Here is a 141,520-nt window from a genome sequence, read left to right as displayed (position 1 = left end):
CCAAGTAGAAACTGAAAAGTGGTAATAGCTGAAATGAAAAATTAGACTCTTTCAACAGCAGGTTTGAGCAGGCAGAAGAATCAGTCAGCGAACTTGGAAACAGGGCAATTGAAATTGCTCAGTCAGTCAGGAATCACTGATTCAGCACTAATTTACTACGATGAAAATCCATCTTCAGTATTCACAACAGATACACTCTTTTACTAATTGTTTTGCTAATGAAATTTCTGGCATTGTTATATGGAACTGAATATCATTGAATTTTTTTAAAGTCCCTATAGTTTATTTTTTAAAGAAAACTTTAAATTGTAATAATACATATTGAAAAAATAATCCATTTAACATATAAAGAGGCTTTGAAAAAGGAAATTGCTCAGTTTGAGGAGCAAAGAAAAGAGAATCAAGAAAAATTAACAGAGTCTAAGGACCTAGGGGACACTATCAAACACATCAGTATGTACATAATGTAGTCCCAGAGAAGGGAGAAAAGAGCAGAAGAAAGTATTTAAGTATTTGAAGAAATAATGGTCAAAAACTTCCCAAATTTGTTCAAAGATATGAATCTACACATCTAGGAATTTCAGCGAACTCCAGGCAGGATAAAGTCAGTTTCACATCAAGATGTAATGAAACTGTTGAAAGACAAAAACAAAGAAGAAATCTTGAAAACATCAAGAGAGAAGAGACTCATCACATACAAAGAAGCCTCAATAAGATTAACAGCCAGTTTATCATCAGAAACTATGGCTGTCAAAAAACACTGGAATGATATATTTAAAGTACTGGGCTTCCCTAGTGGTGCAGTGGTTAAGAATCCGCCTGCCAATGCAGGGGACACAGGTTCGAGCCCTGGTCCGAGAAGATCCCACATGCCGCGGAGCAACTAAGCCCGTGCGCCACAACTTCTGAGCCTGAGCTCTTGAGCACGTGTGCCACAACTACTGAAGCCCACGCACCTAGAGCCCGAGCTCCGCAACAAGAGAAGCCACCGCAGTGAGAAGTCTGTGAACCACAATGAAGAGCAGCCCCTGCTCGCCTCAACTAGAGAAAGCCCCGCGCGCAGCAACAAAGACCCAATGCAGCCAAAAAAAAAAAGGATAACTAAAGTACTAAAATTTAAAGACTGTTTATATCTGGCAATATTTCCTATAAAAATGAAGAAGAAATTAAGACATTCCCAGATAAAAACTAAGTGAGTTAGTAGACCTTCCCTGCAAAACTGAGTCTTTCAGGCTGAAGCAAAAGAACACAAGAGTGTAACTTGAAACCATACAAAGAAACATAGATAACTGGTAAAAGTAACCACACAGGTAAATATAAAAGCAAGTATTATTATGTTTTTGGTTTGTAGCTCCTCATTTTCTTTGCTATATGATTTAAAAGGCAAATCCATAAGAAAATAACTATAAATATGTGTTAATGGGCATACATTGTATAAAGATGTAATTTATGAAAATAACTACCCAAGGATGGTTTCTCACAGAATTCCCATGAGACCCAACAGTTGTACTTCTAGGTGTATATCCAAGAGAAATGAAATCATATGGCACCCTGATTTGAAGTCAAATAAACCTGAATTCAGGTTCCAGTTTTCTACCACTTAAGACTTTAAGCAAATTACTTGATTTCTCTAAGCCTCATATTCCTCACCTATGAAATGCTTATAAGAACTATCTGGTAGAATTTTTATGGGGATTAAATGAGATAATGTTTAAGAAGCACTGAGCATAGAGAGGAACTCAGTCAGTTACGGATGATGTTGTTATTAATAAAAATGTTCAGGGCTTCCCTGGTGGCGCAGTGGTTGAGAGTCCGCCTGCCGATGCAGGGGACACAGGTTCATGCCCCGGTCCGGGAAGATCCCACATGCCATGGAGCGGCTGGGCCCGTGAGCCATGGCCACTGAGCCTGTGCGTCGGAGCCTGTGCTCCACAATGGGAGAGGCCACAACAGTGAGAGGCCCACATACCACAAAACAAACAAACAAACAAAAAATGTTTAAAAGACAAAAAAATGAGGTTCCAGAAAACTTGGCCTTCTGTATCCTGAATATTAGCTTTCTTCTAAAATGGCTGGTTTAGGGACTCCCCTGGTGGTCCAGTGGTTAAGACTCCACACTCCCAATGTAGTGGGGGAGCCTGGGTTCGATCCCTGGTCAGGGTACTAAGTCTTTGTGCCGCAACTATTGAGCCGGCGTGTCGCAACTAGAGAAGCCTGTGCGCCACAACTAGAGAGCCCATGAGCCACAACGAAGACCCAGCGCAGCCAACATAAATAAAAATTAAAATGGCTGGTTTAATGCCCTTTTTCCGGGAACCCGCGTACATTCTGCAAGAGGTAGTGATGAGCTGATCCATAAATTTGAAGCCCAGCCTTCTAGGTTCTAGGAGGATTCAATAACGTATACAGAAACACAGGGATTCTGAGAAATAAATGTTTCTCTCCAATGACCAAGGTAAACTTTACAGCTCACCACTGACTCTGTTTGGCCATGGTAAAGACGTTCACTTTCACATTTTTATGTCGTATTATATTAATGAGCAATGTAATTCATGTTTGACTTTGCTGTTGTTGTTAATCACTCTCAGACCTTCAATCATCTATGTAGATATAGGGTAGGTTAAAGAGGTATTCTGTGTAGGTGTTCTAACACCTAAGAGTGTTAGAACAAATTTGGAGAATGTTTCAAGGCTGTGAAAAATTGCCTGTTCTTAAAAGAACTTACGGCCATCTTCTTGTGATTTTGTATGTATATTGAAATGTGGTGGTTGAGATATTCATCAACATTGAATCAGAAAAATTGTAATACTGAATCACGTTTCTAAACTCTATAGGAATATATTTTAAAATGGGCATAAGTGGTAAAGACAATTAAAACGATAGAATGAAATTTTTTTTCACAGAATTAAAGGTAATTTTTTCTTTGTGGATCAAAGGAGGGTATAGGAATATATCAGAGTCTTCTAAGGTATTAGAGGAAAATATGTTAATAATCTTTAATATTTTAATCTTCATGGTTTTTGCATAGAGAAACTTCATAAGGCAAAATATACTTATATACCTCATTTCCTTATACCCTTGAAAATGAAAAATCATTTTGATTATTGATTTTTTTTGACGACCCATCTAAGAGTTAAACAATTATGGCATCGTTTCTCACACTCGGATTCAGAATGGTCAAGAGGTGTTTGAAGGACTTGATAAAACTAAAAGTATAGAGTTTTTGACAGCTGCTCAGTGGCAATAGTGATACTAAATCATAGGCTGCAGAAAGCGAGTTAAATTGTACCCTTGCCAGTACTCCTGCCCTGCCTTAGAGCTATGTCACAGCTAAAAGCCAGACTGAAGCACCCAGGGGTATTATGTTAAATGAAATAAGTCAAGAGAAAGACAAATACTGCATGATTTCACTTATATGTGGATTCTACAAAACAAATCAAAACCCATAGATACAGCGAATAGGTAGTTGGTTGCCAGAGGGGAAGGGGTTGGCAGGGGTGAAATAGGTGAAGGGGGGGGTCAAGAGGTACAAACTTCCAGTTATAAAATAAATAAGTTATGAGGATGTAATGTATAGCATGGAGAACACAGTCAATAGTATTGTATTGACTTTGTACGGTGACAGATAATGACTAGACTTATTGTGGTGACCATTTCACAGTGCATACAAATGGCAAATCACTATGTTGTACACATGAAACTAATATAATATTATATGTCAGATGTACTTAAATTTTTTAAAAAGACTGAAACTCAGAATGATTTGGAGAAGTAAGCTTTTGTTTTTAAGAAGAAGCAGAGCTATGCAGTATTAAAAAATGGGGAAATATTCAGAAGGATAATGGAGTGAGAATCTTTTAGAACAATAAATATAGAATGGCTTCTGCTGATCATTTTGATTCCATGTGCAATAGAAGAGATAGCCCATGACTTTGTTTTCCTCTCAGGGTGATAATAATATTGAATTATGTTAATATGTTTAACACTGTATGTTACAGAAGTTGGACTTTATAGAGTCTGATGGTTCCTGTTCCTCTGAAGCACTTTCAAAGAAAGAACTCTCTGCCGAAGAGCTGTATAAGCGACTCGAGAAACTCATTATTGAGGACAAAGCAAATGATGAACAGATCTTTGACTGGGTAGAGGTATAAAGACTATGTCACCTTCCCTGATATCTCTGCAAGAAAGATTCTTGTGGGATCCCTTCATTCACATATTTACCCTGTCACTTAACGGGAGTTTTTAACTTTAATGAAGTTAGTTTTTATTCTTACATGTTTATGTATTTGAAACTAATGCTGTTTTTCTATTTTTATAAGATTCATCGTCTTTTATAAAGTCAGGTAAAAATATTCAGAACATAAGCCATTTTTCTGGATCTCTCATTAGTTTTGGATACACCCTGCATTTTACCATTCAAAAATTTGCATTTCTTTCTGAATGCTGTCATGTTTTAAATACTAATCTGGATAAAATTAATAAGCAATATATAATTATTATTAAATGTGTTGACTGACATTTTCATAACAACGCTCCCTTCTGGAAACTTCATATCTTACTTATCTTGTGTTATGGAGTCTGTTGATCATGTCCGTTTTTAATTTGTTACTGTATTCCTTTAAATAGTAACTTCTGTTTATGTACGTGTGTTTTATTTGTGCACATTTCCATGGGATCGTATACTAATCCAAGTTGAAAGAAAGCCATTGAAGGCTAATCTAGTTCTCTCCCTCTTGCATAAATCTTGTTTTGTAGTCCTTGTAATGGGCTGTTGTTTTCTTAACAACTCATTTCTAGGCACTGAGAAATAATGAAGCTTCTGATAAATTGATTTTTTTACCTATTTTCCCTGCTGTCTATACGATAATCTATCATCTCACCTAATTCAGAATCTTTTTAAAGTAATTTATACTAGTCAGTAAGATATATCCCTATCTCCCCCTCTAGGTTCTTTCATTCCTTCCTGAAATCTAGATATCCAGACCCTAGTCTGCTTATTCTCATACAAACATAGCCTGGATTTTGAACATTCCTCTCAAAGTGACATGTGCAAACTGAGCATGATCACCGGGTGTGGTCCAACAGTACACAGTTAGGTGGTGCTTTTTGCATTTTTTTTTTTTTTTTTTTAAACTCTGTGCTTCTGGCAGGCTCACTACACTGAACTCAAACTGCTCTTTCAGTCTTTTTTTTTTTTAACATTTTTATTGGAGTATAATTGCTTTACAATGGTGTGTTAGTTTCTGCTGTATCACAAAGTGAATCATCTGTACGTATACATATATCCCCATATCTCCGCCCTCTTGCATCTCCCTCCCACCCTCCCTATCCCACCCCTCTAAGTGGTCACAAAGCACCAAGCTGATCTCCCTGTGCTATGCGGCTGCTTCCCACTAGCTAGATGTTTACATTTGGGAGTCTGTATATGTCCATGCCACTCTCTCACTTCATCCCAGCTTCCCCTTCCCCCTCCCCGTGTCCTCAAGTCCATTTTCTACATCTGCGTCTTTATTCCAGTCCTACCCCTTGGTTCTTCATAACTTTTTTTTTTTTTAAGATTCCATATATATGTGTTAGCATACGGTATTTGTTTTTCTCTTTCTGTCTTACTTCACTCTGTACGACAGACTCTAGGTCCATCCACCTCACTATAAATAACTCAATTTTGTTTCTTTTTATGGCTGAGTAATATTCCATTGTATATATGTGCCACATCTTCTTTATCCATTCATCTGTCGATGGACACTTAGGTTGCTTCCATGTCCTGGCTATTGTAAATAGAGCTGCAATGAACATTGTGGTACATGACTCTTTTTGAATTATGGTTTTCTCAGGGTATATGCCCAGTAGTGGGATTCCTCGGTCGTATGGTAGTTCTATTTTTAGTTTTTTAAGGAACCTCCATACTGTTCTCCATAGTGGCTGTATCAATTTACATTCCCACCAACAGTGTAAGAGGGTTCCCTTTTCTCCACACCCTCTCTAGCATTTGTTGTCTGTAGATTTTTTGATGATGGCCATTCTGACTGGTGTGAGGTGATACCTCATTGTAGTATTGATTTGCATTTCTCTAATGATTAGTGATGTTGAGCATTCTTTCATGTGTTTGTTGGCGAGCTGTATATCTTCTTTGGAGAAATGTGTATTTAGGTCTGCCCATTTTTGGATTGGGTTGTTTGTACTTTTGATATTGAGTTGCATGAGCTGCTTGTAAATTTTGGAGGTTAATCTTTTGTCAGTTGCTTCATTTGCAAATATTTTCTTCTATTCTGAAGGTTGTCTTTTTGTCTTGTTTAAGGTTTCCTTTGCTGTGCAAAAGATTTAAGTCTCATTACGTCCCATTTGTTTATTTTTGTTTTTATTTCCATTTCTCTAGGAGATGGGTCAGAAAGGATCTTGCTGAGATTTATGTCATAGAGAGTTCTGCCTGTGCTTTCCTCTAAGAGTTTGATAGTGTCTGGCCTTACATTTAGGTCTTTAATCCATTTTGAGTTTATTTTTGTGTATGGTGTTAGGGAGTGTTCTAATTTCATTGTTTTACATGTAGCTGTCCAGTGTTCCCAGCACCACTTATTGAAGAGGCTGTCTTTTCTCCATTCTATATTCTTGCCTCCTTTATCAAAGATAAGGTGACCATATGTGTGTGGGTTTATCTCTGGGCTTTCTATCCTGTTCCATTGATCTATCTTTCTGTTTTTGTGCCAGTACCATACTGTCTTGATTACTGTAGCTTTGTAGTATAGTCTGAAGTCAGGGAACCTGATTCCTCCAGCTCTGTGTTTCTTTCTCAAGATTGCTTTGGCTATTGGGGGTCTTTAGTGTTTCCATACAAATTGTAAAATTTTTTGCTCTAGTTCTATGAAAAATGCCATTGGTAGTTTGATAGGGATTCCATTGAATCTTTAGATTGCTTTGGGTAGTATAGTCATTTTCACAGTATTGATTCTTCCAATCCAAGAACATGGTGTATCTCTGCATCTGTTTGTATCATCTTTAATTTCTTTCATCAGTGTCTTATAGTTTTCCGCATACAGGTCTTTTGTCTCCTTATGTAGGTATATTCCTAGGTATTTTATTCTTTTTGTTGCAGTGGTAAATGGGAGTGTTTCCTTAATTTCTCTTTCAGATTTTTCATCATTAGTGTATAGGAATGCAAGAGATTTCTGTGCATTAATTTTGTATCCTGCTACTTTACGAGATTCGTTGATTAGCTCTAGTAGTTTTCTGGGAGCATCTTTAGGATTCTCTATGTATAGTATCATGTCATCTGCAAACAGTAACAGCTTTACTTCTTTTCCCGTTTGGATTCCTTTCATTTCTTTTTCTTCTCTGATTGCTGTGGCTAAAACTTTAAAAACTATGTTGAATTTTTTTTTTTTTTTTTTTTTGCGGTACACAGGCTTCTCACTGTTGTGGCCTCTCCCGTTGCGGAGCACAGGCTCCGGATGCGCAGGCCCAGCGGCCGTGGCTCACGGGCCCAGCCGTTCCGTGGCATGTGGGATTTTCCTGGACCGGGACACAAACCTGTGTCGCCTGCATCGGCAGGTGGACTCTCAACCACTGCGCCACCAGGGAAGCCCAACTATGTTGAATTTTAATAGTGGTGAGAGTGGACAACCTTGTCTTATTCCTGATCTTAGTGGAAATGGTTTCAGTTTTTCACCATTGAGAATGATGTTGGCTGTGGGTTTGTCATATATGGTCTTTATGATGTTGAGGTAGGTTCCCTCTATGCCTACTTTCTGGAGGGTTTTTATCATCAATGGGTGTTGAATTTTGTTGAAAGCTTTTTCTGCATCTCTTGAGATGATCATATGGTTTTTTCCTTCAGTTTGTAAATATGATTTATCACATTGATTGATTTGCATATATTGAAGAATACTTGCATTCCTGGGATAAACCCCACTTGATCATGGTGTATGATCCTTTTAATGTGCTGTTGGATTCTGTTTGCTAGTATTTTGTTGAGGATTTTTGCATCTATGTTCATCAGTGATATTGGCCTGTAGTTTTCTTTCTTTGTGACATCTTTGTCTGGTTTTGGTGTCAGGGTGATGGTGGCCTCGTAGAATGAGTTGGGGAGTGTTCCTCCCTCTGCTATATTTTGGAAGGGTTTGAGAAGGATAGGTGTTAGCTCTTCTCTAAATGTTTGATAGAATTTGCCTGTGAAGCCATCTGGTCCTGGGCTTTTGTTTGTTGGAAGATTTTTAATCACAGTTTCAATTTCAGTGCTTGTGATTGGTCTGTTTATATTTTCTATTTCTTCCTGGTGCAGTCTCTGAAGTTTGTGCTTTTCTAAGAATTTGTCCATTTCTTCCAGGTTGTCCATTTTATTGGCATATAGTTGCTTGTAATAATCTCTCATGATCCTTTGTATTTCTGTAGTGTCAGTTGTTACTTCTCCTTTTTCATTTCTAATTGTATTGATTAGAGTCTTCTCCCTTTTTTTCTTGATGAGTCTGGCTAATGGTTTATCAATTTTGTTTATCTTCTCAAACAACCAGCTTTTAGTTTTATTGATCTTTGCTATTGTTTCCTTCATTTCTTTTCCGTTTATTTCTGCTTTGATCTTTATGATTTCTTTCCTTCTGCTAACTTTGGGGTGGTTTTGTTCTTCTTTCTCTGATTGCTTTAGGTGTAAGGTTAGGTTGTTTATTTGAGATATTTCTTGAGGTAGGATTTTATTGCTATAAACTTTCCACTTAGAACTGCTTTTGCTGCATCCCATAGATTTGGGGTCATCATGTTTTCATTGTCATTTGTCTCTAGGTAGTTTTTGATTTTCTCTTTGATTTCTTCAGTGATCTCTTCGTTATTAAGTAGTGTGTTGTTTAGCCTCCATGTGTTTGTATTTTTTTACAGATTTTTTTCCTGCAGTTGATATCTTGTCTCATAGCGTTGTGGCTGGAAAAGGTACTTGATACGATTTCAGTTTTCTTAAATTTACCAAGGCTTGATTTGTGACCCAAGATATGATCTATCCTGGAGAATGTTCCATGAGCACTTGAGAAGAAAGTGTATTCTGTTGGTTTTGGGTGGAATGTCCTATAAATATCAATTAAGTCTATCTTGTTTAATGTATTATTTAAAGCTTGTGTTTCCTTATTTATTTTCATTTTGGATGATCTGTCCATTGGTGAAAGTGGGGTGTTAAAGTCCCCGACTTTAACACGACTTTAACGATTTCCCCTTTTATGGTTATTAGCATTTGCCTTATGTATTGAGGTGCTTCTAAGTTGGGTGCATAAATATTTACAATTGTTTTATCTTCTTCTTGGATTGATCCCTTGTTCACTATTTAGTGTCCTTCTTTGTCTCTTGTAATAGTCTTTGTTTTAAAGTCTATTTTGTCTGATGTGAGAATTGCTTCTCCAGCTTTCTCTTATTTCTGTTTGCATGGAATATCTTTTTCCATCCCCTCACTTTCAGTCTGTATGTGTCCCTAGGTCTGAAGTGGGTCTCTTGTACACAGCATATATACGGGTGTTGTTTTTGTATCTGTTCAGCCAGTCTATGTCTTTTGGTTGGAGTATTTAATCCATTTACACTTAAGGTAATTATCGATATGTATGTTCCTATTACCATTTTCTTAATTGTTTTGGGTTTGTTATTGTAGGTCTTTTCCTCCTCTTGTGTTTCCTGCCTAGCTAAAGCATTTGTTGTAGAGCTGGTTTGGTGATGCTGAATTCTCTTAGCTTTTGTTTGTCTGTGAAGGTTTTAATTTCTCCATCGAGTCTGAATGTGATCCTTGCTGGGTAGAGTAATCTTGGTTGTATGTTCTTCCCTTTCATTACTTTAAATATGTGCTGCCACTCCCTTCTGGCTTGCTGAGTTTCTGCTAAAAGATCAGCTGTTAACCTTATGGGGATTCCCTTGTATGTTATTTGTTGTTTTTCTCTTGCTGCTTTTAATATTTTTTCTTTGTATTTAATTTTTGATAGTTTGATTAATATGTGTGTCTTGGCATGTTTCTCCTTGGATTTATCCTGTATGGGACTCTGCTTCCTGGACTTGATTGACTATTTCCTTTCCCATATTAGGGAAGTTTTCAACTATAATCTCTTCAAATATTTTCTCAGTCCCTTTCTTTTTCTCTTCTTCTGGGACCCCTATAATTCAAATGTTGGTGCGTTTAATGTTGTCCCAGAGGTCAATGAGACTGTTCTCAAATTCTTTTCATTCTTTTTTCTTTATTGTGCTCTGCGGTAGTTATTTCCACTATTTTATCTTCCAGGTCACTTATCTGTTCTTCTGCCTCAGTTATTCTGCTATTGATTCCTTCTAGAGAATTTTAAATTTCATTTATTGTGTTGTTCATCATTGTGTGTTTGCTCTTTAGTTCTTCTAGGTCCTTGTTAAACGTTTCTTATATTTTCTCCATTCTATTTCCAAGATTTTGGATCATCTTTACTATTATTGCTCTGAATTCTTTTTCAGGTAGACTGCCTATTTTCTCTTCATTTGTTTGGTCTGGTGGGTTTTTACCTTGCTTCTTCATCTGCTGTGTGTTTCTCTGTCTTCTCATTTTGCGCTTAACTTACTGTGTTTAGGGTCTCCTTTTCGCAGGCTGCAGGTTTGTGGTTCCCACTGTTTTTGGTGTCTGTCCCCAGTGGCTAAGGATGGTTCAGTGGGTTGCATAGGCTTCCTGGTGGAGAGGACTAATGCTGTTGCTGCACTCTCCTCTGTGGCCCCGAAGCTTCCCCCCTGCCTCACCCCCCTCCCCCCATCTCCGCCAGTGAAGGGACTTCCTAGTGCGTGGAAACTTTTCCGCCTTCACAGCTCCCTCCTAGAGGTGCAGGTCCTGTCCCTATTCTTTTGTCTCTGTTTATTCTTTTTTCTTTTGCCCTACCCAGGTACCTGGGGAGTTTCTTGCCTTTTGGGAAGTCTGAGGTCTTTTGCCAGCGTTCAGTAGGTGTCCTGTAGGAGTTGTTCCTCATGTAGATGTATTTCTGATGTATTTGTGGGGAGGAAGGTGATCTCCACGTCTTACTCCTCCGCCATCTTGAAGGTCTCCTTGCTCTTTCAGTCTTGTAGTACCCATTCTTTTATATTCTACAGGTTAGTCACCTCTCCCATCCCAAACTTATGCATTTGGTTTTGAACCAAAATGGTGTTTTAAAAATTCATTTCTTTTTGTTAAATAGTTATTTATTTAATTTATTTATTTGGGTTGCACTGGGTCTTAGTTGCAGCAGGTGGGCAGACTCTTTATTTGCGGCTCACCGGCTCCTTAGTTGTGGCATGCAGACATGCAGACTCTTAGTTGCAGCATGCATGTATGATCTAGTTCCCTGACCAGGGATCGAACCCTGGCCCCCTGCATTGGGAGCGTGGAGGCTTATCCAGTGTGCCACCGGGTAAGTCCCTTAATAATTTAATTCTGTTTACATTTATCTTCTTAAATTAGACAGTTTTTTTTTTAGTCTTGTCAGGACATTTTAGATTCTGACTTGGTCATAAATTTTGCTTGCCATCTTTTTCACTTTGTATCCTCCTTGCATTTCATTAATATGTCAACTTTGTCCTCATTCGAGTTATGGGTAAAATGTGTGAATGGGGTAGGACCAAGGATAAAGCAGCATACTTTTCAGGACCACATCGCACCCCACCCCTGTGGACATTTCAGCTATTAACTTGTTTATTATTTCACATCATTCTAATGTCTAGTTCACCTTTTCGTCTTGTCCATAAGGGGATATCTCTTATTAGATAATTTGTCAAATGCCTTGCTAAAGTCTAGAAAAGTGAAGGCTGTATCCATCTGAGCTACCGTATACTGATTGTATCAGAAAAGGAAAGAAGTTTAGTTTAGCATGACTTGTTTTTCATGTATGTATTTATTCCTCTTAACATAACCATCTCTTTCCGCTCTAAGACTTTTAAACCATTCATATGATAGTTTGTTATAGATTTTAGCATAGAATCAGCATCAGGCTTTCCGGTATATTGTTGACATCAGACACCTTCTTTTTTTTTTTTTTTTTTTGCAATACATGGGACTCTCACTGTCGTGGCCTCTCCCATTGTGGAGCACAGGCTCCGGGCGCGCAGGCTCAGCGGCCATGGCTCATGGGCCCAGCCACTCCGCGGCATGTGGGATCTTCCCGGACTGGGGCATGAACCCGTGTTCCCTGCATCGGCAGGCGGACTCTCAACCACTGCGCCACCAGGGAAGCCCCAGACACCTTCTTTTATGTTTTAAAAGTCAGGTCAATGTTTGCATACTTAACATCATTCTCCTTCTCCATGATTTTTCATAGATTTCAGCAGTTTGGTCTTTTATTCTATTTCTCATGTATTGCAAAATGATGCTGTTTTTACCTCTTCATCCATGTTGGGCCTCATTTTTTAAATATTAGTATTTATTCTGCCTAGTCCAGACCAACAATTATTCTCCTTAAATAGAAGATGAAGGGTAAATTTTACTGAATGTAAATTATACCTAACAAAGGTGACTTTTAAAAAAGGAGCAAGAAGAGAAAAACATAATGGTCACTGAGCTGACAATACATATAAGGTGTTCGTTGCTCTGTGTGTGATACTGGTACTATATAATAATCTGATTTCGCTCATCAATTCCAATTAGCAGACCCATCTTCCTTATTGTTCTGTGCATTTTTGTTAACATCTTTGCTTAATCTTTAGTGTTTCTTGATACTTTTCTTCGTGTCTTTTCTATTCTTGAATGTTAGAATTACAGTATGTGGCTATTTGGTAGAAGAAATATGCAATTTGTTTCTTTAAAACAGAAGAAACAGTCAGATGGTTTGGAAGTGTTATTTATTATCTAATCACATTTAGCTAATTTGTTTATTTTTCTCAGACTCCGCTTGAAGTCTAATCCTTGGGGATTTCAAATGACATTCAGTTGAAATAGCTCTACAACATGTTTATAAAGTATTGTTGGGCCAAAAAGTAATGGTCTGTTTTTATTCTCTCATTTATTCTTCAAAAATAATTGTTCAGACTTTGCAGAAGTAATTTCTGGGGCTAGACCAGCTTTGGCTTCAGCCTGTTTATTTTTTAAAGAGGTATACCAGCAACTGGCTATAACACATAAATCATCATGAAATCTTTTATGCATAGTTCTTGCCCCACCCTATCCTCAGCCTTAGCTGTCAGCAGTGCCACCACATGTTTCTGTCCTGTGGGAAAAGATCGGTAACAAAAGGTATCACGGCCCTCTGTGTTCAGCTCTGCCAGTGTCCCGCAGAGCCGGCCATCTGACTTGTTAACCACTCTTAATTCTGCTCTCAGGAAGCCGCCAGTTCCTCCCAGGTGATGTGCAAGGTTAGGTATTCAACAAAGAGAGACCTGCTGGTTAATCTGTGTCAGTTCTGGAATTCATAAACGTTAAACTGATCTCTAAATATCTTTGAAATTCTTAGCTTTCTAACACATAACGTTTAAAATGACATCTTTAATTCTTTCCTAGCCAGTCATTTTAAGGCTGATTCTTTCAGTAGAAAATACTATGTTATGCTATTAAAAGAAGCTGAGAGAAGCATGAATTCTGTTCACAGGCATAAGGAGCATAAACTCTGGAAAATATTTGAAATACCTGCCTAGAAAATGGCCGCTTTTGTTTGTCTTTTCCTTTTGCTAGTCATCTGGTTTAGTATAGTGGGGTTTTTTCTTTGAATTTTAATTTATTTTATTTTTATACAGCACGTTCTTGTTAGTTATCTGTTTTATACACATCAGTGCATATATATCAATCCCAATCTCCCAATTCATCCCACCCCTCCACCCCCCGACTTTCCCCCCTTGGTGTCCATACTAGTATAGTGTTTTATAGCAAAAAGATAAGATCCTAAGAGAAACTAAAAAATAAATTGGGGGCCCATTTACTCTATTTACCTTATCTCTAAATACATTTTTTTACCATCCTTAGAAAAGAGTAATAGTTTTCTCACCACCACCTGAAGAGTTTGTTTGAGGTAATGCTTGAAATTAACCTCCAAGTCACATTAAAATTAAGATGAGAAAGCAGTGTTAGTACATCTAGACATAGTTGCACACTACTGAGCAAAGTAGGCTTTAAAATACTGCGTGGTTGTGGTGTAGTTGTTCTTTCAACTTTATAGATTTGGATAGATCATCTTAGTATGCCTTATTTATTGAGAATGGAAAATGCTTTTAAATGGTTACGTTTCTGAATGTATATAGTACACAGCACTGTTTAACTGAATGAGCAAAGGATAGGGGATAGTAAGCTCTCTGAAAATGAAATACTGCTACTGAGAGCATTTTCGGACAGAACTGGCGATAGCCCCAGTATTTTCTGGTGAATTAGAAGACTAATTTTTACAAGAAAGTTGAGCATGATCCCGTCTGCCCTTAGGGCCAGACAAAGCCAGGTTTAGGGGAAAATAATTTCTCTGGTGTGCAAGGGTACCTTTAACTATTCTATTTACTTTTGATTCCAGGCTAACCTAGATGAAAGCCAGATGAGTTCACCTACATTCCTTAGAGCTTTAATGACAGCTGTTTGTAAAGCAGCTATTATAGGTAAGTAATATTTCTGAAGGCAGCTCTTAACACCTGAAATCCCCCGTATGTCAACTACTGATGAGATGATATGGGTCAGAGTTTATATTGCCCTCCAAACTTGCCCTGTAAAGCTCAGTTTCTGTGCCAAATGGATACCATGTCTGTCTGGAATGCCTGGCTGTCTCGGGCAGGGGGATGAATAGCTGCTCTGCCTGCAGAGAGCCCAGATGTGAGCAGTTGCTGCATGCCTTGTGTTCCTCAGTTCAGCAGGAAGTTGGTGCATGATCCTTGGGTTGTTTTATACTCCGCTACATGTGACTTTTCCTTTACTTTTCACCTCCAACATTCAAAGCCTCCTGTCTTGCATTGAAGAGTTCTAAAGAACAGTTTGAATATTCTTATTTGATATCAATGAAGGGCTAATCTCAACAGGAAAGTCATTATATGTAAATACATATATGAGGAAAGAAAATAGCAATTATTTCTCCTGCTTTATGTTGACCTTATATGATAAGACATAGGTGGATAGGATTCAGATTGGTAGAAAACCTAAATGTTCCAAGCTGCATATAGTTTTTAACAGTACTTGATGAGATCATCCACTTAGTCTCAGATAGAAATCCACATTTCTGTCACTGAAGTAGAAAAAAAAAAGAAATCTGTCAGCTCAAAAGTTGTTCAGAATTTCAGGTCTGTCTTTATCATTATAGAGATAGCTTCAGAGTTTAAGATTTTCTCTAAGATGAATGTTTTTTCAGATGAATGTTTTTTCAATGTTAGTTCTTTACCAAGGAAAATAACAAGCTAAGTGGAAAGTCTTCATTAAAATTTTTAAAATAATTTTCAGTATCTATAGAACCATAAGACTTTGGTGTTTTAATATCAGAGTTGTAAAGTATAGAAGCTGCTTTTAAAAACAAGATTGTGTCCCGGTGCTAACTTACAGAGGAAATAAAACTGCAGGCTTAAGCTTGCACAAGCCTCTTAGATAGTCTCATCCACTAGAGGGCAGACAGCAGAAGCAAGAAGAACTACAGTTCTGCAGCCTGTGGAATGAAAACCACATTCACAGAAAGATAGACAAGATGAAAAGGCAGAGGACTATGTACCAGTTGAAAGAACAAGATAAAACCCCAGAAAAACAACTAAATGAAGTGGAGATAGGCAACCTTCCAGAAAAAGAATTCAGAATTTTGATAGCGAAGATGATCCAGAACCTCGGAAAAAGGATGGAGGCAAAGATCGAGAAGATGCAAGAAATGTTTAACAAAGACCTAGAAGAATTAAAGAACAAACACCTAGAAGAATTAAAGACAAACAAACAGAGATGAACAATACAATAACTGAAATGAAAAATACACTAGAAGGAATCAATAGCACAGTAACTGAGACAGAAGAACGGATAAGAGACCTGGAAGACAGAATGGTGGAATTCACTGCCACGGAACAGAATAAAGAAAAAAGAATGAAAAGAAATGAAGACAGCCTAAGAGATCTCTGGGATAGCATTAAATGTAACAACATTCGCATTATAGGGGTCCCAGAAGGAGAAGAGAGAAAGGACCCGAGAAAATATTTGAAGAGGTTATAGTCGAAAACTTCCCTAACATGGAAAAGGAAATAGCCACCCAAGTCCAGGAAGCGCAGACAGTCCCAGGCAGGATAAACCCAAGGAGAAACACACCGAGACGCATAGTAATCAAATTGACAAAAATTAAAGACAAACAAAAATGATTGAAAGCCACAAGGGAAAAATGACAGATAACATACAAGTGAACTCCCGTAAGGTTAACAATTGATTTCTCAACAGAAACTCTACAAGCCAGAAGGGAGTGGCATGACATATGTAAAGTGATGAAAGGGAAGAACCTACAACCAAGATTACTCTACCCGGCAAGGATCTCATTCAGATTCGATGGAGAAATCAAAAACTTTACAGACAAGCAAAAGCTAAGAGAATTCAGCACCACCAAACCAGCTCTACAACAAATGCTAAAGGAACTTCTCTAAGTGGGAAACACAAAAGAAGAAAAGGACCTACAAAAACAAACCCGAAACAATTGAGAAGATGGTAATAGGAACATACATATCCATAATTACCTTAAATGTGAATGGATTAAATGCTCCAACCAAAAGACACAGGTTTGCTGAATGGATACAAAAACAAGACCCATCTATATGCTGTCTACAAGAGACCCACTTCAGACCTAGGGACACATACAGACTGAAGGTGAGGGGATGGAAAAAGATATTCCATGCAAATGGACATCAAAAGAAAGCTGGAGTAGCAATACTCATATCAGATAAAACAGACTTTAAAATAAAGAATGTTACAAGAGACAAGGACACCACATAATGTTCAAGGGCTCAATACATAAGGCAACTGCTAACAGCTGTAGAAGAGGAAATCAACAGTAACACAATAATAGCGGGGGACTTTAACACCTCACCTAAACCAATGGACAGATCATCCAGACAGAAAATTAATAAGGAAACACAGGCTTTAAATGACACAATAGCTCAGATAGATTTAATTGATATTTATAGGAGATTCCATCCGAAAACAGCAGATTACACTTTCTTCTCAAGTGCACACGGTACATTCTCCAGGATAGATCACATCTTGGGTCACAAATCAAGCCTTGGTAAATTTAAGAAAATTGAAATCATATCGAGCAACTTTTCTGACCACAATGCTATGAGATTAGAAGTCAGTTACAGGGAAAAAAACATAAAAAACACAAACACATAGAGGTTAAATAATACGTTACTAAATAACCAAAGATCATTGAAGAAATCAAAGAGGAAATCAAAAAATACCTAGAGACAAATGACAACGAAAACACGACGATCCCAAAACCTGTGGGATGCAGCAAAAGCAGTTTTAAGAGGGAAGTTTATAGCAATACAATCCTACCTCAAGAAACAAGAAAAATCTCAAATAAACCATCTAATCTTACACCTAAAGGAACGAGAGAAAGAAGAACAAACAAAACCCAAAGTTAGTAGAAGGAAAGAAATCATAAAGATCAGAGCAGAAATAAATGAAATAGAAACAAAGAAAACAATAGCAAAGATCAATAAAGCTAAAAAACAAAAACGAAAAACCACTCGTGCTTCTAGGCCCTGAGCATGCTCTTCTTAGCCCTTTTTTTACTGTGCCTTTCCCTCAGAAGGCTCAGATTAAATGTGTTGTTTGCCACTGTCAGTTAGTCCTCATCCTGATAGTAATAATAAAATGGTTCTAATTCTTTTACCCTTGTGAAAAGATTTTATATGAACTATCACTTTAATTTCCTTTCTAATTCCTTTTGTAGTTTGAAATGTTATGAAACCACTGTCCCTGTTTCATTACGATTAAAGTTAAAGGACTGAGTATGCTGCTCTTGAGGGAACCCAGCACTCTAAATATATCTGCGCCCCCCTCTATATTTTTGTTTGTTTCAGGGAGAATATCCCATTAAGAATTTCAGAAAATTTTGGGTTTCAAAATCTTTGCCTTGGACCCCCTTGCTTCCTCTTTCCTTGCAGAGTCATGTGTGTCTTATCAACTCAGAAAATTGAAAATGGCTCTGTGTGTTAATGCTCAGTTCTTGTATCACCTCCAGCCGACTGTTCTACCTTCCGAGTAGACACTGCTGTTATCAAGCAGAGAGTGCCGATCTTAATCAAGTACCTAGACTCAGATACGGAGAAGGAACTGCAAGCACTTTATGCACTACAAGCATCAATAGTAAAACTTGATCAACCTGCCAGTAAGTTTACCTCTTGCTACAATTAACCCAACCAGAGGGTGAGATTTATCCAGGCCAAGACATAAGAGATGGTTGGATGGGCTTGAACAGTGGATAATAGAAGAATCACTAATTACAAAAACTCAGATAACCAATAACTTTAATAGACCTGAACGTTTTTAAGTGTTTGACTTTTATGAGAAAATGATAACAAGAACACTAGTTTGTATTAGAGATTTAATCCTCATTCTAGGGCAGGTCTGTCTAATAGACTCTCTGCAATGATGGAAATGTATCTCTGTCATGCAGTATGGTAACCATGAGCCACATATGTCCGTTGAGCACTTAAATGTGGCTACTGTGACTGAGGAAATAAATTTCATTTAATTTAAATGTAAATAGCCACGTGTGGTTAGTGGCTACCCCATTGGACAACGCAGGTCTAGGGCATCTTGGCATTAGCATATGTGCAGTACAGTTTTTCACCTTGTTTGACACAGGTCTTAATAATGAAAGAGGATGATACTCTTCAGAATCCTCAGATACCCAACAAAGACATTAAGGCAGTTTAGACTAATTTTCAGTTAAGAGTTATGATTAATACTGGCTAACCAGACAAATAAGGTAACCTGAACACCAGGGTCTTAGTGATGCTGGTAAATTAACTGAATTGTATTAAATCTTGAAAATTCAGTTGAAACTTGTGAAAGTGGATAGTAGATACTTGGCTATTTTAGAGATAGCACTGAAGTAGTTCTTTGGCATTTCCTTAGGTTGTAGCTTTTTCAGAGTTTTCCTTCTTGGCTAGTGCTGTTAAATCCCTCTGGGAAATAAAGGAAAAGACTGAAACAATCCTCAGGGTGTAACCAAAGAGACATTCTATCTATAAATCTCTCTTTTTTGAACAGTAATATAAGCTAAGTTTCCACTGTGAGAGCAAAACAGAGGATTAAAATTGCCCAGATCATCTGGGCATTGAAAACAATAACCAACAACTATCGTTTCACTGGATAAAATCCAGATGAGATAGTTTTTACCCATTTTTTTCATATGAATTATTACTCTTTTCATTTTGAAAACAACATTAGAGGGGGCGAAAGTACATTCTGCCTTTTCCTCTCAAAATTTGTAAAAATAATATATTTTTATTGTAAAATTTCAAACAAAATGTATAAAGAAGAAAGTAAAAAAGAAAAGTATTCTTGTATTTAATTTTTAAGTGTTTAGGGTGAAAACTACATGATATCAAACAACTCAGCAATATCAGAAAATAGTTCAAATTGAACAAAATAATAGGAATAGGAAACAGTTTAGACTGCTTAAATTTTTCCCATTCTTTAGACAAATGGTTTTGCTCTTATGCTATCAAGAGGGGGTGTGATGAAGTGTCATGGATGCTCTTATCCTGGGGAGTTCATGTGCACCCATTCACTGCTTGGAAATACGGTCTTCTCGCAGCTACAGTGCCCCCAGAATTGATGGTTTATTTTCACCTCCTTGCAGATTTGCTACGGATGTTTTTTGATTGCCTGTATGACGAGGAGGTGATCTCTGAGGATGCCTTCTACAAATGGGAAAGCAGCAAGGACCCCGCAGAGCAGAATGGGAAGGGTGTGGCCCTGAAATCCGTCACAGCATTCTTCACATGGCTGCGGGAAGCAGAAGAGGAGTCTGAGGATAACTAAAACTTCAAATACACAAAATGAAACAAAAGAAACAATTTAAGTATTTTTATAAAAAGTGTCACGTCTTCGCCAATCACAGTGCAGCAAGGCCAATTCTCGCAGAAACCCCCACGTGTGCACGAGTGGGAGAGGGGAAAGAGAAAGAAAGGTGATCATGGAGGAAAAAGGTACTGGAAAAAAGTAAACTTCAAACCTGAGGGCGGGAGCACTAAAACCAAAATACATGTATTATTTATAGAAAGTATTTTCTGTTTTAATCTTTTCTTTTTAAACGAGGACTCATACTTTAAAAAAAAAACATCTGTTTAGCAAAAAAAAAAAAAAGTTGAGAACTTTTAATTTATTTTAAGGACTGCAAATGCCAGTGTAATTTTTTAATTTGCAGTTTCTGTAAACAACTTGTATAATAGAAAAGCAGAGAAATAAATTTCCCTCCCCTTCAGATGCACCTCACGTTTGTTTTAAAGCATAGTATTTAGTCCAGATTTAAGAAGGTTTGGGGTGAACAAGGTAAGAAAGATTTTTTTTTTTTTTTTTGGCATCAAATCTTTCTGCCTGCCTCTCAGCTTGCTTCAGAAAATAAAAAAATCAAAATAGTAATCAAAACATACATAACCTTGGAACAGAAGGAAATGCTGTGGACCAGAGAACTCCAAGAATTGTTTTAAAAAAAAGTGCTACCCTGGGAAAAGTACTCTTAATACTTTTGAAATCTTTAGAGCAACTTTAAGGCTTGTAAATACATAGAACAAATATTTAAAAAAACAAAAAGAAATTGACTCAATACTATTTCTTTTCACTTTCAAAATATAAAGAACAAAATAAAGACAAACATTGCAAGTTTAAAAGAAAGTAAAGTGACTTCTCCTTTTGACAGCTGCTGCATGTGCGCCCATCTCTGGGAGGTGCTGTCTGCCTTCTCGCTGTCTAATCAAAATCACTTCTGAAGTAGGAGAGAGAGTGAGAGAGAGAGAGTGTGTGTGTGTGTGTGTGTGTGTGTGTGTGTGTGTGTGTGTGTGTGTCTGTCTGTCTGTCTATCTGTCTGTCTGCCTGCCTGCCTGCCTGCCTGCCTACCTGCCTGTGTGTCTGCAGTTGGAAAAGACAAGCTACTTTGTGGGTAAAGGAGGACACTTGTGCTTGGGTGGGAGAGCTTCTCTGAAGTCCAGGGGATGCTTCTTTCCAACACCAACTAGAAATGCATTCATGGTAGGAACAAACCTAACAGCATTATTTTAAATAACCACGTGTTCCACTCTATGTATTTGGATTAGGGGCACTAATTCAATTTGATACTACCACTACCACTGATTTTTAAAATCATCATTGCTGCCAGTGCTTAAGAAACCCAAAGGTGTCTTTTAAAAAATGAAAGAAACCAAAGCTAAATTACACTTTTTAAAAAGTGGGTGTGGGGTCTAAAACCAAACCAATACCATGTGTGAAAATCACATTTTTCCCAACGTCAACTTCACTCAAGCCATTCTGGTGAGTATAAAACGAGCTGTGGTTTGGGCCTCTGTTTCTCCGACAGATATTGGAGTGCTGTACCGTGCTTTGTTTTTTTTCTTCTTTGATGAAATTGTAGTCTCTACAGGTGGCTTTCCATTTCAATTGTTTGTAGGCCATCACCCTACAAAATGTATTATGAAGAAAGCCATGCTGCTCCCAAATAAGCAGTCTTGTATTTTGTATCTGGCTAACCAAAGAGTTCTTCTAGCTTCCATCCCTGAAGAAGTATTCACATTAAGAGACTTGGGAAGACTTGTGATGCACAAGAACAAAATTGTCCATAGCAATAAAAAACTCTTCTTCAGAATGTAGTTGAACACAATACAGGATCCCACTACATGAGCCCACTGCACAGGGGTGGAAAGCTGTTCTCAAAGAACAAAATCCTGAAAGTCTTGTGACAGGCGTATGACAGCAGCTGTCATCAGAGATGCGGCCTGAAAAGTGTCAGGGTCTGGCTGCAGGCTCTGCCTGGGAACCCTCAGTTGGAAGAAGCAACTTGATTCTGTGTTATATTGAGTTTTTAACAGCTGCCAGAATCAAAAGTGCAGAGGATTCTGATCCAGGAATCTCCTGACTGATGCAGTTTTAGGTGTCTGATGCAGCACTCACTCACAGGGGTGAAGGGTGGTGGGTGGGGATGGAGAAGCAAGGTGGTGACTGCCTCTTGGAAATCCGTGGCTCTCCTTTGCAGGGGTCTAGCCAGGACGGAACTTCAGGTAGTAGTGATGGCCTATTCATGGGTATTTTAGATGTGGACAAGTGTAAGGATTGGAGGAAAGAGAATAATATTGGGGGGAAAATAATTCAAGGGTTGAAAAAACCTTCAGCTATAAACATCTATAGTACAGTAACAGAAATAGTGTTTGAAATCTCACCTATAAGTGTGAAGTGTGATGAGGAGACTACAAAGTAATTTATGGGTAACTTGTTGCTTTGTGCACAGAACGTTAGATGGGATTAGCAAGATTACCTAATGGCAAAATAAGAGCAAAGTGGGAGAATTGATCCACACTTACACCAGCTGAAATGCAAAACACGGTCATGAATCTTACCCTGTTCACAGTTTCCTTTTTTGTTCTTCTGTTTTATTTTTTTTTTTTAATTAATTTTGATTGGCATATAGTTGCTTTACAATGTTGTGTTAGCTTCTACTGCACAGCAAAATGGATCAGCCCTACATACACATATATCCCCTCCCTTTTGGATTTCCCTCACAGTTTTCTTACTGGAAAGCAAGGTTTGGTTGTTTTTGGTTTAAAGTAATAGGTGACGTGGCCAGCATTGACATGGCTGCAACCCCTTCAAGCTGTCACAAAAGCTCTTTCACCCATTTGAACTTTGGGAAGAGGTTCATTAATTAAGGTTTAGTTCACTGCTTAAGGTGCTTTATGCCTGTATTCAAACCAGCTAACTTATAGCTACGCGGTAAGTTTAAATGAGAGTTTTTCCCTTTCTAGAAAAGAACATGATGCCAGTTTTCAAAATAAACCCATCTTAGATTCTTACAAAGACCAGCAAGCCTGTTCATGGCTGCATCATGAACTTGGTTCATTCAACAAATATTTACTGCGCATTTACTGTGTTCTAAGTGCAGGGAATAAAACAGTGAACAAAACAATCTTTACTCAACATGGAGGTCACATTTTTCATGGAAAAAAGAAAAAAAGCAAGCTAGAATTTTACATTGCTACGTCAGCGCACTATCCCCCCGAGACCTGTCTGCCGCTTGTTACGCTGGCAGATCTTTGATTTGGTTTTTGTCTTTTTTAATATATTTCAAAATACAATCTAGATTATTTACAACAATTAACCCAAAGACAGTTTTATCTGGTCTAGGACCACTCTTCAAACAAGTTATCATTCTGGGGTGTTTGACATCTTTTTGTTTCAAATGGCTCCATTCAAGGAGAATTTCCTTTTATCACTCTGTGAACTTGATCCAGTCAAAAGGAAAATTGATCCAGTGAAAAGGATTCTAAGCTAGAAAAAGTAGTCTTGGGCTATTGGATGTAATTCTGTGTTATCATTACTTAAGTTTTATTCTTTTTTTTTTTTTTTTTCTTTTTTTGGCCGTGCCATGCAGCTTGCAGGACCCCAGTTCCCAGAGCAGGGATTGAACCCAAGCCGCAGCAGCGAAAGTGCTGAATCCTAACCACTAGACTACCGGAACTCCCTTAAGTTTTATTACTTTAAAAAAAAAAAATGTAGGGATCCAGTTTTTCAGTTTTGACCATCCATTGGCCCTTATGCACTCCTACATTCCCCATTTTGGAGAGAAGAACATTTTGCATTCCTTTATTTTTGTGTTGCTTTTTTTCTTATTGAGATATATTTCACATACTATAAAATTCACCCCAAATTTACTATATTCACAGTTGTGCAACCATCACCACTTTCTAATGCCAGAGCATTTTCATCATGCCAAAAAGAAGCACATATCCGTTAGTAGCCTCTCCTCATTCTCTACTCTCCTCAGCCTCTGAGAGCCACTTATTCTATTTTTTGTTTCTGTAGATTCATTTAGATGAAATCATACATTGCATTGCTCCAATCCAACATTTAGCAAATGATCAAACCTCACAGGTGTTTGCAACATCAGGGACCTGACAGCAAGGTTTAAGACCCTGATTTTCCCCTGTTTTTGACTTTTTGTTCTCTGTCACTTCTTTAGGTATAACTTGGAAATATGTTTACAACCATCAGCTAATTCTGAACAAGTTCCTGAGAATTTCCTTTTGTCACTCTGTGAACTTGATGTATATGACCTGGGATATCTGACATCCTAGCACTGGCAACTAGGGTCTGGTCATTTTTGACCTCTCATTTATTGCTACTTGAATAACTTTTCCATGGGGTTGAAATTCCTGCATGAATTAGAGGCTACTACAGTGTACCCTAGAAAAGTTAAGATGTAGCTTGACTTGGAGTCTGAGGTTTTATTTGTCCTCTCCCTTGAGGCACATTTGGACATAGTGACTGTTGAGGCTTCTTACTTGTCATGAAAGTAAAATTACTCATTAAGGAATAAACATGCCTTGAAACAGCCCCTACTACTCGTTAGTCCCAGTTTTTTAGTCTTATAGAAGATTACTTTTCCTGTTCAATAAACTTGAGCTCTAAGTCTCCACATCCTCCAGTAGTTTAGGGAGAGATACACTATATGCTTACTAGCTTCAAATATCACAAGTATCCCTCAGAGGGAAAAATGATTATATGTTAATGGGACTACCAACCATCCCCCCGACCCAAAACAAAAGGAAGACATCATTTTGTCTTACCAAATCATGAAATGACTTAGCATATCAAAGAAAAAAAGCTGCAGAGACCCATGTGCCAAACTTTTAAAAAATGTTTTATTTTGAAATAATTTTACTCTATGGGGAAGTTTCAAATTTAGTAGAGAGAGTTCCATATACACTTCACTCAATTCCATATTAATGTCTTACACTACCAGAGGACATTTATCAAAACTAAGAAACCAGCATTGGTGCATTGCTGTTAACTCCAGACTTTATCACTACTGTCCCTTTTGTCCTGTTTGTAGTCCTGGATGCAATCCAGGATACCACATTGCGTTTAGTCATCATGTATTCTTAGTGTCCTCTGGCCTTTGACAGTTTTTTAATCTTTCCTTGTTTGTCATGGCCTTGACAGTACTGGTCAGGTACTTTGTAGAATGTCCCTCAATTCGGGTGTTTTTCTCATGATTAGAGTTTGGGGTAAAAATACCTTTTTTTTTTTTTTTTTTTTGCGGTACGCGGGCCTCTCACTGTTGTGGCCTCTCCCGTTGCGGAGCACAGGCTCTGGACGTGCAGGCTCAGTGGCCATGGCTCACGGGCCCAGCCGCTCTGCGGCATGTGGGATCTTCCCGGACCGGGGCATGAACCCGTGTCCCCTTGCATCGACAGGCGGACTCTCAACCACTGCGCCACCAGGGAAGCCCGTAAAAATACCTTTTAAGTGAAGTGCCCTCCTTATATCATATCAGGGGGTATGTGATGCCCCCATGACGTCACTGGTGATGTTTAACCTTGACTACATGGTTACGGTGGTGGTTGTTAGGTCTCCACTCTAAAGTTGTTTTTCTTTTCCCCCTTTCTTACTTTGGTCTATTTGGAAGCTAGTCACTAAGTCTAGCCCACATTGGGGGAGGGAGGGTGGAATAGGAGAGAATTAAGCTCCACTTCCTTCCTGGAGTTGGAGATACCTCCTTATTATTTCGAATTCTCCTGCAAGAAAGATTTGTCTCTTCTATTTGTTTCTTTATTAAGTCGTGTGTAAATACACACACACACACACACATACACACACACATATATATAACTATATTATATATACATATATATCAGTACAGATTCATGTATATTTATCTTACACTTTGAGTTATAATCCAATACCACATTATTTTGTCACCCAGATTGTTCCAGCTTTGGCCTTGGGAGCTCTTTCAAGTAGATTTATGTGTCTCTTGGACATTTCTTCATCTGTTTGTTTTTAAAGCACTTACTTTGTGACAGTACAAGATGCCACTGGAGTATCTTGTATTTTTGTATTTTTCCTGCCCTAGTCATAGAGTCTGTCATTTCTTCAAGGAGCCTTGGTTTCTTTTAGGAGAATAGTATTTAGAAACCAAGATCTGGGCACTGGGTGAGCTCATTACTACTGGGGTTTCTCTGCTTCTAGTTCTGCCAGCACTGTAAACTCTTTTTTTTTTTTTTTATTCTGAATGTGAGCTCTTGCCAGTTTCACAGGAACACTGACTTTTTACAAATACTGCTTCATTTTTTATATGATAACTCTGGTACCCAAAAGACTTCACCCTATAGACATTACAATTATGCTTTTGCTCACCCTATGTAACAAGAAAAAAGGATTAGAACTATTCCCTCTTTCCCTATTATGATAATTTGTTTTAACTTTCCCTTAGCTAGCAATATTCAGACAATCTACTAAAGTACCATATAGTACAGTGTTAAAATCTTACCTGAGAGACTAACTCAATTAAATTATAATAATGGAAATTGCTAAATAACCAGAAGTTAACTGGCAATGGAAACCATTGTACTGCATATCAAAACTTGATGAGATGCAAGTAAAGTAGTAGTACTTCGAGGTAAATGTGGTGTCTTAGATTTATTCAGGAAACATGAAAGAGTTAAACAAGTTAGGCCATCGAAGGAACCAGCTGAGTAAAAAACATGTTACCTGAGTGGATAGCAAGAGTTCATATAGGAAGAAGTTGTATGCTGTAGTGGAAAAGAGATCTTGACTAGAGCTAGGAGACTTGTGTTCTGATGCTAATGCTACTGTTTACTGCTAATTTGTTCACTCTCACTTGTATGGGCCCCCACCATCCTCTCTAAAAAGGGTTCACTCATGCCAACCATATGAGCACATCCAGAATCACTTTAAATACTGTTTACCAAGCTTAACAGTGAATTAAGTCTTGGTGAAATAGGATATTAAACTTTTCGAAGAAGTAAGAATATCAAGATTTTCTGAAATTTTCAAAACAAATGACCATCCAGCAGTTGAACTTGTTCTACCGATGATTTTCTTTCTGACTCTTCTGAAATATTTACCTCTTGTTAATCAAAATACGTCTTCTGACCTGAAGTCCTAGGAAACTATCTTTGCCAAAGCTCTAATGGTTGTCCTATCTTAATTGCTTCCTAGAACATAGAATAACGGGGCCCAGCATTGTTGTGTGTTAGAATCACCTGGGAGTTTTCAAAAACACAAATCCTGGGACTCCACCCCAGACCAGTTATTTCAGACTCTCTGAGGATGAAACCTTGGCATCATTTTTAAAAAGTTGCCTAGGTGATACTAATATGAGCCAGGGTTGAGACCACTGTGGAATGGTGAAAATAACCTGATTTACCAAACAGTTTAGAGAACAATTTATATTTTCAGTTTTTTTTTTTTTAAGTTTCAGTCATGTTACAACCTTTTTCACATCTTCTTTGTTCTTTTGGTTTTTTTGGCCACACCACATGGCATTCGGAACTTCCCTGAACAGGGATCAAACCCACGCCCCCTGCAGTGGAAATGCGAAGTCTTAACCACTGGACCACCAGGGAAGTCCTCTGATATTTTAAAAATATTTTTAAACTGCAAGGTGTTGGTTGGACACACAAATGTGGCATTACAAATGGCACATGTTTTGAAAATACAGTGCTATGAGAGCATATAATGGGTGCCCTGTGTAAACTGGGGGGTTAGGGGATGCGTCCCTCAGGAAGAGAATTTTAAACTGAGAAATCTAAAGAATTAAATAGTTCAGGGGGTGGGTTCAAGTAGAAGGGATCATGAGTGCAAAGGCTCTGTGGTAGGGGGGATGCAGGGTGTATTTGAAAAATGAAGAAAGAGTGGCAGGTATGGTGAGAGTCCGTTTCATATGCAAAAGTAGAATTTAAACATGTCCTGTGACAAATTAATCCAGACAAACCTTCTCTGGGCAAATGGGTGAAAGAACTTTTTGAAAGTTGCCGTATTCTCTCAATTTAGTAGAATTTGCTAGAGACCAACCTTGGTTGGTTTTCTTATGTTTTGGTTTTTTTTTAATAAGTTGTCACCCAGTAAAAGGAATGGCGGTACTTTTAATCATTTCCAGTCCCAAAATTTAGTGGATGGGAATAACTTCTGGCTCTTTAGAATGAACAGTTAAGTTTATATCTAAGATTAAGATTATCTATAAACACCATGCACCTCATAAGATTGTTGTGAGGATTAATTAAAGGAGATCAGATAAAGCCCCCAGCATCCTGACTGGAATACCTGGGGCATGTCCTCCCTGTGTCCAATGTTCTTTTTCTATCCCATTCTACAACCTTAGTCATATTCAGCTACATACAAAATTAAACTACACTACCTTAAAACCCATACCCCCTGCAGCGGAGCATGGAGTCTTAACCACTGGACCGCCAGGGAGGTCCTTCAATCACCATTCTTTTTGGAACTTCAGGTTTGTGTTTTTTTAAGCAAATGGATCCAGTTTCATAATTCTGACTTTAAAAATTTGTCTTCTTTTCAGTCATAGATTTTGATTCATGTTTTCCTTTAAATTACTGGGTTTTATTGGGAAAAATATCTTCCCCTTTAAGCATAAAGAAACTTTCTCAAACTTCCCCATAACCACGAAAGAAAGATGTGTTATGGTGACCAACTTATTTTGCTGGGATTTTCCTGGTTTAAAACCTGAACGTCCTGCCTCCCACTAACTCTCAACCTCCCCATCAGTAAACCCTGACAGTCACCACCCTAGGTGTCATTGATCTGACTCTCACTTATCTCTGGCCACCATCACAGACTTGGTTCCCCTTCAGGCATCTTCCCGCAAATATGATTTGCCTTTTAAGAGACAAAGTAGGAGTGGAGAGAGAAGAATAGTACTGTTGGCAAATTTACTTCCTATTACACTGTCAAAACTGGATATATTTTGATTTTTAGTAAATCTGATAAATGAGTGTCTCTATTATGTCTAAAATGCGGTTGTCTTGCCTCTGGTGTTTAAAAGGGGTAAAAGATGGTTCAACACATACAATTCCTAGAACCTGACATGAACCAGGCTTGAAAGCAAATCCTTTTGCTTTCCCTAGAGATGGCAGGACTAAGTACCTTAGGGACCTTAATTCTATGTTCTAGTTCCCACGGAAAGACACCTATAATAACATTCCCAAATGTTTTTGTTCCTTTGAAGGCTGAATTGTAACCTCAATATGTCAGATGCTTCAAACTTAAAGGGTAGCTTTTAAAACTCTTATCCTCAAAATGACAGTAAACTCTTGGCACTAACACTTCTCAGACCCTCTCAAGGAGCTAGAAACGTTGACTCCAATTGAACACCGAAGGGCTAATGACATCTAGGACAGAGGTTCTCAAACTGTGAATGACAAAATTAATGGATTACAACCAGCATTAAATATATATATAGAGAGAGAGAGAGAGGGAGAGAAGGGGGGGACATACGACAGAAAATGTTATTTTGTAAAATGTATTTGGTTTTTATATTCTGATCTATGTATGATCCTTTATCCAAAACGATTGGGATCAGACATATTTTAGACTCAGAATTTTTCAGAGTTTAGAAAAAAGTTTTTCAGTTCGATGACTGCTATGCTGAATAGAGTTAAAATTATTGCCACCAGTGAGTAGAAGAAAGTGCAACATCATCAGAGGAGGATCCAGGGGTGTTGCTTATCTCTAAACCAGGGTCTTGGCCTCAGATAATAACAAACAATAAAAGAGAAAACCATTAAGGGGGTAGCAGTAGTGAAGTAATATTAAATCTCTTCATCAGTCTCCACTTTCTGCCTAATCGTATAAATTAATTCTCTTACCATCCCTTTCCAAGCTGCAGCCAAATTGAGGGCCATTTCCAGTCTTTCTGGCTAGAAACCAGAAAAGTCAGGTGACCCCCAACCCTACCAGGACCATACCTTCTTAAGGGATCAAAGCTTCAGCCTGGGTTTTGGTTACTGCTGTGTGAAATTGCAAGCCCTTAGCCTTGATTTGTGGGGAAAATGAAGATCAGACTTGCTAGGAACAGAAACTTCTCTCCCCACCAGGCAATCAAGAATTATTCTTCAAACATCTGTGTTAACACGAGGTGGAATGTGAGTAAAATAGGTTGATGTATCTTTCATGCTCAACTTTGTGAGGCAGTGTCCTTAGCTGTGGTCTGGAATATTCTTGGAATCTGCAATTGCTTCAACTTCCTCTATCCTTATGCCTAAATCTCCAAAGTCACATATTTTGCTTTTCTATACAAAACAAGACCTTTTAGCCTAACAGACTTAAGTATCACTTAGCTTTAAATTTGAGGAATAGCAAAAAACCTATTACACTGACAACAGGCCATGAAGTCTGCAAAGCTTGCTGTATGCTAAAGTTGCAACAGTGACTTGGCTTCTGAAGAAAATGGGTGTTTTTGTTGAAAACTAGAAATGATGCAGTTGCATTTTGGGGACTTTTTTTTTTTTTTTTTGTGGTACGCGGACCTCTCACTGTTGTGGCCTCTCCCGTTGCGGAGCACAGGCTCCAGACGCGCAGGCTCAGCGGCCATGGCTCACAGGCCCAGCCGCTCCGCAGCATGTGGGATCTTCCCGGACCGGGGCACAAACCCGTGTCCCCTGCATCGGCAGGCAGACTCTCAACCACTGCGCCACCAGGGAAGCCCGACTTTTTAAAAAAAAAAATTTTTTTTTTTATACAGCAGGTTCTTATTAGTTATCCATTTTGGGGACTTAACACTTGCTTTTCTAGTTCACAAAACCCTACATTTCCTCATGTTTCTGGGACTCCAGAGTCACTCCTGTAAGCTAGTTGGCCCTGGGCAGAAGTGTGAAGTCATCACAGACGACAGCACGTTTACTTCTTTCTCTCTCCTAGAAGCTCTTCCTCTAGTCAGACACCCAGAGTTCTTACTCTTCTGATCCCTGACTGTCCAATGGAAAGCTTTAGATTCTCAAGTTCAGAGGTTAAAACAATGAATTCTGAATTATCAGTTTGAGACCTGTATGTTAGCTCTCCTTGATAGCAGCACTTTAAAATTGCTATAGAAGATGGGCTTCCCTGGTGGCGCAGTGGTTGAAAGTCCACCTGTCGATGCAGGGGACGCGGGTTCGTGCCCCGGTTTGGAAGGATCCCACATGCCGCGGAGCGGCTGGGCCCGTGAGCCATGGCCGCTGGGCCTGCGCGTCCGGAGCCTGTGCTCCGCAGCGGGAGAGGCCACAACAGTGAGGCCCGCGTACCGCCAAATAAATAAATAAATAAATAAATAAATAAATAAATAAATAAATAAATAAAATTGCTATAGAAGAGATTAAAAGGAGTGAATGGTGGAACTTCAGGGACTTTGATATCAGTCAGTGTGAGAGGTCTCTGTGCAAGAGGGTCTTACTGGTGCTCTGACCATAAACTCCACACACTCCATAAGAACTGAGCTGCTCTTAAACTTGCCAAGATGTGTGTTCCCTTGGTGCAGAACATCAAACAGCCTAACAGCTTAAGTAAAGGGTGCAAAATTCATCATGTAAATCTGTTTTTAACAAACACAATTGAATGATGTTTTTACTAGTATAGCTCAAAGAAAGCCAAGTGAGATAAACTATAAAACCATACTCCATGGAGTCTTAACTCGGATGTGGCTAAGTATAAAAAGCAAAACTGACCAGATGTTACATTTAGCAGAGGTAAAATGCCTCAAGCAATATACATGTCCAATAAAAACTTCAAATCCCTTTGGAAGTGAAAAACAGCTTGACTTCAGTGAGTGGTAGCTTTAGTGCATGGTTGGGGGGCGGTTGTGTGCAAAGCGCCTCCATGCGCACACTCTGGAGAAAGAATTTTTTCAGGGTTTTCCCTCCTTGGGTGTACATGTTGTAAACAACACATAAGTTGTGTGTGTGTTTTTTAAGCAAAAATCTGTGGAGTGGAGAAATCTAGTTTGCCCTTATCTGTGTCAGCTTCTTGCATGAGATGGGGCTAAAGACATTTCCGGGAAAAAGAAGAAAGGTAGGACGTTTTAAGCATATGAACACATAAAAATGGAAGAGTCTTTTAAAAAGGAGACAAAAGAGAGAAATGTTGGTAAGAAAGGAAGTGAGCAGGGTGAAGTTTGGGCACAAAATGACCAAAACACCTTGTGAACATGTTTAATGGGACCCCAGAGTGCCAGGGCATTGGTAATGCCATCGGGACATTAATGGTAACACGCACCTTGTAAGGAATTTTTGGTGGTGGTGGTTAAATTTTTATATACCTCCCTTTGGAACTGATGGAGTGTATGGCTGTGCCTGGGAAAGCTGGTGAGACAGTTAAAGTGCTAATGGCCATGCCAGAGCCTGAGGACTGGACTAGCAAGTGCTTAAATGGTTTCATAATAAAACTTTGGGATGACAGGCACATGCATTTGAGTGCTAGTCACACTGCTCTGAGCCTCACGGCAATTGTAGTGTTGTTTATTTCCCTATATCATTACCCGAACCCCCTCTATCCGCGACAAAACACCTACTACTTTAGGTACATCGTATTTTCCCAAACCGACTTTGAAAAGTTCCATTTTTAAACAGTACGTACAAGCCGAAGTACGCTGATACCAACGTAAAATGGCAATCCAAAGGCAATTCCCTGTTTTCTAATCCCACGGTTTCCTTATTGAGAACCGTCCCTGCATATGCAGATTAGGGAGCCAGGGAAGACCGTTTCATTGATTAGAAAATCAACTTTTACAGTTCTTTTCCTGAGTTATTACGCTACCCTGTACTGTATGGATACTTAATGGGAAAGAACGTGAGGTACTGAATTTTCCGCTCTCTGGGTTTCTAATTATTCCAACCGCCTTCAAAGAAGTGTAGTTCTTGTGCTGTGGCTAAATTCAGAAGCGGGAAATGCCAATCCCTCTAAAGGCAGACGGATCGCCAAAACCAGGGACTGAACCAGAGTAGAGAAGGGTTAAGTGAAACGAGTGCCCTTCCGAGAAACCGAAACCACATCGCCCAAGCTAACGGGCGCCACCCGGGAAGCGCCGGGTGGAAGGTACGAGGATACACAGACCCCGCCCGGGCGTCCCCACATCCCGGAGCGCCCTCTCGCGCCCCCGCGCGCCCGACCGGGGAGGCAAGCCTCGCGCGCTCCCTCCGCTCCCGCGGGCTGGGGATGCGGCCGCCGACGCGCGCGGGGGCGGGGCCGGCTTGGGGGGCGCGCGCGCGCGCGGGGCCGCGGGCAGGGGGGCGGGGCGGCAGAGCTCGGCGGCTGGGCCTGGAGGACAGCGGCGGCGGAGGCGACGAGTGGCAGCGGGAGCGGCGCCGAGAATCCTTGCGGGACGCGGGCGACAGGAAGCGGGGAGCGCAGAGGTAACTCAGGACGGAAAAGGCGGGTGGGGAGTGGGTGCGGGCCCGTTGGACCCCGAGGGCGAGTGGCGGAGGCCGCTCGCCCGGGGCGCCGACGCCGCTACCCGAGAGGAGGGGGCGGGGCGCTCGCGTCCCTGGAGGTGGTGCCTTTTGTCTGCCTTCCCCGACCGCTCCGCCCCCTTCCCCTCCCCCCACTGCGACCTAGCCCCCTGCCCTTCTCCTGGAAGCCTCCTCCGGGACCCTCTCGCGCGCGCGCTCCCGCCCTTGTTTTGTTTGGACTGGGGAGGTTGGGGAGCTCTTCCCTGATCTAGGGCCCTGCGTCCCAGCGCGCCTGCGCCAGCGTCCTCCCGCCCGCTCCGATTGGCTGAGGTCTTGCGCATGCTCCCGAGGCCCGCGGTGGGCCTCGCTGTCCGCTCCCGCCCTCCCCCTCACCCCACTCTCAGCGGTTTTCGGAGCCGGTTCGAAAGATGCCGGCGGCGGTGACTGGCTGTGGCGAACCCGCCCCCCAGGTTCTCCGCCCCCGCCGCCGCCATTACGGAGCTCCCAGCGGTGAGTTCGCCGAGCGCTGGGACTCGCGGTCCGCCGCCTCCTGCGTCGCGCGTTGGGCGCCGCTCGGGTCGCGGCGTCGGCCTCCCCGCGCGCATCCCGGAGCGGGAGCTCGAGCTGTCAGCTGCAATGAGCGCGCACCTCGGTGTCCGCCGCCGCTGAGCTCGCCGCCCTTTGCCTCGCCGCCTTCATCCTGGCTCCGCTCTCGCCCCCGCCTTGTGCTCGGCGCCGCACCGGCCGCTCCCCGCCTTTGTCTCTGCTGGTCTTTCTAACCGGTTCTCTCGGCGGTCTGGGCTCGGTGTCAGCTGTTGGCGCCCCTGAAAAGCCTTTGCTGCTGCTGCCGCCGCGACGCGGGCCTAAGCTTTCGTTTTCCCGTATGGCTTTCCTAGAGCTTGTTAGTCACTGCTCCTTAGGTGATGTGATTTTAGCTAAGAAAGTCAAACGTGTGAATAGGGGCGTTTGTAAAGAGTTGGAGGCAGGAGTGGTGAAGTGAGAGGCCCAGATTTGAGATTTTGATACTGAATTGGCCAATGTCTGTGACCGAGGACGAGTCACTTAACCACTTTGAGGGAGTGTTCACCCCTGCACAGAGGACGGCCAAGGTGAACTTTACCGCCCTTTCCGCGTATACATTTTCTCTCTGTTGTTTATCATGCTTCCCGACTTTATGTTACATTGAAAAGTGAGAATTTAGTTAAAAGTACAGCTAGGAATTCACCTGGGACTTTATGGACAAAGCTGGCCTTAGAGTGAAGTTACACGTGTCTAGTTTTATTTTGGAAGATAGCTTAGTTTTGTTTAATCTGGCATAGGCATAAAACCGTTAAGAACTTTTAAAATTCTTATTGCTCTTTTTAAAAGTTTAGTGTAATGTGTTTCAAAGTAGAAGTAACATTTTTAGAGGTTATTTTTGGCCTTGTTTTTAAGCTTAATTGGAAGATTGAGGGCAAGAACTTGGAGAAAGTGTCCTGAACTCTTCGTGTATAGATGAAAATCCTAACTCTTTAGCCAGTTAGATTGTGCGTGCCTTAGGAATAGATCCCTGTAGTGTCCATAGCATCTGTGCCCAATATAGACACTGATATATTGAAATACAAAAGTGAAAAAGAAGTTGCTAGCTAATTATACGCATGCTTTTTGTGACATTACCTGTTAAGTCTGAATATAGTTAAAGATTTTAGATTGACAACAACTTGATGTAATCAGTGCATAGCTAATGATATTATAATGTATAATGTCTTGTGTACATTTTATGGTAAAATATGAAATAATACTTTCCCTAAAATGCGTACTTTCAAGGATATCAGTAAACTGAAATACATTGTTGAACTACTTATTTTTCTAGTGCTTTCTCAATGTAGAGAAAGTAAATTAAAACTGAAATTACGGACTTTCTACTTTTACAACCTTTTCTTTATTGCCTGCATTTAAACAACTTAGCACTTCCCTTGACGAAAGCAAATCTTTGTTATGTTAATCTCACATTAAATTTTAAAAACAGGTTGATGACCACAGAAAGACCACATAAACCACAGGTAAACTCAGATGGCACATATAAGAACCCAGATGAAAAACTTATTCAAGTTTCGTCTATTCGTTCTTTCACTTAATAAATATTTATTAAGCACCTATTCTGTGCCTGGCATGTTTCTTAGGCACCAAGTATGCAGCAGTGAACCAGCCAGATAAGATTCCTGCAAGGAAACAAGTGTGGCGGCCTAAAAGTCTGATCATTCAGAAATGTAGCAACAAAAGTTAAATTAATGAGTATCTGTGATGTTCAGGTAGTATGAATTAACCATTCATATAGTTTTGTTAGCTTTGTGATGAACAGTGAACTTATGGAATAACTCATTAACCAACCTATTATAAAGAAAATGCTATAGGGCTTCCCTGGTGGCGCAGTGGTTGAGAGTCCGCCTGCCGATGCAGGGGACACGGGTTCGTGCCCCGGTCCGGGAAGATCCCACATGCCGTGGAGCGGCTGGGCCCGTGAGCCATGGCCGCTCAGCCTGCGCGTCCGGAGCCTGTGCTCCGCAACGGGAGAGGCCAAAAGAAAAGAAAGTGCTATAGACGGAAGCCTTAATTTTTATGACCTTTATTAAGGAAATACAGAGCTGAGGCAAACGTTTCTTAATATTTATATTAAATTCTAAATATTTAGTTTTATTTTTTAAGTGTTCTTCACACTTGCTGAATATAGTAATAAGTACTGTCAGGTGTCATTGTTCATTCAACTTTTTTCTCCAATATTTATCCAGCACCCAGCATGTGCTGGGCATCCTTCTAGGTGCTGGGAATACAGTGATGAATTAGTCCTAGCCCTTGTAATGCTTACATTTCACTGGAAGAGACACATAATAAAAAAGTAAATAGACGTATGTTGAATTACACGTGGTGTTAAATGCTGTTACAAATGCCATATAAAGAAACCTGAAAAAGAATAAGAAGGACGGGAGGGCTTTCTGAGGGGGTGACACTGAGCACAAATCTAATTGAAGTGTCTAGGAAAAGAATGTTGCAGTGTAAAAGAAGAGCATGTGCAAAGCACACACTGAGGACCAAAAGATGATCTGTGTGTTTGGAGTCAAGAGAGTAGAGTGATGGGTGGAGTAGTAAGGGGTGAGATTACTGAAATAAGGGGGTGTGGTGATGGGGAGGTTTTAAGCAGGAAAGTGTCAGGCTCTGTTTTTTTTGGTGGATGCAGCCAGGAAGATTGGCAAACCAACATTTCTCAGTTATTCCACCCTGGGCATACTTCTTACCTGACCTAATTTAAACTAACATTCTTGTCCTCAGGTTAATGATGTCTAATGTCTTTATGGACCATGTACTTGTTGCCCTGACTTCAGTCAATTTTGTCATCTTGGCATTGAGAGTAGTTTCCTTTGCACCCCCACTCCTTTTCTAAAACCTGTTTGTTTCAATTTTGAACAATTAGTAAATATAGAGTTGACTGGAAGGGTTTTGACTTTTTTTTTTAGTATTTTACTTACAGGGAAAATATTTTTTAAAGATCCTCTATGAACAGACTGCTGAAGGTTTTGCTGACTTCGCAGTATCATTTTCAACCTAGCTAGTATTATCATGGGTTAAGAAAGATGAATTCATTAGCAGTATCACTTCACCAAGAATAACCTGATCATGAAGTTTTACTTCTGTATGGTATTTACATGTAAAAGTGTCATCAGATTTGCTTTTTTTTTAAATCAAGGAAAATGTATTATTATGTAAGTTCTAGTTGGGTGAGGGAGCAAGTTTATGTATTGAAATTATTCCAAGATAGACTTTTAGCTTTCACAAACCTAAATAATGCCCTTAAACCCAACTTTTCACAAATGAGAAAACTTTTTATTTTTGTGTTTTATAGTTGTTGAAGTGAACTGCTATGTGAGCATTTTAAGTAGTTTTTGTAACAGTTAATAATTTTTAAATATTCGTGGATATTCCTAATTTACTCTTGAATAATAAGTTTTTAGCATATGATCTTGAATTCTTTCAGCTGCCTTTCATTGCAGTTGACGGATAGTTCACAAGTCTGGCATTGCTCTTGGTGTTCCCATAAAATGGTTTTCCCTGTAAATGTGAAAGCGTTCTGTATGTTTGGAGCTTCAAACTATTACCTGACAAATTGAAAGCTCTTAAATTCCTGGACAGGGTTAGAGCTTAAAGTAGAAGCTGAATGACTAGTCTACTCTTTCCCAAGTCTTCATTAATGTTCAGTAGCACAAAGATCTAAACGCCTAACTGATTATTTTCTTAAATTTTGGAAGAGTTTTTATATAAAATGTTACTGAGGCCCAGATGAGGATGGGCGGGGCAGAGGGTATTAATGATCAGGTAAATTTGAGTGATTTACATGCGTTTTATTTTTAAATCTTTAATTTTGTTCTTTTGTGCTGATTTTACTTAACATTAGAAGTATGACAAATAAGGTCTTAGAGGCATATTTATTCTCCTAGGTGATGGTCTGAATTTGCTTTTCTGAGTCTGGAGGCTCTTAGACTGTCATGTTCTTCAGCAGTATTTTTGCCCTTGTATTACTTCTCTGATGGAGATGGAGTTAAGGTTACAGTTAAGTTTCCTGACCCCTTTGAGAACAGTAACAACAATAGCCTCTCTCTTTAGTAAACTGATCTTTGAGTAAACATTGACTAAACTATTTCTAGGTCTCCTTATTCTGTCCTTTCTGAGTTCCTGATACTAGCAGAAGGGATGGGGTTAGGTTCCTTATGAGCTTTCTTGTCCTTGTTGCCTTTGTTCATGTGGAAGGTGCAACAGCTGCTGTGGCTTGTGCATTTGTCTTAGTCGCTGCTTTTACATAGTCTATATTTTGATAGTGATTTTATCTTTCTGAATGATAACTGACTAAGTCATCTGTCGCTTAACTATAAGTTTTATAGTGAATTTTTTTTCCCTTTGGATGTATATTAAATTTAGACGTTTTAGTTTAGTTTTGTTTCTGTTAATCTTCACACCAGGTCTTTTCTGTGCTTTAGGTTGATTCTTCACCACACTGAAACCACTAGGAAAAATCCTTGTGGTTAACAGCAGAGGCTTCAGAGTGTAACCTGTACTCGGGCCTAGAAATTATTTTAAATGGCGACTGATACGTCTCAAGGTGAACTCGTCCATCCTAAGGCACTCCCACTTATAGTAGGAGCTCAGCTGATCCACGCGGACAAGTTAGGTGAGGTAGGGGCTGACACAGTCTTGAAGCTTCACTCTTGGATCAGTCCCTGACTTCAGGCCCTGCTGGGTCCTTCTTGGTACCTGTTCCTTCCTCTACTTGGGGGAGTCTGGGTTGTGAATCTGAACAAATCAAGTAGATACAAAGTTCTTTTCATCTTCCCTTTCCCCTCAAACTCCTGAGAAAACCTAAATTTATTCCAAATCAAGTATAATTACTTATTTCCATTTGAAATTCTAGCTAAAATAAAATACATTGAAAAGTACTTCTTAAGAATCATATTTCATTTCAAAAAACCTTGTTAAAAGTAATTTGCATCAGATCCTGGAGTCGACTTGAAGAATTCTCCTACGTCTTCTGACACCCAGTTAGGCCCCTTGAAAAAGAGAGAAAAGAGAAATTTTGTTTGCATGTGTGATTATGGCCGTTTCTTTTCTTAGAAGGTAGAAGATAACACCATGCCGATTCGTCGAGCTGTGAATTCTACCCGGGAAACTCCTCCCAAGAGCAAGCTCGCTGAAGGGGAGGAAGAAAAGCCAGGTAAAGTAAAGCGGTGGACAGCTTCAAAAGGCAAAAGTTTCTGCTCCAGTTTGGAGTGTCCCATAAATTCCCTTGAACTTACTTGTTCTTTTTTTATGCTTCAGTGTTTGGGGGGAGCATTTAGAGAGAGAGGTGGTACCTGTTGGTATGTCATTTCTAGACCATGTGGGCAAAGAAAGAATTTCATCTTGTCTCTAAAGATTTTTAGAAGGTGAAAATTTCATGTTCTTGGAATTAAAAAACAGAAAGATGGTTGGAGAGAACAGGAATGGTCGAAGAGTAGCTTCTGGGCATACAGTGTCATCGGGATGAAGACCCTGGAAGAATGGAAGACTTGGGCCTTCAAGATGGACAGCGGAAGGCTCAACCAGAAATCATCAAGAGGCCTCAAGGGAGCAAATGGGCGATCAAAGCATTGGTTTGTAACTTTGGTGTTGGTGGAGAGAAGATTGGCCAGGCAGATGTGGGAACATAATAAATCAAGAGAAAGGTAGAACCGTCAATCTGGAGCATTCGTGTTCCTTCATGGCACCTCTAACCACTTCTGCAAGTGGAACTGCTTTTCTTGTTCTTGTGACCTTTTTCTTTTTCTTTTCTTTTCATTGCCAGGGATGAGCACATGGTGCTGTCCCTGTCGTGGCTGTTAGAACCAAATATTTGCTGACCAGCATATATTACCAATAAAATAATACATGCACCCTTGATGCCTTTATCCTTAGTGCACTAGGGATCTGCTCTTCTCCAGCTGAGCATGGATTTTGTCTCAGAATCCTCAGACGAATACTACAAGCATTTGGGGTACTCTGGCCTAAGGCAGTGAGGAGACATGGGAATCAGCATATTAAAAAAAATAATAGTTGCTGGTGAGTTGAGGGTAGGTTATTTTTTCCAGGACTGAGATAAGCCACTTGATGGCCCATCTTGAGCCGCATTTAACAGCCAGCTGAAGTCACTAAGTCACTAATAACATGAGTTTTCAGAATACACCAGAGTGTTCAGGTGTAAGGTATTAGAAAAGTCAACCGAGAATTTATAAAGGACCAGTAAGACACTTCACAAGTTGTGTTTGCTTATCTTATCTCTGTCCCATTATAGTATTTTGTACATGAAAATAATTGGACTTCACTCATGTTGTAAATTTTATAAATCCAAAAAGGCATACACAATAGTTTTGTGAGTTGGAAACATTGTCTCATATGTAACAGTGTCTCATTATCTGTTGAGCAATTGAACCTTTATTAAACCGTAAGCTTTAAGAGAAAATAATGTGGAATTTAATTTGTAGCCCTGCTGTTATGGTAAAACTCAGTAAACGGTCTTGGCTTTTCAATTTGTTTAGAATAAAGCAATGTAAAAATAAGTAAACATGACTAACTAAAAGTAAGTTCTTACAGTTAGGTCGGCCAGTTAGGTCAGATCGTTGGGGCAAAGGGCTGTAAAAGATACATCGTGATAAAAAAAAAATACATCTTGCAGTTATCTGTATCACCAGATACCATTGTTATACTGAAGTTCTAGCCTTAATATTTGCGTAACAGCTCTAGAAGCAGTAGAAGAGGCCAGAGGAGGATGGGAATCAGTACAAGTGCTAGCCTACAGGTTTCCCCTAAAGCATTTTGTATTATGTTCATAATAACTCTGTGAAGTCAGGGTACTGAGATATGGAGATGTCAAAGAACTTGCCCTAAGATATCAAGCTAGAATGTTAGAAAGTCTGAACTTGAATCCAGATATATCTGACTCTAGAGCCTTGATTTTTGCTGAGCATATATGGGAGGATTTTTCACTTACATGCAAGTCTGGTTGAAGAGCGTGATCCAGGATGATTTACAAATTATAGTTGACTATCCTGAAACTTACGGCTTAGAATTTTAATTTGTAGAATTCCTTTAGCATTGTATGTATGTGGTTTGGCTATGAGAAGGAAGTGGCATTTTTAAAAATCTCTTATTTATATGAAGGCCCCAAAGAAGTCTTCATTATGCCAGTAATGAGTTCACATAATTTAAATGACTAAACTCTTCAAGCATATCCTTTTTTTTTTTTTTTGCCTAGTTTTGGCCACTGATGCCCTTTTCTTTTAAGTCTCTGCTTAACCATTTCCTGGGGTTCTGTGGTCTGTAGTGGCTGCTCAAGGAGACCTACTGAGAAAAGACACAGACCAGCAACTGCAGACCTCAGTGTTCCCCCTCTCATATTTCTACACTTGCCAGAATCATTTCACTTGGAAAATAAATATTAATTTTCTATTATTTATTCCCTTACTAATATTAGCCTGTTAAATTATGAAATGGCTAATTTCTTAATTATGAGTCTCATCATTAATGTTATAGAGTAAAACACTCAAGAGTTTTGATTTGGGGTAAAATGAGTTTCCCTTTCTGTGCAATTTGCTGATCCTTCTCTTTTTCTCACCTAATGGTCTGGATCAGCAACCCCTTATATAGACAATTTGAGTGACATAAATCGGGGAAAAAAGTGTACTCATAAATCATTTGTTCATTTTAGGATACAACTATTAATTGCAACATTTGGCTTATCTGTTTAAAGAGATAAACTTTTACCCTTTTATTGACTTAGGCTCTAATGTATTTACTTGATGCAATTCTACGCACCTGATTTCTTTTTTTTTTTTTTTAGAACCAGATGTAAGTTCAGAGGAATCTGTCTCCACTGTAGAAGAACAAGAGAATGAAACTCCACCTGCTACATCTAGTGAGACAGAGCAGCCAAAGGGGCAACCTGAGAATGAAGAGAAAGAAGAAAACAAGCCTTCTGAGGAAACCAAAAAGGAGTAAGGACTTATGCCTTCTTGCTATTTGTATGTGAAGACTATGTAAAAGGACTGTAGGTCAAATTTTTTTAAAGTGATACAACTTAATTTATGCTAGATACATGCTATTTGGAGTTACTGTTTTTGGAATTATCTTTTGGAATAGGCTTACGATGTAGTCGTATGGCCTATTAGAATTTGTAGTAGTTATCAGAACAGTGGTTTGACGGATGCACAATTCATTCTTTTCGGCTTTGGCATGTGTTTTTGTGCTTAGAATTCATTGTGGGAGTGTCTCCTATTGTAAACATTGACATAATTTCAATAAGAAATGGAACGTGACTAAAAATCTGACCTGAGAGATTCTTCTTCACTTTATTCCTCCCTCTTTGCAAGAATGAGTTGTTTTTACATGCTTATGTTAGAAAGCATTAAACTATACCAAGACATTGCTAGAGTGACCTAAAACTCTGTATATATTTGATGAAGTATTCAATTGGAGGGTGACTTTGAGAATCTGAAGGCAAAATTTGCTATTGATAATCTGTACAATGTGATGGTGATTCTTTTTTAATTTACATTTTTTTTTGCAGGACAGCTGGTAGCATTCATTCTATTCTTTTCATAGTTGGTGAAAACAGGAATTACTTTTTAAATAAAAGAATGACTTAGAAATAACTATACTTTCCAGGTATAATCCTCAGGGAATCCTTCATCCCAGTTTCATAGGTATATGTAAGGTCTGTGGAATTTTTAGCAGCTACCCTTTCTTTTAGGTACATGGAGTGTTACTGCTACTTAGAATAAAATGTGTATAATGCTTTATGGTTCACAAAACTTTTTATGAATGTAATCTCATCATTTCTTGCAGCACCTTGTGAAGTTTTTGGTATTACGTTACTGTTTTACAGCTGAGGAGGTTGAGACTCAGGTCACTGGCTAAGATCATATAGCTAGTAAATGTTGGAGCTGAGACTCAAACCCAAGTTTTCTGACTTCAGAGCTTGAGTTCTTCGCACTGTACTGAATCGCATCTGTTGCAGTTGTTACTAGAACTCATTTTAAAATTCTCATTTCTTTTATGTACTGGCCCTTCATACTAGTGCTGATTTATATGACTCCTCTCTCCTGTGTGCAGCTGGGAGAGCACACCTTTTTGGTTCATTTGTAGAACCCAATTTTTTTTAAATGTTTTATTTTGTAAAATGTTGCTTATTTTACGTATCACCTCAGTGTGGAAATGAATTAAAACATTGATTTTTATCCCTCTCTGGTCTTTTCTTCTTTCTGACTTTATACTTCTTTCTGAAGAGTTTATCTTGCATAATAACAATTCTTTGTTTTAAAGTGAGAAAGATCAGTCTAAAGAAAAGGAGAAGAAAGTGAAAAAAACAATACCTTCCTGGGCTACCCTTTCTGCCAGCCAGCTAGCCAGGGCCCAGAAACAAACACCGATGGCTTCCTCCCCACGTCCCAAGATGGATGCAATCCTAACTGAGGCCATTAAGGCAAGTTTTTATTTCAAGCAGTTCATCTTAGATTTATTCTGTTTGTCTCTTGCGTATTTGAAAATGGCATACTCCTGTGCAGGCATCAGAAATCTTGCTCTGCTTCCTAAAAGAGATTTAAATAGAAGAAAGCCATTGCTGAGTTCATGTTTTTATAATATTATCACATTTGCTGAGCACTGTTAATTTTTTTAAAAACTCAGATTTACTATAGCAAGTATTTTTAACTTATCTTTAGATGTTTTTTTAAAAACTCAGTTTATTTTCAGTATAGTTTTTATTTGAAGGCTGAACATGTTAATTCATTCAACAAACAGTTAAGGACTAGCTTCTCTGTAGCAGGCAGTCCTACTAGTGATATAGCATAGAATAAGACAAACAGAGTCCTTGCCCTTATGAAATTGAATTGTGACTCAGGGTAACTGAATAGCAATGAGAAAATTTTTATTTCAAAAAAGTATACTATCTTTAGGTTCATTTTCAAAGCTTATGTCTAATATTAGTAGTTGGTTATCTTTCACACCAGAACTCTTTTAGAAACGTCACTACTTTGCTTCATCACCTAGTCATTCCAGAATACTTGCAAAATCTATCCTCCTTCCATAGCTTTATAACTTTGCTATAATTCATTGACTTTCATTAGCTTGTGTGATCATCAGATACTGTTTTCCTGTTTTAAGGGTATCTTCTAATCTGACCTTGCCTTTTTGTGTGTAAATTTTTCTGGTTCATTTTGCCATGTTTATTTCATATGATCAGATGACAAGAGGAGTTAAAGTAGAAGCCATAGACACTCTGATTTCAGGGACCTTGTTGCTAGGATCTGAGTCAGAATTGGGGAGAGAAGGCTACAGATCAGTTTAACCAGCGGTGGTTTACATAGGAAAGAGGAGCTTGGTGGTCATACTTAGAATTTGAGAAGACGCCACTAACAAACTGGAAAAAAGGTTTGCCTTCAGACCTCTCCCTACACTCCTTCAAGACAACTCTCAACTCATTAAGAAAACTTTCTTGGTTTATATAGCTTGATTATAGTGAGATCTCTTTTCTTTGTGTAGCCTTTCTTCAAGGATTTCACTTTGTGACCTCTCAGTCTAGGTTTGGGTTACAGCAGGGTTACAGTGAGGGTGGAGAAGGGACTAAAATTCTAAGATAATAAAACAAAAAATTTAAACAGTATAATTAGGCCTGAAAAATAGTTTGAATATGATTATGCATATTTGTACAAATGAAATACATACATATATGTATATATATCTCTCGTGTATTCCATGCAGTGTAAACAAATCATGATTTCAGACCATTGACACCATTTTCTGAATTGAACAGGAATCTTGATACCTATTTTCATCTTATTCAGTTTGGTGGAGCAGGGATTGTTTTAGCATTAGAATGTGCTTTTCTGCTTGATTTTCTTTACTCTGTGTTTTCTTATAAGATCAGGAGAAAACTTCAGTAGGTTGTAATAGGTCAGAGACATTTACTTGAAGGTGATTCATTTTAACACAATCCATATTAAATTGTGTTGTACAGTCTTTTCTGGTTCATCTGTCTGTGACTTATTTTTCTTTATCGTCAGTGTATAAAATAACATTCAACCAAGTCTTTATGCAACGACAGTGAGTAAATCCTATGGTCATTTTATAGACAATGGCTACACAAAACTGGTGGACTAGCTCATTAGATAATAGATGCTGCTTGTGTGCTTCAAAATGTAAAGCTTTTGAAACAGAATTGCTGCCTTTGTAACGCAATGACCTACTTCAGTTTTCCACGGGCATTAGTCAAATGGAGTATAGATAAATAGGATGGAAAAGGAAGAGGGCACTTTAAATTGCAATCGAATGCTCTCATTGTCCAAAACGCCTGTTAAGGCTTTGCATCTGTAAACCCAGTTTTGTGCCATTTATTCAGATTATCTTTGCTTATGGTATCTGCTGGCATTCACACAAAGCCTGCAGAGGAATACTGGTTCTGGTGTGCTGAAGTTCATTCCATAAAATGGGCCAGATCTGTGAACCTACAAGGGGTAGAAGTGCCCTGTTTTCCTCACTTTAATGCTAAAGATCTATCTTCTAAATACAGAATAGAATTAGAATGGAAAGAGCTTCTTCATGAACACACAGAATGTTATTCACATGTTGTATCTTCTCTTTGGCTGTTTTGAACAATTTAAAATTGTTGCAGAAATATTGTTAATTCTGTATTTCTCCACAGCCATGATGAACTGAAGTTACCTGCAATACTGTTCACTCTTTCCTGCCATTTTTATCATCCATTATCAAGTTCACTTCCAAAATAATTTATTTTGAAAACATAGGTGTCAGAAAACATGAAAAACAGCTAGTTTAAATTAATATGTATGGTTTGATAAATCTGTTTCCTAGGCATGCTTCCAGAAGAGTGGTGCATCCGTGGTTGCTATTCGAAAATATATCATCCATAAGTACCCTTCTCTGGAGCTGGAGAGAAGGGGCTACCTCCTTAAACAAGCACTGAAAAGAGAATTAAATAGAGGTGTTATCAAACAGGTATTAAATGGTTGTTTGTAATAAGATCATTTCAACATGTATTAGCTGTAAATCCATATTTAGTAACATTTAGGCTTTTTGTGCTTTGTGAATTTGTTAGTTAAAATAAGTTAACATGATGATGAAAAGCTTAAAGATAACTATTCTAGAGAACAGAAGCAGTATGGTAATGTAACTTTTTTCTAGCGGCCTGTACTTTTAATTGAACTTTTGGGGGGCTGCTTGTGCTTGAGATTATGTGGTGCTGCAGATTAGAAGTGGGGTTGAGGAGTCCAGTTACTGCAGCAGCAGAAAAGGTAATTGTTCTTGTCTTAGGGTTGTTAGTTTTAAGGCCTAGCTTCTGTGGCTAGACTGGTTATCATTATAAATTAGATTTGCACATAGGTTCACCTTAACTTATTAGTATCTGAAACTATTAAGGCTTTGGGGAGCATCAGGTAAACCTGAATAAACTGAGAATAATACTAAAAGCAATATTGATTTCAGGCATAAATCCATGTTACTTTGCATAGTACATCAAAACTTTACTTAGAGCTATGAGGATATTTTGTACAACACAGCGAATATAGCCAGTATTTTATAATAATTTTAAATGGAGTATAATGTATAAAATTTTTGAATCACTATATTGTAACCTGAAACTAATATAATATTGTAAATCAACTATACCTCAACTTAAAAAGAAAATTGTTTAGCTAGAATGAACTTTCTTGTCAATCTTCAGAGGTCCAGAGGGAGGAAGTAACTACCAAGGTCCCATGGTAATAGCAGAGATGGTTCTGAAGATCTAGTTCACTGCATTCCCTGAGTCCTATTGCCTTTTTTCTATATCTTTCTGCATGGTTTGATTAATAACAGAATTCTGTGCCACTCAGGCATTTAAATTCCTCTTAGGAACTTTCAACAAGTACTTAACTCCACAAATATATTATTGAGTGTGTCCTGTGTGCCAGGTGCTTGGGGGTCCATCTGTGAGTAAAACAGTCCTGTGATGGAGCTTACATTCTTCCTTTCTCAAAATGTTGTAAAACTGGTATTTAAATGGCCTTTAAAATAATCATTGCTTAAAATACATTATCTAACCATTATAATTAGTATCATAGTATATGTCAGCACAGTTTATTAGCTGGCTTCATGTTTTTCTTTTTGAAAATATAGTTTGTGACCTATTTTGCCTCATAGGCTGACCCTCAGTTTGATGCGTCAACAAGTTTATAGGCTGAAAGCATTTCCGTTTGATTGCTGTATTCACAGCAGGGTAGGTGAAGCTAAGGTGTGGAGGACTCAGGTTAATGTGAAGTTCTATGACAGCACTTCGTAAGCTGTGGAAGTACCTTCTAAGACTTCCACATACCGTCATGTGCAATGTCTAAAATTGCTAGATAACCTTTCCCATATGCAGTAATAATCTGTAACGGGCAAACTGTAGGAAGCATTGTGGCCTGAGATTAACTAGGCCTGAACTTTTGCCAAGGAGCTGTCTTCCTTTCAAGATAGAGGTTTTCTCACTTATTTTTTTTCTTGAAAGCTTAGAGTAGACTGTTTAACCTGGTATCACCATTTTTGTAGATGAGGAAACAAAAGCTCAGAGGGTTTATGAGGTTGTCCAGTATTGAATAGCTAAATGGTACCATAAATAGGATTTGATCCCAAGTCTTTTGACTCATCCATTCTTTTTTCTCTGAAGAGTTCAGCAGCGCTTTACATTAGTTCTTGCATCACCATGCCCTGTAATTCGCTTAGTCTAGTATAAAGTTATCAATATGAGTACCAGAATAATTTAAAACAAAAATACCTGTTATTGCAACTAAAGTTAATTTACTTTAGGTAAAAGGAAAAGGTGCTTCCGGGAGTTTTATTGTGGTCCAGAAATCAAGAAAAACACCTCAGAAGTCCAGAAACAGAAAGGTAAGAAGTCTGTACCAGTTTGATTGAGCACTGTAATACTATTACTACTGCTAACAATACAGTGTTTACTGAGTATTCACTGTGTGCACTGTGCAGGATGCAGCCTTTCTCTGAACGCCTGGAGAGGTTATAATTCATTTGCTCATTATGATTCAGCCAGAGAGTAGATGGGACAGTGTGCGACTCCAGGCACCCCAGCCCCGGAGCCCGTGGGCCTAACTGCCCTCTGTTGAACTATGGGCAGCTGTATGAGTTATACTGCTTTTTTGTGAAATACCTTTTAAACTAGAAGAGGCATACAAGTATATGTTTACCCAATATTAGACCCTAAAACTATATCTTAAGCCAGTTTTTCTTTTTTGTAGACACTAACACTCCCCCTCCTCCAGACACATAATTTCATTTATGGAAAGTATACGATAATAAAGTGAAATACATAATATTTCCTCTGTGTCAGTAATTGAAATCATGACTGTTCCTCTACATCTCCAGTGTTACAGCACTGGAGATTTTTGTACTTTCCTTATAACGTTTTCAAACTTTGAAAATGAATTTTTTTGTACAGTGCTGTCTGATGCTGCATGATCCTTTTTATTCTTTGTTATTGAAGAATGAATTAAGATTTTTAATACCTTTTAATTTTTATATATATTTTTAACTCTCCCAGTTCAATTTTTTTTTTTTTTTTAAATCTCTGGCCGCGTTGGGTCTTCATTGCTGCGCATGGGCTTTCCTAGTTGCGGCGAGCGGGGGCTCCTCTTCATTGCGATGCACGGGCTTCTCATTGCGGTGGCTTCTCTTTGTTGCGGAGCACAGGCTCTAGGTGTGCTGGCTTCAGTAGTTGTGGCACGCGGGCTCAGTAGTTGTGGCACGCGGGCTCAGTAGTTGTGGCTCGTGGGCTCTAGAGCGCAGGCTCAGTAGTTGTGGTGCACGGGCTTAGTTGCTCCGCAACATGGGGGATCTTCCCGGATCGGGATCGAACCCGTGTCCCCTGCATTGGCAGGCTGATTCTTAACCACTGCGCCACCAGGGAAGTCCCTGAAACTTTTATCTCAAAGAAATTGCCACTCAAGTGACATTACACCACTGTGATATGAATTATTTGAATGTGCTAAAAAGGAATAGTTTTCTTTTGCTTATTTGATTTGGCAGTCAGCTTGGGAAAGCCCTTGAGTTGAATATAGAAGCATTAGAAAAGAAAACTCTATATCCTGTAATGATGATAATTTTTGATATTACATTTCAGAACAGGAGCTCTGCAGTGGATCCAGAACCACAAGTAAAATTGGAGGATATCCTCCCACTGGCCTTTACTCGCCTTTGTGAACCTAAAGAAGCTTCCTACAGTCTCATCAGGAAATACGTGTCTCAGTATTACCCTAAACTTAGAGTGGACATCAGGTATGAGCCAGAGGCCTGGACTTTAAAACACAGATGTCTGTATTACTTCCTTAGCCCCTTTTTCATGAGAAAGGAGAAAGATTAAATATTCAGTAAGGATTACTTCCAGTTGAGCTAGGAATAAAACCTTTTTTTGTGGGTTTTATTTTTTGTCCCATTATATTTTCCTTTTCATATCTCCATATGTAGTTTCTTTTTGAAACTCAAACCGCATGTTGACTTTCACAAGACTCGGATAGAGTAACTTTTCATGATGTCAGCTACTAGAATATTCAGAATTAAACGATGTCCTCTCAGCTGCTGATTATTTTTTTAATTTTTTTATTGTGATAAAATACACATAAATGTAAAATTTACTTTCTTAACCATTTGTAGTGGTAACAGTGTTTAGTTGTGTGAAATACTTCCATAGTGTGCTACCATCGCCACCACCCATCTCCAGAACTCTTTTCATCTTATAAAACTGTAACTCTGTACCCATTAAACAAGAATTCCCTGTTCCCCCTTATCCCCCAGTCCCTAGCAGCCACCATTCTACTTGGTCTCTACAATGTTTGACTGCTCTAGGTACATACCTCATATAAGTAGAATCATACAGTATATTTTGTGACTGGCTTATTTCACTTAGCATAATGTCCTTAAGGTTCATCCACGTTGTTGTGCGTGTTAGAGAATTTCCGTTCTTTTTAAGGCTGAATAATATTCTGTTGTATGTATATACTACGTTTGTCTGTCCTTTTGTTTGTCCTTTCATCTGTCATTGGACACTTGGGTTGCTTTCATGTTTTAGCTATTGTGAAATAATGCTGCTGTGAACATTTGTGTACTAATATCTCTTTGAGACCTTGTTTTCAAATACCCAGAAGTAGAATTTCTGGATGATATGATAATTCTATTTTTAACTATGTAAAGAACCACCACACCGTTTTCCACAGTGGCTGTACCATTTTACATGCCCACCATCAGTGCACAGGGGTTCTGATTTCTCCATATCTTCACCAACACTTATTTCTGGTGTTTTTTTGTTTGTTTTTTGATAGTAGCCGTCCTAATAGGGGATGAGGTGGTTGGTAGCTCATTTTTTATTTAGATGTATAACTGAAAACATAGGAGACTTCAGGCTTCTGTAGCACTTCTGCATAGAAATAGCATAATATTTTCATCATTTAAACATTTAATGTAAAATTCTGAGATAATTTTGATAGTAATTCATTTGTAAAATAATTACCACTTAAAAGCATCTAGACTGATTGTCACATGTGCTTGTGGATTCATGCAGACACATTGTTCAGATTTGTAATTCACAGTTTGTGTTTTGAATGTGTTTGTGTAACATCTTTGTTATATTGACTTCTGGGAAATTGTGTTTAATCCAGAGTCCTTTCTACAGACAGTTTCTGTATTGGATGCACATTGTCCTGATATAGTTTAGTACTGGTATTTACTTTGGATCACTGAGGCATACAGTTAGAATTGCAGGGGTTTCAGCCCAGAAGCCACATTCTCAGAAGAGCACTTAGTGGTCTTCAGAGTGGCCAGTTAGTGAAAGTGCCAAAGAAAGGGGAATCATGGAAGCAGAAAATTTGAAATTAATATCCGGATTTTTTCATGCTTCTTATACCCTGATTATGAGCCACAGATATAACTTTGGGTCCAGTACACATTGTTTGGTATTTAAAGATGGAAATACATTTCACTCTTACCTCTTTTTACTCTGTTTTTGGTGACTAGAGACTGTATCCTCCCCCAGCTTTTTTCTTTCCTTACGGTTTTACTTTACTTACATGAGACATGCTGGTGATTGCACTGTAACTTTGCTCCATGTCTTTGGGAACATGTCCTGTTGTCATTTTATGTTGAAACAAAATTTGCCCGACAATTGGTGGGTTGTCAGCCCATAGATGATGATGAACTTGAAGACCTTTTCTTATTACCTTATTAAATAGTAACTTCTTTCTTTGAAGCTCTTTTTTCCTTTACTTTGATTTTCTCTACCACTGACTGTAGTGGAATCCTGCCATACATATATTTAACGTGAAAGTTTAGCCGTACTTAACGCTTGACCGAACAAAAGAACAAGAAAAGTACAGTTTTAAAGTATGAGTTGTCTATCTATACTTGCTGCCTATAATTTTTCTCCTCCTACTTTGTCTTAAACCCACTTTTGTCACACATTACCCCCACCATTTTACCTGAAATACTTCTTGCTGTCAGTGTCACTGAGGGCCTCCACATTGCAAATTACAGTAGTCAGTTCATAGTCCTTGACTTACTTGCTGGTCTTTCTACAGCATTTGACACAGTTGATGGCTCCCACCTGCTTGAAACACTTTCTTCACTTGCCTTTCAGAACACCACACACACCTTTCTGATCTACCTCCAGCTTCACTACCCACCCATTCTTTCTCAGCCTCCTAAGGATTCCTGATTTCCCATCTCCTGCCTCCTTAACGTACAAGTGCCCCATGGCTAGACCTTAGGCCTCTTGTATTTTCTGTCCACATTCACTTTGAATGAATGGTACTTCTTTGCGTTCTCAAAGCTTTAGATAGCACCTACACAGTACTAATATACAGGTATATAAATCTGGCCCATACCTCCCTCCTAACCCCACATTTATATATACAGACACCTGTGTGACATCACCGCTGTGCGGCTAATTTCACATGTCCAAAACTAAACTCTTGATCCCCACCCCACCCTCGCCCGTCCCTCCTGCACCATCTCTCCCGCCCCACCAGAAAGGCCCTGCACTTCCCATACCTCCCTCATCTCAGTTAGTGGCAATAACATCTTTTCAGTTGCTGAAGCCAAAAACCTTGGGTTTGTCTTGGTCTCTTTATCTCACACCTAAATGTAATCTATAAAAAATTACTTTGTCTTTAAAATATATTCGTAAACAGACCTCTTTTCATTACCTTCGCTATTTTCACTCTTTTCGAAGCCACCATCATCTCTCACATGCATTAGAGCAATAATCTCCTGCTTCTCCCATGCTCCCTCCCTTTCAGTCTGTTCTTAACATAGCAGTGAGAGTGAGACTTTTCAAATGTAAGTTAGGGGCTTCCCTGGTGGCGCAGTGGTTGAGAGTCTGCCTACCGATGCAGGGGACACGGGTTCGTGCCCCGGTCCGGGAGGGTCCCACATGCCGCGGAGTGGCTGGGCCCGTGAGCCATGGCCACTGAGCCTGCGCGTCCGGAGCCTGTGCTCCGCAACGGGAGAGGCCACAACAGTGAGAGGCCCGCACACCCCACACACACACACACACAGAAAGAATAATAATAATAATAAAATGTACGTTAGACCATACCACCTTGCTGCTCAGACCTCCCAGTGGCTTCCCAACCACCTCACAGTTAAAAAGTTTAAAGCTAGAGTCTTTAAAATGGCCTACAAGACACTATGCTTCCATTGCATCTCCAACCTAATCTACTACTACTCTTCTCTCCCTTACTGGCCTGAGAGACTTCACACTTGCTGTTCCCTTTGCCTGGGTGGTTTTCCCCCATAACCCACCTTACTCACTCTTTCATTTCCTTTAAGTTTTTACTCTCGTATCATCACCACACGCCTGCCTTGATTACCGTACCATTTTTTAACATTTTATTTTGGAAATTTTCAGACATACACATAAATGTAGAGAGAACATAACCATCATACTAACCTAATTCCTAACTAAACTAATAATTCCTTAACATTATCCAGTACCCAGGCCATGTTCAGATGTCCTCAGTTGTCTCCAAAATGACTTTTTACAGTTGGTTTTTTCAAGTCAATATCCAAACATGGTCCACTCATTGCATTTGGTTGATAGGACCATTTAACTTACATTTGCAACCTTTCCCTCCTCTCCCAGCGTGCAGAATTCTATTTCTCTGCCTTATTTTTCTCCATAGCACTCATCATATTCTAACATAATGTGTATTTTATTTGCCTTTTTTAAAATTACCTGTTTATCCCATTAAAATGGCAGTTGTGTTTTTTTGTTTTTTTTGTTTTTTTGCGGTACGCGGGCCTCTCCCGTTGCGGAGCATAGGCTCCGGTCACGCAGGCTCAGCAGCCATGGCTCACGGGCCCAGCTGCTCTGCAGCATGTAGGATCTTCCTGGACCGGGGCACGAACCCGTGTCCCTTGCATCGTCAGGCGGACTCTCAACCACTGCACCACCAGGGAAGCCCAAAATGGCAGATTTTTATATTGTTCACTTCTGTTTTTCCCAAGCCTAGCACACAGTACATGCTCAGTAAATATTAGTTGAATGAGTGAACTAATATGGGCACTTCACCTGGCCATTTCACTCAAGGAACTTTTGCCCTGGAGCATATGAGATGAGACATGAATTTCTCCTACCGTACACTGGAGGCTGTAGAGCATTGTGGTAAAGAGCACAGACCTTGGAACCCGACCCTTATGTTTAAATCCTGAGTCTGTCATTTCTGGCTTTATATCTCTGAATGAGTTATCTCTTTGTGTCTTGGTTTCCTCATTGATAAACAGTGTATAAGTCATAGAGTTGTTAGGAACCTTAGTATGTGTTAAGCACTTAGAACAGTGCCTGAGACTTCCCTGGTGGTCCAGTAGTGAAGACTGCGCTCCCAGTGCAGGGGGCCGGAACTCGATCCCTGGTCTGGGAACTAGATCCCGAATGCTGCTGCAGCTAAGAGTCCACATGCCACAACTTAAAAAAAAAAAGATCCTGCATGCCACAACAAAAATCCCATGTGCCACAACTAAGACCCGGCACGGCCAAATAAATAAATAACAGTGCCTGGCGCGTAATAATAACTCATCTAACGTTAGTATTATTAGTGAGTCTCAATTCCAACGTGGTTCTCATGGTATGAGCATCACACCATACTAAATATGATTCTAATGTTTAAAGACAGTGTTTTTATATAACATGCAAGTCACCTCCTTTATTAACAATGTTTTTTGCAACCCTAGAGAAAAATGGGGTATGTTGGCTTTACGTAGGCTTTGGGTTGGCCTCTAAGAAGGTGCTCTCAAAGGTAATGCTGTCATATGACAGTAGAAATCAAATTTTAATGTCTGATCCTTGTGTATGGTGTAACTTCATCGTATTCTCTTGATTTTTCTCTTTCTGTGCATACCAAAATATGAGCATAGCCCAAGATGCAATTTTACCCCCATACTTTTCTCTAAACATAGTAATTTCTCTGGAGATCCCTTAATTTCTTAACAGTTTAAACTCTAAGTAATTTCAAGAGTCTTTTGATCTTCTTAATTCTGTCCATGCGTTTCTAACAGATTGATGTAACTCTTAGATTCCTGCCACTCCCTCCCTTACCTTCCATTCGCTTTGTGCATTGCTTTCGTTTTTCTCTCTCTGTGCAGACTTTCTCCACAGTTGAAAAACATAGCCACCAACAATCACTCACTATTCCCTGCTTTCTAATTAAACTGGCCTATTCATCTTATTTTTAAAAAGAAAAACTTGTTACAATAAATAGAAAAATTTGTTATAAATGTGTTATAATAAACAAATTGTATAAAATAAATTTATATAGGGCTTTTAAAAACATTTTATTTTGCATTGTTTTCTGTAATTCTCAAAATAGACTTTAAAAATAGGTATTCCTCAATTTTGCTGATAAAAATCTTACCCTGGGTTACTTGGCTATTCACTGGTGAAAGCAGAACTTTATTTCATTTTTCCATTATAACCTCTTGCTTTTTCCACTGTCCAGGGCTGTCTTATATTGGAAAGTGCAGGCCTACCTAGCATAGTAAGTAAAAATGCAAAATCTGGAATCAGACTGCTCAAGTTTATAACCTGGTTCTTCCACGGCCTGGCTATGTGACCTGGCAGAAATGACTTAATTTTTCTGTCACTTAACTTTTCCCATTCAGTAAAGTATGGGCAATAGTAGTACCTGTTTCTTGGGGTTGTTGTATTCTCTTGCTTATTCCATACGTGTAAAACATTTACAGCAGCACCTAGTTAGCACCGTCATAGGTACAGAATGGTGTGATACAGACTAGAAGTTTTCAGAAAAAGGAATTGTGCTTGGGAGTTAGCAGTGAGTTAAAAAGATGGGGATTCATTGGGCCCCATCCAATCAAGGTGAGGATCCAGTCGGGTCCCATCCCATTGAGATGGGTCTAGAGAATGTATAGAATTTAGATGTGATGATAGAGTGGAGAAGGCATCTTAAAGGAGCTTCATGAAAAAGTTTCAGAGGCAGGAGTTGGCATTCTTTTTGCGGAACAGAAAGAAGCCTGCCTGGATCTAGACTAACAAGGGCTGGCACCAGGCCATGGAAAGCTTTAAAGCTGGGTGGAAGCATTAAGACCTGACACCTGATCAACTGAGTCACACATTAAAGGAGGCCTTTATAGGCTTATTGACCTAATAGTGGTGTGCACTATGAAAACAGCAGCACGGTGCCCAGAAGGGAGACCATGGTGGCTTGTACTAAGGTTATAACATTAATGAGAGAGAAAGGGCCAACCTGAGAAGCTTTGAAGCACTTGGTAAGTGTGGTTTTACCTGAAGGTAGGAGTGAGTGATAGAACTGTGAGATTTCCAAAGGCCCAGGATAAGGTGTATGCTAAGGTAATGACCGGTAGTGCCGAGGAAACAGAAATGTTACGGGAACCGATTTAACTGATAACTCATTCCGGAAGCATTTGAACCTTCGTTAAGAAGACTCTTCTCGGAATTCCCTGGCGGTCCAGTGGTTAAGACTCCAAGCTTTCACTGCCAAGGGCCTGGGTTCCATCCCTGGTCGAGGAACTAGGATCCCGCAAGCATGGCGGCATGGCCAAAAAAAAAAAAGAAGATTCTTCTCTGATTAGTTGTTTAATTTGATACAAGAGACTAGGGTTTCAGTGTTTAACTTAAGCTGTATGATCCTCCATTGGAATCTAACTTACAGAGCAACTAATAGTAAAATTGTTTGACAGTTAAATCATTCCTTCAATTGTGTTCCCAAAGCTCTATGCACATACTTCAACCCTGAACCTTATTATTCTCTACCATAATTATTATGTATTCATCATCTCTTAAATTCCTTGAGTTCAGTGACTAGATCTAAGTGTTTATTCCTGCATAATCATAATAAATACTCAGTAAATACTTGTGGGGTGAATGACTTTGAGTGTGTTTTGGGTTATGGCGTAAATCATATTTGTCCCGAATGGAATAGCACTGGCTTAGAAATACTTGGATTTGGTGGAGAGGGAGTTTCTTCGTTTGGAGTGTCAGCATGGTTTCTGCTCTTTAGCATCCTGTTAGAACAGGGGATCCCCTCCACCCTTCTACCCCAAGTGTCAGCTCAGGCTGTAATGTTTAGTGGTTGGAGAAAAGATTCAAAATTTCTTCTCCAAACACCTCAAGTGGTAATAGTTTGGCCCTCATCGGGCTTCCAAGTTGTTAATCTTTTCAACTTAACTTATCAAGTAATAAGTTTCAAAGAAGTCTCATGATTTTCTGCTCCTTGGGTGCTATTCTAGTAATTCTGGGGAGGTGTGGCAAAACACATCTCTTAACTTTTGGGTTACGATTAACCCTTTCTTCAGATGTCCTGTTGTTGGCCTGAGTGTATAGCTTTCCATTTTGTCTTGTTCCATACCACAGACCCCTTTAAGCCCTAAGTCAACTTGATTGATTTCTCCCTGCACCTGACATTCTTCACCCACCGTTCAGACCATTGCTCCTTGACAGAGCAGCTCTTGCCTCAACACTTTGTTCTTACGTGTTTCTGTTTTGTTTTTGTTTTAATATTTTATTTTATTTTTTTGGCTGTGTCGGGCCTTGGTTGCAGCACACGGGCTTCTCTCTAGTAGTGATGTGCAGGTTTTCTCTCTCTAGCGTGGCGCGCAGGCTCCAGAGCCTGTGGACTCTGAAGTTTGCGGCACGCGGGCTCTCTCATTGAGGCGCACAAGCTCAGTAGTTGTGGCACCTGGGCTTAGTTGTGGTATGTGGGATCTTAGTTCCTGGACCAGGGATCAAACCTGCATCCCCTGCATTGGAAGGCGAATTCTTTACCACTGGACCACCAGGGAATTCCTGTTCTTATGTTTTTAATGATATTCAATTTCTTCTTGCCTGCCATTTGGTTTTTTTTTTTTTTTTTTTTTTTTTTGCCATTTGGTTTTGATGACCTCGCTTTTTGTTTTTGTTTTTGCTTTTTTTAATACAACCCTCTTAAGGCAGAGATACTATGTTAAAAACAACCTATTTTCTTTCTCATGGAATGTGTTTTATTAGGCTGACCTTAGATACCGGTTTGTAAGAAACAACTCCATTTTTTGTTAATGTGTATATACTTTTAAAAAAATCAGGAATTTTGCAGCAGAGAATATCAGAATTAGATGGGACTTTAAAGATATCCATTCTTTGCTTGATTACAAAGTTTGGTTGCTATTGTAGTCTGATGGTAAAAAAGAGGCTTTTGGGGTGCCCTGGCAAGTTGGAAATTGGTTCTGTATGGTTCATGGTTCTGTATGTACAGGTAATGACTTAGCTTCTTTGCTTGAAGAAAAAAGAAATACCACTTATTAAGGGTGCCAACAATTTATTACTTCACTGTTTTAACAAAGTACTACACATATAATAGGAATCAGAACTTTAGTTCTTTAGAATAACCCTGGTTCTGTTTTCTTCAAATCTTACCTTCATTAATATATTTATTGTTATTTTATGTTTTCTCTGCAGGCCTCAGCTGTTGAAGAATGCTCTGCAGAGAGCAGTAGAGAGAGGCCAGTTAGAACAAATAACTGGCAAAGGTGCTTCTGGGACATTCCAGGTTAGAGGCTAAAAAGGCTTGGTTGTAGAGAAGTAGTTCTCAAAAGTTGTGGTTTCAGGACCTCCTTATACTCCAAAAATGTATTGAGGGCCCCAAGAGGTTTTGTTTATGTGGGTTGTACATATCAATATTTACCATATTAGAAATTACAACTGAGGAAAATTTTAAATATTAATTCATTAAAACAATAATAAACCCATTGCATGTAACATAAATAACACTTTTTATGAAAACTGTATTTCCCATGGGACTTCCCTGGAGGTCCAGTGGTTAAGCCTCTGTGCTCCCAATGCAGGGGATACGGGTTTGATCCCTGGTCAGGGAACTAAGATTCTGCATATGCCACATGGCACGACCAAAAAAAACCCTGTATTTCCCAGAATAAAAAAAATTTTAATGAGAAGAGGGTTACTGTCTATTATATCTTTACAAGTCTTTACTGTCTAGCTTAATAGAAGACAGCTGGTATCTGTTTTAATATATTCTGGGTTACATCTATGAAGAAAATCCAGCTCACACAGGAGTACAGTTAGATAAATGTGGAGTATTTTAAGATAATTTTCAGGTAGAGGTTGATACTATTCGTTGATAGTATATACCAAAACTCAACAAATGAAAGTATTTTGTAATAGCTTTATTGAAGTATGATTTATACACCATAAGATACAATCATTTTATGTTACAATGTATAATTCAGTGATTCTTAGTAGATTTACAGTGTTGTATAACCATCACCACCGTCCAATTTTAGAGCATTTCCATCACCCAAAAAAGATCTCTTGGGCCCGTTTGCATCACTCCCTGTTCCCATCCCCATCCAACCTGTTGATCTATTTTTTTCTCTGTATAGATTTGCCTTTTTGCATATTTCATGTAGATAAAATCATACATTATGTGGTCTTTTGTGTCTGACGGCTTTCACTTAGCATAATGTTTTTTTAGGTTTATCCATGTTGTAGCATGAACCAGTACTTTCATTCCTTTTATTGCCAAATAGTATTCCACTGTATGGATCTGACACACTTCGTTTATCCATTCACAAGTTGGGTTATTTCCACTTTTTAGCTATTATGGTTAATGTTGCCTGTGAACATTTATGTCCAATTCTTTGTGCGGATATACATTTTTATTTCCCTCGGGTATATAAGTAGGAGTGTGGACTGCCTGGACTATATGGTAAATTTGTTTTAAGAAACTGCCCAAGTGGCTGCATCATTTTGCATTCCCACCAACAATGTATGTGTAAGGGTTCCAGTTTCTCCTTTGCCAACACGTTTATTGTCTTTTTTAAATTATAGCCATACTAGTGAATACAAAGTGGTGTCTCATGGTTTTGTTTGGCATTCCCCTAAGACTGCTGATGTTGACCATTTTTTCATGTGCTTAATGGACATTTATTTATCTTCTTCGGTAAATGTCTATTCAGATCCTTGGTCTATTTTTAAAATTGAGCTATTTGTTTTATTATTGAGTTATGAGTTATATAACTAGATACAAGTTCCTTATCAGATATACGATTTGCAAATATTTTCTCCTAAACCCATGCTTTCACTTTCTTAATGGTGCCTTTTGAAGCACAAGTGTTTAATTTTGATGAAGTCCAGTTTATCATTTTTTTTAATTGCTTGTATTATTGGTGACATATCTAATAAATTATTGCCTAGCTTAAGATCAGGAAGATTTACTCCTATATTTCTTTTAAGAGTTTTATGGCTTTAGCTCTTACATTTAGGTCTGTGATTCGTTTTGAGTTGTTTTGTTTGTGGTGTGAGGTAGGGGTTATAAATTCATGTTTTTGCATGTGGACATCCAATTGTCCCAAAACCATTTATTGAAAAGACTGTCCCTTTCTCACTGAGTTGCCTTCGTACCTTTATCAAAACTTAATTGACCATGAGTGTAAGGGTTTATTTCTGGATTCAGTTCTGTTCCGTTGATCTGTGTGTGAATCCTCATGCCACGATCACACTGTCTTGATGACTGTAGCTTTGTAGTAAGTTTTGAAGTTGGGAAATATAAGTCCTCGACTTTTTCTTTTTCAACAGTATTTTGACTATTCTGGATCTTGTGCATTTCCGTGTGAATTTTAGGATTCACTTGTCAATTTTCACAAAAACTCCAGCTAGGATTTTGGTAGAGATTGCATTGAGCCTATAGATCCATTTGGGAAGAATCACTGTCTTTACAATGTTGAGTTTTCCTATCCATGGACATTCACTGTCTCTTCATTTATTTAGATCTTTAACTTCTCTCAGCAGTGTTTTGTAGTTTTCAGTGTACAGTTCTTATATTTCTTTTGTTAAATTTGTTCCTAAATATTTTACTCTTTTTCCATGCTATTGTGAATGGAATTTTCATTTTCAGATTGCTCATTGCTAGCCTATAGAAATACAGTTGGTTTGTCTTTTGATCTTGTATCCTGCGACTTGCTGAACTCATTTACTAGTTCTAGAGTGTTTTTTTCTATAAATTTTTTTTTAACTTTTATTTTATTTTTGACTGCTTTGCGGCTTCATTGCTGCATGCGGACTTTCTCTAGTTATGGTGAGCGGGGGCTACTCCTCTTTGTGGTGCACAGGCTTCTCATTGGGGTGGCTTCTCTTGTTGTGGAGCACGGGCTCTAGGCGCACGGGCTTCAGTAGTTGTGGTGCACGGGCTTAGTTGCTCCGTGGCATGTGGGATCCTCCTGGACCAGGGCTCGAACCCGTGTCCCCTGCATTAGCAGGCAGATTCTTAACCACTGTGCCACCAGGGAAGCCCAGTTCTAGAGTTTTTTTGTAGGTTCCTTGGGATTTTGGGGTGGATTCCCTAGAATTTTCTACATACAGGATAATGTCATCTGCAAATAGACCATTTTACTTCTTCCTTTCCAATCTGGATGTCTTTTTATTTTTTATTTTTTTCCCTCCATGCCTGATTGCACTGGATAGAACCTCCAGTGCAGTGATGAGAGTAGATGTCTTCGTCTTTTTACCCATCTTAAAGGGAAAACATTCATTCTTTCACCGTTAAAACTGTGGGTTTTTCATAGATGCCTATTATCAGATTGAGAAAGTTCTCTTCCGTTACTGGTTTGTTGGAAGTTTATTATGAATGGCTGTTGGATTTGTCAAATGCCTTTTCTAAAACTCTTGAGATGATCATATGGCTTTTGTCCTTTATTCTGTTAATATGATATTACATTCATTGATTTTGTGGTATTAAAGTATGTTAAAGGTGCCATGTGGAACCTGAAACCTTATCAATGAACTTGTTGTACTCTGTTACCTTAAAATCCTGTGGTCTGTCTTGAACTTTGAGTGTATCTTTTAACCATAATTTTATAACTTGGTCATTTGAAGAATAGTAGTTCATTGAATTATGCAGTTTTTAAAATATTGGCACATTTCATCCAACAGTAACAAAAATCATGTTCATTAATATCACCCACTGATCTCATCAGAACAACGTTGAAGTATTGGGAAATTATTGTGCTCGTGATGGTAGATACAAGTTTTCCACAATTTAAATTCTCTCTTGAAAAGTTGAACTTATCATTGGCAACAAATACTCTTAGTTGTTTTCCTTGATATGACAGGCTCACTTAATTCATTTTCAAGGAAATGACTACCAGATACCCAAGTCTGATTAACCATAGTTTATCTGTTAATTGTTCCTTCAAATAAAAAGGATATTCCATGAAAAATTCAGCTCACAACTCAATCACTAGGTGCTTTTCCTTGAGACTACCACCATCCCTCCAGATGCAGCTGACATGCTTTATAAATTCTTCTCACTTTGCCCCATCAAAGTATCAAAAAAACATGCATTGGAGTTGAGATTTAATAAAATCATTTTTATATCAAGGACATTCCTAAGTGAAACTGGGTTTTTTTTTGGTTTTTTTTTCTTTTAACCATAAGCGTATAGCAGTAAAGAATGCAGTAAATACTGGTACATTTCTGTGCCTCCACAGGTAGCAGCGGTTTTACCCATCATTGTTTTTCCACCATTAGTGCAAATGTCATCACAGTGAAAAAGGCAAATCATATCTTAGTATTATTATGAAAATAGTTTTAACCTTGCAGGTCCTCTGAAGGGATCTCAGGAACCCCAGGGGGTTTGTGGACCTTTCTTTTGAGACTCACTATTGTAGACCATACCTCAGTTTGTCCTTTAACCTTTTTGCTTATTGGTGCTAACCTTTGTTCCCCAGACTTTTGTCCTTGAAGTATGTTATATAATTTTCTTTTGTATGATACCCTAAATATTTATCAGACTTTTCCGTTGCCATTTTCCTTACAGGATTAAAAAGGCTATTATTTTTATAAATACTCCATTTTTCAGATTCAGAAAAAAGGAAGTATTCTCAAAAGTGTTAATTTATTGGGGTCATAACAAGTTAACCTCCTTATTGGAGTAGAGCTGTCACTCTCTTTGGGTTAGGTTGGCTTTTGCTATTTTCAGTTGGATGGAGGGGTGGATAGAAGGAGAAAATATCCCTAGGAGGGTTGGGACTCCTCAGTTAGGTTGAATACCTGAAGAGTGGGAAGAGAAAGTCCCTAACCTGACAATTTATTGTAAAACATATCTGTGCTAATGCAGGAACTCCGACCCACCTGGTGCAGAGGAGTCTTGTCTTGACCTGCTTTGGGAGAGTGTTGTCTTGATGCTTTTCTCTTCCTCCTTGGAAAACAGCTGAAGAAATCAGGGGAGAAACCCCTGCTTGGTGGAAGCCTGATGGAATATGCCATCTTGTCTGCAATTGCTGCCATGAATGAGCCGAAGACCTGCTCCACCACTGCTCTGAAGAAGTATGTCCTGGAGAACCACCCAGGGACCAATTCTAACTATCAAAGTAAGACTCAGGGGTGAGCACATTTAACGGGGAACCAGGGGATTGTCTTGTGAAAGGATCCCTAGAGATCATGCTGTTAATGAAAAAGCACTAACTACTGACTGAAAACCAAGAGGGAACAACTTTACAAACTTTATTATTTACCAAAAAAGAATCAAGACTTATCCTTGATTTAGTGTCTGCTGAGGATCAGAATTTGATTTTACTTTGCTATATTTTTCTGATATTTATTTTTATTATAATAGAGACAAATTTCTAGGTTCGAAACACCTCTCAAGTATAGTATCTTTTCACCTACTTCTGAATGTTTACCAGAACATCTAATATCACCCTGAAACCAAGCCATTGTTTTAAAATACTTACCACTTAGGTTATTTCTTATTGACTTAAGCCCTAAACAGAAAATACTTTTTTTCAGTAAAGTATATTTACCCTGTCAGGTGGTGATTTGAGATTAGAAACCTTGCCGTAGCAGCATTATCACATACAGATTAGTGAGTGTATATTTTCTCAGTGAACTGTGAGAGTAGGCACAATGATGTAGGGTGAGGAATATGAAAATTAAGTAACAGAAAATACAAACTAGAATATATTGTTTTAGATGAAAAGCTAATTTTGAAGTCTTTTTTTTTAATAAATTTATTTATTTCTGGCTGCATTGGGTCTTTGTTGCTGCACGCAGGCTTTCTCTAGTTGCAGCGAGCAGCGGCTGCTCTTGGTTGCGGTGCATGGGCTTCTCACTGCGGTGACTTCTCTCGTTGCAGGGCATGGGCTCTAAGCGTGCGGACTTCAGTAGTTGTGGCTCGCGGGCTCTAGAGCACAGGCTTAGTAGTTGTGGTGGTGTGGTGCACGGGCTTAGTTGCTCCACGGCATGTGGGATCTTCCTGGACCAGGACTCAAACCTGTGTCCCCTGCATTGGCAGGTGGATTCTTAACCACTGCGGCACCAGGGAAGCCCTTGTATGGCTGTTTTTTCTCTTTCTTTACTTAAGATGTATACTGTGATTAATTGTGCATATTGTCCCTGTAGATTATTCTGTGGTTTTCTCTTTTGACCAAGTGTTAGAAGATGAATTTGGTTATTAACCTTTTCAGTGTCACTAATAATTGTGGCAGCTATTTATTTGGACACTGAATCACAGTAAAGTGTATTTTTATGTGTTTTTATATGAAAGATGAGAACTGGTGAGGCCTTTGGGAGCCATGATAGTGTTTTGTTACTGTTTGCTGATTCTTGAGAAATTGGTTTTCTCTTTATAGATATCCTTCTAAATGCTTATCAGTACTTACAGGCACTCAGTAGATGTTCGAATGAATAGAAATGAGAGGTTGAGTTTTAAGTTGGCTATTAACCATTTATGTATGACTGTAGGGCAAGTCATTAGCCACCCTTGGCTACTATTCCACTTTCTGTGCAATGAGGAATTTGACACAATGGTCTGTAAAGTCTCTTCCCATCATAATTTAACTCTTTCCAAATTTATGGACACTTAATAATAATTTAGTGAATTAGGTAAAAATCCCTATGACCACAAGGGATTCACTTAGCACATGTCAGGACAATAAATTGATGTATAACTGATTGTGGTTGAGGGAATTATCAAATCTGAATAAATAAGTACTTTCTTCATTTCTGAATTTATTGTTCAGTGCATTTGCTGAAGAAAACCCTACAGAGATGCGAAAAGAATGGGTGGATGGAACAGATCTCTGGTAAAGGATTCAGTGGCACCTTCCAGCTCTGTTTTCCCTATTACCCCAGGTAAGCACCTAGCCCATAATGTGAAGTATTGGTCATTGCAAATTTAAAATCTGACTCCAGATTACAGGTTTGGCTTAACTTATTTTGCCCTTATTGTTGTTATACTGAACTGAATATACTTGAAAATAAAGACTACTTAAGGCAGTATTGTTTTAGAGCTGAAGGTTTTCATATAAGAATAGGGGGATTGGGGCTATCCTGCTGGAACTTACTGTTAGGCGCGTATTCCTGAAATCAAGCATTGAATTTTCTTTGAGATTCTTGGCCAGTCATTTAGATGTTCATTCCTTCTAATAAAGAATAAAGTACATGGTAATGACAGGAAGATTATTAGAGGATTATGTATGTTTTAATGGTCCAGCACCAAGTAGGGAGAGCACTGGCTACTTCTAAGAATCCTAATCTGCCTCTTCATACTATAGAGACAAGGCTGTTTGTTTGAAAACTTGTCTCTTATACATATTTATTCATTTAACCAAAAAAAATGTATTGAGCACCTCCTATGGACCAAGCATTTTTCTGCGTACCCATGCTTTCACCTTCTTACACTTTCGTTTCTAATAAAGTGCCATGACATGTACCACTGAAACCTGTTTCAGCAGTGTAGTGTAGCTTGCTTACGTTGTTCTTTGTGCATAAACATAAGTGTTACTTGATTGAATGTGTATTATTTGAGTTTTTCAAATGTTTAAATATTCTTAAAATCATGCACATACAGTGTTATAATTTAAGGACTTATTAATCAGTGGGATCAAGTTTTCTACCATTAAGGACAAAGAAAATTTAGAATATCCTTGCTGAGTTTCTCAAAAACTTTGAAGAGATTCAGGCTTTATGACACTTTTGAGGTCTTTTGCCAGTATCATAAAGGCAGAAAATATATACTGCTGTGTAGGCTGTTCACCGCTGTATAGACCATTCACTGCTATATATTCAGTGGCTGATAACAGTGCCAAACACATGTCAGGAGCTTAAATAATTGTTTACTAAATAAATGATGGAAGTATCAGTTTTATTAAATGGAGGGAGGAAGGGAATGAGGTATGGTCTGGGACTTTTATAGATTTGTCATAACTTCATATGTTTGTTCAAAATAGGTTAAATTGTACCTGATATTTGTAACCTAACTTGACATAATTGGGGAGGGTGGGAGGAAGTGGGTTATGTTCAGGGAAGAGCATATCTAGGTTCACATTCTTTTCCTTGTCCTGATGGGACTTCTCTTTACTTTTTTTTTTCTTACTAGCCCAGGAGTTCTGTTTCCAAAGAAAGAGCCAGATGATTCTAAAGATGAGGATGAAGATGAAGATGAGTCATCAGAGGAGGACTCTGAGGATGAAGAGCCACCACCTAAGAGAAGGTGGGGACATGTGGAAAACCCTTCTTAGAGCTGAAAATGACCGCACTAGGAGAGGCTGTGAAAAGTGTGTTGACAGTTCAGGATCCTTCTCAGATTCTTTGTGTAACATTTGAATTTGTCTTGTTCTTGAGCATTTAGAGGCTCTAAACTTGTGAAACACTGTGAATATGTAATAACTCTTTGGTCAAACCTGTGTGTGTGTGTGTGTGTGTGTGTGTGTGTGTCCATAGTTTGGTTATTTGAAGAAAAAGAATTCCATGTTTTTCTAGGAAAAACATGGAATTATGTGTAGACTTCAGGAATTGGTTGAGTTTTTATACAATTTTAGTAAAGCCTTTAGGTAAAAAGTAATAACCCACATTCCTCTTCTTAACCTAGGTGACTTCTACCTTTGCTATTTCTTTTTTGGCAAAGTATCTGGTCATCCTGGTGAAGTGAATCTTTCAAGTACTAAGTAATTGCCTTTGCTCTTTGGTTCTCACAGGTTGCAGAAGAAAACCCCAGCCAAGTCGCCAGGGAAGGCTGCATCCATGAAGCAGAGAGGGTCCAAGCCTGCACCTAAAGTCCCAGCTGCCCAGCGAGGGAAAGCTAGGCCCCTGCCCAAGAAAGCCCCTCCTAAGGCCAAAACTCCTGCCAAGAAAGCCAGACCCTCACCCCCAGTCATCAAAAAACCTAGTGGTAGCTCTTCAAAGAAGCCTGCAGCCAGTGTGAGAAAGGAAGTGAAATTGCCTGGCAAGGGCAAATCCACCATGAAGAAATCTTTCAAAGCAAAAAAGTAAATTTTATAGGAAAAAAGGGTATCATGATGAAATTCAAAATCTTATTTTCTAAGGTCAGTGTGCATTTGTTTTAGTTCGATGCTTTTAAAATTACATTTTTTTCCTCCCCTATGAACATTATGGGGAGGGAATATAAATAAACCAGTTTAGCCATTTGTTAGCTTTAGGTGCTCTTCTTGGTGCCTGCCCCTCCCCCCGCACCCTCCCTCCCAGTCATTTTAATTTCTGTGATAATTCTGGACTTCCCTGAACTGTATAATCTATACTTGTCCTTTTTTCTCCCCCCACCCCAAGCCTCTTTCTTTTTTTATGGTCAGCTTTGGCTTTTTTTTTTTTTTTTCTTCCAGTTTTATCTAAACGGTTGCGAAGATTTTTATATTTGTTAGAAAGCATCAAGAATGGGATGCTAGTCAGGTGCTGGAAGTAAAAAAGGAGGCAGTATAGCACTGACTGAATCATAACGCCTCCTGCCTGGAGACTTCAGTTATAGCTATAATAACTAATCTTATTTATAAAACCACTCCACTAGCCCCTTCTCTCCAACTGTAAACACAGAGATGTCTTAGCTTTGGAAATAGGCCAAAAACATTATGATCTCATTCAATTCTGAAGATGCACGACTCCTTTGGGCCCCTTTTCACATTGATCAATTCCTAGGTATTTTTCATTGACCCCTGGGCATTGCATTCCCTCAAAAGCAAGCACAAGATCTCTCCACCACTTGTTTTTTGACGGAAGGGGAAATATAGGAACATACTGAATTTGTGATTTCTGGCGTCACCTGTGTTACCAAAAATCAAAACATATAAAATCTTCTTGATCAAATGTTTAAATATATTTTTTAATATTTGGAGCATAAGTTGTCACTTCCTCTTTGCCTTTTTTATAAGGAAATATTGGAGAGTTATACCATTACTAATGTAGAATTGTTAAGTGGAAAAACATACAATTTGCTAAAATAAACTGTGGGTTTTTTCCCCTCCTTTCTTTCCATAGCACTTTTGATAACAAGCAAGTGGCTTCCTTTTTGAGTTACTTAAAAAGAGAAAAGAAAAAACAAATGAAGCCCGACTACCTAACCCTTTCTTATTTGTATTTGTTTTAGTATTGTGAAGTTGTGTTAAATAGCACTAGCTTTCTAAGAAATATTGATTTCTGGTTATCATTTATCTTCCCTGTGGCACTTGACATTTTAATTGTCTTAAACTTTTTGGTGTACATCTTCTGGCCCCTTGAGTGCTGCCAGAGGCGAAAGATGTTTGTTTAATTCATTCCATTTGCATTGTCTCCTGGGATCCCATCTGCAGCCTGAAATGTGGCTGGGAATTGGACTTGAGAAGATTGGCTTGAATTAGATCCATAATCAATGTATGATCCCATCATGAGTTCATTGGAATTTGTGTTGCATGTAAGGCAATCTTTCCTGTTGTAAATCTTCCTTTTTTTATGTACATATATTTTGAAAAATATGAATAAACATGAAATTTTAAAAGCTGCTGAACTGTAGCTTATATTTAAAAGTTTCCAGTATCCTGGAAGTAGCCTTTCCTTATCCTCTGAAGTAGCCGTAAGTGTTGCACTTACTTTGAGTCTTTGCCACTCCACTCCTTGCATTAGCCACCATCCATTTTCTGTTCAAATACAAGCTCCAGTTTATTTGCTTTTTGAATTTTTATATGGATGGTAAATGTTTCTAACTACATTGAACCTGATTATTTAATGCATAAGAGATTTTTAAAAATCATTTTGTATTTTATTAAGGTCCTTGTTTTCAAGATCATAAATTCCAGTTTTTCATGATTAATGTCTACACATGTCCTTGGACTAGAAAAATACAGCACTGCAAAAGAATTGATAAACCCTAGAGACCTAATTCTAAAAGTAATTCTAATTTTCTGTTATGCTATTTAGCAGGTAATAATTCTTAATAGTACAGTTGTTAGGAACCTGTGCTAAGAATACTCTTCTGGAATCAAAAGTGGCAGGATTTTGGTTGGTTTCTGTGTTTTATGATATTGTTTTATTTTAAAAAGAAGGCCTGAACAGTCACCTGGTGGCTGTGTTGTATATCAGGTACTCCACCATAGAGTGAGACACTTAGATCATTTAAGGTCCCTTCCTACCCTGACACTCTGTTAAATTCACAGAATTCAGGTAAGGACAAAACTGTCCTTGCTTTCAGCATGGGAAAAGACAAGAGGGCCGTTGCACTCTTCCAGGGAAAATCCCCAGCTTGTCAAAGACATGCACCTTCCTGACGTTGAGACAAAAAGATGTTTGGGTTATTTCCCTTCCAGCCATTCTCAAGGAGCAGAACACAATTTTTACTTCCATGTTACAGAAAGGAAAACAGCAAACGCAAAAGATAACTCAGCAATTATTCGTGTGGATCAGTGGCTTCAGTACTCTCTGTTAGTGGCTTTTAGTGAGCTCAGCTACAGTGTTTCATATGTCCTTAAACCACCTACAAACTGCCTTTGATAAATGAATCTCACAAAGTGCTGGGAGAGAGATTGTTGGCTTCTTAAAGCTCAAATGAGAAAGAAGAGATATACCATTGCAGGAAGGGTGGAGTCCTTTCCTTAGTAATGTGACAAAAGCATTCAACACCGAAATCTATCCTAACCATCCACGCAGATTTAACTAAAGGAGACCTGGTCCAGTCATGTCTATTGTCTGTAACTAACAGGAAAATTACTTGGAAACAAGAGCTAGGTAATATACTAATACCTCTGATGTTTTTTCCATTGTTGCTCTTTTATAAAATTTTGTCAGCCCCAGGATAGGCTTGCTAACCTATCCTTACACCTGCTTTATTTTTTAATTTTTTTTTAAATTTATTTATTTTTGGCTGCTTTGGGTCTTCGTTGCTGTGCACGGGCTTTCTCTAGTTGTGGTGAGCAGGGGCTACTCTTCATTGTGTTGTGCGGGCTTCTCATTGCAGTGGCTTCTTGTTGCGGAGCATGGGCTCTAGGCGCACGGGCTTCAGTAGTTGTGGCATGTGGGCTCAGTAGTTGTGGCTCGCGGGTTCTAGAGCACAGGCTCAGTAGTTGTGGTGTACAGGCTTAGTTGCTCCGCAGCATGTGGGATCTTCCCGGACCAGGGATCGAACCCTTGTCCCCTGCATTGGCAGGCAGATTCTTAACCACTGTGCCACCAGGGAAGTCCCCTTATACCTACTTTAAAGAACCTAAGAAGTTATTCTTGTTCAGGCCGAGATTCCCTTGCCATCCTGATCTGTCAGGAGAAAGAGGTTAAGCCAGCCTTACACGTGAACTGCTGTACTTAGCCAACTAAAACCTTAATCCAAAAATTTAGGATTATAGTTGAAGTTTCTTATCTTTGGAACCTGATAAATCACAGTTCTTTGGGTTAAGCAAAAGTTCTAATCTTATCCATGAAGAGAAAGTCTATTCTTAATTGGATAAAGACCATTATTAAATTGTTTCCCCCAGTCAGGGGTTCTGACTGACATTACTTTCCAGCGTGTAGAGTTGCTTTGCATTTCTGTGGTAAAACGGATGGTCACTCAGTTCTGCAGAGGTGAAGCTGAAGAGCTAGAACTGTTGAGGCTCTTGGCTTAGAAACTCCTTGATGAACACGTGCTTGGAAGCCAGGAGATGCTAAACGGCATCCCTCAGCTGTGCTGAGTTTTCCTTTTTTAAGAAACTAATCTCTACTATCTTTTTTTTATTTTTATTTTTTTATTTATTTATGGCTGTGTTGGGTCTTTGTTTCTGTGCGAGGGCTGTCTCTAGTTGCGGCAAGCGGAGGCCACTCCTCATCGCGGTGCGCGGGCCTCTCACTATCATGGCCTCACTTGTTGCGGAGCACAGGCTCCAGATGCGCAGGCTCAGTAATTGTGGCTCACGGGGCTAGTTGCTCCGCGTCATGTGGGATCTTCCCAGACCAGGGCTCGAACCCGTGTCCCCTGCATTGGCAGGCAGATTCTGAACCACTGCACCACCATGGAAGCCCCTCTACCATCTTTATTACTGTATTCTTTCTATAATTTCCACAAGATTCTTAACTTTGAAGGCTTTTTTTTTTCTGTTGGAGTAATTTTCTGCCTTTATTTAAATTCATTAGCTTAGTTTTAACTGCTTCTAATTTGTTTTGTCAACAACAGGTATGTCAAAGGAGGTTTCTAAAGGTATGTTCCCAAGCTGTTTTCCTCAAAAATTGCAACTCGTGGGACTTCCATGGCGGTCCAGTCGTTAAGACTCCGCGCTTCCACTACAAGGGTGCAGGTTCGATCCCTGGTCTGGGAACTAAGATCCCACATGCCCGCAGCTCAGCCCCCCCCCCCACACACACACAACTTGCAACTCTTGATATTGTATGTAAATGTAGAATTTACACCATTTGCTGTTAAATCTTTGCTTATTAGAGAAGAGTTCTTTCTCTAGGGGGCCTTGAATATGTTTGACAAAGCGTAGTTATTAGTTTGACTTATTACTTAAATAATAATAGTGACAATAATAGCTAACACTAAATGAATTTTTTCCATGTGACAGGCTCTGTACATACATTAGCCTTGTTTAACCCTAGCAACCCTATGAAATGGTCATTGTTTATTATCCCCATTTTACAGAAGGGAAAACTCAGGCACAGAGTGAGGCTGAGAAACTTGCCTCAGGACACAGTAAGTGGCAAAGACAGAATTAAACCCAGGCACTCTGAATGCAGAGCCATCTCTAGCTGCTCTGCTCCATTGTCTCCCCTTGACAATTTTTCAGGCTTCTGAATTCTCCCTTTATCTTACAGCACAATGACTCTGTGTTCTATTCATGGAAAAGAAAGGATTTAAGAGTGCAGAGGATTTGGAAATGAGATTAAATTATTAAATTTGCTAATTAGGAGTCAGTGTGACTTTTGTCTTAAGAAGTTTGGTAAGAACTATTAAAATTAGATCTTGGATTACCGGAAAATGTTAGCTAGGCTGCCCTAAGGTAGTCTTTTGTTTGTTTTTCTTTTAGGACACTATGCAGGCACTTGATCACTCTCAAATCCTAGCCATGGGACACTTTCTGGTTTCCTCACAATTTGCTTATTCCAGGCAGATTCTTTGAGTTCACAGGATGCTGACAGTTGTGAGCACTTTCCCTCCAGGGGTCACAGCTTCTATCAGAACTTTTATGTTGCTAACTGAGCAGCGCTCTTACCCTTTATAGACTGTAAACTTGCATTCCATGAGGGCTACCAAGAGAAATTCCAGAACGGGGATTGTCTGACAACTGAATTTTTTGTATATAATACCGGCTTAGTAATCATGAACTGGAATAATAGAAATCTTTGCCCTTGATTCTGAAAGAAACCTTAGTCATCCGGTCTCTCCTACCATCTCTGTCTGCTTTGTTCGCCCAATTCCAACAGATAATTCTTTTTCCTAAAACCCAGAGTTGCACAACATCCTTGCTCATCCATTTTACTGTTTAAGAACTTTTACTCTGATGAAATTCTTCTCATGTCAAACCTAAATCCTTACGTTGTAACTTAAATTCGCTGGTATGTAGAATAAGACATTTTCACTAATTCCAAATTGGGATTGACTTCTGGTTAGAGTATGTGACTCAGCCCAGCATACTAATAACATCTTTAGCTGTGATCTTGCACAGTGGTCTTTGGGGCCTGTATCACTTACCAGCTATGTGACCTTGGCTAAGACAATCTCCCTGAGCCTTGATTTCCTCATCTGTAAAATAAGCTCTGGACGCGCAGGCTCAGCGGCCGTGGCTCGCGGGCCCAGCCGCTCCGCGGCATGTGGGATCCTCCCGGACCAGGGCACGAACCCGTGTCCGATGGGCCCAGCCGCTCTGCGGCATGTGGGATCTTCCCGGACCGGGGCACGAACCCGTGTCCCCTGCATCGGCAGGCGGACTCTCAACCACTGCGCCACCAGGGAAGCCCTAACAGAATTTTTTTCTTCCAGTTAGCAGATTTTTAAACCACTAGGAGCTTACTTGTTAAAAGATGAGCAGGGGGCTTCCCTGGTGGCACAGTGGTTGAGAGTCCGCCTGCCGATGCAGGGGACACGGGTTCGTGCCCCGGTCCGGGAAGATCCCACATGCCGCGGAGCGGCTAGGCCCGTGAGCCATGGCCGCTGAGCCTGCGCGTCCGGAGCCTGTGCTCCGTAACGGGAGAGGCCGCAGCAGTGAGAGGCCCCCGTACCGCAAAAAATAAAAAAGATGAGCAAGAAAAAAACACAGCTTTGAGTTACAGATGCCAGGGAGCAGGAGAGAAGAGCAGCCAGGTGGACGAGAAAAGTGAGTTCCTTCTAGGCTGGGGTTACCAGAGGCCTTGGTAGCCATCGGCTGCCACCTGGGCCAAACGTGGGGCCTTAGCTGGCTGTGGATGAAGAGCGGGGCTGCAGAGAAACTGCAGCTACTCGATGTGCAATCTTTTTAAAATCTCCATTAAATATTATTACCACCTTATGTTTTCAACATAGACGTTATTTTGGATAGTATTTGATATTACCTGCCTTTCTTCACTTTCTGAAATGCACCCCTAGACTCCTGTCTGACAACAAAGCCTCTAACGAGTGTTTCTGGGGAGGGGTCCTCTTTAAACCTGTACTTTTAAGTTGGAAAAGTACTAGAACTATTCCTTGTTCCCCTTCTTCTCAAATGGGGTACAGGTAGCAACAAGATTAAATACCTATTTCTGGGGCATTCATTTTATTCCATAGTATTGGGGGCAGTGCTTTATGTTAATATCAAAAGAAGTAGAAGGAAGAACAAAGTCCACAATAGTCACTAAGATAAAACAAGATTTCCTAGAAATAAAGCAGCGGCGGCACTGAGGCTCTACAGGTGATCCCCAGGGAGTGCCCGTTCCCTCTTCTCCAAAAGCACTGCCCTAACCGTGACAGAGAGTGTGGGTGGAGGTGCCTGCATTCTGTGCCCCTTTGGAACTAAGACTGAAACTTCAGGCAAGCCACAGAACCTTCTGGTTCTCAACTGGAAACGAGAGTCGAACTAGATTAGGTAACATTTCTCTGATCCTGTAACCTCCACACTTCCTGCCACCCAGAAAACACCGGAAAGAGAGAGGATCTGGCTGTAGAATGTTGTGGTCTGGTCTGCTTTGTGAATGAATGAAAAGGAATCTTATTTTAATCACTGTATTTGTCTCCTTGGCCCGTAACAAAATACCACAGACAGGGCGCTTGAACAGCAATTGATTTTCTTAGTTCTGGAGTCTAGAAGTCCAAGATAAAGGTGTCCGTAGGGTTAGCGCCTTCCGAGGGCGGAGGGAAGGATCTGCTCCCGGCCTCTCTCCTTGGCTTGTGGTTGGCTGTCTTCTCCCTGCAGGCACCTTATCTTCCTTCTGTGTGTCTGTGTCCAAATTTCCTCTTCTTATAAGCATACCAGTCATATAGGATCAGTGCCCACCCTAATAACCTCATTTTAATGTAATTACCTCTTTATAGACCCTATCTCTAAATACAGTCATGCTCTGAGGTACTAGGTGTTAGGACTCCAACATATTAATTTGGGGAGAAAGGACACAGTTCAGCCCATAACATATCTTAGAATTAAAAAAAAAAAAATTCTGTTCTAGGTCACTTACTTGAGGGGGTGTGCAAGACGTTGGGGGCGGGGGGTAAGTTGCAGGGATAGCCATTAGGACACACCCGAGGGAAGGAAACCATGGTGCTCAAGGTTGAAAGTAGCTACCAACATGGGAAGGTATTGCTGAGGAAACATGGAGACGTGCGCTGTAAAAGCCAGATGCGTATGGGATGCTGTGCTGAGGCCTGTTCCAAGCTCACCATCTTGGCTCCAGTTTCAGTCCTCTTGTTGGAGACGGGCTCGGAAAGGATGTGATGTTACTTCCCACTCAACATTGATCAGCTGGCAACGCCAGTACCAGATTCTGGGGTTTCTAGTGGAAAGGGAAGATTGTGAGAGCAAGATCACACATGTATGGTTTAGTCACGGCCACTGACTCATCAGGAAATGCCATGACAGAGCCATGTGCCCTCGCTTGTTCAGGGATCACGACCCCTACCACCGTAGCTTGCCTCGTCATTCCTTCCCCTGCTTAACAGAGATGATTTCTCTGGTCTTCCAGCAAAAGTGAGTCATTAATCCAGTGGTTGAGGTTCTATACCTGATGGCTCCCAAGAGCTGTCAGGAATGTAGGATGAGATATGTGGGGGCAGATAATGATGCGGTGGTGGCTGTTTCATGCTGCAGCCCTGAGCGGAACTAGCTTGGCTCACCCAGGAGATGGCTGACTCCCACTGAAGTTTGTTTCCCTTGGTGCAAACCTCTGAGCTTGTACATCTATTGTACATTTACTAAGGCTACATGCATGGTAGAAGCTCAGAGTTTCTGTGCTTTTGGTGGAATTAGGTCCACTGAGTTTGGTAACCTGAGCTCAGACGGGTGGTTACATTACTCTGGTACACAAATAAAAATGAAGAAATGAACTTCAAATGTATAAATCCATTTGGTTTTGAAACATCATATTCCTGAGTGAATGTATTGGTGAAGACCAATAAGAAGAGGATCCTTGGTGGTCACAAAGTCAGGAGTCAATGTCACGTACATTTTCCACACATGTGTCTTCCCAGGTCTGGTTTCTGTGGTGTTCTGTTGCAAATGTCTGTATCCCGGGGATCTAGCACAGTGCCTGCCCCTCAGATCTTCACCCTCTGTCCCTTTCTCCTGAGAAAGGTTTAGAAGGCAAAATTCTCCCTCTGGGTTTAGTGGTTTCACCATCTGAATTTAATTCCTTGGTCCTTTTTCATTTTGACCTGAAACAAATTCCTGTTGCTATTTTTAAAATTATAGGCATCAGGATGAATTGTGTGCCTCAGGAACTCATTAGAGCCAGTAGTTAATTCTGTTGTGGCTTGTGTTGTTTTCTCCAAAGAGTCTCAAACTGGGGACTGTGGTCTAGTAATTGGCAAGTCCTCTATTTAAAATTTACATGCATTTTAGGAAAGCTAGTAAGAATTAACCCTTCATCCTTTGTGTACCCTGAGTTTCATAAATTGGGATTTTCGGAAAGCAGGACCAAGTTGTAAATCAATCGATCCTTCTCATCAATGGACTCAGGGTTGTCCCGTGGCCTCGGTGAAGGGTTTTCCAGAGCACCTGGCGTGCGAACTCAACAAACACTTGCCATTCAATAATGCATAAAAGAAACTCAAGAAAAACAGCCAAGTCTAACAGCAGCGAATATCCACTGAGCACTTCACTTACCGTGGGTCAGGCACTGTGCCAAGCACTTTGCCCACACTAACTCGTGCGAACCCTCACGTCCCTATGATTCAGGTGTTAGTAACGCTTCCAGATGAGGCGCTGGAGGATTAAGGTGCTTGCCCAACGTCCCACACCTAGTCAGAGGAAGTGCCCAGACTTGGGACCAAGCCTCGAGGCATTACACCTCACTGCGGCCTCTTGGAAGGGCATCCAGGTTCTCTGGGGAGACAAAGCGATGCCCGCAGGCCAGCATGGCTCACACCTGCCTCCTTCCCAACTCCCCTGAGGCCCTCAGACCTCTGCTGTGCCCGCCTACCTCTGTCAGGGTGCCCACCTGTGGGGGTGCAGCCTGTGCCGCCCCTGGGCCCCTGCTTTCCTGCCGTGTGGCAATGCTGGTGTTTCCTCTGCAGAGTTCAGGTGTCATACCCGCCAAAGGCCGGACTGAATCGGGCTTGCTGTTTATTTTTTGGCACCTACAAGGTTCTGGGCCCTTTGGGAACAAAAGCGCTCTCCATCTCCAAGCTGTGGCTGACACCCTGGGCTGGATTTGCTCACCAGTTTTCCCCCATCTCAGTGGATTTCCGTGTAACCCGAAGGACATGGTCACGGCCCCGTGCAGTGATAAGTGATAACGTTTGTGCGGAGATTTCTCGAGCGGGCTGGGCAGGCTCAGTTAACTCTCTTACAAGAAAGGCCCAGAACGGCCGGCGCGAAGAGGGCGAGGAAAGGGATGCGCCACATCCCCACCCCTCTGGGGCTGAAGGAAGGAAGGGAGAGACTGGCCGAGTTCCCCAGAGGCCGGGCCCTGCGCGCATTCATTCACTCATCAAGACAATCCCTGAAGGCCTCCTGCGGGCCAGGCTGTCCTGCGCACTGGGGATGGAGGCCCTTCAAGGGCCGAGGCTGCTCGCACTCTGGTAAGAGGAGTAGGATGACGGGCAGGAGTGGCGAGGGCTCTTCAGGAGGTGGAGGAGTCACTGGTTGTCAGGGAAGCTTGTCGGAGGAGTAGCTGCCGCAGCCGCCGCCGACAGGACGAAGAGGAGCTAGCTAGGGGGCGGGAGGGGAAAAACTCTCCGGGAGGAGGGAACCTTCGGCTAGGCCCGAGGCACTCAGGTCCCTCACCCGGGAAAAGACGCCCTCGGCGGGAGGGAGCTGCCCCTCCCTCCCTTTAAGGCGGAGCGCCCGGGTGCGAGACGGCGGGGGCGGTGCCAGGGCCCCCCGCGGCCGCTGATTGGACGGCGCGGCAGAGCGGAGCCGCCCCGCGGGCGCCGATTGGGTGGGCGAGGGCCGAGGTGACTTGGGCGCTGGTTCCCGCGGCCACGTGGGGGGCGCGCGGGGAGGGGGCGCTGGGAGGGAGGCGGCAGGGGCGGGGCGGGCTCCCGGGTGGGCGGTGGAGACGCTCGGGGCTGCGCGGGGGTCGCAGCGCCGAGCTGCAGGACGGGGCTTGAGACGCGGCTGCCGCGGTGAGTGAGCGCCGGGAAGCCGGGCGGGGGCTGGGACTGGCTGACCGGCGGGAGCGGGACTCGGTCCCCCGGCGCGGAGATGGGGGAGGTTCTCGGATGGGGAGAAGCACCTCTGTCCCTCTCCCATCACCGTCATCATCCATCACCTCCACCATCCCATCCCCATCCGTCACTTCCACCGCCCCTCCGCCAGCGTCCTGCCTCGTTCGCCCCTCCGTCGGTCCGAGGACTTTCTCCGTCCCGGGCCGGCCGGGGACTGTCAGCTGAAAGCCCTGGCAGCGCTCCCCAGGAATAAATACCCACGCTGTGGAGCGCTCCGTACCGCCTGGGCGATTACCCCGTCTGTGGTTTGGCCCCACTTAATCCTGAAAACAGCACTTTCCGCTTAATGTCGTCTGTACGGAGAGACCGCCCTGTACTGATAGCACCGCCTTCACCACCCCACACGCACACACATCTCGTATCTTCTTCACCCTGCTGTATTTTCCTCCAAGTAACTTAAGCCCCCTGAAATGTTTGGGTTTTTTAAAATTTATTTTATTTATTTTTTGGGCTGCGTCAGGTCTTTGTTTCTGTGCGCGGGCTTTCTTCTCTCGTTGCGGTGAGCAGGGGCTACTCTTCCTTGCGGTGCACAGACTTCTCATTGTGGTGCCTTCTCTTGTGGAGCACGGGCTCTAGGCGCGCGCGCTTCAGTAGTTGTGGCACTTGGGCTCAGCAGTTGTGGCTCGCGGGCTCTAGAGCGCAGGCTCAGTAGCTGTGGTGCACTGGCTGTTGCTCTGCGGCATGTGGAATCTTCCCAGGCCAGTGCTCGAACCCGTGTCCCCTGCATTGGCAGGCGGATTCTTAACCACTGTGCCACCAGGGAAGCCCCTCCTGAAATGTTGATTTCTAGTACCGTCCTCCCAACCCAGCTTGGGTGCTCCGTGAGGGCACATAGCGCTTGGAAATATTCTCAGCAGGAACAGATAGATGAACAACTCCAGGAGGCAGCTGCTTTACTACCCCACTTTATGCTTGAGGAAATGGAGTCTGAGAGGTTGTGACTTGTTGGTTACATCAGCCAACCTTGTGGGACCCCACAGTCCACGATCTGGACCCTAGGCTGCATGGTTCAATCTGTCCCATCCTGTGGTCCAGGCAGGTAGGGGTGGCACCAGGGGTTGTACTGGGGGCAGGGGCTCTTCTGTGCTGCTGAGCCAAAGCCAGTGGAGCTGAGGCAGGTGACTGGAGTGGCCCTGGTAGCCCCAGACCATCTGGCCCAGGAGGCAGTCGGAGAGAGAAAGCAGCTGTTTTGCTGATCAGATCCACCCCCAGCACCGGAGGTGTTCCGGGCCACTGCCGCTGCTTCCTTGCCTCACCTGCCCCTGGATAGGCTGGGACCCACCAAACTCCAAAGGTGGACACCCTGCTCACTTGGAGGAGGGCGCTGCCATGGCCTTGGGAAAGAGCCCCAGAGACCCAGGCTTGCTTCCGAGCTCCCCCGAATGCTGTGTGACCTTGGGCAAGTGACTTCACCTCCTGAGCCACCATGTACTCAGCACAGAGTCTGCAGGCTGAGTGGTCTCCCACGATGCTGGAAGGTGGGTCCTCCTTATGACAACCATTCAGCTACAGTGCAGTGCAGCAGAGGGCCTCTGTCCGTGACCCTCGAGGTAGTCAACTCATCCAGTTCCCCATCTCTAAGCAGGGCCACCTGGAAAACCTCAGAGGAGCAAGAGAAGGGCCCCAGTCTCATTTCAAATGTGTCTGCGTAGGAAGGTTCTGGCCCAGAGCCAGGCTCCTGTGCAAAACCTCAGAAAAACAGGTCTGATCCAAAGGGATAAGTGGGTGTCTGTGCCTGGAACAGGTAAGCGGGTCTGTTTCCAGGGTTAGGGTGAGCCTGCACCCTCCCTGGTCCCCTGGGCAGCCCCCAACTTGAGGCCTGGAGCCGAAATGCACTACACCTCTCAGGCTTGGGGGGAAGAAACTTCCAGTTTTCCGGGGTAGGGGAAGGATCAGGTGATGGGGGGTAAGGGGGGACCTATAAGAGGGCCAGTGGTCTCCCCACCGGCACCCCACAGCCTGCACCCTGGGGTGTCCCCAAGGAAGCTGCAGCTCTGGATCTGGAGGACGGAGGCTGTTCACAGCCTTAGACACAGCTGTCCTGGCCTGTGTGTGTGCCATAGCCCTCGTGGTTCCTTTCCATCTTAACACTCTTAGCATCTGAGGGGCTGTGTCAGCAGCAGCGCAGGCAGCATGTGAAATGTGCTCCCCATCTCTCCCTCCTCCCATCTCTCCTTTGTCTCTTTTTCTACTGTTTTTCTCCCCACTCCTCTGTTCCCACTTCTGTTGGCTGCCTTTTCATCCTGGGTTCCTTCGCTCTCTCCCTTTTGCCCTGTTTGGTTTTTGATCTTTGCCTCCTCTGTCCCGCCCGCACCCACCCTCTCCCCCCCACCGCCCCGCCCACGGGTTCCGGGCATCCCAACCCAGGATGTGATTATGAAGTTGAAAGGCAAGTTCCCTGGAAGCCCCGTCTCCATACCTGGAACCGAGGCCACGTAAGCTCTTGTGCGAGTTACACACCTAACTTGCTGTATTTAAGTGTAAAATGACAGTAGGTAATGGACGTGATGTGAAAAATAATTAGGATCACAAAGTAGCGAGGTGCCAGGAGGGCGGAACCAGGGAGTCTTCAAAGGGACCGCGCGGCCTTTATTCGCTGGCTCTTCCCTTACTGGCTGCTCACTGGATATGGCCGACTGCTGCTGGTGCCCCCACCTGGCCTGAGCCTGGGGTTGAAGGTCAGGGGCAGGCTGAGGTAGGGGCCGTTCCTGGGCCCTCGGCGCTGGATCAGCTCCAAAGCACCCAAACCCTCCTTCTCCAGGACTCCTGCGGGTGCGAGAGCACACCTGGGGTGCACCCATTTCCTGCCCAGCACCCTGTCTGACCCCTGCTTTCTCCTGGCAGGAATCATGGCCCCCAGGCAGGCCCCCCCTCCTGGCCCAGGTGGTCTCTTCTCAGGTGCGGCCTGGTGCAAGGAGGGCACTGAAAGTGGTCAGACCTCGCTGTCCTCCCAAGCTCCTGCATCAGGTTTGGGGGTTCCCCATCCCTCGTGAGACTGTACTTGTTGATCACAGCTCCGAGCCTGGCAGGCATCGTGCTGGGTTCTGTGCCTCCATTCAATTCTCATTGACTCCTCATGTTACCCCAGGTTTGGGGACAAGGAAATGGAGGCTCAGAGAGGTGAGGCAGCTTGCCCAAGGTCGCACAGGATTTGGACCCAGGTCTCTCTGATCCCAAGTGCAGTGATTACAGGTAGCCTGGTGAGACGGAGCCCGCCAGGATGGGGGATGGAGGTGGGGGTCTAAGTTGGCCCCAGGGAAGCCTGAGGGAGCTGAGTCCCTGGGACCTAGGCAGAGGCATTCAGCCATTCTGTCTGTGACGAGTTTATTCCACGTTCACTGAGCACCAGCTGTGGTCTGAGCTCTGACGGGGAGTAAGTGCTCTCCCTGCTCTTGAGGATGGTCTAGAAGGCAGCTTTCCTCCTCTTCCCCCTCTGGTGGATCTGGGAGAGGGGCCCCAGGAAAGACCAGAGGCTGGGGTGGGCTGGGGCAGGACTCCTCAGCACCCCCGGGGCAGTTGTCCACCCTCCCCACCCCCTGCCTCAGCATCAGTGTCCGGTCTGGTTGGGGTGGGGTCTTCTGGCAGGGGCTGGAGTCAGGCTGGGCGGAAGGAGCCAGGGCCCCGTTGACGCAGCCTTGGCCATCCAGTGCCCCCTGCCCCTGTGGACTCCAGAGCTCCTGCCCTGGAACCTGCTGTGGCTCCCCACTGCCCACAGGGCAGAGCGCCAGTGTGACATTTAAGGCCAATCGATCCCAACCCGGCGGCTGCTCTGCTGAGTTCTGCCTCAGGGCCCCAGCTGCCTTCACGCCTCCGTGCCTGTGCAGACTCTGTCCTCGCCGCTGTCACATCCCTCCTCTTGGGTGCTGCCTTCCCAGGCTGTCCCCGTCCCCTGGCGCTTTGCACAAGCTGGTTACATGTCTGCACCCCCTTCCTCCAGCTCCTTCCTGAAGCTCACTCCTCAGCGAGGCCTGCTCGGCTGTAGTTGACCCCAGCCTGCCCTTCATTTCCTCCTCTCTGCTTTACCACCATCTAGCATATTCCATATCTTACTTATTATTTAGCTTACTGTCGGCTCCATGAGGGCAGGCAGGGAGTTTGTCACTTGGGTCAGGGCCGTGTGTCCCCTGGGTCCCAGCGCCCGGGGTGCTGCCTGGCACACAGCCAGTGCTCAGGCAGGGTTTGTTGGATGCAAGAGCTTGGTGGCCTCTGACGGGCGCTCTGAGGCTCGACCGCCTGGGCACCAGCCCTCCTCCCCTGCCCTTTGCAGCCTTCTCTCCTGCGGACCCTGAAGCCGGGCACCCTGGGGGCCATGCAGAAGGCCGGGGCGGGGGGCCGGAGAGCCTCCGACTGCGGCCCTGCCCCTCACCGGCCCAGGTGCATCACCAAGTTTGCCCAGGTGGGTGGGGCCGCCCCACGAGGTGGGCTCCGATGGGCGTGACTGGGTGGCAGGCCCTGGGGGTGGACAGGAGCCGTGGGTCACCGGCCTATTTCGGTGGCCCCAGCTCTGGAGTGTGTGTGCACAGATGAGGCGATGGTGCCGCAGAGGGGCCGAGTGGCTTCACCAGGGAGAGTAGCAGAGCCTGGACTCCGAGTCCGCGCTCTGTCACCATCCACAGCCTACCCGACAGAGCAGAGTGCGTGCGTGGAGGGCGATTTGGAGGACGGGGGTCAGGAGCCATGGGCCTGACTCCCCGTGCCGCCCTCCCACCCCCCACCCCACCCCCAAGCAGTACGTGGGCTCCTTCCCCGTGGACGACCTGGACACCCAGGAGAGCGCGTGGCTGGTGCAGCAGCAGCTGTGGGCACTGAAGGTAAGGGGCTGGGGGCTGGGGAGCGCACTTCCCTGCGGGGGATCACAGCCTTGGGGTGTCGGCCTGGGAATGGCCCGAGACCCTGTGATCCGTTCCAACCTCCATTCAGAGAGAGGGAGCAAGTGAGGCCCAGGGAGGGGCAGGACCAACGCCGTTCTGAGAGATGGGCCCAGTCAGGACCACACCCGGGCTCCTGGAGCCACGCCCCTGAAGCCCCGGGGGCACCCTCCCTTGGGTGGTCATGACCTGTGCCCCACAGGTGGAAGCCACAGGTGGAAGAGATGGGGGGGGTGGTCATAACATGGCCCAGGGGTTGGTCTGCCAGGAGCCATCCACACTTCCCCGGCTCCTGGGGGGGGATCCCTGTCCAGGGCTCAGTCCCCTGGCCGCTGGGGTGGAGTTGGCTGACCAGCCCAGGGGGACTAGTACAGAGGCTGGGCTGGGCAGGGCCTGGAAGGTAATGTCTGCCCCCCACCAACTGTCTCCCCCCCAGGACTGTCCCCGCCGCCGGGCTGTCATCCTGAAATTCAGCCTTCAGGGCCTCAAGATCTACAGCGGGGAGGGTGAGGTAGGAACCCGTGTGGGTGCAGGTGAGGACCGGACAGGTGTCCTGCTCCCTGGGAATGCTCTCGCCTCCACCCAGCCCTGCACTGCCCCTCCAGCCTCCCCGCTGCCCAGCCTGCTCTGGGCCTTTGGACATCCTCTCTCCAAGGCCCTCCCACCCTGGCAAGCATGGACGACAGTTTCTCCTCCCTCTCACCCGCTGGCCGCCAGCCCACCAGAATCTCCGGGGGCCACCTCCTGGCCTGAGCATCAGGACCAACCAGCCCCATGAGGTTTCTGTGGGTCCCCGGGCTTGGCCAGTGGGCTGTGGCTAGCCTCTCATGACTGTGGAACAGGGCCAGGCAGGCTGGAGGCCAGTTGGGAGCCCCTGCTTGGCCTGCCATCCTCCTCTTGGTGCAAACCAGTGTCTGATGAACACTAAACCGCGTGCCAGACTGTGAGACCCACGACTCCGGCACCACTCACCTAGGACTGGTGTAAATGGGTGCAGAGCTGTGCATGGCGGGGCCCTGGGTTCAGGGCCTGTGCCACCTGCATGAGGTCTCGCTCACCCCCCAGCCCCACTTGTCACAACAAGGACGCAGAGAGCTGCCCTCACCGGCCCAAGTCACCCGGAGAGTGAGTGGCAGAGCCAGGATTTGAACCCCTGTCACCTGACTCCAGAGACCAGGCGTGCAAGCCCAGGGCTGGCCACAACCGCCTGTCCCCGTGACCCACAGGCCGTGAACCCTCTGCCCCTCAGCTCCGTAGCTTGGCATGACCACCCCAGCCAGCAGGTCGGCAGCAGGGAGCAAGGGACCCGAGCTCAGGTTCCCTGTGAAGGATGAGGGTTCCCATGTGAAGCGTGGTTTGGGCAGGCCTGGAAGGAGGGCAGAGTTCTTCACCCCAGGAGCAGGGTGGGCCCGAAGCTGGGCGTGCAGGCTGGAGAGCAGGCCCGGGAGGCCTGCCAGCGGGTGTGCGGGGCCCTCGGGGCTGGCACGCGCTGGGCTGGCAGCTGCAGACCACGCGGTGGGTCTGATGGAGGCCGGTGTGCCTGCTGCATCCCCAGGTGCTCCTGATGGCTCACGCCCTGAGGCGCATACTCTACTCCACCTGGTGCCCAGCCGACTGCCAGTTTGCCTTCATGGCCCGAAATCCCCGGAGCCCGGCCAGCAAGCTCTTCTGCCACCTCTTTGTGGGCAGCCAGCCTGGAGAGGTACCTGGGGCCCAGGGCAGGGGGCGCAGCACTCGGGGTGGGGGGGGTTGCTGTGCATCAGTGTGGGTTCCAGGGACCGAGGCCCTGGACGGCTCAGCCACGCTGGCCTGCGCCCCTCCAGGCATGCACCCCTTGCCACCCCGGCTCCTGCTGTGGCGCTGTCCTCTGAGGACGCCCTCAAAGCGAGTCAGTGGCCTCAGCGTTCCCCGAGCTTGGAGGTGGGGACCAGGCTGTGCCCTTAGAGATCGGAGGGTCACACTGCCAGGCCTTTGCCCTTGCTGTTCTCTCTGCCTGCAACCCCTTCCCCTTCTCATCCTGGCAAATTCCAACTCGCCCTTTGAGGCTCAGCCCGTGTGTCTGTGGAGCCCACCTTGAATCCTCCAGACCGCCCCCCACACTTTCTGCGGTCCTGTGACACGCACTGCACTCTGTCATCGGTCTGTCCCTAACTGCAGTCACGGGAATCCTTTGAGAGCAGAGGCTGGGTCTGGGTCTTGAACTGTTCTGGTGCTTGGCCCCGTGGGGAGAGTGGGTGGGCGGGTAGATCCCGAAAGGCAAAGCCAGTGTGGCCGCCATGAGCAGGGGAGCCTCGGCAGCCAACTGTTTGGCGAGCAGAGGCTGGGCTTGGTTCCACGCAGCAAGCATTTGCCGTCACCCCTGTATGTCAAGCCCTGTGCCGGCCACTGGAGTGACAGGTGGCTGACACGTGGCCCTTGATCTTCTGGAGCTCACAGTTCCAACGTGCTGGGCCTGCGTGATGTGTGTCGCGGATGGAATGTGTGGGCCCCAGAGTGCTGGGCTTCTCCAGGGGGTCTTCTGTGGTCCGTTTTCATTAAAGGGGCACAGGGAGGTGGGGAGGAGGAAGCTGAGGCGCGGAGATGCCATGCTGTACCCAGGGTCACACAGCAGCTCCTAGGTGACAGAGACAGGATTGGATCCCAGGTTGTGTGACTTCAGGGCCTGGGCTCTTAGCCACTCCCCCAAGAGGGTACAATGCGCAGGGTGAGGGTAGTAAACCTAGGGCTGGGAGTGCATTTAGCTCATGTCGTCGCAGCTCCAAGCATGACGCCTGGAACAAGGTAGATGCTCGGTATTTGTTAAATGAATAGAGGAAGCTGGTCGGGGATGCTGCATGGTGGTGAGGTTTTGAGGGATAAGAAGTTTTCCCAGGGAGAATGGGGAAGAGCATTCCACGCCAAGGGGCTGCATGCCCCCCTGGTGCCTGGGTTGACGCCTGAGGAGACCCCCAGGAAACCTCCCCGAGCTGAGCCCGCCTCCCTCTCCCTCCCCAGGTCCAGATCCTGCACCTGCTGCTCTGCCGCTCCTTCCAGCTCGCTCACCTCTGGCAGCACCCTGAGGAACGGGCACGGCCTGAGCCCTGCCCGGGACCCGTAGGGGACGTGCCCCTGAAGCCCCTGTCGGGCCCTGGGGGCACCCCTGGCCTAGTATGGGAACCCCTCGGCCGTGATCAGCTCTCACAGCACGTTAACGCGCTGGTCTCCTTCGGGCGGCTGCCAGCAGGGGTGCCTGGGGGCAGTGGGGTACGCGGCACCCCAGCCAGGGAGTGGGCCATGGACAAGGGAACTGGGCGAAGGTTTGGGGATCAAGAGGGGCGGGTGCTGGACTTCCGTGGGAGGGGCTAATGGCTGGGCCTGAGTCTGGCTGCCCCTGCGGGGTCCTCTTGGTGCCCTAGAAGGAGCCGCCGGAGTCGGAAAGCCGCGGGGGCGCCCGCCACGCCCGCCTGGGGAACCCGTACTGCTCGCCCACGCTGGTGCGCAAGAAGGCCATCCGCAGCAAGGTGATCCGCTCGGGGGCCTACCGCGCCTGCACCTACGAGACGCAGCTGCAGCTGTCGGCTCGGGAGGCCTGTGAGTGGCCGGGCACGGCTGCGCGAGTCGGCGAGGGTGGGCCTGAGTGTCCGTGTCTGCGGGGCCGTGACTGTCGATGTCTGCGCCTGGGAGTGCTGAGGCCTCGTGTCCACGCGAGGGAGGGCGCGAGGGCGCAGGGGCTGCGTGCCCAGGGGCTTGCAGAGGCGACTGCGTAGCTGCTGATGTGCTGTGACTGGGGAGGGGCTGTGCCTGGAGATGTGCCTGGGCGCTGCTGTGCCTCTGGGGAAGCAGGATGTGTGCAGACTGGGCCGGGAGCGGCGGGGGTGATGAGGCCTGTGGGCGTGGGCCGGGCTGGGCGCGGGAGGGGACCACCTCTCTTCCTCTGAGCCCTGGATGGTCTCCATAGTTCCTGACGCGTGGGAGGCCTGGCCCCGGGGTCCTGGGGGCCCCTCATGCCTGGTGGAGAGCGAGGGCAGCCTGACGGAGAACATCTGGGCTTTTACTGGCATATCGAGGTAGGAGGGGGTGCCCAGCCCTTTTGGGGGGGCGTCAGAGAAATAGGCTGTGGGCTCCCCCGAGGCCCTGAGACGTGTCCATCCCTGCACTTGGGCGGAGGCCTCCTGACCTCGGGACCTCAGGCCAGGGGCTTCCCCACCGTGGGCCTCAGTTTTCTCAAGTGTGAAGTGGGGATAATAAAAGGACCTTCATTGCAGAGCTGTGGAGAGGATCAAATGAGGTTATTCAGGTAAAGCCTTCAGCGCCTGGCCTGTCACAGGGTTCAGCTCCCTAAATGCCAGCTCTCTACCGATTGGGTCTTGAAGTTGTCAGCAATTAGGACCCCCTTGGAAACCTTTTAGAAGGGAAGGCTAAAAGCTTCCTTCCGTTGCGGGTCTACTCTGGGGCAGGCACTGTGTTTACGGTGCTGTGGAGCTGTGATGCCATTAAGCAAGCCGAGGCTGGGTCCTGACTAGGGGGCCCGCCCTCAGCCTCTCCCCTCTGCCGTCCCAGGCCCAGCGCCCTCGCCCTGCTGCGGAGAGACGTGCTTGGGGCCTTCCTGCTGTGGCCTGAGCCAGGCACCAGTGGCCAGTGGTGCCTGTCGGTGAGGACGCAGTGCGGCGTGGTGCCCCACCAGGTCTTCCGGAACCACCTAGGCCGCTACTGCGTGGAGGTAACAGTGCTCCTGGCCCTGCCCCTCGCCCTCCAGCCCCGCCCTTTTCTAACCACTGAGGGCCTGAGCCCGCCTCACCCTCATCCCGGGCCCCCATTGGCTCTCTCTGGCCCCACCCCTTATTTAACTCTCCATCCAGCTCTTTCGTCCTTGGCCCTTCTGGCCCCGCCCCCACTGGCCTATTGGCTCCACCTGTGCTCTGCTGGCTCCACCCTAAGTTCTCTCGCTCCGGGGAGGTAGAGTCTTGGGCTAGGGTCATGCCTCACATTTTTACAGAAATCCCGGCTTTTAAAAAGTCACGCTTTCCCACACCCTAACTCATCTTTTAGCAGTAGAGGAAACTGATCAGAGAGGGTAGAGGCTTGCGTAAGCTCACACAGCCTCCGAGTCTCTAGGTCTGGAGTCTTGGCCTGATCACAGGTTTCCAGGGACAGGGGTGGGCAGGAAGGACTTTTTAAATGTGTGGCCTTACTTCCACGCCGAGTGCCTCAGTCCTGTCCAGGCTGGGAGGAGAGAAAGGGAGGGAACCGGGGTGTGGTTCTGCTGTGAGCAGGACAGTGTCCTCTCTGGGCTCGAATATCCTCCTCCCTCCTGGGGCAGGATCCTGTGTGAGGGGGCGGTTGTGTGGAAGGGGGAGCTGGAGCTGAAGTCCCTTCCCCTCCTCGCCCCCACCAGCACCTGCCGGCTGAGTTCCCCAGCCTGGAGGCCCTGGTGGAGCATCACGCTGGGACGGAGCGCAGCCTCTTCTGCTCCCTCGACATGGGCCGCCTGAACCCCGGCTACGAGGAGCAGGACTGCGGGCCCGAGGGCAGGCTTCCCCGGATGCTCCGGCCCCTTGGCCATGCCAAGTCCGAGGCAGAACTGCAGGGCCTGGGCTAGGACGCTGAGCCCCACGCCAAGAGGCCCCGCCTCACCCTGGCTCCTGGGCCTCAGCAGGCTGCTCTGCTCTGCCCTTCTGTCACCCCGCTGGGCACCAGTTCCATCCAGTCACTGCCCTTTGGACCAGTCTTCCATCACTACCCTGCCTGTGGGCGGAGCCCCGAGAGTGGGGATTGCCAGCGGCTTCTCACACGGCCTGCCAGGATTGCAGGAGGGGCAGGCAGAGCTCCAGGCTTCCGTGGACTTGCTGGGTGCCTGGGTGCTTGTCTTCTCTGGGCTTCACCTTACTCCTAGGTGGGGAGCTTTCCAAGGTGGGCGGGAAGGTTTGCTCCAGCAGAGGTGGAGCCCTCTCCTAAGGAGGCCAGGCCTTGGGGCCCTGACTGGGCGTCTCCAGAGAGCTCCTGACCCAGGCAGCCAGGCGTGTGAGGGAGAGGTATCTGGGGAGGCAGGAGTGAGTTCTCACTTTGGGCGAAGGCATGGGGACGAGCCACCCTCTCCGTGAGAGAAACAGGGATGACGTGATGGAGCTTGGAGGCTGCATCCAGGCTGACGGAGCGAGGCCTGTTTCCCATGTCCTTTGAGGCTAAAGGAGTCTTCTCTTGAGTTCTGAAGAGTGGGGGTTAAGAGGGTGCAGAAAGGGCAGGACGGACAAAGAGCCGTGCCACCCAAAGCCCACATGCAGGTGGACGCCTGTGTGCAGAGAGGGATGTGAATGGGCCGACAGGGCAGAGAATCTCAGTGAACCTTCAGACTAGGAAGGCTGGTTCTTCTCCACTCAAATCCACGGGCTTGTGGTTCCTGCTTACTTGGAAGGGATGTCCCAGTCTCATCCCCGCCCACACACCCCTGCCCCCCCGCAGGCTCACTTTCTTTGGCCATTTGACCGGGAGGGGCCAGCAGTGAGCTGCAGGCTTAGAGGGGTGACCAGGGTCCTGCTTCACTCATCCTGCAGGCCAGACTGGGTTTGGTGGCTGCCTGGGAAGCCCCCCAATGGTGGCATTTCCCTTAATGGGCATCTGTCAGGGGCCACTTCACTAGGCCAGTCCCCTTGGGGATGGGGGTCAGGGAGGAATCATCCAAAGATAGAACTGATGTGGGCCCTGCCGGAGGGTACTTGGCCTCAGCGGCAGTGGGGGTCCATCCAGGGAAATAACGCTAGTCTAAGGCAATGGCCCTGCGGTGACTGACGACGGATCTGGGTATTCCCCTGTATAAGTAAACTTGACAGACAGGCATGAATCTACCAGATTAAGATAGGGAGCAAGTTCACTTTGGATGAACTTCTGTTCCTGAGGCAGAGGCCAAGTCATGAGTCTGGGGGCTGCCCTCTCCCCCATCTGGGGAGGGAATGTGACCGCTCAGCATCTTGAAAGTAACAGACTTCTGACTCCTGGAAGGAAGAGGGCAACCCCAACGGAATAAAAAGAAGGGAGGAGCCTCAGAAGCTCAGGCCTGGTGTTCCCAGCTTACAACCTCCGGCTCAGCAAATGGTCTTGGCTGGGGCCTAGTCACTCTTGTCACAAGGGATAGGAGGAGGCTGTCCTTTGGGGGCTCTTTTCACTGGAACCACAGTACTGATTTTATACTGAATGTGAGTGGGAACCCAGCCTCATTTTACGGCCATTACTACCAGAACCCATCTCCTCCCTGGGCAAAGCCCTGGTCCCTCGTGGGAGGCCCCAGGCTCCCATTTCCCTGGCAAGGAGAGGGGTTTGGTGACATGGGGCCCAGGATTACAGCCCTGGAGTCACACACATTTAAGAAGACCTGATAACTGGTCTTAACCTCTGTAAGGGGTGGATTTTGTTGCACAAGTTATCTGTGTGGACAAGGTGTCAGGAATGGTCCCAAAGCACTTTAACATTCCTTCACACAGCATTTATGGATCACACAGTACAAAGGTTTTTGACCCACATGTGCAGACGCCTCAATGTCTCAATTATAGACCACAGTTTTCTCTGTTCCAACCAGTGCCCCCTGGGTAGCCCAGCTCTCCTTACTGTGTGGACTTGAAATAAATAAAATGCATTTCTTCGGATTGTATAGTACAGACTTTTCCTTAGAAAGGCGAGGTCTTTGTCCGGTTTGCCGGCTTCGCTTCTGTTTGCCAACCATACCTTCCACTGCTGCTGAATGATGAACCAGACAGAGATACTGTCCTCCGGGGCTCAGGAGGTCTTGAAGGAATTGGGTAGGTAGATTCAAGCAATGACTCTACTGCTTAAAACCTTCAGTGGGTATTTCCTACGGGAAAAAGACTCAAGTCCTTATATTCTGGCCACTCGGGTTTTCCTTCTGCTCCTGCAACGTGCCACAGGGTCTTTGCACAGCCTGTACAAGCCTCCTCGTCTTCCTCTTCTTCCTTTACCTGATTAACTCCTCAACCTTACCATCTCTCAGTCTCAGGAAGCCTGCCCTGACTGCCCCCTGACCCCTGCCCGGCCTGGGGGAGGTTTCCTGGCTAGATATTCCATAAAACTGGTCCTTTAGTTTGTTAACACTCTTATTTATGGGATTTTTGTTTGTGGGACATTTGTTTCAAATGTCAGCCTCCCCCACTAGACTCTGGGCACCTGGAGGGCAGGGACTGGGCTGTCTCGCGGCATCTATCACCGTGCCCGGCAGGCACGTAGCTGACAATTTCTGTGCAAAGGGGAGCGTAGAGGAGGTGTGACGGCCGCTATTCTGGAGGGACTTGTGCTCGGGGTGGGGGTGGGGAGAGAGGCCAGGTAGCCTCTCCAACCAAAAGACCAGCTTTCAAAGTTTTTTGTTTTGTTTCTCAATCTTGAGTCTTAATGAAAACAAGGGGCAGCGTTAGAGGGAAGCTTTGCTCTGTCCCCGGGGCTGTGATAGGCTCTGGGACAGCCTTCCCGAGTCAATACAGGGATGTGGATAAAGGGCAGCAAGGTCCTGTTGCCTTTCTCAGTAGGTCTCTAATCCCCGGATGAGGCCTCTCCTCTACTATTTCTCTCCGAGGTGCAGTCAAGCCTGGCCTCCCCTGGGCCACCTCGGGCAAGCTGCTTAACCTCTCTGGACTGGGACTGTGGGGACTGGAGAAGAAAACGGCTGTGCAGCATCTGGCACCGAGCCGGCAGATGCTCCAGCAAAGCCAGTGCCGGTCCTCCCCGACGGCCGCCCCCGCGCGCCGGCCTCCAGCCGGAGGTTGCTCTCGGGGCCTGCCGGGCGCGGAGAACGCGCGGAAGTTCGGGAGGCACGGGCTGTGACGCCAGGGGCGTTGCCCAGCAACCGCGAACGCCTTGGCGGCGTCCGTGCTAGCGGGCGGCTGGGGCGGCTCCGGGGACTCTGGTCTTGCGGCGGCGCCTGCAGCGCTGATGCCCCACTGCCCGCGCCCGGTCTGGGCCTCAGGGACGGGCGAGCCCGGGAGCGGGAGGAGGCGGCGGCTCCGGCTCGGGTCCTGAGACTCCCCCGCGGCCCCTACCCTCCTATCGAGGCGTCCCCCAAGGAGTCCGGTCGCCCCGCCGCCGCCCCAACCCCGCCCGCGAGGCCCCGCCCCCCGGCCCCGGCGCCCCGGCGGCTCCCGCCCCGAGGTCCTGTGTCCTGGTCGCGGCGTCCACGTCGGGCCGCACCCCGGGGACCCCCGCCGCGGCGCCATGGCCTCGGAGTCGGTGAAGGTGGTGGTGCGCTGCCGCCCCATGAACCAGCGGGAGTTGGAGCTGAACTGCCAGCCTGTGGTGACGGTGGACTCCGCGCGCGGCCAGTGCTTCATCCAGAACCCGGGCGCCGTCGACCAGCCCCCCAAGCAGTTCACTTTCGACGGCGCCTACTACGTGGACCACTTTACCGAGCAGATCTACAACGAAATCGCCTACCCACTGGTGGAGGTGAGGATGCCCGCGAGGCCGCCTCCGAGGACCCGCTGGGCAGGACCTGGGGGACCTGGAACCACTCGGAGGGATCCTGAGGGACTGCCCTGCCCGCAAGCAGGGCGGGAAGGCCCTTCTGGAGGGGCGCGGGTGGACAGCAGCAGGTTAGTCTGAAGACTTCTGTCAGCAGACAGCTGGAACCCGTCTACAATGTCTCCACTGCCCCCGGTGCCAAGGCTGGTCCTCACCCCCATCCTTCCAGCCTGCTTCCCACAGGAACTCCAGCCCCCAAGACCACTTGCCCTCCACCCTCACCCAACACCTTCAGGACTTCTCTAAAAGCTCCAGCCACTTCCCCAGCCTCCTCCTCTTAAGAGCCCCAGGTCTCCTCCCCCTCCCCCTCCCCCTCTCCTTTCTCCTCCGCCCCCTCACTAGTTCCCTGCTTCTGCAGAGAGAAGGCTGCTGGCCTGGCCTTGGTCCTGGAGAACTGGAAACCCTTTACCTTTGGTCTGACTTACCTTCCTCCTTGGCGGTTGAAGAACAGCGAGGCCACAACAGTTTCTGCCCCTTATAGGGCTTTTACTTTTTTTCACACTCTCACACTAGGTAGCTCCTTGGCGCTGCATGACAGGGAGGTTCACATTTCACAGATGGGGAGACTGAGGCCCATAGGGAGGAAACATGGCAAGCTCCCACAGTGAGTTTCTGGCGGAGGTGGGGCTGGAGCTACTCCTGGCCCAAGGGCTCTTTCCTTGCTACCACCATCTCCCCAGCTGTGCATCGAATCGCTAGTGAAGTGAGATGTCACAGGTTGTTTCAGGAAAAAAGGAAAAGTTTGGGAAGTGCTGCATACACCCTCCCTCACTTGAAGCTGCACATTAGGGTACTTGAGGCTCTGGGGAGTCTTGCGGTGGAGAAAATAGTTTGGCTTATTTAACCCAGCATTTCCAAAAGGTATTTGCCTGTGGAACCTTTTTGTTTTGGCCGGCAGGCCAGTTAGCATCCCCCAGAGCACCTCCTTTGGCCACAGTCAAAACTGCCTGTGAGGGCGGAAGTGTTCTGGAACCCAGAGCCCCCCAGTGGTGAGGGCGTGACTGTAGAAGATGCCCAGGGAAAGAGGGCAGCTCTCCCCAGAGGGCGGTACCACGCTCTGGGGATGGCCAGGCTGTCCTACCATCCTGGACTCCCAGGCTGGAAGGGACTAGAATCGGTCCTCTGATCCAGCCGCCCCCCTACCCCGGGTCCTTGAATGTCCACCTTGAATGGTCCTTGGATGGCAGGAGCTCTCTCTTCCCAGAGCTGCCTGCTCCACCTTGGCTTCTTAGCTCCTAGAAGACCATTCTGCACGGTGAGTCAGAGTCAGCCACCCTGATGCTTCCAGCAACCTGCTGTAGCTCTGTCCCCAGGGCCCCTCTGCTTCCACGTCCAGGGTCGCCCCTCAGAGACTGGAAGATTCCGAGATTGAGTTCTCCTTGGCTTTGCCTTCTCCAGGGCCTCAGCCTTGCTCATGGGTTCCTCTCCGCATCGTGGAAATAATTCCCCTGAGCAAGCCTCCCTTGGTTAAGGTTCCCAGGAAGCCCCGGCCCAGAGGGGGAGACCTAAGGAGACAGTGGCTACCTCAGATCTCCAGCTCTCACTTCTGTCCCGAGTTCACTGCTACAGGGGATTCTGTCAGACCCCTACCTCCAGTCATCCCACAGAGCCTCAAACTCAACATGACATATGTTCCTTTTCATTCATTCATTCAGCTAACAAATAGTGTTCTCATACCAGGCCCCATCCTAGGCGTGGGGAGTGCCGCCCTCAGCCAGCTCATGATCAGGTGGGGGAGCAGCTAAGCTAGTAGCTACAAGCCAGGGTGATGAGTGGGAGGAGAATCCTGGGGGACTTTTTGGCAGCATAGAGAAGGCTAGCAAACCTGGGCTTGGAGGGGATGGGAAAGCAGGGAGGACTTCCTGGAAGTGGTGAGATCTAAGCTGAGACCGGGATGAGAGGAGTCAGCCAGGCAAGAAGGTGGAGGAAAGGGCCTTTCAGGTGGAGACCAGCATGTAGCATTTGATCTTCACCAGACATATGTAGAGCTGGAGGCATCATTCCTGGTGAGGAAACGGAGACCTTGAATGTCACAGAATGAGTTACTGGTGGTTTTGATCCCCAGCGCAGTGCCAGGTCCCCATGCCCCATCCTGCTGCCTCTATTAAATGAGCGGCATGTGAATCATATGCAAAGCATGGTTCAGCAACTTGGAGCCAGGAGTAGCTGCATCCTTAGGCCAGGCGCCTGTGTGTCTGTCCTGCTGGGCTCTGACCACCTCCAGGCAGCCTCCTGCCCAGGCCCTTCCCTTCAGTTCCTACTGCACGAAGCCCCCAGCACTTCGGACTGACCCTTCCCTTCCCCACCCCCACCCCCACCCTTAAATCCAGGCTCTGTTCCTGATCTCCTCTGTCACTGGGTGACCTCTTCCACTGTCCTGGGAGCTGTCCACCTCAGACCCACCTTTCAGCCGACTCAGCATGTCCTACCCTGAGCTCCTCGCCTCCACACCTGGCCCGCTGCCTGGTCTGTGGGTTCTTTCCCAGCCAGTGGCTTTGCCATCTCCCCGTCCTCCCCGCTTCACACCCATGACCTTAGAGTCCCCTCTGATGACCCACCACCCAACCCACGCAGGGACCAGGTCCCATGGCTTCTACCAGGACAGACTGAGGACGGGCCTGGTGTCCAGAGACATCGATGCAGTAGAATTTGGCCCCTGGACGGAACACAAAACTGTTCGTTTGGGAGAGGACAGAAAGGGGACGTGAGGCAATTTAGCACAGATGCTGTTATTTCAACTTCAATAGTTACGCGTTGATTTTAATGGGAAGTAGAAGAAATATTTAGCATGTCCAGCCTGTAATGCAGCTTCCGGGAATTATTGCTGAGGATGACATCAAGTTAACAGGAGAGTCAATTAACAGTTTGATTTCATGAAAATCATTTAGTAAATAATAATACGGGGAACGTGGCAGAACCCGGGGTGGACAGTGGCTGGCATTTAGCACCTGCTCCGTGTGTGCGCACGTCTCTGGTGGGTCTGGAGGTATCAGTTGATGGGTGAAGCGTTTCTGAAATCTTATGTTTTGCCTTAATGCATGTAAAGTTGTCTTCTACTTCACAGCAGCGTGGTTCTGCAGAACTTTCTGCAGTGGTGGAAATGTTCCGTATCTGGGCTGTCCAGTTAGGGACTACCAGCCATATGTGGCAAGTGAGCACTTGACATGAGGCTATTGCTTTTGAGGAACTGAATTTCAGTTTTATTTGATTTTTTTTTAATATAAATTTATTTATTTATTTATTTTTGGCTGTGTTGGGTCTTCGTTGCTGCGCGCGGGCTTTCTCCAATTGCGGCGAGTGGGGGCTGCTCTTCACTGCGGTGCGCGGGCTTCTCATTGCGGTGGCTTCTCTTGTTGTGGAGCACGGGCTCTACGCGTGCGGGCTTCACTAGTTGTGGCATGCAGGCTCAGTATTTGTGGCTCGTGGGCTCTAGAGCGCAGGCTCAGTAGTTGTGGTGCACAGGCTTATTTGCTCCCCGGCATGTGGGATCTTCCTGGACCAGAGATCGAGCCCATGTCCCCTGCATTGGCAGGCAGATTGTTAACCACTGCACCACCAGGTAAGTCCCTGAAATTAATTTTAATAATCCATTTTATTTGACCCAATAGTATCCAAAATATTATCATTTCAATAAAACATAATAATAGATACTATCATGGTATAGTAGCTATTAGGGAGATAGTTTACATTGTTTCTTCATACTAAGTCTTCGAAATCGGGTGTGTGTTTCATACTTATCGCACATCTCAGTTCAGGTGTTTAAGTGTCCATAGTTCAAATGAAATGAAACACAAAAAAATAAAGTTGTGTTTGATGGGAAAATATTTTACACTGCTTCAGTTTTTAAATGTAAATTAACATAAATTCAGTTCCTCAGTCGCATCAGGCGCACTTCTGGTGTGGCTGGTGGCTGCCCTACTGGACAGTGCATATAAAATATTTATTTTGATATAGAATCCCTTGTCAGGTCTGGGTGACATTGATGGTCCGGGCACTGTACCGTGTTGTCCCTGGGGCTTCGCGTGCCCTGCCTCTGAGGCTCCTGGTTGGGTGACTGGTCTGCCACGGCTCTCCCACACCTCAGGGGCCTCATCCTGGTGTGTAGCACCTGGCCCTCTGATGAGCTGCGGATCGTGACTTCCAGTCTTCCTTCCCCAGCAGTCCCTGGGGATCCCGAGCCCCGCAATGGTCTACAGGATGGGTCTTTCTTTCTTTTTTTTAATGTATTTTTTTAGAAAGGTAGCTAAATTTTTTATTTATTTATTTATTTTTGGCTGTGTTGGGTCTTCGTTTCTGTGCAGTGCAAGGGCTTTCTCCAGTTGCGGCGAGCGGGGGCCACTCTTCATCGCGGTGTGCGGGCCTCTCACTGTAGCAGCTTCTCTTGTTGCGGAGCACAGGCTCCAGACGTTGTGGCTCACGGGCCCAGCCTGTCCACGGCATGTGGGATCTTCCCGGACCGGGGCATGAACCCACGTCCCCTGCATTGGCAGGCGAACCCTTAACCACTGCACCACCAGGGAAGCCCTTTCTTTAATATTTTTAATTAAAAAATTTCGGCTGCATCGGGTCTTAGTTGCAGTACCCGGGATCGTTGTTGCGGCATGCCTGTGGGATCTAGTTCCCCGACCAGGGATCGAACCTGGGCCCCCTGCACTGGGAGCATGGAGTCTTACCCACTGGACCACCAGGGAAGTCCCTACAGGATGTGCCTTTGCAGTGGAAACGGGCACAAATGCCACCTGGGCCCTGGGGGCCTGGACACAGCTCTCTGGGCCCACATTCTAACACAGGATTCCCCTGCCCCCATACTAAGTTCTAGAATTTGTGATCTCATGAGCTGAGTGAGGGCAAGGACTAGGGTGCTTCTTGGTTCATGGCTCTGTTACCAGCCAGTCCCCCTCAGAGGAGAGAGTCGGTACCTATGGAAAGAACAATCGCATCAGTGAATGAAGGATGCCCTTGGGTATGCCACCTGGTTTGCCTCCTGCTTCTTCCCAGATTCGTCTCCATCCCCCTCGCCCAAGTTCCACCTGCTCTCAGCCTCTCACCTCTCTGGTCTTTGCTCAGGCTGTCCCCTCAGCCTAGAATGCCTTCCTCTTCCTGTCACCTGTTAAAATCCAAGCCACCCTTTCTGCTCCCCCTTTCTCCTCCACCTGCCCAGGAAGCTTTGCCTGGCGCTTCCTGCACCTTCTGTCTCCCCCTCTTGGCACTCCCTCTCCTTGCCCGTCCTGTACGCCATCATTACATGCACCTCCGCCTCATATGAGGATCACGTGTGTATGTCTTGCCTCCCGCACATTCCAGGCAGACATTTAGGGAGCACCTACCTCTGTGTGCCAGCACTTCGTGTGCCAGCACGTGAAATAATTCCTGTGTACAGCTCCCGACAGCCTCAGGGGAGGTGCTGTTCTTACCCTTTGTTACAGGTGAGGAAGCTGAGGCTCCATGTGCCTGAATAAGGACAGGCCAAGGGCACAGTCAGTAAAGGATGGCGGCCAGGCTCTTAGCCATACACAGGGACAGTCTCCCACCCCACCGCGCAGTGACCCCCTTGAGGACAGAGCTGTGCCGCGTTCATCTCTGCACTTCCCTCCCCCAGCCCTGTGCCACCGTGGTGGGAGAGCCAGGGAGGGGCCCTAAGTCTGTGAGTCAGGAGGCAGCCCTGCAGCCCCGGGCCTGGCCCCAAGCCTGGCTGAGCTTGGCCAGCTGAGCCCTGGGCTGTGTCCTCCCACACAGGGCGTCACCGAGGGCTACAACGGCACCATCTTTGCCTACGGCCAGACAGGCAGCGGGAAGTCCTTCACCATGCAGGGCCTGCCTGACCCACCCTGCCAAAGAGGCATCATCCCTAGGGCCTTCGAGCACATTTTCGAGAGCGTCCAGGTACGGGCCTGGGGGATGGAAGGGGCAGGGTTGGGCTCCCCAGGCGTTACCGTGAATGATCCCAGAGCACTTTTGACCTGGGCAGCGGTTGTGGGATACGGTCAGAGCGGCCTTGACGCGGCACAGATGAGCAGACAGGCGCAGGCTCTGGTTTCTGAAGAGGTGATGGGAGAACTTAAAGCTGAGAAAATTCGACCTGCTGTGTTTTCCTCCTGCCATTTTTGGATTTTAACATTTCGTATAACACTTCACATGGATATGATGACCCAGAGTGCTGGCCCAAGAAATGGCTGTAAACAATCATAGCTTCCTTTTTTAATTGAGCAGCTGCTACAGGCCAAGCATTGTGCAAAGCCCTTTGCATAATTATCTCACTACCACCCTGGCCCAGGAGGTAGCTGTTATCCTCATTTTTGAGATGGGGAAGCCAAGGCTTGGAGCCCTTATGGGCTGGGCCCAGACCAGTTATCCCAGTGTCCAGGCTGCAGGTGAGACGTGCCCTGCTGACCACTCATGAATGCGCAGAGATTCCTGCATCTGGGAAATGGCAGAGCAGGGACGAGTCAGCTGCAGAGCCCACTGTACTACACCTGGGACTCATTTTGATGACCCACAGGAACATCAGGCAACTGGAAGAACTGCCAGGGATTAGCCCAGGGCCAGTGCTTGGTCCAGGCCTTCCCCGTGGCCTTGGTCTCTCTACCTGAACAGTGGGGAGGCCTCTCCCATTTCCTTTCCCATGAGGCTTGTAGAGAGAGCATGGGTCCATGGCAGTAGGAAAATGATGCCCCTCTGAGAAGCCGGAGAGGAGGGGAGAGCTGGCCAGGCAGGCAGGGTCAGGTGAGGTTGGGGACACCTCCTGCCATGATGTCCTTTTGTGATGTCCAGGCAGCGGGTGCTCAGGTATCTTTGCTCTCCCTGCAGTGTGCAGAGAACACCAAGTTCCTGGTCCGGGCCTCCTACCTGGAGATCTACAATGAAGACGTCCGTGACCTGCTGGGTACTGACACCAAGCAGAAGCTGGAGGTGGGTGCAGCCCCGGCAGAGGTGTGTGGGGGCAGCTAGAGGGGGAGGTTGGCATTGGGGGTGCTCCCTCAGAAATATGGGGAAGGGTCCTGAGGACACAGGCGCTGGTTCAGACTAGAATGGGGAGTTTTGAACTTGAATTTTGGAGTAGTCTCAGAGTCTGTGAGGCAGGGGAGGGGTTACTGGGCCTACCCGCACCGCGCAAGGGGAGGGGAGGCCTTCTCTGGGGCAGTGCCACTTACATCTGTTGAAATAGATGGAATTTGGTGACGGATTTCATTTGAAAAAAGGGTTCCACTTCTAAAAAATTATTTTGAAAAATTCTAAGGGACTTTCAAGCTTAAAAGGTAATAGTGATCATTTTTTGAGCACTTACTGTTTACTCACTGCTTTAGGCATGTTATCCCATTTAATACTCCCAGTCACCTCGTTAGGTAGATACAGGTTTCCCCCACTATCAGAAAGCAGAGCGAGTGTTTTGTAAAAGCTGAAATGGCATAAAGGGAAGAGTATCCCCTGCTTTCCAAAATCTTGATTCCACTTTGCTTTTATGAAAGACTGACATTAGTACGATAAAGGCTTTTTTGGTAAAAGTGAAAATCGGATTTCTTTCCGACTTGAACTCAGAGAAAGTTGGGGATACCCATATTATTATCCTCAGTTTACCGACGTGGGAAGGGAGGTTTACAGAGGGTAATTAACGTGCCCAAGCTTCAACTGCAGGGAGCTGGGCCAAACCTGGAGTTGAGCCCAGATCCGTGTGACATCAGGTTCCTGCATCGCAAACATGCGATGGGCTCAGATTCTGGGACCTTGTCCCCCTCTGAAAGGGGTCTGGTGTGGAGGTGTCCAAAGATCGATGATATGACCTCAGAATGTTGTTGTGAGGATTGAAGAGGGTAACAAGGGTGAGCTGCTGAGCAGAGGGTCAGCGCATAGTAGGGGCTCGACGTGTGAGCTCTTTCGTGCCATTGGGATTCCGAGAAAGGATGAGGAATATGACCTGGGGGTTGCAAAATGGACTCAAGACAGAAAAAACTAGGGCTGGCCCAACTGGTCACTGAGCATTGCTCACCTCGTCAATTGTCCTCAGTCTCCTGAAAGGCTAGAATCGGAATGAAAGGACATCATTTCCCAGCTGGGTGAAGCAGAATTAGATGCTTTGAGGGCTCTATCAAGATAGACAGAATGGGGCTTCCCTGGTGGCGCAGTGGTTGAGAGTCCGCCTGACGATGCTGGGGACACGGGTTTGTGCCCCGGTCCGGGAGGATCCCACATGCTGCAGAGCGGCTGGGCCCGTGAGCCATGGCCGCTGAGCCTGCGCGTCCAGAGCCTGTGCTCTGCAACGGGAGAGGCCACAACAGTGAGATGCCCGCGTACCGCAAAAAAAAAAAAAAAAAAAAGATAGGCACAACATGGCTGACCCTTTGGGGAGCCCAGCGAGGTCAAGTGACCTGCCAGAACTGGACAGCCAGGTGGTGGCGAGGCTGGACCAGGTCCGGGACCTTTGGGCAAGGCTTGCTTATGTCTCCCCTCTGGGACTCTCCGAATCCTGGATGGGCCAGGTCAAGTCCAAGGAGGAGGGACTTCCCCGGTGGTTCAGTGGTTAAGACTCCTCACTCCCAATGCGGGGGGCCTGGGTTCCATCCCTGGTCAGGGAACTAAGATCCCGCATGCTGCACGGCGTGGCCAAAAAATAAAAGTCCAAGGAGGAGCCCAATGAGGGGAGACTGACCCAGATCTGTGGCCAGCGTGCTGGTGGCTGCCCCCAGACTCTGGGGCTTCTTATCTGACCAAGAAACCAATGCCCGCCTCCAGGCCCCCCACAAGAGGCCCACAACCAGCGGTGGAGGTTGAACTACCTCCTTCAGAGTCAGAATGCCTGAGCTGGGGGATGTCAGTCATTAATGAGCATCAGTCCTGGGAGGTTGCTATGGAGATTCCCATTCTGCAGATGAGGAAAGGAGGCTGGGAAAGAGGAGGTGACTTGCCTGTGGCCACTAGGTTAGGAAGCCACAGAGTCAGGGTTGGACATTTTCCGTGGCCCAACTGCCTAAATCTCCCCAGGGAACAGGCCTTGACAGCCACGGGAGGGGGCGCAGAACCAGATAAAGGGGCTGCTGCCGATGCCCCCCAGTCTTCCAGACCCTCACTGACCTCTAGATTGGACAGGACGTTGGGATCACCTGGGTCCCGTCCCACCCCATCCATGTGGGGCAGGGCTGTTTCCCTGCTCAGATCCAGAGCCCCCCACTTGCCCCTAGGCCCTCCAGTTGTCCTGGCTTCATTTGGAGGGACTGTGGGTGCCTCTCTGTCCTGCAACCATTGTATGGCCCAACTGAACACATCCGACCCCAGGGAGCAGCCGTTTTGAAAAAAAACTTGCTTGTGCTGGCCAGATAGTGGGAAAATCCTTAAAATTTTGAGCCAGAAAGACCCTTGGAGAGCTTCTAAGTCCAGTCCTTTTATGGTACAGATGAGGAAGCTGAGTCCCAGGGAGGGGAAGGGACTTGGCCAAGGTCACACAGCAAATTACTAGTAATGGCGCTAATACCAGAATATGTGGGATCTGAGTCGTCAGGTGCTTTCCTCCCAGACTCTTCCGGGTGGGAAGTATAGGAAACCCGGGGGGCAGTGAGAAGCGAGTAGTGGGGTTCCATGTGTGGGAGGAACATTCATTAATTGAGTCATTCATTCAACAGAGACTTACTGGGAAGACCCTGGAGGTCAGGCCACAGACTACAGCAGGTCCACAGGGGTGTGAACTCCCCCCACCCCCAGTCCCCGTCCAGACCAGGACTGGCCCCCAGCCCCCTCCTCCTCACCTCCTCGCAGACACAGCAGTGCCCTGCCCTTTCTACACAGGCACCTCCAGCCACCCAGCTGGGGTCTTTCCACTGTCTTCTCTCTCCTGGAGCTGGAGCAGCTGAGTCATAACTCAGCCCCCAGACGGGGACATGGGGACGGGAGCAAGGCACAGGGAGTTGCTCCTGCTTGTCGGCCCCGAAAGGCCAGCCTGCAGCATCGGGGCCCCTGCCAGCCCCCTCCACTTCCTCCCTATCATGGACCCTAGGATGGGTTCGGTTACCCAGGCCCTGCGGGCCCAAGGGCTGGCAGCTGCCTGTACGTGGCCCAGCTGGACCACAGGCCTCAGGCTTGGTGAGCCAGGCTGCCTGAGGATGAGGGCCGCCAGTGACAGATGTGCTCAGAGACATTGCCCATGGGTGCCTGGAGCTCTCTCAGAGCAGGGACAGCTGGGTTCTGTATAACCCTCACAACAGCCTTAGGAGGAGCTGCTGTTCAAGAACTAGCCCAAGGGCACAGTCAGTAAAGGGTGGAGATGGAGTTTGCACCCAGGTGGCCAGGCTCCACAGCACAGCCCACGGCCTGGTAATTCTTCTAATGAGAGTGGTTAGATCAGCGAGGGCCAGCAAGGGATTTGGGGAAGCCGATTACACCCCCTCCCCCAACACTACGAACCACCATCACGGAACCCAGCTCAGTGCTGGGTGGCGGAGGTGGGGCCCTCAGGGGCCTTTCCAGTTGGTTCCCGCAGCCGGCGTCGGGCCAGTGGCAGGACCCCGCACCTCCATGGGGGCGTTTCCCGGCCGGCTGTGGTCCCGTCCTGCATGCGCGCCGCTCCCCCGCACTCGGCCGCATCCCAGCTGGTTGCCATGGCGACCGCGCTCCGCCTGGCATCCGGGAGGAACAGTTACCAAGGAATGCGGGGCGGGGCTGGCGCCTGACACTCGGGAGGTGGGTGGAGGCCGGAACAGCAGGGGAGGGGTGGAGGGATCCAGAAGGTCGGGAGGTGAGGGGGCGAGCCCTCCTGGGCCTAAAAATAGGGTGGGTGGGAGACCCCTACATTAGGTGTTGCCTCCCCTGACCTCCTTTCCTGCTCGTGAGGTTGCTCAGGCTGGAGAGGACGGCCTCATCCTCTTGGTATCTGTGCTCACCGAACCCCCTCCAGAAACCCCCACAGAGCTCCTTTCACATCCATTCTCTTTTCGATCCTCCCAAAAGTCTTGTGGAAATAGGATTCATCATCCTCATTTTACAGATGAGGAAACCGAGGCCGAGAGAGGCAAAATGACTTCCCCAACTAGCAAGTCACAGAACCAGGTTTCTAACCCGAGTCTGTCTGACTGGATAGGAAACCGCGTTCTTCCTGAGGCCAGGAGCAGCCATCCGTCACCTGCGCCTAGCATGTACCAGGCAGGCGTCTAGCCTCTGAGAGTGTGGCAGTGACCAAAGCAGGCACACAGCATCCCAGGCTACCATCAAGCCCTGCTCTGTTTGCAGGCTCTCCTGCTCCTGTCCTTTGAGCTCCGTCCTCACAGCCACCTTCTAGGTCAAGGTCAGCCCTTTGTCATATCAAACTTCAGTTACTCCAGGATGCTGCAGCCTCTCTCCAAGCCCTGCCTCTGGAGTCTTCCACTGCCAGTGACCCCAGTGCTGCCCTGCCACTAATAGCTGTGTGACCTTCAGAAAGCCACTTAACCTTTCTTTGCCTCCGTCGCTTATCTGTTCCGTGAAACCCAGTCCTTCGGTCTGGGTCTGGCTCTTTCTCCGGACTTGGGGAGATAGGGCAAGCCTGTGCTTGCCCCCCTCTGCCCCCCGCCCTGCTCTGCAGCAGGGGCCCAGCCCTACCTGGGACCCTGAAGCTGCCCCGGGGCAAAGCATCTGAGCCTACTCTGGCTCAGACCAGCGGACAGATGACTTCTGTCCTAATTCATTCTGCTCTTCCCAGAGTGGTTTTATTTCCTCTCACATTGCTTTTCACAGCTCTGTGTCAGCAACAAAACAGCTCAGCTGCCTGGAGAGCAAGCACGCAGCAGTCAGATAAATTGATTTACTCGCTGCCATCGTGCTGAGGGCTGGGGGCCAGTGGGAGTTCTGGGCGGCAAATGGCCCTTCACCCGCCATGATCCAAGGGTCTGGGAACATTCTTGTTGCCGTGGAGCCGCGGCAGGGAGGCGAGCAGAAGCCACGTTGGCAGGTCAGGGGAGAAGCACTCAGAGCCCTTGGGTGAATGACTACAGACAGGGTCGGCCCCCGGGAGCTGAAGCCCCAGACCAGAAGCCGCCTTCACAACCACAGCACTAACAACAACAGTGAGACCGCGGCTGCCATTTATGGAGCAGTAACCATGTGCCAGGCATCGTGCCATGCGTTGTACGAGCCTTAGTTTACAGAATCCTCACCACCTCCCTAAGGGATAGGTAGCTTGTACCCATTTTACAGATGTGGAAACGGAGGCTCAGAGAGATGATGTCACTGACCCAAGGTCCCACAACAAGGGAGAGGCGGGGGTGGGTTTGAGGCTGGTTCTACCTAGGACAAACCCCCAACCTGTGACAGGGAATCCGAGGTGCCAACCCGCCCTGCAGGAGGGCAGAGGTGGTGGGAGCTGGGCCCTTCCCTCAGGTTCCCCGGGGAGCCCTGACCCGTGCCTCTTGCCCGCAGCTGAAGGAGCACTCGGAGAAGGGGGTGTACGTGAAGGGGCTCTCCATGCACACGGTGCACAGTGTGGCCCAGTGCGAGCGCGTCATGGAGACGGGCTGGAAGAACCGCTCGGTTGGCTACACGCTGATGAACAAGGACTCTTCCCGCTCCCACTCCATCTTCACCATCAGCATCGAGATCTACGCGGTGGGTATGTGGGGCCGGGCGGGGGCGGAGGGGGCCGGACCACCAAGCCGGGTGCCTGCTCCTAGTAGCCCAGACCCTTCACCACTCGGAGCCTCGAGGGCCGCAACTGGGAAGAGATGCTGGGGTTGCCTGGAGGAAACACAAGAGGACTGTCCCTGTGCCAGGACCCACGTTTCCAGGATAAACAGCATCATCAACAACAACAGTAATAATACTGGTAGCTACCACTGAGCACTTTCTACGTGCCATGCAATGTATTTGCATTAGCTCATTTGCTCCTTCCAACAACCCCATGAGGTGGATACTCATATCATCCCTATTTTACAGATGAGTGAGGAAATCGCGGTCACACAACTAGAAGGTCTTCGAGCTGGGCCTCTATCCCAGGGGTCTGCCCCCAGAGTGTGTGCCACCCAGAACTTTAGGATTCTCCTCTTTCTTTTTTTTTTTTTTTTTTTCGGTACGGGGGCCTCTCACTGTTGTGGCCTCTCCCGTTGCGGAGCACAGGCTCCGGACGCGCAGGCTCAGCGGCCATGGCTCACGGGCCCAGCCGCTCCGCGGCATGTGGGATCTTCCCGGACCGGGGCACAAACCCGTGTCCCCTACATCGGCAGGCGGACTCTCAACCACTGCGCCACCAGGGAAGCCCTCTCCTCTTTCTTTAGCATTCTCTACTCCAAAGCCATCTCACTCTTTCTTTATTTCTGGAAGAGCTACTGAGAAAGAGAAGAAGAAGGAAAGGAACTCGTTTATTTCAGGCCACCTATAGACGCTGTGCTGAGTCCTTTACACACCTCATTCTATTTAAAGCCCACAACAGTCCTAAATGCAGGCATTATAATTCCCATTAACAGATGAGGAAACGGAGGCTCTGAGAGGTCAAGTGACCTGCTTGTTCAAGGTCTTACTTAAGTGCTTCAAGGTACCGCTTAACTGCTAAGTGGTAGAGCTGGGATTTGAACCCAGGTTTCTCTGACATCTGGGTTTTTCCCACTAACACTGCCATTGCCTCCAAGTTTGTGGTTCATCACAAACAGAACTCTGGAGAGCAGTGGGGCAGGAAGAAGCCTCAGCCCAACTAGGAGCATAATTGTGGAGAGATCCCAGCCCAAGGTCAAGGCCTGGGTTGACAGAACCCCCAGCAGCACACTGCCCACCTGTGTGGTGACCTGGCTCCAGGCCAACCCCCTGGTGCTGGCTGGGTCAGAGTCGCCCCCAGGGGTGATTATATGGGGAGAGCGGGTGGTGTGATCACATCCTGTAGGTGGTGATGCTGTAGGTGGGGGCAGGGACTAGGGCCTGAGAGGACAGATCAGGAGGGAGGAGGAGCGAGTGGCCCTGTGGGGTGCCTTTTGGTCTCTGCAGATGGGTTTGAAGGATGAGGCAGGCTGCCTGCAAACAGGCTTTTTAAAAATTTTAAAGATGTTTTTTATTTCCATTATAAAATAAGTTCAATAAAGATTTAGGAGTTAGAGAAAGGTAGGGGAAATTACTCATAAACACAACCGTTAACATTTAAGCATATGTTATTTTGATCCTTTTTTCCCCTGTGCAAATTTTAAACACACTTAAAATCTTCTGCTCTATATAAAGTTTCTTCCCCATGTTTCATTTCCCATGCCATCCCTAAGAATGTTCCCACGTAGTTCCTGCCATGTCTTCCTGACCATGGAAGGTGGCTGAAGGACCGCGCATCAGTCAGCACCCTCCTCTACCCGGCCCTCTACAAGCTCTTTTTTTTTTTTTTCTACAAGATCTTAATGCTGTTTCCGGTTTCTCAGTGTTGTAAATAATGCCATGCTGAACATCTTTGTGTACAAAGCCTTTTCTGCTTTTATTTATTTATTGTTAAAAATGTATTTATTTATTTATTTTTGGCTGCGTTGGGTCTTCCTTGCTGCACATGGGCTTTCTCTAGTTGCGGCGAGCGGGGTCTACTCTTCGTTGTGGTGCGCAGGCTTCTCATTGCAGTGGCTTCTCTTGCCGCAGAGCACAGGCTCTAGGCGCGGGCTTCAGTAGTTGTGGCTTGCAAGCTCTAGAGCACAGGCTCAGTAGTTGTGGTGCACAGTCTTAGTTGCTCCGTGGCATGTGGGATCTTCCTGGACCAGGGATCGAACCTGTGTCCCCTGCATTGGCAGGTGGATTCTTAACCACTCTGCCACCAGGGAAGTCCCCTTTTCTGCTTTTAGAGTCATTTCCTCAGATTAGATTCCCTGGAGCAGGCCTCCTGGGGCATGGGTACAAACCTGTTTAAGGCTCCCAGTACATTCTGCAAAGAGCTTTCCAAAAGAGCATTTCGAAGTCCCTCCTTCCTGCTGCTCCTTAAGAAAAAAATAGCCCAAAGAATCAAGCCCCTTGCATGTCCAAGCTTCCACTGGATGCCAGCCAGACCTTTTTACTTCAGGTAGCTGTGCTCATGGGCAAAACCAGGCCAATTCTGGTTTCAACCAGCAGGAAACTAAGGAGGAAGCCCCTGCTCCTCCCCCCTATTTCACTTGGAACCGTTTACCATGTCCTCTGGTGACAGTAAGAATTATTAATAGTATCAAGAGCCGCAGGCTGTCATTTGAGGAGCACTTGCTGTGTGCCAGGCATGACCCCGAGCCCCTCACGCCCGTGCTCTCTGTGTAATCCTCACAACAGCCCTCAGGGGGGGGTCTTAGATTCCCATGTTACTAAGAGAAAGCCGAGGCTCAGAGTTAATTTCCCTGAGTTCCGCAGCTGCCGAGGGATAGAATCGAGACCGGATCCCTCAGGCTCTGCCTTCAAAACCTGTGCTCCAGGCCCCTACTCCCAGCCAGTGCCCGGCTCCCGTCACCCCCAGAACACGGGTCTGCCCTGCCAGCACAGCTGCGGTCACTGCAGAACTGGGCTCGTTCTCAGGGCAAACGAATCCCTGCTGTGTGCTGGGCCCTGTGTGGACTCCGTACAAGTGTGCTGTCCGTTTGCTCCTTCCAACAACCAACGCTGGTGGGGAGCTATCGTTAGTCTCATTTTGTTGATGTGAGATCTGAGGGTCAGAGAGGTGCGTGGCTTTGCCAAGGTCACACAGCAAGTAGGAGGCAAGACTTGGATGGGAACTGGGTCCAAGGCTCTCCAAAGCCGATGTTTTTTGCATTGAGGGATTCAGCTCCCTGGTGACCCAATCACATCCCCTCACTGCCTCCCACTGACCCCACCCCGCCCCGCCCCGCCGTTGCCTCACAAGGAATCTGTAAGAGCTGTCTCGATAGCCGTAAGAAATCCTGCAGCACTCAGAGAGCAGCCTGTGCCTCCCAGCCCCCGCTCCCTGGAGTCAGTTGGCCCTGGCTTCTGCTCTTGGAAGCTGTGTGACCTTAGGCATGTTAAATGCCCTTTCTGAGCTTCACTTTTCTCATCTGTAACGGCACAATCCTAGCACCCCCTTCATGGGGCTCCTGTGCAGCTGAAATGAGACCCTCGGTGGGTGGGGAGCACCCAGGTCTCCTTACCGTGGGGCTCACCCCAGGGCCCTCACCCCTCTGCCTGGTCTGTCTGCAGATGAGCGGGGCAAGGACCACCTCCGGGCAGGCAAGCTGAACCTGGTGGACCTGGCAGGCAGCGAGCGGCAGTCCAAGACGGGTGCCACGGGGGAGCGGCTCAAGGAGGCCACCAAGATCAACCTGTCGCTGTCGGCGCTGGGCAACGTCATCTCGGCCCTGGTGGACGGGCGCTGCAAACACATCCCCTACCGGGACTCGAAACTGACTCGGCTGCTGCAGGACTCGCTGGGCGGCAACACCAAGACACTGATGGTGGCCTGCCTGTCGCCCGCTGACAACAACTACGCTGAGACCCTCAGCACGCTGCGCTACGCCAACCGAGCCAAGAACATCAAGAACAAGCCTTGCATCAACGAGGACCCCAAGGATGCCCTCCTGCGCGAGTACCAGGAGGAGATCAAGAAGCTCAGGGCGATTCTGGCCCAGCAGATGAGCCCCAGCAACCTGTCAGGTGGGCGGCAGGGGGAGGGAGTGGAAGGGAGGGCCCGGGACGAAAAAGGCCCTCTCCCTTTGTCTTCCGGGGCATGGAAGCAATGTCCCACCTCCTCGCAACTTCACGTGAGCATAGAGTTTTGAACAGCCGGGGAGAGCCCTGGTTGGTGACGGCCTAGATGGTTTCTGCTCGCCGATGACCCAGCATGAGGCCTGTCTGCCTGGCCTGTCCCATCAGCTGGAGGCTCTGTCCGCCGTTCCTTGCCTCTAGGCTGCACATCCGTCCTCCCTCCTGTCTGCCTGCTGTCTCCATGGCAGCGGGGTGATGCTGTGCTGCTTAGCAGCTAGGTGACTCACCCTCCCCCGACGTCACACGCCCACTCCCAGTTAGGCACCTTGTGATGCCTGCTCTCACACCCAGGTGTTTGGCTGTCATCTGGCAGGTAGAAATCTATACCTGGAGCGTGGGCCTGCAGGGTCCTTGCAACCAAGGGACTCCAGAGTTTTCTTTATCTGAGAATCCCTTGGGAGAAGGGAGCACTAAAGAGACTGAGTCCATCTGTCCGTTCATCCACCTCCCCACCCACCTTCCTCTCTATCCATCCATTCTACACACCCATTGACCTACACCCAGGCATCCATCCATCCACCCAGGCATCCATCCATCTACCCATCCGTCCACCTGCCCACGCATCCATCCATCTACCCATCCATCCACCCATCCACTCAACCCACCTGTCCTCCCACCCACTCCATTGTTTATCCATCCACCCACCCATCCATCCTACTGCCCACATGTCCACCTACTCATTCACTCTGCCCTGTCATCCATCCTTTTATCTATCTTTCCTGTCACCCCGCCCCCATCCATTCATACCTGCTCTGTGTGTGGACCTGTGCTGGGCATGGGGACACAGAGGTGAGTCAGATCCAGGCTCTGCCGCGTGGGTATACCTGGTTTCCTGGGGGAGAAGGACACTCCAGCAGAGCGTCGTGTGCATCTGGCGCAGAGATCCGTACAGGGCACTGCAGGGCAGAAGGGAGTGTGTGGCCAAGGCTACCTGGGGGTAGGGTGTGGTCAGTCAGGGAAGGCTTCCCAGTGGAGAAGGGGTGATTGCACAGAGTCTTGGGGGATGAGAAGTCTCCTGTTAGACGGGATGAGAGTGGTCAGTCTGTGCAGAGATGCACAAAGCTCTAAGGTCTGTTTGGGGACCCACAGGTAGTTCTGCCGACTGCCTGGCGGCTCGGGTGGTGGGAGGTGGCTATGTAGGGGCTGGCCGGGCCTGGAGTGCAGAGGCCCTTGAACACCACTGTGAGGGGTTCCGCTTGGGCAATCTGCCTTCCTCCTCTTTCCCTCCTGCCCCACCCCTGACCCTGCTTAGCCCCCCCGATCAGTGAGGGGACGCTAGATGGAGGAATGGCGAGGGGCACCAGGAGGGAGTTGGGGCTGCTCTGCCGGTGGCTCCCCTGACCCAGCAGCTGACATGCCTGCAGACTTCCCATGGTTATCACGGCAGCCTTGGGGGGTAAGGGCTCTTAGCATCCCCTCTTCCTGGATCTGGAGCATGGAGCCCAGCAAGCTGAAATGGCGGAGGCAGGGCAGGCAGGGGGCTGAGATCAGGGCAGTAATACCGGTTCACGTCCTGGCTCCTCGGGGAAGCAACTTAGCCCCCCTGAGCCTCAGCGTTCTCATCTGTAAAGTGGAAGTAATGACAGCACCTGCCTTGTTATTGCTGTGGGGTGGTTGAGAGGATCGCACGAGATGATTCACGTGTGGGCTTAGCACGGAGCCTGGCACGTGAGGCTCAACAGACGGTACCGGATGCTTTAACGTTATAGTTGGGTCTTGAGACCAGGCAGGTGTGTCTGACTCAAAGCTCCAGGTGTTTCCAGCACAGGCACTTAACTGTTAGCGTTGCCCTCTCAGCCCTGGTTCTCCCTCTGGTCATTGGCATATTTCTCCCTCCCCACTTTCAGCAGAACTGGAAACATTGGTCTGTTTTCACTGGCCCTCCGTGCTCTGCTCTCCCGCCCCTAGTCCAGGCAGGCCCTGCGCCCCCATCCCACTGAAGCTGCCCTTGTCATGGATGCCCTCCTGGTTGTTAAATCCAGTGATCGGTCCTCAGGAGGCCTCAGCTGTCCTCTTAGCATCAGCTGACTCAGATGACCCCTTCCCTTCTCCTTGAAACCCTTGCTTCCTGGACGCCCTTTGTCCTAGTTCTCCTGCCTCTGCGGCCACTCCTTCTCAGCTCCCTTGTGTGAGTCTCTCCATCCCTAACCTCCTGATGTCAGGCTGTCCCAGGGCCGGTCCTCTAGCCTTTTCTCTCTCTACACTCCTAAGGTGGGCTCATCTGGTCTCATGTCTTTATTTTTTTATTATTATTAATTTTTATAAATTTATTTTATTTATTTTTGGCTGCATTGGGTCTTCGTTGCAGTGAGCGGGCTTCTCGCTGTGGTGGCTTCTCTTGTTGTGGGCTCTAGGCACGCCTAGGCGCTCTAGGCGCGTGGGCTTCAGTAGCTGTGGCAGGCGGGCTCAGTAGTTGTGGTTCGCGGGCTCTAGAGCACAGGCTCAGTAGTTGTGGCGTATGGGCTTAGTTGCTCCACGGCATGCGGGATCTTCCTGGACCAGGGCTCGAACCCGTGTCCCCTGCATTGGCAGGTGGATTCTTAACCACTGCGCCACCAGGGAAGCCCTGGTCTCACATCTTTAAACACCACCTCCGTGCTCATGATTCTCACAGCCTGGCTGTGTGATGCGTGTCCAGGTCTTAATTTATAAAGGTGACTGAGTGGTGACACAGAGAGGTCAATGTCATTGAAAGAAAGGGTAATGTTACTCAGTTACCCTGGAAATGAGAGGCACGCCATGCAGGGCCACAGGGGGAAGCACCAGTGTGGGTCAGGAGGCAGAGAGGAGCGAGGGACAGCCCGGGCCAGAGCCTTTATCGGGGTTTTGGTGGAAAGACACAGCCATGCAGGAAAAACAGCTCAGGACTGGCTAGCTTGAGTAAGCCCGACAGGATTGGGGCATAAGGGCTGTCCCTGCTTGCCTGGTCCTGGCCCCGGTTGACTTTGGGCAGGGGAAATACTGGCTGTGTGGGAGAGTTAGATAGAGGTGGGTGTGGACTCAGAATTGGTTGGTTTGCACATGAAAGGGTTGCTCCTCCGGACAAGCTGTTTACTCCCTCTAGGAATTGGCTGGCCCTGGGAGGGGCAGTCTCTTCCTGGCCATCAAGTCTCCCAGGATGTCAAAAACATCAGGAAGTAAAACCCAAACCTGATTGATAAACCATGTCGTCTGATTTCCAGACTTGGCCATCTGGCCATCTATCTAATTGTCATTCCAAACTTAACATATTGGACACTGAACTCTCAACCTTTCCCAGACCTGCTTGTCCTGCAGCTGTCCCCAGCCAGTGACACCGCTCTCCTTCCAGGTGTTCAAGCCAGAAACCTTGGGGTCACGCTGGGCTTCTCACTTTTGCTCAAACCTCAATCCAATCCAGCAGTAGATCCTGTTGTCTCTACCTTTAAAGCAGGTCCAGAATCTGTGCCATTGTCCCCCCAGTACATGCTCCACACAGCAACCAGGGAGCTCCTGTTCAAATACAAGTCCTTTCGCTGCCCTGCCCAAACCCTCCAATGGCCTGGTTTAACCCAGAGTTGAAGCTAAAGCCCTCGCCACGGCTTGCGAGTTTCCCTCTCTGACCTGCTCTGCTCTTCGCTCGTACTCTCCCTCGCTCACTCTGCTCCAGCCTCAGTGGCCTCCCGCCTGTTCCTGGAACAGCCACAGCCCCTGCCTGCCACAGGACCTTTGCACTCACCATTCTTTTCTGTCTGTCCCCAGGATCTCTGCCTGCCCCACTCCCTCACTTCCTTCAAATAACTGCTTTCCTCCCACCTTGTCTAAGAGGTCTTTCCTGTCCACACTATTAAAATTGCAGCCCTTCCCCCTGATCCTTATTTCTCAGCACCCTCCCTGCTTTCCTTCTCTTAGAAAATATTTCCTTGTTAACATGTTATGCATTTTGCTTACCTTTCTCCCCCAGTTGAAAACAACGTGTGTGTGGAGTCTTGTCTGTTTTGTTTAGTGCCAAACCCCCAGGCCCTGGAACATGTAGGTGCTCAAGAAATACTTGTTGGATGAGTATATGAGCATCTTACACAGAGACATGCTTGAAATAAGTGCAGTACTTTGAGTCTTTTTTGAATGAGCACGCAGTTGCCTTTTTATGGATTTTTGCTTAGTTCCTCCAAACCATGTGCACCTTGGCCTCAGCCCCTCATTTCTGCTTTTCTCCCAGCCCTGCTGAACAATCAGGTTCCCCCAAACCCCGTCCAGATTGAAGAGAAGCTGTTGCCCCCATCTGTGATCCAGCACAACACGGAGGCTGAGAAGCAGCTGATCCGGGAGGTGAGACCCTGGGCAGGTGGAGAGGGGCAGGCAGGTGGGGCCCAGCAGGAGACCGTCTCCAGAACGATACCATTTCCCCGCCACCATCACGTGGGGGTTGGTACTCCAGTCTCCCTTTGGAGCTCAGAAAGCTGAGGCTCAGAGAGGTGCCATGACCTGCCCAAGGTCACACAGCCAAGGAGAGTCTAAGCCGGGATTTGAACTCGGTTTCCTGACTCCAGAGTACAGTCCGTCCCCCGTCGGTGCCTCTGTGTGCAGAACAGAGAGGGCTGTGGGCGTCTGCAGGGCCGCCATCTCTCATCTGTGCTGCATGAAGAGCTGGCTGTGGATTGATGGCAATGGAGAGGGCATCCCTGGCAGTAGGGATGGCCAGTGCCTCGGTGAAGAGGCCAGGGCGGAAGGGCTCTGGGCTGAGAGCAGGCAGCCTGGGTGGGCCGTGGGGACCCCTGGGCACCCATTTGACTTGACCGGTGGATAAGTGGGGCGTTAGCCTCCCAGCAAAAGCTGTCACCTCGGGGCACCTGGGTCCTCCCACAACTGTGGCTTCCAGCACACTGGGACCCAGCAGGGTAGGTAGCACCCTGATTTACAGATGCGGAGCTGACCCCAGGGGCACTTACACAGCCAGACACGCAGCGCCTCCTACCCCTGGCTTAGGCTCTGTCCTGACTCCAGTCTCTGTTGATTTCCGGAGGTTCCTGCCATTAGAGGGCTGCATTCTGAGACCTGAGCATGTGGTGGGGTTTGACATTCGATGGTCCCTTTAAGTAGGGCACTGGCTTCTTCCTGGTGGAAAACCTAATGCCAGGGAAGGACAGCTCTGTGGAGACTGGGGCCTCGACGTGTCTGCAGCTGGGCTACTGCCACTCAGCTATGACCTCAGATGGGAGCAGCCCTGGGCAGGCTGCACGGGCCTGGGGCCCAGCCTCTGGAGGCAGACCGGGTAAGGCCTGGGGGAGTCTCAGTCCTGTGGGCTGGAGGGCTGGGAGGAACCGACCAAAGACCCCCCAAGTGCTGCCACGACAGGCGGAGGCGTTTACTATTTGGGGAGAGGCTCAACTGTAGCTCCTGGACGGCCCCATCCAGGCCCCGTCAAGGTTCTGGGAACTCAGCCGCTCATTCTGCCTTTTCCTCTGCTGCTCTGGGAGCTCCTGGGGCAGGGGCAGCGGCAGGCTAGCTCTGGGGCCCTGGGCCTGGCTCCCCAGGGCGGGGTGGGGAGGTCCCGGCAGGAGGGGACCTTTGGGGATGGCTGAGCACAAGCCCACAGGATGAGAGGCTGCGCTTCAGGGTGTGTTTTGGAATCTCATAGGGACAGGTGGACGTTGGTCACAAAGCAGTACGGGGAAGGGGGGCGTGGGGCAGGGGTGCTGACCTGGGGCTGGGATGGAAGCCTCCTCCCTGAGGAAGCCGGGTTGGGTGGGCGGGCATCCTGGCTGTGTGATATGCAGGGCGCTGTCGCCCCCTAGTGGTCATAAGGGAGAAGAACGCTGTTCTGGGCCGGCTGCTGGAGTAGCCAGTGATTGGAGGGTCCTTCTGCTCTGGGGATGGGGGTCACCTGCCTCCTCCTCAAGGGCAGCTTAGTGGACGCTGTGTCAGACCGCTGTCCCCTGGCGCTGCCACCACCAAGTCTATTTTATGGCCCTGGAGTTTCTTCTGCGAGCCATACTCAGAGGAAGAGTTGAGGGGGTCTGTCCTCCCTCCCGTTTGTTCTTTCACTTAAGACTCTCTGTGTGCCTAGACTGTGCTTTCCTTTCCATTCCTGAGCCAGTCAGGATGCTGAGGATGAGGGAGGGGGCCCCTGTGTGTAACAGAGGGTGCCGGGCCAGGAGTCGGCTCAGCCACGGGCTGCAGCTTTGACTCCGTGGGCTTCCGTCTCTAGCTGCACCAGGGGATTTGGACTAGAAGATTCCTAGGGCTCATCCAGCTTTTACATTCTGTGAGTCCAGTTCTTACAGGCTCTGTGCCCGGGCAGGTTGTTTAAGCTCTCCAAGCCTGTTTCCTCATCTCTAGAGTGGGTATAAGGCGGCTTTCCTGCTGCTGGAAGAGGCTGGGCTGTGTAACAGGTGCCAGCCGGGGCTCGGAGGTCTGGGTTTACCCCATTTAGTCATCAACAAGCATTTTCTGAGCACCTACTAGGCGCTGGGCGCTGGAGCCAGAGGCGCAGGTGGGCCCAAGGCAGAGTTTTATTGTTTTTAATATTGGAAGTAGCATGGGAATTCCCTGGCGGTCCAGTGGTTAGGATTCTGCTGCCAGGGCCTGGGTTGGATCCCTGGTTGGGGAACTAAGATCCCGCAAGCTACATGGTGTGGCAAAAAGAAAGGAAGTAGTAGAGCATGTTTTGTGGATTGTGGGGAATGATCTAGAACCGAGGGAGAAGTCCGAGGTATAGGAGGGAGGGGGACTGAAAGAGCAGAGTCCTCCTACGGGGGGTTCGGCTTTGGACGGTTTGTCCTCCGTCACAAGAGGACACAGAGCTTTAGGGCAGAGGAGGGTGAGGGAGTTCACCTCTGCCCTCTTCAGGGCTCTCTGTGGAGGACCAGACAGGAAATGGGGGGAGCGGAGGGTTTCGGAGAGAGGGAAGGTGGAAGGACTAGGAAAGGGTGGGACACCACTTAGAGCTCCTTCTGAGATTTGGGGTCACACATTTACAGGTGAGAAAGGAAGCCGGTGCTGCCGTGTGTGCGAGTGCGCAGGTCCGTGTGTGCGGGCCCATGTGTGCATCTCCAGCCAGGTCTTGCGGGGGTGTAGGTGCCACTGGGCCTAGGCCTGGGTGTAACTGGGGTCAGGGCTGTGCTGGAGGGAGTAGGGGCAGATGCTGAAGTGAGGGAGTCAGGGGTGCTTGCTGAGGGATGGATGTAGTGCTGGGCGCTGGGATCCCAGCTGGACGAGGAGGAAGGCGAGGGCGGGCGCAGGGGCAGGAGAAAGCAGGCGGGGCGTGGGCTGCAGGTCTCCATGAGGCCATCAGAGAGCTGCGTGGTTCTGGGCAAGTCTGGACCCTCCCTGGGTCTCAGTAACATTGCAGGTATTGCCCTGAGGCTCAATGCATCTCAACTGTGCTGCACAAACCGTTACATTAAAAATATATATTTGTTTACTTGGCTGCGCAGGATCTTCGCTGCCACGTGCGGGATCTTTAGTTGCAGCACGTGGGCTCTTTAGTTGCGGCATGAGGGATCTAGTTCCCTAACCAGGGATCGAACCCAGGCCCCCTGCATTGGGAGCGCAGAGTCTTAACCACCAGACTAGCAGGGAAGTCCCAGAAAACGTTAAATTCTAATGGTGGTCAGTCTCCTCTTCCACCCCGAGAGCCCAGGTCTTGCCGTCTGTGCTGTTGTAGGAGTCTGTGCTGGTTCTGTACTTCCTGGGGGATCTGCAGGGGTGGGCGTGTGCAGGGGCTCTCCCATCTTTAACCCCGTCCCGCCCCTCTGGCTTACTGCCGCTGCAGGCCCCTCTGTCAGGAGCAGCTCCAGAAGACAGCGGGTCACAGACGAACATTAGTTCATAAAGGCCCGGCCCTCCCTGTGGGGGACGCATATCAGACACCTGAACAGCCTGCCTAGCAGTTCTGCTTCACGCACTTGCTGATTCAGCGGCGATTCCCCGAGTCCCTCCTCTCTGCTAGGCACCGAGGCTGCAAGATGGGAGGATGCGTGTTCTCTGGTGGGGAAGCTGGACGGTTAATCTATAGTCAAATAAATGCAGAGAATGATGGAACTTATGATCCAGGCTAAGAAGAAATAAGCGAAGTGACAGCGGTGGTGGTGATCTTCTGAGAGGGTAACCAGGGAAGGCCTCTCTGGGAGGTTGTTACCAAGCCGAGGCCTGAAGGGACGAACTTGCCAGGGAGTGAGGGCAAAGGCCCTGAGGCTGGCGGGGTGGGGGGCATGGGGGGGAGTGGGCGTGTCTAGGAGTGGAAAGCGCCTGGCGTGCCCAAGAGTGGCAAAGATGGAGTGGGCTGTCCAGATCACTGCGGACTGGAGGTCAAGTTGAGGAGGTTAGATTTTTATCCTCCAACACGGGAAGCCATTGAAACATGATCTATGGATGCGTAGCTGCCACGTGGAGAAAGGTTTGGAGCAAGAGTGGAGGTGGGGAACCAGGTCAGACGAGAGCTGGTGGTGATGGCAAAGATGGAGAGAGAAGCAGATGCATACAAATACATTTCGTCTTCGATGGCTTGAGGACTATTTGGTTAAAACATATTTGTTGATGCAGAAAGGTGTTCATGATCTGCTGCTTTGTGGAAAACATAGATTACAGACAGGTAGGCATACTACTAGCCCGTTAAAAATGTATAGAGAAAAGTGCAGAAGGGTCTTCACCAGCCAGGAATCATCCTAGTGCTGAGGAGGAATTTTAATTTTGTTCTTTTGGCTTATTTGTGTTTTCCGGATTGTTTGAATGACAAAAGAGGATTACTGAAAGCTGCGTTTTGAAGTGGCGATAAATGCTGCCCCTCTTGTTATTCCCCCGCCTCTGCCAGGAGTACGAAGAGCGCCTGGCCCGGCTGAGGGCCGACTATGAGGCAGAGCAGGAGTCCAGGGCCCGGCTGGAGGAGGACATCACTGCCATGCGCAACTCGTACGATGTGAAGCTGTCCGCACTGGAGGAGAACCTGCGCAAGGAGACAGGTGGGCCCCCGCCCCCCAAAGCTGTCGGGAGGGAGGCCAGCCTGCTCTCCTCCTCACCCCTCTGACTGACATTATAGAGCACTTCCCATGCACCAGGCTCAGTTCTATTTAGTCCTCACAACAGCCCAGCAAGGCAGGCACCACAGTCACCCTCACTTTGTAGATGAGGAAACTGGGGCCCAGAGAGGGTAAGTAACTTGCCCATGGTCACACAGCTGGTAAAGTGGAGCCAGGACTTGAACCCAGCAGTCTGATTCCAGAGCCAGTATTCTTACCCACAGCACTGCCTCGTGATGCCTTGGCCACAGGCTGGATCGCCTCCCAAGGTTGACTTAGAGCTGTAACATATCACCCATGTTTTATGGATAAATCCTTTCCCACAGTTTCTACATTTTCTACAGTCTCTTTTCACATTTGAGACCATTTGTTACCAAAGCAACCACATCCCCAAATAAGCATTTAATCATTAGCAAGAACTTTTACCTTCCTGGAAATTTTTATCTTCTATTTGACATTCTAGAACGTTCCATCCCACCACTATCTTTCAGACACCTGTGCTGCCAGGCAGCCCAAGACTTCCTAATGCTCAAATACTGTACTCAATTACTATAACATCCACCTCGTAATGATGACAACATGTTCATATCATTGGTACCGTTTATTGGGCATTGCGTGTGCCAGGTACTGGGTAGGTAGGTGCTTCTCCCGAACGCCCTCAGTGAGTTGGGACTCACCGCATCCTCACAACGCAGGTGTGCAGACTCAGGCTTGGAGAGGTTCAGGCCATGAGCTAGGGAGTGGATGTCTCAGCGAAGGGGACATCAGGACTCTCTCAGGGGAGCCCAGGACACGGTGACAAAGAAGAGGTTGGGATGTAAAGGAGCTGGTCTACTGCCCATGAGCTGGGAGCAGAAGGCCTGTGCGATCATCTCCCATCCCAGATGGCGGGGAGATGCCCCTCTTGGTGTAGACCTGGAAGAAGAGGGAAGGGCAGATTCTAGCACTTTCTGTCCTTGGGAGTGTTCCCTCCATCCTCTTTGAATATCAGGCCTCCAAGGGATTTTATTTGGTCTCGCTAATATCCATCCACAGCATTCATTATATCCCACGGCTCTAGCTTATCCTGTGGACAAGGGCCCTGAGACCCCGGCGAGGCCCCTGAGGGTCTTGGGTGTGGAACCTGCTGATTGGGGGCTCTCTGCCTTGGAGACAATAATACCTGCAGGGAAGTCAGTTTATGTATTAAGAGCAGACCCAAGGCGGAGTGGTAAGAGCCCAGCATATAATGGCCGGCTGGGGAGGCCAGAGAATGGAAAGATCATGGAGCTGGTCAGGGAAGGCTTCCTGGAAGAGGTAGAAGGAGACAGGGCTTGAGTTCTGATGCGCAGACGGGCAGAGATGGGAAGCCAGTATTTAGGGGCCTGGGAGGCTCTGACTCTTAAGCTGGTCTCTCGGAGATGGTGAGCTTGGGGCCAGCTTCCAGGGAAGGGTCCCGCCTGTCCACCCTGTAAAAAGCTAAAGGAAGGTCTCTATTTGCAGAGGCTATCCTGAAGGCAGAAGTCCTCTACAAGGCCGAGGTCATGTCCAGGGCTGAGCTCGCCAGCAGTTCTGAGCACTCACCTACTTTCCAGTACAAGATGGCCGTGAAACCCGAGATCTACTCCATGCCTGACACCCTGCCCAGTGAGGGTGTCTTCAAGACTGAGGTTTCTTCCAGGTTTGAGGAACTGCCCAAGGTGGAGGCCTCCAAGTCGGAGGTTTCTCTTGGGTCTGATGAGTCTTCCATGCTCGAAGAAAATTTCATCTCCACGGCTTTCCCTGGGCCCAGGGAGCCCTCCAGCCTGGAGGTCCCTGTGCCTGAGGTGGAGGCCCCGAGTGGACACTTCCTAGATGAGGATGTCAGCCGGGAGGCCACGGAGCCCCTGTGGGAGGAGGAGCCCTTCCTCCAGGGAGAAGAGCCCCACCTGAGGGCCCTGGAGCTGCTTCCGGGCCTGCACAACCCACTTGCCGTGGAAGCCAAGCTGGCCAGGCTCTCCTCCACGGGGGCCGGGCTGGACGTGCCCCAGGCGGACGTACCCAAGGTCACCACGCAGGTAGCTGATGTCATGCAGGATGCCATGGGGGCAGAGCTCAGCTGGGGCACAGAGGTCATGGGGCATGTGCAGACGTCTAACCTCTGCTGCTCCGGCACTGCCGGCACCATCTCTGCGGTGTCTCTGGCGTGGCGACAGCTCAGCTGTTCAGGGGTCTGGGAAAGAGAGGCTCTGTCTGATGCTCTGTAAACCAGTAGGACGGTTGGGATTGGGATCCCAGGCGATGCCAGCTGGGCACCTGTTTTGCTGACGGAGGGACATCTGTGCAGGGAGTTTGCTGGTTGCCATGGTTACACTGAGCTCCAGGCCTGAAAGAGCTGGAGGTGGCCTTGGTCAACCCTCATGCTGTTGTCGGGGAGGGGGTTCTGTGAGAATCCAGCTACCTTTCAGGCTACCCAGGAATCCTGAGATGCAGCTCTTCCTCCAACCTGCCCCTTTATCCTGTGCCTTCTCCCTTTTCAACCCTCTTTTTTTATGTTTAAAAATCTTTTTTTCTCTCTTCTTCCCTTTGTCCTTCCCTTCCCTTCCCTTCCCATATGTGTGATTGTGTGGGTATAAAGACCACAGGCATTTGAATCAGACCTGGGCTCAGATCCCAGCTCTACCACTCACTCAGTTGTGTGACCTTGTCCAGTCACCTTTCTGGGCCTCAGTTTCCTCATCTATAAAATGGGGATGCTGACACATGCTTCACGTGAGGTCATGCAGGTAACGCTCCTGCAACACAGCAGTGTCTCTCCTCTCTCCCCCATTTCCTCTCTCCCCTGTTCTCCCCCCTCATCTAGTCTCCCCTCCTTCCCTCAGGAAGAGGTGGTGGGGTTGGTGAGCAGGTGGGGAGCTGAAGGGGCAGGGCAGCAAAGGATGATTCTGGCCCAACCACTCCTCTTCCCCCTGCCCCTGTTCTCCTGCAAGCACCCCTCCCAGACAGATCTGCTGGAGCCTGGTGACCTCAGGTCTGAAGCTGAGGCGGACGACGACCTCCTGCCCAGGACTGTGAGTACTGACAGGCAGGGGCAGTTCCAGGGGCCTGATTCTTCCCGGATGCTTCTGCTTGTCTCCTTCCTCTCTGGCCTCAGTTTCCTCACTCGTAAAACTGGAACAACAGGGACTTCCGTGGCGGTCCAGTGGTTAAGACTCTGCGCTCCCAATGCAGGGGGCTCGGGTTCGATCCCTGGTCGGGGAACTAGATCCCGCACGCCGCAACGAAGGTCCTGCATGCGGCAGTGAAGATCCCACGGGCTACAACTAAGACCCAGTGCAGCCAAATAAATAAATAAATAACAAAAACAAAACCAAAAAAAACCAAGGACAACAACCCCAGCCCTCCCCCAGCTTATCCTCATCTCAAAGCAGCGTGCACATCAGAGGAGCCGTCACCTCTCTTTTTGTCGATTTGCCAATAAGAGGCTGCTGATCCACAGCGATTTGCAAACTTTCCTCAGCCGTGGAGCCCTTGTCTAGAGCAGAGAGGCCCAGCATGTGCGGTGGACGAGGGCCGCAGAGCAGGGGCTGGGGGCCCCGGAGGCACCATCAGGGAACCCCCCCGGGGGTGGGGGACCCGTTTTGAGCTCTGCTGCTCTCAGACCCCACCCTTGTTTTCTCTTCTGCTTCAGAGAACACAACCGGCCAAAGGCACTGGGAGGAAGGCTTTAAATCTGCCCACATTTGTGGAGAGAGAAAGCGATCTGCCAGCTTCTGGACCTGATCTCTGGGTAGGAGCCGGCGCTGCAGGTTCTTAGGAGATGGGAGACAGGGAGGTTGGGACACCCTGGCCGGCAGGTGACATTGAGATGGGACCGAAGCAGGAAGAAGGCGCTGGGGGGAGCACCAAGCAGGGGTCAGCAAGTGTCAGAGTCCTGGGGTTGGAAAGATCTTGACTTTCTCAGTGACAGAAAAGGAGGTCAGAGAAGTGGCAGTATGGATGGGGTTGTGGGGAGAAGGCAGGGAGCGGGCACAGAGGGTGCGGCAGCCCATGGAAGAAACTGGATTTTACTGCAAATGTGATGGGAAGCTATGAAGGATCAATTTATATTTTAAGAAAATCCCGCTGGCTGCCGTGTGTAGCCTGGATGGTGAGGGGTGGGAGAGGGAGCTGGGGGACCGTTTTGGGGGGATGTTGGTGGAAATGGTGCATTTTTGTATAACTGGGTGTGCCCGAGCCAGAAGTGATCCGTCCCAGACTGCCAGGGGCCGGGCTGCCCCCGTCTGGGATTGAGGCCGCTGTGAGCTCGTGTCCAGGAGTTGGCCTCCCGCCTCCACCTGGGTTTCTCTTTGTGCTCAGGAGGTTGACCTGGGCCCGGGAGTGACCGAGGAGGTGATGTTGGCAGCAGAGCCCAGTGTGGGAGCCGAGGGTGAAGCCCAGGTGGCCTTAGGGGCTCAGCCTCAGTCTCTGCTGGCCAAGACAACTGCGAGAAGGGACAGTATGGAGGTGGCAGTGCTGACCGATGACCTACTGCCCACTGTGGACCAGCAGCAGGTGCTTGCCCGGTAAGCACCTGAGCCGGGGGTTGGGGGTGGTGGGACCCCATGTGGGGAAGGAGGGAGCTATGCCCGGGGGGTGGTGGGACCCCATGTGGGGCGGGAGGGAGCTGTGCCCTGCGCGCAGGGGTGGAGGTGCCCATAGATTCTTCCTGAGCCCCACCCAGGTCTTCTCCTGATGTGGCTGAGCCTCTCCAGGAGAAGCGGGGCAGGGATGGTGCTCGGGTCAGCCAGGTGGCAGGGCTCTGCTCCCGAAGCAGCACAGGTGCCACCAGATCCCCGCCTGGTTTTTGAGGGGCCAGGCCTGCAGGCTTCAGGAGCTCAGGGCAGGCGAAGCAGGCTTCCCCCAGGTCGCAGCCGAGCCTCCAGTTCCTCCCTGATGGAAGATGTGCTCCCCCTAGGGACAAGCCACCCCAAACACACCCTGGGGCGCCTGCGGGGCCGCGCTTTCCTCACTTGCTCTGCGGCTTTGTGCAAGTCGCTTAACATCTCTGAGCCTTGGTTCTCACCACTGTAGTTGAGATTACAGTCAGGCTCACCTCCATGACAGAGTCAGCCCCACAGCCAAGGGTTCAGCCCCCTTCGGGCCCCACAGTCCACTGTTCAAACATTAACTGAGCAACTACTACGTGCTGGGCACCAGGATGCAAGCATAGATGGGAGGTCTTGGCCTTCAAGGGGCTCTCAGTCCAGGGGCAGGCAGGTACATGAGGTCTGGGGAGGCAGGTTCTGGGGCAGTTAGAACCAGGTTCTGTGTAGTCACTGCCTGGGTTCCCGTCCGCCTCCACCACTTCCCAGCTTTGCCGCCTAGGCTGAGGTTAACCTCTCTGTGCTTCAGCTTCTCATCTGTACAGTGGGTGATAGAATCTCAGGAAGCTTGTTGTGAGGGTCAGATGAGACGACGAGGCGGGGCGGGAGCGTGGTGCCGCGCACACAGAAAACACACGGCACACGTGGCGATTTTCACTGTGTGGTCTGCAGTGTGGTCGGGGAGGGCTTCTCGGAAGAGGGGACACCTGAATAAGGTGTGCACGAAGATGCCTCAGGGGTGGCATTTGAGGTATGGGGCACACCTAAGGTGGCACAAAGGTGCAGGGGGTGGAAACAGTCTGGGTGTTTGGAGAAGCAGCCGCCCTGAGTTGAAGCTGGAGTGAGTTAGGGGTGGTGGGGGCAGAGGGAGGTGAGACAGGGAGGCCCTCTGTGCCCCCGGGGCTTGGGCTTCATCCTGATGGGGACCCTGCAAGGGTCTTAAGCAGAGCAGTGAATTGGATGTGACTCCCCTGAATCCTGGCTGCCGTCAAGCCGAGAACTGAGCCTGACACGGGTCTGGGCCCGGCTGCTCAGTTTGCGTGGTTCCGTCCTTTCCCTTCAGCATGATCTCCTATCCTGTTATGAAGCCTGGGAATGTCTTTAGTTATACTCCCCTTATGTCCCTTTGGAAAGAGGCAGAGTCTAAAATACCTCTGTTGTGCTTTATTAGAGAGTAGGGAGTTCTGCATAAGCCTTTGTAGTTATTTCAAATTTGTACTTTTAAAGGCAAAACTCTAAACATTTTTTTAGCATTTTAGATACAAATATTTAAAAAAACGAACTGTTCTTAATGTTCCCTGATTAAACATTATGCACTGACTGTATGGAACATTCTCCACAACCCAGGGGTATTCTGATCCCTGAGGTTGCCTGGGAGCATGGCCGCGAGCCTGCCCTGTGGTGGCACCGTCAGTCCCAGGAGGTGGGAGGCGGGTGGAGCAGCTCTGGCTCCAGAGCGAGACTCTCGCCCTTCCTGTGGGGCAGAACCAGCTGGGTGGCTGAGCACACAGGCTTGGAGTCAGGGAGATCTGGCAGGAATGCCGGGTCTGATTCCAAGCCAGCAGCTTCACCTCTCTGGGCCTCAGTTTACGTGTCTGTGAAGTGGGGTTGTTGGAAGGAGTCGATGAGATCAGGCTGGACATCCAGTGCTCAGTGATCGGTAGACTGTGTCACGTTTGCTTTCTCCTCCACGAGGGCAGCTTGCAGCTGTTGGAGCAGCAGGTGGTCGGGGGCGAGCAGGCCAAGAACAAGGACCTGAAGGAGAAGCACAGGCGGCGGAAGCGGTATGCAGACGAGCGCAAGAAGCAGTTGGTGGCGGCTCTGCAGAACTCAGACGAGGACAGCGGGGACTGGGTGCTGCTCAACGTCTACGACTCCATCCAGGAGGAAGTGAGGGCCAAGAGCAAGCTGCTGGAGAAGATGCAGAGGAAGGTGAGGCCCTGGGCTCAGGCCGCGCCCCCGCTGGCCCCGCCCCCACACGCAGGCAACGCTGGGCGGGGCCTTCACACCCGGTCTTGACACCTGCGTGTATGTATTCGGTACCTGCTGTATGACACACCCTATTCTGGAAGCTGTCACGGTGACAGGTGCGTCTCTGCACTCTTGGAGCTCGCGTTCCAGGGGAAGTGTGTGTGTGTAAGAAACAACGTAGCAGAGAAAGAAGCAAGAGACTCTAGGGAGGGGTAGCCTGATGAAGAGAACGGGGGGCAGGAGGTAGGGGCGGCTTTATTTTTATGTTTTTACTTTTTTTAAGTACCAATGCCCAAATCACAAATGCAAAACTGAATTCATTTCCACAAAGTGAGTGCCCTGTGCAACCAGCACCCAGACGGAGGCACCGAGCATTAGCAGAACCCCAGAAGTTCCTGGGGCCACCGTAGATGGTGGGGACAGGGCCGTTCTGGTGGAGGTGGTGGGACCTGATGGAAGAGCGGTCTGGGCCGAGAGACCGTCCAGTGCCCGGAATGAGGTCCGAGGTTCGGGGAACAGAAAGGCAGCTACCTGGCTGAGCTTGGGGAGTGAGGACAAGAGGAGAATGAGGCTCTGCCATCTGTGACAGACACTTCTATGTCCTTCAGAGCATCCTCCGGGTGACCTGGGCCTCATAATGTCCTCCTTGGCCACCTGCTCCCCCCCCATCCCCACTCAACACAGGCGACCAAGGGATCTTGCCAAAGCATAAAGATGATACTTTTTCCTCTTTAAACGTCTTTAGTTTTAAATTTTTCTTGGCTGTTTTCATGCCTTTTCTTAATACCCTTTATGTCCTTAGTTGAATTTGGTCTTTCTTGTACTTTGGTCTACATATCTTAAGTTTTTAAAAAATTCTTTCCTCGTTTTGTGTTAATGTCCCACTTGACGTCTTCCTCATTTTTGTCCATTTCAAGATTTTGGATTTCTGATTTGAAAATTTCACATCTGTGAGTGCTTGTTTAAGGAAACTTTGTCCACACTGGGGTGCTGAGTTATATTTTTAATCCGTTTGGTTCCGTGTGCTTGTGCTTTGGGGGGAATTTTCTTCTGCTGAAATGCTGTGATTTTCATTTTCTGTATCTTATGGTAGCTTTGATTAGATACATCTGCTCTCTTCTGTTTACTTCATAATGTCTTGTTTTTCTGCACTCTCAGTGACAATTGAATGCAGACGTTGTTGGAGGATGGAGGGAACAAAAAGTACCCACCAAACTAAGATACCTTGGGACAGAAGAATGAGGCAGGCAGCTGCATATAATCAATGGATCCGTTGATTATAGGGTGCGGTACTCACAGGGTGGGACCGGGCAGGTGACAATTCGGGAGCATTCGCGGCTGCGCTCCGCAGCACCGAGGGGGCGTTGGGACAATTCTGTATTTACGTAGCGTGTGGGGGTAGGTACTTGAAAACAGGAAGAGCACTTTTAAGTCAAGATTTATGAATGGGTAACTAGTCTTGTGCGCAGTGGGAATACGTCAGGGAAGGTCTTCGTCATTGTTTGGAGACTACCAGAGCATAGAGGCTACCTGGACCTCATCGTAATTAAACAATATCTATGAACTACAAAGCCCCACACAGAAGAGATTTACTACCCTGTACAGCCCTAGGTAGGGTCCGTGAAAGGACAGGAGGAACTGAACGAGCCCAGGATGGCATCAGTTATGCTAACAGCCATACAGAGGTAAAGGTTCGGGGTGCCTAGCTGGGCTTTCCTATTTGATAGCACGCTCTTCTGGCCGTACAGAAGCGCAGCTTTACATAGAGCTTTTCATTAGTGTCCTATGGCTGCTGTAGCAAATTACCACACATTTAGTTGCCTGAAACAACACAAATATATTATTTCACGGTTCTGTAGGTCAGATTCCAGGTACAGCGTGGCTTGGTTTCTCTGCTTAGAATTCCACAAGGCTGAACTGAAGGTATGGCAGGACTGCATTTCTTTCTGGACGTCCTAGGGGAGAATCCATCTGCAGGTTGCTGACAGAATTTATTGCTATGTGGCTGTAGGATTGAGGTTCCCATCTCCTTGCTGGCTGTCAGCCATGGTCATTCTCAGTTTCTGGAGGCAGCCGGCATTTCCTGGCGCCTGTCCCCCTTCAAAGACAGCCTGGACGATAGAGTCCCTCTCCTGCTTCCAATCCCTTTTTTTAAAAATGGATTTAAAAAAAAAATTTATTTATTTATTTTTGGCTGCATTGGGTCTTCATTGATGCACGTGGGCTTTCTCTAGTTGCTGCGAGCAGGGGCTGCTCTTCGTTGCGGCGCGTGGGCTTCTCATTGCAGTGGCCCCTCTTGTAGAGCACGGGCTCTAGGCGCGCGAGTTCAGTAGTTGTGGCACACAGGCTTAGTTGTTCCGCGGCATGTTGAATCTTCCTAGACCAGGGCTTGAACCCGTGTCCCCTGCATTGGCAGGCGGGTTCTTGACCACTGCACCACCAGGGAATCCTGCTTCCAATCTCTTTGACTCTCCTCCTAACTTACTTCTGTGAAGCCTCCCTTCCAATGCACCTCTTCTGCCCATCTCTCTGCCCCCCTCTCCCACACTTGATTACCTTGGACCCACTCGATAATGCGGAATAATCTCCCTATTTTAAAGTCAATTGATTTAATAACATTAATTCCATTTGCAAAGTCCTTTCTGCCGTTTAAGATAACATATTCACAGGCATAACACCAGGGAATGAAAATCATAGGGGCAAAAATCTTGCCTTCCAAAGCAGTTTTTTTAATTATTATTTAATTATTTAATTAATTAATTATTTTGGTGAGAGGGGCCATTGCTTCTTTTGTAATTTTCTCTTATTTCTGCAGGATTTTTAATTTCCACTTCAAGGGGCATCTCCCACTTCTAAGTGCTCTCTAAGTGACCTCCAGAGCAGTGCCTTAGAGAGACTAATAGTTTGAGTCCTGCACACATTTCAGTCTCTCCTATCAATTTCCCAATGTCAGATCTGTTTTCAGTGTTTTCCCACCGTCAGAGTGGGGCTTTCTCTTTGGGGAGTGATTTAACTGCCTTCTGTCACCTTGTCCTTCCACTCCATGCTTTCCTGGGTGCCCTCCACTTATCCCCCTGTGGGGTGGGCTAGGAGCTGTCTGCTGAATTTTTTCTCCTCATTGTTCTGTATGTTTTTCTGAGGCTCTCTCTGGGGAGATTCAGATTTAGGTATCTGTGTATATATTTTAAAAATACAAACAAACGTGTGTGTGTGTGTGTGTGTGTGTGTGTGTACACCCGTCCCTCTCCCCATACATATCCTCCCCCTTCTTGGATAAAAGTAGCTACAATACACACTTCCCCCACCTAGCTTTTTTTTTTTTTTTTTCACATAATGATATATCCTGAAGATCACTCCATAGCAATATCTAGAAATAGTCCTCATTCCTTTCTACTGCTACATGGTACTCCACCGTGAGGCTGTATCATTGTTTACTCAAAAGTCATGATGGGGGCTTCCCTGGTGGCTCAGTGGTTGAGAGTCCGCCTGCTGATGCAGGAGATACGGGTTCGTGCCCCGGTCCGGGAAGATCCCACATGCCACGGAGCGGCTGGGCCCGTGAGCCATGGCCGCTGAGCCTGCGCGTCCGGAGCCTGTGCTCTAAAACGAGAGGCCACAGCAGTGAGAGGCCTGCGTAACGCAAAAAAAAAAAAAAAAAAAAAAAAAGTCATGATGGACATTTCCGATCTTTCGCTACAATAAGGGGTGCTCTAGTGAAAAGTCTGTGCATACTGCTTTTATATTTTTGGTAGATTCTTTTGGAATCAATTCCTCCAATTGGGATTGCTGGGACAAAGAGTAAATACATGTGTGATTTTGCTAGATATTGCCAACTTCCCTCCATGGGGGCTGTGTCCTTTTGCGCTTCCACTAGCACGCATGCGTGTGTTTTCTCACAGCCTCACCAACAGGTTATACTGAAAATTTTTTGGATTTTTGACATTCTGATAGACAAGAAGTAGTACCTCAGTGTAGTTTTCTTTTTTTAAAAAAAATATGGAGTCCTCACATTATCCCCCCTAGATTTATTTATTTATTTATTTGTTGGCCACGCTGCACAGCACGCGGGATCTTAGTTCCCTGACCAGGGATGGAACCCACGCCCCGTGCAGTGGAAGCCCAGAGTCTTAACCACTGGACCACCAAGAAAGTCCATAGTTTCCTTTTTTACATTAAGAAAAATTGAGATATATTGACATATAACATTATATTGGTTTCAGTATAGAACATAATGATTATTTGTACATATTGTGAAATGATCATCACAATAAGTCTAGTTAACGTGCGTGACCTCACACAGTTACAAATTCTTTTTCTTGTGATGAGAACCTTTAAGATCAACTCTCTTAGCAACTTTCAAATATGCAACACAGTGTTATTAACTGTAGTCTCCATGCTCTGTGTTACATTCCCAAGACATTTATTTTATGATTCAGTGCAGTTTTAATCTGCATTTTTTATACTGTGAGCAAGGTTGAGTATTTTTTTTTTTTTTTGCGGTACGGGGGCCTCTCACCGTTGTGGCCTCTCCCGTCGCGGAGCACAGGCTTCGGACGCGCAGGCTCAGTGGCCATGGCTCACGGGCCCAGCCGCTCCGCGGCGTGTGGGGTCTTCCCAGACCGGGGCACGAACCCACGTCCCCTGCATCGTCAGGCAGACTCTCAACCACTGCGCCACCAGGGAAGCCCAAGGTTGAGTATTTTTTCATATGTTTTAGGGATGTTTGCAGGTTTTATTCTCGGAACTGTGTTCACAGGATGGTAGTTCTTTTTCTTCTCTACTTGTAGGAGCTCTTTATATAGAAGTATTATAATTTATATTAGCGATATTAACTGTTGGTGTGTGAGATAAGTTGGAAATCTTTTTTCTTCTAGTTTGTTATTGTCACTTTTTACTATGCTTTATGGTATTTTTCCATAAAATTTTTTTTGGTCAAGTTGAGTAACTTTTAAATTATTGCATATAGATTTTGAGTCATAGCTGGAAATCTTCACTTGTGTTTTCTCCTAGAACTTGTATGGGGTTTTTTGTTTTTACATTTAAATCTCTGATCCACTTGGAATTTATTGTGGTGCACGTGTGAGGAGCTGATTCAATATTATCTTTTGCACCATTTTTTGAAAAGTCCATTTACTCTCCACTGACTTCAGTGCTGTTCTTTTGTATCCTAAGTTTCTGTAAGTTTCTGTACAGACACAGTTTCTGTATCTGTAAGTTTCTGTATGTACTTAGATGTGTTTCTGGATTTTCTGTTCATTTCTCTTGCTCATGTCTGTGCATGTACCAGTGTCAGCTACTTTGTTTAAAATTCTGAGGCTTTATAACCTGTTTTATAATCTCATAATCCTCGCTTAGTGATTTTCTTTTCCAGGTTTTACCTGGCTATTCTTTCTTGTTTGCTTCCCCCACCCCAAATGAACTTTATAAACAATTGGGTTAGCTCAAAAGAAAAAGAAAAAAGCGGGTGGAATTTTGGGGAGAATTATGTTATATTTATAAGTTAGCTTGGGAGTATTGACATTTTTATGAAGTTGAGTTATCCTGTTCAGGAACATCCATGGCATATCTTTCTATTAGTTCAAATCAATTTTCATGTCACTCAGGAGAATTTTATAGATTTCCTCATATAGGTTTTAGACATATCTTGTTAGTTTTACACTTAGATATTTTATTTTATTTGCTTTCCTCTATGGGGTATCCTTCTCCATTATAACTTTTAAAAAAAAATTTATTTATTTATTTTTGGCTGCGTTGGGTCTTCATTGCTGTGCACGGGCTTTCCCTAGTTGCAGTGAGCGGGGGCTACTCTTTGTTTCGGTGTGCAGTCTCCTCATTGCAGTGGCTTCTCTTGTTTCAGAGCACAGGCTCTAGCTGTGCAGGCTTCAGTAGTTGTGACACACAGGCTCAGTAGTTGTGGCACACGGGCTTAATTGCTCCGTGGCCTGTGGGATCTTCCTGGACCAGGGCTAGAACCCGTGTCCCCTGCATTGGCAGGCGGATTCTTAACCACTGCGTCACCAGGGAAGTCGTCCCCTCCATTATATCTTCTAACTGGATTTTGTTTGTGAAATGAAGGCTGTTGGCTGACAAAGGTATTTTAAAAAATCATTATGAAATAGAAGAGAACACTTCTCAATTCTTTCTATGGGGCCAGTAACACCTGATACCAAAACCAGACAAAGACATAACAAGAAAACTATAAACCAATATTTTAATGAATATAGATTAAAAATGCTCTACAAGATACCAGCACACCAAATCTAGCAACATATAAAAAGGATTATACACCATGCTGAAGTGGGATTTATCCCAGGAATTCAAGGTTGGTTTAGCATCCAAAAATCAATTAATGTAATATCAATAGAATAAAGGACAAAATCTACATGATCATCTTAATAGATGCAGAAAAAGCATTTAACAAAATTCAAAACCTGTCATGATAAAAACACTCAGCAAACTAGGAATGGAAGGTAACTTCTTCAGCCTGATAAAGGGCATGAAAAACTCACAGCTAACATCATACTCAGTGGTGAAAGACAGAATGCTTTTCCCTTAAGATCAGAAACAAGAAAAGAGTACTTGCTCTTACAACTTCTGTTCAACATTGGACTGGTGGTTCTAGCAAGGGCAGTTAAGCAAGAAAGTGAAATGAAAGGCATCTAGATTGGCAAAGAATAGGTAAAACTATCTCTAGTTGCAGATGACATGATCTTTATATATAGAAAATCTTAAGGAATCCACTAAAAAAATCTACTGGAATCAATGAACAAGTTCAGCAGGATACAAGATCAATAAGGAAAAAGCAGTTGTATTTTTGTACACTTGCAGTGAATAATCTGCAAATAGATTTAAGAAAACAATTTCATTTACAATACATCAAAAATAATAAAATACTTAGCAAAAAATTTTTTAAATAAATTTATTTTATTTATTTATTTTTGGCTGCATTGGGTCTTCGTTGCTGCGCATGGGCTTTCTCTAGTTGCGGAGAGTGGGGGCAGCTCTTTGTTGCAGTGCACGGGCTTCTCATTGCGGTGGCTTCTCTTGTTGCAGAGCACAGACTTTAGGCACATGGGCTTCAGTAGTTGTGGCTCGCAGACTCTAGAGTGCAGGCTCAGTAGTTGTGGCGCACGGGCTTAGTTGCTCCACAGCATGTGGGACCTTCCTGGACCAGGGCTCGAACCCGTGTCCCCTGCATTGGCAGGTGGATTCTTAACCACTGCACCACCAGGGAAGCCCAGGAAAAAGTTTTACAAAAGAAGTACAAAACTTATATTCCCAAAACTATAAAACATTGTTGAGAGAAATTAAGAATACCTAAATAGAAACTTCCCTGGTGGTCCAGTGGTTAAGACTCTGCACCTCCACTGCAAGGGGCATGGGTTCGATCCCTGGTCAGGGAACTAAGATACCCTGTATGCTGCGCAGTGTGACCAAAAAGAGAGAGAGAGAGAGAGAGAGAGAGAGAGAAAAGGATACCTAAATAAATGGAAAGATATACCATGTTCATAGATTGGAAGACTTAATTTTGACAAGATGGCAATACTTCTCAAATTGATCTGCAGATTTCAAGGCAATCACTCTCAAAGAACCAGCTGGCTTCTTTGAAGAAATTGACAAGCTGATCTTAAGTTCATATGGAAATTCAAGGGACTCAGAATAGCCAAAATAATCTTGAAAAGAACAAAGTTGGAGGACTCATACTTCCTGATGCAAAATTTACTACAAAGTTACAGTAATCAAGGCTGAGTGGTACTGGTGTAAAGACAGACATATAGAATCAGTGGAATGGAACTGGGGGGTCTAGAAATAAACCCTCACATTTACAGTTAGTTGATTTTCAACAAGGGTGCCAAGATGATTCAATGGAGAAAGGATAGTCTTTTCAACAAATGATGCTGGGACAACTAGATACCCACATGCCAAAGAAAGATGCTGGACTCCAACCTCATGTAGTATACAAAAATTAACTCAGAATGAGTCAAAAACCTAAATAGAAGAGCGAAAAACTATAAAACTCTTAGAAGAAAATGCAAGTTTAAACCTTTATTACCTTTAATTAGGTAATGCTTTCTTAGGTATGATACCAAAAGCACAAACAACAAAGGAATAAAAGATAAATTGGACTTAATCAAAATTAAACTTTTGTAGGAATTCCCTGGCGCTCCAGTTGTTAGGACCCCACACTTTCACTGCTGAGGGCCCAGGTTCAATCCCTGGTCAGGGAGTTAAGATCCTACCAGCCGCAGGGTGCAGCCAAAACACAACAAAGTAAAACAAAAAAAGAACCAGCAGGTATTTAAAAAAAATTAAACTTTTGTGCTTCAAGGAACACTATCAAAAAAGAGAAAAGACATCTCACAGAATGAAAGAAAATATTTTCAAATCATATAGTATGATAAGATGCTTGCATCTAGAAAATATTTTAAAAACTTACAACTCAAGAATAAAAAGACCACCCAATTTTTAAATGGGCAAAGGATCTGAACAGACATTTCTCCAAAGAAGATATACAAATGGCCAATAAACACATGAAAAGATGTTCAACATCATTAGCCATTAGGGAAATGCAACTCAAACCCACAGTGAGATACCATCTCATACCCGCTGGGATGATTGTAGTAAAAAAGACATACAATAACAAATGTTGGTGAGGATGTGGAGAAACTGGAGGCCTCATATACTGCTTTGAAAAATAGTCTGGAAGTTCCTCAATTGCTTAAACACAGTGTTACCATATGACCCAGCAGTTACACTCAAGAACAACAAAAATATATCCACACAAAAAATTGTACACTGATGTTCATAGTCGCATTTTTTGTTATAGCTGCAAATGAAAACAATCATGAATGAAAACATAATGTGATATATCCACACAATGGAATATTATTTGGCAGGAAAAGGAATGAAGTACTGACATGTTCTACAACATGGATGAACCTTGAAAACTCTATGTTCATTGAAAGAAGCCAGATACAAAAGACCACGTGTTGTATGATTACATTTATATGAAATGTCCAGAATAAACATATCTGTAGAGACAGAAAGTAGACTGGTGGTGATGATTGTACAACTCTGAATATGCTAAAAGCCACTGAATTGTATACTTTATTTATTTATTTTTTTGTGGTATGTGGGCCTCTCACTGTTGTGGCCTCTCCCGTTGCGGAGCACAGGCTCCGGACGCGCAGGCTCAGCGGCCATGGCTCACGGGCCCAGCCGCTCCGCGGCATGTGGGATCTTCCCGGACCGGGGCACGAACCTGTGTCCCCTGCATCAGCAGGCGGACTCTCAACCACTGTGCCACCAGGGAAGCCCTATTTTTTATTTTATTTTATTTTTTGGCTGTGCTACATGGCTTGTGGGATTTTAGTTCCCTGCTAAAGGATTGAACCCAGGCCCTTGGCAGTGAGAGCGTGGAGTCCTAACCCCTGGACCACCAAGGAATTCCCAAATTGTACACTTTAAATTGGTGAATTGTATGACGTGAACTATATCTCAATAAAGCTGTTATAAAAACCATTGTGGATGATTACAAATGTACAATAATATATTAAGATTGTTACCATGAATGCCGTGTATCTACTATCTAGCTACATTCATGAAGCATAATTAATTTAATTGAAGGCCCTGTGTACCCACCCCTCCCTGATGGCTGTGTCCTACCCGACATCCTGTGTTCTCAGTTGATTACATGTGACTATCATTCCCATGAATTTATTTTTAAATTTTTTAAAAAATATATTTTATTTATTTATTTATTTATTATTATATTATTATTATAACTTATTCCCATGAATTTAAAACAGTCTTCTTTACTAATCAAACTGCCCCTGCTCTTTGAGGAAACAGATTGTGCCAAGGTGTCTTGGGGTTCAGGGAGGGCCTGGTTGGAGTTGGGAGTCCCCATGCTTAGGAGGTATGGAGGGCCAGTCTGGCAGACCTGGGCAGGAGATCAAAAAAAATCTGGAACCCATGGTTAAATCAAGGTGGGTCTGATTCTTAAGTCTGGTGTTTGTCACATCATAACAGGATTGTGGCAGTGGAAGAGCAAGGACTGTTGAGTCTGAGAATTTATGCCTATTGCTTCTTTAGATAAAGAGTTTGTACAGTTCTCTGAGATCCTGTAGGACTGTGGTGACTACAGTGTTATGTGTGGAGCCTTCTAAAAGGTTCCTGAATAAAATGTATGAGTGTGGGATAGAGACTGAGGGCTGGCAGTGGGGGTTGATGATAAGCCTCTCTTGCTGCTTTCTGCAGGGCTGTGGACCCTGTAGGTGCTCATTTAAACACTGAGTGGAGAGGTGGGAGGGAAGGTGAATGAATCAATGGAAGGATGACAGGACAGACGGTGGAGATCAGAATGGATGGGTGAGTGGATCAGTGAGCAGAGGATGAGTGGCTGGCCGGAGGGGCAGGGAGCGGATGCAGAGGTCAGATGGATGGTGAAATGTGTCGATGTCTTTCCTCCTCACTGCTTGTCATCCCTTGTTTTTAGCTTCGGGCGGCAGAGGTGGAGATCAAAGATCTGCAGTCAGAGTTTGAGCTAGAGAAGATCGATTACTTGGCCACCATCCGTCGGCAGGAACGTGACTTTATGCTCTTCCAGCAGCTCTTGGAGCAGGTGCAGCCCCTGATTCGCCGGGACTGTAACTATAGCAACCTGGAGAAGATAAGGCGCGAATCCTGCTGGGATGAGGATAATGGCTTCTGGAAGATCCCCCAGCCCATCATCATAAAAACCAGCCTCCCAGTAGGTCAGGAACTTTGCTGCGCTGCCCCTCAGCAGTTGTCCCCGTCCTTCTCCACAGTTTGCCCTCCTGCAGGCTGACAGGTGACCATGCACCTCTCCCTGCTGGCTGTGGGTACAGCAGACATGTGACTCTGGGTACCCAAAATGTTGGGGACCTAAGAGTCAGACAGATGTGGGTTGGAATTCTGGCTCCACCATTCCCTGTGTGACCTTTTGGGGACTCAGTGCCCTCCTCTGTGAAATGGGGATTAATAACAGCACTTTCCTTAAAGATTGCTGGGTGGCTTAAAATGTGTTAGTACCTGTAAAACCCTTAGAGCCACGCCTGGCGCATTTTAAACGTGTGGTACATTTTCGTATCATGATCATCATTGTCATTATTTCATCCTGCAATAACCCTGTGAAGGACAAAGATGTTTTACACCTGTTTTACATATGAGGAATCTCAGAGAATGTAAGTGACTTATCCAAAATCACAGTCATAGCGGTGAGTTGTAGGCCAGGGACAGAAATGAGCTGTTCAGAGTTTCAGGCCTGGTTCACCTTCTGCTTTTGCCACTGACCTCCTGTGTGACCTTATGTTGGTCACTGTCCCTCTCTGGGCTTTGGTCCCCTGATCTTCACAAAGAAGGGGTTGGAAAAGATGATCTTGAAGGCTCCCCCACCTCCACTGAGTCAGAGTAGGGCCAGACTTGCGGTGGATCCTCGCCAGCCATGTGCTGGCTCTGCCCATTCAGGGAGCAGCAGGCTCCTGCATCCCACGGGGCCGGCACCGGTCCTCACCTGGTCAGAGGGTATCCATCCAGGTCCTACATCTCTGACGATCACGGATGGCACTGGCACCATCCCTACTGAAACTCCAGCCGCCCCATTTCCCACAGTCTGCAGGCAGAGTGGCCTTTCTCCCTGCGCCCACCTGCTCCCTAGCCTGGAGACAGTGGAGTGGCTTCTTTGGTCTGAGCCCTCCTGTTGTCTGTTTCCCAAAGCCATCCCCTTGCTTGGGCTGGGAGGTGTCCTCCCCTGGCTCCAAGCCTGAGCCAGGCCTGAGCGCCCAGCCCCCTGTCCCTCTGGCCCTCATTCCAGGCAGCAGTGACCACAGCTTCTGTTTTCTCATAGCAGTTTCAACAGGGCTACAGAACAGATCAGCCCGCAAAACCTCCACAGCGGACAACAGTGAACCAGGCACGGTAAGGTCTCTGGGAGAGCGAGGGGAGAGCTGGCACCGGGCAGGCTTGGCCCCCAAGGTGCAGTGCGTCAGTGGTGCTGTAGAAACTGGACTCTGTTTCTGTCCACCTCATGATTAAAGTAGGGGGCTGAGCCAGGACCCTTTCTGTGTAATTCTTTGCACCCAGACCCTCCACCCCCTCTGGCCCTCATTCAAAAGCCCTTTATGTGCATAAAGACCAGAGGAAAAGCAGGGGTTCGAGGCAGCCTACCCTGCTGGTGAAGGACAGAAGCTTCAGCTTCAATCCCAGTGGCCAAGGAGTTCATTCTGGTTCCCTTGGTCCCAGCTGGTACCCTTGGACTGAAAGCGTCCTCAGAGTTTCCATAAACAGTCATTGGGATTTTAAAGTCACTTTATTTCATATCTCCCTTGTTTTGTATTACAACAAATATATATCCTTAAAGGAGAGGTCAGCAAACTTTTCCCTAAAGGACCAAACAGTAAATATTTTAGGGTCTGGGGGCCACATGGTCTCTGACACAACTACTCAACTCTGCCATGATAGCACAAAACCAGCCATACGCAATATGTAAACAGATGAGCACAGCTGCGTTCCAGTAAAACTTTACAAGAACAGTCTGTGGGCCAGATTTGGCCCATAGGCTGTAATTTGCTGATCCCTGCCTTAAACCATTACAGATATTTTGGAAAACCTACACAGAAAATACGTTTGCAGTCACGATAAGGCCACTCATAGGTTAATGAATTCCAGCTAAGCATCTCCTCCTGAGCAACTCAGGCTGGTTAAAGCTCTGACCGGCTGCTTTTGATGCCTTAACTTTGTAAAAAAAAAAAAAAAGTGTTAAATTGTTCCTGAAACAACCGTTCTTAACCTGGGACCACAAATGGGTTATATTAGAATACTTTTAGTTCCAGTAAGCAAACTAGGGAATTTATTGGTTCATGTTAAGTGCACCAGTTTCAGGCATGGCTGGATCAAGGGGCTCAACCAGTCCTGGTTCTGTGTGTTTCTTGACCTTTTGGCTCTGTCTCACTTGGAATCCTAGGTTTGGACTCAGGCAGGCTTTCTCCATGTGGCAGGAAAGATGGCTGCTAGCAATTGGTGATCCAATAGGAAGAGAGACCTGGTCTTTTAGAGCATCTTTAAACCAGTGCTTGCGGCAAGATTCTGATTGGCTCTGCCTGGGTCATGGGCCTACTCTTGGACCGATGACTATATCCAGAAGATGTAGTTCTGTGATTGGCCCAGTCTGGGTCACATGTCCAGCTGTGCAGCAAGGGGATGGGCAGGTGGGAGTGGTGATATTCGGGTGCTGTGAATGAGCACCCCACCAGGGCCATGTCAAGGGGGAGAAGGTAGTTCCCTGAAGGAAGAGATTCAGGCTGAAGAAAAGAAATCCACTATAGCAGTGAAAAATTCTAGTCCTTGGTGATAAAAATGTTGGGACTCCAGTTCTCATGATCAGAAGTGAGCTCATGAGCTGAGTACTGTATTACCTATTCTATGAATACATTGTGATGGGTTTAAGGGTGTGTAGTATCGTCCTTGCCCCGATGGACCTTGTTGTGAGCTTTGCAGGAGGAACAAGGCCCTTCGCGTCCCAAGGAAGATGGGGGTGGAAATTGGGGAGGAGCATGTGTAGGCCTGGCTGGTGACTGTGACCCTTTTGCCCCGAGCTGCCTAGATCCCACCGCAAGTGTCTGGGGTCTGAAGTGTAGGGTACACCAACGTGGGCAGTGAGGTTCAGGGCAGCCCTGCCACCCAGGCTGGCAGAGCCTGCTGAAGCTCGGGTAAGGGCCCAGGTAAGAACTGCACAAGCGAGGGGTCTTAACCTGTGAGGATTTGGAATCTCAGCAGGAAGAAGACCGCTACAGGCTGATGCTCAGTCGGAGTGACAGTGAAAACATCGCCAGTAACTACTTCCGGCGCAAGCGGGCCACCCAGATCCTCAGTGCGGATCCCATGAAGAGCCTCGGTGAGTGCCGTGCCCAGCTCCTGTCCTCCAGGCCCTCCCTGAGAGCTCTGGAGGATTTGGAGTCACACAGGCCTGGGTCAGAAACCCCTTTCCCTCTCTGAGCCTCAGTTTCCTCAGCTGTAAACTGAGGGGGATATGCCTTCTCCTCAGGATCAGGTGAGATGAGGTGGTAAGTGCTCAGTACGTGGCCTCCCCTTTCCTCCCCCGCTCTGTCCATCTCCCGGTGGGGAGGTGCTGAGTTGGATCCTGTGTCTCCCCGACACGCAGAAGGTCCTCAGCACACAGCTTGGGCCCCGGCCTGGAGTTGTCTGGGACTTGGTCAGTTGCCACCAGCTTCCTCAGTTGCCAGTACGGTGACTTTCTCCCACTGAGCCAAGTGGGGGCAAACAGGACCACAAAAGCAAAACACACTTTTACAAGCAAGAATCGAAAATCACTTTGTTCCTCTGCTTTTAAAACTAAAATCAAAGACCACAGAGCTTCTAATAAAATACCAATAAAAAGCAAATCTCAGTTCTACACAGAGGTTATTTGAGAGACAGAATGGGTGGAGTTGAGGAATAAGGAGGGAAAAGATGGACAGGAAAGAAACTGACATCAGTTGAGTAGTTGGCATCATGCCCATGTTGCAGGTGAGGAAACTGAGGCTCGGAGAGAAGTGGCTCCCTAGGGTTATACTTCCAGGAAGTGGTGGAGCAGGGGTGTGAACCAGGCTTGTGTGGCTTGACAGTCCAGGCTGCCTCAGCCTGAGGCTTTAAAACTCCATGCTCCCAGCCCAGACCCCTTGGATGCAGATGTAGTGCTGGGTCCAAGGCCTCAACCAGAGCAGCTTCTCAGAGCCTGGGGTCCCAGCTGCGGGACCAGGGCCTCTGGCTGGGTGGGGGGTGGACCAGACTTTGCACCCTGCATGCACGGAGTCTTTTCTCTCCATCCTCTGCGCTCCTGGCTCACCAGTGCTTCTGTCCTTCTTCTCCACAGCACATCACAGCTCGCCGCCAGGCCTCAGCTCCCCACTTGGCAACAGCTCTGCCGTCTCACCCACCCAGGCCCCTGAAATGCCCCAGCCTCGGCCCTTCCGCCTTGAGTCCCTTGACATCCCCTTCACCAAGGCCAGGCGTAAGAAAAGCAAAAGCAGCTTTGGCGGTGAGGCTCTGTGAACACATTGCCTGCTGCTGCCCTGCCTTTGGGCTCTGTGAGACTGCCAGGCCCCTCCGGGGCAGGCCCAGCTAGGTCTCCTCCCACCTGCCCCCCACAGTACTGGGGGCACCCGAGGGGGCCCTGGCCCTGGGAAAGCACAGTCCCCTCCCTGCTACCCAGAGAGCCCACTCTGCCCAGGGCATGAGCTCCTCGGAGGCTGGACCATCCTTGGAGAGACCTGCTCTGGCTCTCCACGCCACGTCAGCGTTTTCATCTGCCCTCCACTGTGCCCACCAGTGTTGTCCTGTGCCTCCATGGGCTCAGAAACCCCAGCCCTGCCTCAAGGCCTTCACTAGCAGCCCGATAGAGTGGGACAGTGACTTCCACATGGGTCAAGCTCAATGTCTTGGCGATGGAAAATTGTGCTTCCACCTACTAGGCCCCGCTTTGTGAGGAAGCCCTGTGGGACGGGCACAGGAGTCCTGGAGCAGCTGTTCCCGCACTGCCTATGCTCAGCTGGTCTGCGGCGCAGAGGAGGCCACTCCACATTAAGCTGCCCTAATAAACTGCCTTTAGCTGCTGAACTGCCCTTCTCTGATCCTCTGATAGCATCACTGGGGCCCCTCCCTGCCGCTGCCTGGCCTTCATGGGGAAGCTCTTTCTGCAGCAGGGATTCTTAACTGCCTGTAGGCTCCAGGGTCTCTGCAATCCCCTGTAATTGTGAGTATAAGTGCATTTTTTTCTGGGGAGAGCATGTGAATGTGAACTGTCGTTAGATTCTCGAAGGATCTGTGACCCCGGAAAGCAGAGTCCTTGTTCTGGAAAATAGAGGCCACATCTTGCTGAGGCCCAGAGAAGACCCAGGTCTTGATGGCCCTCAGGGGCTGTGCTGGAACTGCGTGTCCTAACATGGCCAGAAATGAATCCAGGCCACCCCAGCTGCCTAAGACAGACCCATCCCCTTGCCCATTGTACCCCAGGCCTGCCCTGTGGGAGGGGCCCACAATCTGAGGGAAAAGCCTTGGCCTTTGGTGCTATCCTAAGCCTCATTTCACGCTGAGCCTCATCTGTAAAATGGGGATACCAACCTCATAGGGTCATCGTGAAGGTTAAATAAGATAGTGTGTAAAGTTCCCAGTGCATAGCAGGTGCTCCGTGTTAGTCCCCCTAAATCCTCCCCCTCCATATTTTGTATTAATTACTGTGATACCTGCCACAAGCCACATGTCTGGGCCAAGGAGCTCACGCCCTGGAGAAGCTAGGGTGGAAGATGATTAGGAAACTTCGGAGATCAGTCTAAGGGAAGTCAGGCCGCAGTGCATACCTTGAGCGAGAGGATGTAAGATCAGGTTTTTATGCGGAACAAAATGCCCTTGTGAAGGGAGCAGCAGAGGGTAGGGCTACCATAAAGGATGGAGAAGATCCCGGGGCTTAAGATGGGAATGTGGGAAGAGGGTTCCTGGTGGAGGGGGCTGCATGAACAAAAGGCAGGAGGTGGGGAAGCTCAGGGTATGTTAAAGGTGGGAGGAGAACTGTTCCATGGAAGCCCTGAGCAGGGATGGAGAAGCTGATGAGGCTGCCAAGATGAGTTTAGGTGGAGACCTGAGTAAATAGCCTTTGGGTGCCCCTGAGCCGTGGCAGACTGCTCAGCAACAGGCCGGCACCATCAGGTCTGAGCTTGGTGGATTGACGTGGCATTGTGTGCAGAAGGGCAGGAGGGCTGGGGTGAGAGGCTTAACCTTCCGTGCAGCCCTAACCTTCCATGCAGGGGATGGAGGTAGAAACCGTTAAGGAGATGCACAGAGCGAGACTTTTTGACTTTTGCCCCCGCATTCTTGGCTTGGTGGACAAGTATAAGAGGTCAGAAAAGAACAGCTACCTTCTCTCTCCACAGTTACCTTCACCATTTGCCCTGGGATTGTGTTTGGGACCCAGAGAATAGCTGAAGTCTTGGAGATGCTTGTGGTTGCTTTTACTTAGAGTCGTGGTGGGACTGAGGCAGGTCTGAGGTGAGCGGGTTGCCCCTGTGTCAGTTTAGAAGGGGCGGGGGCCAGCAGTACTGAGGGGAGGCTCAGCCTGGCTCTGTACGAAGTGCTTCAAAACCCGCCCTAGTCCTCCCACGAGCCAAGGCTGTTCCAAAGGCACACCGATAAGTAGGAGAGCTGGGCCTCGCCAGTCTCTATTGCCAGCCTAGGACAGTGGCCTGGAGACCAGGGAAATGCCC

The 141,520-nt window shown here is 46.6% G+C and overlaps 4 protein-coding genes across 15 annotated transcripts in view; all 4 read left to right on the top strand.

Moving 5' to 3' along the window:
* Positions 1-20,754, top strand: part of EIF4G3 (eukaryotic translation initiation factor 4 gamma 3) — a 368,147-nt gene extending 347,393 nt beyond the window's left edge. For all 7 annotated transcript variants that reach the window (XM_060015631.1, XM_060015609.1, XM_060015626.1 and 4 more), the window contains 4 exons: positions 3,999-4,145; positions 14,430-14,511; positions 18,102-18,248; positions 19,731-20,754. In XM_060015631.1, the coding sequence (XP_059871614.1) occupies positions 3,999-4,145; positions 14,430-14,511; positions 18,102-18,248; positions 19,731-19,912 (558 nt within the window). In that variant the 3' untranslated portion in view covers positions 19,913-20,754. The remainder of the gene's footprint in view (positions 1-3,998; positions 4,146-14,429; positions 14,512-18,101; positions 18,249-19,730) is intronic.
* Positions 20,755-33,161: 12,407 nt separating this feature from the next.
* HP1BP3 (heterochromatin protein 1 binding protein 3) lies at positions 33,162-68,180 on the top strand. 4 transcript variants are annotated; one of them, XM_060015565.1, is made up of 13 exons: positions 33,162-33,282; positions 38,325-38,520; positions 38,956-39,055; positions 41,696-41,849; positions 43,177-43,336; positions 45,724-45,867; positions 47,695-47,775; positions 49,022-49,176; positions 57,857-57,947; positions 62,625-62,784; positions 64,435-64,546; positions 65,793-65,906; positions 66,391-68,180. In XM_060015565.1, exons 2-13 carry the CDS (start codon positions 38,425-38,427, stop codon positions 66,683-66,685), a joined length of 1,662 nt encoding a protein of 553 aa, XP_059871548.1. In that variant the 5' UTR covers positions 33,162-33,282; positions 38,325-38,424; the 3' UTR covers positions 66,686-68,180. The 4 variants fall into 4 exon arrangements, with proteins under 4 accessions (XP_059871548.1, XP_059871562.1, XP_059871556.1 ...); XM_060015573.1 differs by lacking the exon at positions 33,162-33,282 and adding an exon at positions 33,321-33,828 and having other exon boundaries at positions 38,959-39,055; XM_060015555.1 differs by lacking the exon at positions 33,162-33,282 and adding an exon at positions 33,322-33,828.
* Positions 68,181-77,354: 9,174 nt separating this feature from the next.
* SH2D5 (SH2 domain containing 5) lies at positions 77,355-89,945 on the top strand. Of its 2 annotated transcripts, none has more exons than XM_059996094.1 (10): positions 77,355-77,366; positions 81,713-81,864; positions 82,199-82,279; positions 82,773-82,847; positions 83,892-84,038; positions 85,331-85,579; positions 85,732-85,906; positions 86,274-86,382; positions 86,876-87,035; positions 87,711-89,945. In XM_059996094.1, exons 2-10 carry the CDS (start codon positions 81,778-81,780, stop codon positions 87,912-87,914), a joined length of 1,287 nt encoding a protein of 428 aa, XP_059852077.1. In that variant the 5' UTR covers positions 77,355-77,366; positions 81,713-81,777; the 3' UTR covers positions 87,915-89,945. The 2 variants fall into 2 exon arrangements, with proteins under 2 accessions (XP_059852077.1, XP_059852002.1); XM_059996019.1 differs by having other exon boundaries at positions 82,196-82,279.
* A 1,580-nt stretch (positions 89,946-91,525) lies between these two features.
* On the top strand, positions 91,526-139,865 carry KIF17 (kinesin family member 17). 2 transcript variants are annotated; one of them, XM_059995900.1, is made up of 15 exons: positions 91,526-91,756; positions 97,568-97,714; positions 98,639-98,740; positions 104,207-104,396; positions 107,912-108,364; positions 112,653-112,762; positions 117,246-117,393; positions 118,933-119,486; positions 120,399-120,479; positions 121,768-121,973; positions 123,974-124,205; positions 134,743-135,001; positions 136,117-136,184; positions 138,042-138,159; positions 139,138-139,865. In XM_059995900.1, the coding sequence occupies exons 1-15, from the start codon at positions 91,526-91,528 to the stop codon at positions 139,314-139,316; spliced, it is 3,078 nt and encodes a 1,025-aa protein (XP_059851883.1). In that variant the 3' UTR covers positions 139,317-139,865. The 2 variants fall into 2 exon arrangements, with proteins under 2 accessions (XP_059851883.1, XP_059851802.1); XM_059995819.1 differs by having other exon boundaries at positions 136,114-136,184.
* The last annotated feature ends 1,655 nt before the right edge of the window (positions 139,866-141,520 follow it).

This window comes from Delphinus delphis, chromosome 1 (assembly GCF_949987515.2).
Source record: "Delphinus delphis chromosome 1, mDelDel1.2, whole genome shotgun sequence".
In the NCBI taxonomy this organism is placed as follows: domain Eukaryota; kingdom Metazoa; phylum Chordata; class Mammalia; order Artiodactyla; family Delphinidae; genus Delphinus; species Delphinus delphis.
This window is presented reverse-complemented; position numbering and strand designations above follow the sequence as displayed.

Excerpts from the sequence above, each read along its gene's own strand:
- HP1BP3 (XM_060015565.1), top strand. The coding sequence starts at position 38,425 with ATGGCGACTGATACGTCTCAAGGTGAACTCGTCCATCCTAAGGCACTC. Across the intron at positions 43,337-45,723 it reads TCCTAACTGAGGCCATTAAG|GCATGCTTCCAGAAGAGTGG; the intron begins GCAAGTTTTTAT and ends TCTGTTTCCTAG. Across the intron at positions 45,868-47,694 it reads ATAGAGGTGTTATCAAACAG|GTAAAAGGAAAAGGTGCTTC; the intron begins GTATTAAATGGT and ends AATTTACTTTAG.
- SH2D5 (XM_059996019.1), top strand. The coding sequence starts at position 81,778 with ATGCAGAAGGCCGGGGCGGGGGGCCGGAGAGCCTCCGACTGCGGCCCT. Across the intron at positions 81,865-82,195 it reads GCATCACCAAGTTTGCCCAG|CAGTACGTGGGCTCCTTCCC; the intron begins GTGGGTGGGGCC and ends CCCACCCCCAAG. Across the intron at positions 87,036-87,710 it reads TAGGCCGCTACTGCGTGGAG|CACCTGCCGGCTGAGTTCCC; the intron begins GTAACAGTGCTC and ends CGCCCCCACCAG.
- KIF17 (XM_059995819.1), top strand. The coding sequence starts at position 91,526 with ATGGCCTCGGAGTCGGTGAAGGTGGTGGTGCGCTGCCGCCCCATGAAC. Across the intron at positions 108,365-112,652 it reads GAGCCCCAGCAACCTGTCAG|CCCTGCTGAACAATCAGGTT; the intron begins GTGGGCGGCAGG and ends CTTTTCTCCCAG. Across the intron at positions 121,974-123,973 it reads CAGCAGCAGGTGCTTGCCCG|CTTGCAGCTGTTGGAGCAGC; the intron begins GTAAGCACCTGA and ends CCACGAGGGCAG.